The sequence below is a fragment of the Salvelinus namaycush genome, chromosome 24, assembly GCF_016432855.1.
Source record: "Salvelinus namaycush isolate Seneca chromosome 24, SaNama_1.0, whole genome shotgun sequence".
NCBI classification, from domain to species: domain Eukaryota; kingdom Metazoa; phylum Chordata; class Actinopteri; order Salmoniformes; family Salmonidae; genus Salvelinus; species Salvelinus namaycush.
In genome coordinates this window covers 9,740,463-9,850,656 of record NC_052330.1, presented here as the reverse complement: position 1 = coordinate 9,850,656, position 110,194 = coordinate 9,740,463, and the positions used below count along the sequence as shown (strand labels likewise).

Sequence of the window (110,194 nt, the reverse complement as noted above, 5' to 3'; positions counted from 1 at the left end):
ACGTGCTCATAGATGACAGGCGCATACACGTGGACTTCAGCCAGTCTGTTTCAAAGATCAAATGGAAAGGCAAAGGTAAACACTTATTAAAACATAACTCACTTGGACTTTTATTTAAAGGTTTTGTGTGATCCATAAAGTATGCGTTATGTATACTTTCAGAGACTCAATTAAGCCCTAATAAGGCACTTAAACTAAAGGATGTGCCATTCACCTCTGCTAAGTAAAGAACTTCACAAGGTCTTTTGTTTTCTAGGTGGAAAGTATACCAAGGAAGACTTCAAGGCCTATGAAAAAGACGTGGGATCCAAATTAGCTCTTAAGGATAAAGTCAAACCTAAGCAGGAGTATCCTTAAATGTGTTTATATTTGCTATTCAATATGTAGAGGAGAATATGAGTTAGTGTAAAATACTTAAACTCAACTGTGCACCATTTCACATAGCTATCAGGACAGAGAGAGGTAAACTATTGTGAAGACATTTCTCTGTTGGAGGAAATTACATTTCTCTGAAAGACTTGGCAGACTTGGAATTACACACTTTACTTCCTCAAGTTTTTCTAAACATTCCCAAAAGCTCCAAGTACGACCTGCTTTTAGAGGAAGAGGAAGAAGGAACAAGCCGTCGGCATGCTGAAAAAAAACACAAGGATAAGAAACACGATCACTCCGATGACGAGGACACCAGGAAATCCAAGAAATCCAAGGTTGCCCGAAAATGGCTTTTGAACTAATTATTTTCCTTGTGGTGGGCACATGTACTTTCTTTCACAAGAATGTTCAGTAAGAGCATTCGAGTAAGCATGACTCATGTAATTTGGGAATGGCATGTCATTTCAGCAGTTGTGACACCAGTCACTCGAGCTATACTGAGTCATTCCACAGAGCTTTGTTTCAGCACCACCAAAGATTTCTCTTGAACCTTTGTCAAACCTCTTTCTCCCTATGTTATACCGACAGTGGAACAGTGAGGAGCCCAGGCGGGAGAAAAAGACAGACCGGCAGCATTCTCGCTCCAGGGAAAGAGACAGCCACCACAAGCACAGCAAGTCCCGTGAAAAGCACCGCCCGGAGAGGAGCCGCAGTCGCTCACCCAAGAAGTCTAAAGACAAGGAGAGGAGCAGACACCGATGATGAGAGAGGGAGAGGAACAGGGTTGAGGCCAATTCCATTTCAATTCCCCATCAATATACTGAATTGGAAAATCTTCTTTGAAAAATAAATGTCAGTTAATTTCATGAATTGACTCAATTGAAATGGTATTGGACCGCCCTGATACCTGGTCACTGTGGCCCCTACTACCCCACCACCACCCATGTCTGAGAGAGCAGCACTAGGGACTCAGCCCTCACATTACATGGGGGGAAAAAATATCCTGGGATGTTTACCCTAATTACCTGGAAGTAACACAGTGTTACATAACCTGAGAACACTGCTCATTATGAATAATAAAACATTTCAGCCTGAACTGCTCGATTCCTATAGGGCAACATTCTGTATTTAGGTCTACACAGCATTTTCCAAATCAGTCTCCATACACACATAACTAAGTGCCCAGTCAGTAACGTTCTATAAGTATATTTGTATTTTGGTTTGACTTATACTCCACCCCCCTTTCTCTGTTTTTTAATGGGCAGCTGAATGTTTTCCCACCATGTTTGTCCATATTTTAACCTTTTGACTGTAGTTTTTTTTGCAGCTTTGGTACAGTAAATAAATGTACCCAGCTAACAAATATTCCCACAACTTTAACCCTCAGACACATGAATGTTCTTAAAACGCACCTAGAACATTGTATATTCTGAGAATATTGTAACCACGTTCTAGATAAGTAATGTTTTACATTAAAGGAACATTCTCAATTTTAACACCAAAACATGCTAAAAATGTTTTAACGTTTTTGCTAACATAGAATGTTCCCTCAACTAACGGAAAACTAGACACTCAAACATTAGGGGAACATCACGGGTAATATTACAAAAACCTTCTCTGTACCTAGAATTGTTAGCTGGGTAGTGGGCATGGAAAGCATGAGTTGTCTGTATGCACTGCAGAGGGGATTCCCTGTGTCATCCTCCCCATGAGTTCAAGCTGTATGTCACTGGAATAGCATGATACCCAGTGTTGTAGTCAGGACAGAGTCCAGAATTTCATGACTTCTGATTCAACCATTGGTGACTCGCCTTCAAGTGACTTGTATTTGCAGTTGGCCTAGATAGGGTACTATGATAAGGAGAATATTAGCAGCACTGGATGCGCAGAGCAACAAGGGTTCTGTTATCTGGCAGTGAAAGGACACACCACACACAGCCTACATCAGCTGGTGAGCTGCAAGGGAGCAAGTGATGATTGTGGGCAGGCAGTCTCTGCTCCGGCTCCGACAATCATAGGCAACACATCGCACAAGCGACTCTCTTGCTTCCCCATAACCACCAGTCACCAGCTTACTTTTTCGTTTTGGCTGGTTAAGAAACACAAACTGCTTTAAGAAATTGAAAACAATACTAGTATTGAGTTTAATGGTAAAACAGCAGTCTAGCTACAGTGAGGGGAAAAAGTATTTGATCCCCTGCTGATTTTGTACGTTTGCCCACTGACAAAGAAATGATCAGTCTATAATTTTAATGGTAGGTTTATTTGAACAGTGAGAGACAGAATAACAACAAAAATATCCAGAAAAACGCATGTCAAAAATGTTATAAATTGATTTGCATTTTAATGAGGGAAATAAGTATTTGACCCCCTCTCAATCAGAAAGATTTCTGGCTCCCAGGTGTCTTTCATACAGGTAACGAGCTGAGATTAGGAGCACACTCTTAAAGGGAGTGCTCCTAATCTCAGTTTCTTACCTGTATAAAAGATACCTGTCCACAGAAGCAATCAATCAATCAGATTCCAAACTCTCCACCATGGCCAAGACCAAAGAGCTCTCCAAGGATGTCAGGGACAAGATTGTAGACCTACACAAGGCTGGAATGGGCTACAAGACCATTGCCAAGCAGCTTGGTGAGAAGGTGACAACAGCTTCTGCGATTATTCGCAAATGGAAGAAACACAAAGGAACTGTCAATCTCCTTCAGCCTGGGGCTCCATGCAAGATCTCACCTCGTGGAGTTGCAATGATCATGAGAACGGTGAGGAATCAGCCCAGAACTACACAGGAGGATCTTGTCAATGATCTCAAGGCAGCTGGGACCATAGTCATCAAGAAAACAATTGGTAACACACTACGCCGTGAAGGACTGAAATCCTGCAGCGCCCGCAAGGTCCCCCTGCTCAAGAAAGCACATATACATGCCCGTCTGAAGTTTACCAATGAACATCTGAATGATTCAGAGGACAAATGGGTGAAAGTGTTGTGGTCAGATGAGACCAAAATGGAGTTCTTTGGCATCAACTCAACTTGCCGTGTTTGGAGGAGGAGGAATGCTGCCTATGACCCCAAGAACACCATCCCCACCGTCAAACATGGAGGTGGAAACATTATGCTTTTTCTGCTAAGGGGACAGGACAACTTCACCGCATCAAAGGGACGATGGACGGGGCCATGTACCGTCAAATCTTGGGTGAAAACCTCCTTCCCTCAGCCAGGGTATTGAAAATGGGTCGTGGATGGTTATTCCAGCATGACAATGACCCAAAACACACGGCCAAGGCAACAAAGGAGTGGCTCAAGAAGAAGCACATTAAGGTCCTGGAGTGGCCTAGCCAGTCTCCAGACCTTAATCCCATAAAAAATCTGTGGAGGGAGCAGAAGGTTCGAGTTGCCAAACGTCAGCCTCGAAACCTTAATGACTTGAAGAAGATCTGCAAAGAGGAGTGGGACAAAATCCCTCCTGAGATGTGTGCAAACCTGGTGGCCAACTACAAGAAACGTCTGACCTCTGTGATTGCCAACAAGGGTTTTGCCACCAAGTACTAAGTCATGTTTTGCAGAGGGGTCAAATACTTATTTCCCTCATTAAAATGCAAATCAATTCATAACATTTTTGACATAAGTTCTTCTGGATTTTTTTGTTGATATTCTGTCTCTCACTGTTCAAATAAACCTACCATTAAAATTATAGACTGATCATTTCTTTGTCAGTGGGCAAACGTACAAAATCAGCAGGGGATCAAATACTTTTTTCCCTCACTGTATTTGTCTCTCTCTCCCCTTTATTATAGACAAATATGCTGTCTTTGAATTTGTCGTCTCGCTCTACCCACCTCCCACTTTCCCCCCTGCATCTCATCGCCAGGTTCTGACAAGTCTCCCTTTAGTTTTTACTCTGCAATAAAAAACCTACAGAAATATCAGTGGGCGATTACAAAAAATTTGCTGAGAGCCGGACTTACCATTCATATATGTAGTAAATAAGTAGTTAAACAGGTATTGTGTAGAACTTGTGAGGTAATGATAACTAGTACATTAGTTGTTTTTTCATGAGGGAGTGGCGATATACTGCCATCGGATGGTGACTAGAAACAATTGTATAATAAGATCTATTATAAATTGATGGACTAAACCATTGGTGACTTGTACTCGACTCGGACTTCAGCCATAGGGTATCGTGACTCGACTCTGACTCAAGCACAGGGGACTTGACTCGGGCTCGAGGTTTAGTGACTCGACTACAACACCGATGATTATTCACCTTCCAACTCCCTGAGTGATATGAGAAGAAGTTGGAGGCAGCCATGCAAGATGAAAGTTGTGTGGGCTACATTCATAAATGAGGTATCCTCTTTTGGCTACAGTTTTAAATGTTTTGGTCAGTATATTGGCAGTACTGTCAGAGAGGGTATTAGTTAGCCCAACCCAAATCATGTGTTGAAGTATATTAGGGACATGTGTGGGAAAACCAAAGGCGAGCTAGATGTAATTCAATAAAGCCCTGACCCAAAGTGTTCAGAATAATGTTTTCAGCCTTGGCAGACAGAAGAATAGCACAGTGAGGGGTGCATGTGCAGCTAGCTAACAGTCATTGAGTTTTCCACAGGGCCTCTCCTTGTGCAACACTGTGGGCCACCACTTCTAGCCCCCTCGGAGTTCCCTGAATTAAAGCATGAGAGACCCTGGCCAACATTCACCATAATTAGTAATTTGACATTTCACAAATCATTCCATAGTTGGTTGTTTCTCCGAATGAGATGCCATTTTGAAGCTCCTTATAAGGAAGGGGTTGTTTTGAACTTTTACTGAGTGAGAGAGCATGCAAGTGTTGTTCTCTTTCATTTTTGCAACGGGTCGCCAAACGACCTATGGGAACTCCTTCCCCTTCACACTGTGTGATTAAGATGCTTAATATCAAAGATGTTTACAGTCACGCCACACCCTTACTGTACAATGGGACCTGTCACTATAAAAGATGGTGTGGCATAACATACTGTCTTTTCACTCTCACTTTTATGTATTTTACATTACGCGATTAATATTAATCCCCTTCAGATTACTTTCTTACGGAATTATGATTTTTTTCAACGACTCGAGGAGGTGCCGTGAGTAGATGATTTTTTATCAAATCTACTCCCCCTCTCTCGTTATTGTGCCTGCCTATACTAGCTAACTTTTATTGTTTTTTGTCTGGTATTTCCATCTTTGTGTGTTAGCTAGCTAGTTAGCTTCGGGTCTATCCCGTTACCTCAGAAGTTAGCTCCTAGCTAGCGAGCTAAATTAGCCACACATACAGTGAGCTCCAAAAGTATTAGGACAATGACAAATCTTTTGTTGTTTTGGCTCTGTACTCCAGCACTTTGGATTTGAAATGATACTGTCATGGCGTCCGCACCCAAGTTTGATGAATTCAGTTCTTCAAAGACTAAGACATGCATCCCTTTGTTCAAAGACTGAAGCATGCCAAATGACCGAACCCCTGCCATGCCAAGCATATGCACTCGCTTAGCTACAGTTCATGGAACAGATGAGAATGGTTTTAGATATTTCTCCCGTATGGACAAATAATTTGCTTTGCTTGTTCTGCCTGCTTCTCTCCAACACATTTCAGGCCAAGAGCTGCCTAACAAATGATGCAGGGCATCTAAAAAGGACACATGAAAGCACTGCTTCAGCCGTTAGGCTTAACAATTCAGCAGCGATACTGGCCTTGCATCAGAAGGAGCTGCAGGAACGCCTCTCCACAAACTATGATGCTGAGACCATGAAAGAACTGGCTACAGTTACAGACCTGATTATCCAATGCCTTCAGGGCAATGCTCAGATGGTTGGGAAATCTTTGGCAACGCTGTCGGTTGCACAACACCACCTATGATTAGCGCAGTCCAAGCTCCCTGACAAAGAGACGGTTCCACTCCTGGGTGTACCCATATCACCTGGCCAGACATTTAGCCCAGCAGCGGCCCAAATCCTCCACTCCTAGGTGTACCCATATCACCTGGCCAGACATTTGACCCAGCAGCGGCCCAAATCCTCCAAGTGTTTAAGGAAGACAAAGAAACACAGATGGAGCTTCAGCACCTCATTCCAAAGCCTAGAATGCATCAGCCAGCAAACCATTACTCCCGTCCCAGGGCCCCAATTGGGATGCCAATAAACCAGGCTCAGACTCACGCTGCACATGCTCAGGAGTGGAGGAACAGACACTCTCTGCCCTACCGAAGTGGTGGAGCGCGGCATCGCCTCTTGGGCGTCCCCTCTGCACCACAGCATGCAGAGCCTTGGTCACATCAACACCGCTTTCTAGAGCACCACCTTTCCAACTGGAAAAGGTCAATGGTCAACAAATGGGTGTTACGAACTGTAACACAAGGCTATGCACCACAATTTTGTCAGCGACCCCACACTTCAGGGGTGTCTTGAAAACAACAGCTCGTAACCTTGCTCAAAAGCAAACACTCTGCTCAGAAATCTTATTGCTCCTGGAAAATCATGTAATCGAAGAGGTAGAACCAGTGCAACAAAACTGCGGTTCTACTCAATCTATTTTCTGGTGCCAAAAAAAAGGCCTCCGTCTGATCCTGGACCTAAGGTGTCTGAATCGTCATCTTTCAGCACTTCCTTTCAAAATAATGACAATCAAAGTCATCCTTCAATCAGTACAACCAGGTGATTGGTTCACCACAGTGAACTTGAAAGACACATACTTTCATATCCCCATTCTACCAGCACACAGAAAATACCTAAAACATGTTTTTTGCTGGCTACCCTTCAGCCTTTTGCTCGCCCCTCACACTTTCACAAAGTGCATAAGCTCAACGCCAACCCCACTTAGCCAAGCAGGAGTCAAGGTCCTGAACTACTTAGATGAAAGCTACTGCTTTGGGCAAGCAGACACCTCCCATCAATACACCTGCCGGAGTGTAGAATCCGTCAGCAGACCTTCTCTCCTGAGGAGGCCCTCTTCCTTCAGACTGGATAAATCCCACGGTAGTGGAGATGATTTGGGCATGGTTTGGAAGGGCCATCGCCGATCTGTTCGCATCGCAAGACAACCCATTGTCCTATGTGGTTCTCCATAAAGGGTCCAGCAGGCCCACTCAGGTGTGATGCCCTATCACACAGATGGCCAAGGGGGCTGCTGTATGCGTTTCCACCAATTCCCTTGCTCCCTTAGGTCTTGAGGAAGATCAGTATCAAAAGCACGTCAGTTCTACTTGTTGCTCGACATTGGCCACAGCATCACTGGTTTTCAGACTTTGTACAGCTGACAACCTCCCAACCATGGGATCTCCCTCTTCGAGTGGACCTCCTGTCACAAGCGAACGGCAGGTTTTTGCACCCCAAACCCAGCATACTGAAGTTGTGGGTGTGGACACTGAACGTCACCGCCTTATAGCTGCAGGGTTGGCCTCCGTGATAATTGATGCAGTTCAAGCAACCAGGACATCCTCTGGCACATTGGATTACCAATGCAGTGTCAAAATCATACGCTGCAGCAGGTAGACCAACTCCAGATGACATGGTGGCTCAACCCAGATAAGTGAGCGTACCTTGAACCTTGTACATGAGATGGATGTTCTATACAGAGGCCTTCCACTCTTGGTGCTGTTGCACCCAATTGAAGCCTCATGTTGTAAGTTCTAGCTTTCAGTTTGCTTGTGTATACAGTTGTATACCACAGTTGAAATTCTGAATTATCCTGTAATTATATTCTGTTACATCCTGTGGTGGATACAAGGATGTCTGGGCTAAGTTAAATGGTGAGTTATCCCAGTCTGTTGTCCGAATGACCTCTTCGGTACAGCCTCTCCCATAGGTCGTTTGGTGACCTGTTACGGGGGGAAAAAGAGAACTTTGGGTTACGGATCTCTGATTAGAGTCACGAGTCGCCAAGCTTTCATGTCGTTCCTCCACCTCATTGGGGTTTGAGTGAAGTAATAGACAGTATGTCACTCTGTAAACATCTTTGATATTAAGCATCTCAATCACATCGTGTGAAGGGGAAGGAGTTCCCATAGCTCGTTTGGTGACCCGTTACTCTACTCAGAGAACCAAGGTTACATCCGTATCCCAACATTTTCCACCCCCTTGTCTAACCACTGTCAGAGACTTCCCACTGGGCACAAACATCAGTTCAACATATAGTTTTGATTTTATTTGGTTGACTATGTTACGTCCTTCGTTAAATGAAGACCAAGGTGCAGCTTGGTAGGCGTACATTTTCTTTAATATAAATGTTCCACCAAAAAAACAATAAACAACTCAACGAACATAAAGCTAGGAGTGCAACACCTGCAACACAAAAAGACAAGATCCAACAACAGAAAGTGGGAAAAGGGCTGCCTAAGTATGATTCCCAATCAGAGACAACGATAGACAGCTGCCTCTGATTGGGAACCATACTCGGCCAAAAACAAAGATATAGACAACATAGAATGCCCACCCCAAATCACACCCTGACCTAACCAAATAGAGGAATAAAACGGCTCTCTAAGGTCAGGGCGTGACAGAGTCAACTAACGTGAATTCAATGTGAAATTAACAACAAATATCACCATGTCATTGGATTTAGGTTAACAGTTTGGTGAAAAGCATATGAAATGCCCTGATGTTGATGACTTTTTGCAAGTCCAATCAGTTTTACACGTTGATTCAACATCATCACATTGATGTTTTTCATTGAAATGACGTGGAAACAACATTGATTCAATCAGTTTTTGCCTACTGCACTTGACAAAAGAAGTGAATATAATGGCCCTGGAGAAATGTAAACCATGAGCAGACAGTTATAGGATTCCCATTATTGACCAGAATGAGGAAAAAATTGGGACAAAGGGAAGTGTACAGTCCTTTGACAGTCACAGTAATCCCGTTTGTTCTACAGACAGACAGGTGTAAAATGTGTAATGTCTCAGTTGCAAAAGGTAGGAATGTACTTGTGCAGTTGTAGTCTCTTTTGAATAGTAGTTAATTAGTAGTTAAGCCTTTTGAATAGTAGTTAATTAAACATAAAACTAGACAATAACTTATTCAGTCAACAATACAAAGCTGCTCAAATGTTTGAAAAACTTCACACCCACTTTCAAGTTCAGTTATTTTCTAGTTTGTTATACAAAGAAATATGTTCCGTTCCTAAAATGAAATGTATTTCTTCCACAGAAGAGACACAGCAGTTGATCATGAAGTGTGATACCACAAACAACAGCCTTCAGCATGATCATCGACTCTTGTATGGCCACTTGGGCACATTGAGCTGTAGGCTTACAAAAGAGTTTCCTGGTACCACACCCACAATGTCTTCCAAAGAAAACATCAGGGAGAACCCCCAAGACATTCAAATATCACTTACCTGAAAAATTGTCTAATCTCCAGTGAATTTGGTGATTTGGCGATAGGATGTTTGCCAATGTTGATACAGTATCAACTGTCAGATAAAAAGAGCAAGGTTTGTCAGTTCCAGGAATCCTATCGGGTTCAGAATCAATTTAAAGGATCCTCCTCTTACTTTATTCCCCTATTATCAAATAAATATAAAATGTCTCAGTGGAAGTGGCGAGGGCAGAATTGGCAATGCCTCCTGTGGCATAGGGCCAGTGGGTGAGGAGGAGTAGAGAGCTCACATTTGCTTTGCCTCCACAACTGTCAAGTGATATTTGAATGTCTTGGGGGTTCTCCCTGATGTTTTCTTTGGAAGACATTGTGGGTGTGGTACCAGGAAACTCTTTTGTAAGCCTACAGCTCAATGTGCCCAAGTGGCCATACAAGAGTCGATGATCATGCTGAAGGCTGTTGTTTGTGGTATCACACTTCATGGTCAACTGCTGTGTCTCTTCTGTGGAAGAAATACATTGCATTTTAGGAACTGAACATATTTATTTTATAGTGTAGATCTTACATACTCACTTTATATGTATAGTACCTCATAGATAGATAGTACACCAAAAGTATGGTCTGCTACTTGTGAGGCAGAAACCCATGTATGGATATTTTATGTGTAACTGGTGTGAAATGGCTAGCTAGTTAGTGGGGTGCGCACTAATAGCATTTCAATCGGTGGCGTCAATCGCTCGGAGACCTTGAAGTAGTTGTTTCCCTTGGTCTGCAAGGGCTGTAGCTTTTGTGGAATGATGGGTAACGGTGCTTCGAGGGAGACTGTTGTCGATGTGTGCAGAGGGTCTCTGGTTCGAGCCCAGTTTGGGGTGAAGAGAGGTACGGGAGCAAAACTGTTACATACACCACCGTTCAAGAGTTTGGGGTCACTTAGAAATGTCCCTGTTTTTGAAAGAAAAGCAAAAATAATTGTCCATTAACAGATGTCTCACAAATCCTCAACTGGCAGCTTCATTAAATAGTACCCACAAAACACCAGTCCTAACGTCAACATTGAAGAGGCGATTCCGGGATGCTGACCTTCTAGGCATAGTTGCAAAGAAAAAGCCATATCTCAGACTGGCCAATAAAAAGAAAAGATTAAGATGGGCAAAAGAACACAGACATTGGACAGAGGAACTCTGCCTAGAAGGCCAGCATCCCGGAGTTGCCTCTTCACTGTTGACGATGAGAATATTCTACTTGTTTTGTTAAATGAACCCTCCACTGATTCTCACTACCGTCCATGCAGGCAGATAAGGATGTAGAATGCAAGACATTTTCCCAGGAATCTCTACCAGTTGACGGAACTGCCGTATTTTGAACTGTCCCTGCGAAAACAGCTGTCATGCATGTCCAATGAGATTGCCTCACCTCAACCAGAAATCCATGATTCATTTATTTAAACATTCACCAAAATATTCTGTAAATGTATCGTGCATACATCGAATGTCTTATTTTGTTGTTGTTAATTGTATAACAAGTGTTGTATGATGATTCTGTGCCTCACGCATGCACGTTGAGATGTTAAAATAACTGACTAGCCTACTGTATTATGTCACCACACAATTTGAATGAGCCGGATAAAGTTTACTGTACCATTGTGCATTATGCTGTGCTGCATGCATGCAAAATATTTGAACTGTGGCTAAGGTGATTTTCCTCACCTGTTGTTCAGCCGACTTCTTTGTAACCTAATACTGTATTTTTCAAATACATGTATTGAATATTTGTCAAAATTTGGACACACCTACTCATTCAAGGGTTTTTCTTAATTTTTACTGTTTTCTACATGTAGAATAATAGTGAAGACTCCAAAACTATGAAATAACACATATGGGATCATGTAGTAACAAAACAAGTGTTGAACAAATCAAAATATATGTTATATTTGAGATTCTTCAAATAGCCACCCTTTGCCTTGATTACATTTTTGCACACTCTTGGCATTCTGTCAACCAGCATCATGAGGTAGTCACCTGGAATGCCTTTCAATTAACAAAAATTTAATTTGTGTCACGCCCTGACCTTAGAGATCCTTTTTATGTCTCTATTTTGGTTTGGTCAGGGCGTGAGTTGGGGTGGGCATTCTATGTTCTGTGTTCTATGTTTTATATTTCTTTGTTGGTTGGCCGGGTGTGGTTCTCAATCAGAGGCAGCTGTCTATCGTTGTCTCTGATTGAGAACCATACTTAGGTAGCTCTTGCCCACATGGGTTTTGTGAGTAGTTGTTTTGTGTCTGCACCAGACAGGACTGTTTCGTTTCGTTCACTCTCTTTGTTGTTTTTTGTTGTTTCAGTGTGCAGTTTATTTATTAAATTAAAATGAACACTTACCACGCTGCGTTTTGGTCACCTTCTCTCCAGGACGATCGTTACAGAACTACCCACCACCAAAGGACCAAGCAGCGTGGTGGAATGGACTCCTGGACATGGGAGGAAATCTTGGACGGCAAGGGACCCTGGGCACAGCCGGGAGAGTATCGCCGTCCTAAAGAGGAGCTGGAGGCAGCTAAAGCGGAGCGGCGACACTACGGGGGGTGGCACACGAGGAGATTGGCAAAGTCAGGTAGGAGACCTGAGCCAACTCCCCGTGCTTACCGTGGCGTGATGATCCATGGCACGAAGCCTCCAGTGATGATCCATGGCACGAAGCCTCCAGTGATGATCCATGGCACGAAGCCTCCAGTGAGGATCCATGGCACGAAGCCTCCAGTGAGGATCCATGGCACGAAGCCTCCAGTGTTGATCCATGGCACGACGCCTCCAGTGAGGATCCAGGGCACGAAGCCTCCAGTGAGGAGTTATGGCATGAGGCCTCTAACGAAGGCTGTCAGTCCGGAGCCTCCAGCGACACCCTCCAGGCCGGAGCCTCCAGCGACGCCTTTCAGACCGGAGGCTCCAGCGACGCCTTTCAGTCCGGAGCCTCCAGCGACGCCCTCTAGTCCAGAGCCTTCAGCGACGCCCTCTAGTCCGGAGCCTCCAGCGATGCCCTCTAGTCCGGAGCCTCCAGCGACGCCCTCTAGTCCGGAGCCTCCAGCGACGCCCTCTAGTCCGGAGCCTCCAGCGACACCCTCCAGTCCGTAGCCGCCAGAGTCTCCCTCCTGTCCGGAGCTGCCAGAGTCTCCCTCCTGTCCGGAGCCGCCAGAGTCGCCCTCCTGTCCGGGGCCTGCTGTGAGGGTCCCCAGTCCGGGGTCGGCGGCGAGAGTCCCCGCTCCAGAGGCGCCACCTAAGTGGGCCAAGCCTAAGGTGGAGCGGGGTCCACGTCCTGCACCAGAGCCGCCACCGCGGATAGATGCCCACCCAGACCCTCCCCTATAGATTTAGGTTTTGCGGCCGGAGTCCGCACCTTTTGGGGGGGGGGGGGGTACTGTCACGCCCTGTCCTTAGAGATCCTTTTTATGTCTCTATTTTGGTTTGGTCAGGGCGTGAGTTGAGGTGGGCACCAATAAGAAGAAGAAGAGACTTGCTTGGGCCAAGAAACACGGGCAATGGACATTAGACCAGTGGAAATGTCGCCTTTGGTCTGAGGCGTCCAAATTTTAGATTTTTGGTTCCAACCGCCGTGTGTGGTTCCCACCGTGAAGCATGGAGGAAGAGGCGTGATGGTGTGGGCGTGCTTTGCTGGTGACACTGTCACACTTAACCAGCATGGCTATCACAGCATTCGGCAGCGCTACGCCACCCCATCTGGTTTGCGCTTAGTGGGACTATCATTTGTTTTTCAACGGGACAAGGACCCAAAACACACCTCCAGGCTGTGTAAGGGCTATTTTACATAGAAGGAGAGTGATGGAGTGCTGCATCAGATGACCTGGCCTCCACAATCACCCGACCTCAACCCAATTGAGATTGTTTGGGATGAGTTGGACCTCAGAGTGAAGGAAAAGCTGCCAACAAGTGCTCAGAATATGTGGGAACTCCTTCAAGACTGTTAGAAAAGCATTCCAGGTGACTACATCATGAAGCTGGTTGAGAGAATGCAAAGCTGTCATGAAGGCAAAGGGTGGCTACTTTGAAGAATCTAAAATCTAAAATATATTTTGAATTGTTTAACACTTTTTTGGTTACTCCATGATTCCATATGTGTTATTTCATAGTTTTGATGTCTACACTATTATTGTACAATGTAGAAAATAATAAAAAATAAATTAAAACCCTTGAATGAGTTGGTATGTCCAAACTTTTGATTGGTACTGTAAATGTTTTTATAAATATAAATGTGCCCTGTGCGTCTCCAAGCATGCTCTCCATACAGCCTAGCCCTAGGCCTATGGCCTATAGTATAGGCAATGGATAATTGAATTGAGACCACACTAGGCGCACTTGATATTGAGCGCCCAGCAGAGAATCAGGGATGAGGGGCAGCATCGGGCACACGTTGAGATATAATATGCAACTAATTCTCAAACACTGAGCTATATGACATTTAATCCATTACAAATTACATGACCCTCCCCCGGACTAAATCCAACAATACTTAACCCTCCCCCTGAATGAATTGAAAAAGCATGACTTTCCTCCATTATACGACATATTACACTCATTACCGGGATGGTTGTTCCAGTTTAGATGATTGTGGTACTCTCAGTATTCAATCTTCCCTACCCCAGCAATCATTCTGATTGCAGGTTGCGAGTGAAAAAATGTCACTTAACCCAACTTTGTCTGGATTCAATCTGGAATTACACATCACTTTGCAAGCCAGCATAATGTGACTTGCAGGCCTGATGTGGCCTGTAAACCAGGACTTTCCTAACACAACTGAAGAAAGGCCTTACTATGCAGTATATGTAATTACTGTCATAAAGAATGTAATTTTAAATGCTAATAAGGCTGGTGGAACCGTTCATAGACGGTTCTAGGAAGAACCCTCCAAAAGTGAAATGGTTCTTCTTGCAAGAACCTTTAGATAATTAAATGTTTTTTAGTAGAACCCTACATAGAGGGTCATAGGTCGAACCCTTTGCAAAGGGTTCTACCTAGCACCAAAAAGGGTTCCCCTATGGGGACAAACCGAAGAACCCTATATGGTTCTATTTAGCACCTTTTTTTCTAAGCATGTAGTGAAGCGGAATGTAAAAAATGGCTCAACTTACCCCACTCTCCCCTATTAAGTCTCAAGGAGACCCACTGTGTTGTAACGCCACACCAGGAAGAACAGAGAAAGGGGAAAAACCCTCTGGGCTCACATACAACAAGCTTTATAGCCAAAACTCTGCATGGGGCTACAATGAGGAAGTGAAATGACTGCATTTGTCTTTTGCTTCCTTGCTGGCAATGGTCTAAGTAAAGTCTCAGGAGACTTCCTCATATGAATAAAAACAGTACACACAGGTTCTGTCTCTCAACGTGACCGAGGTGTCTCTCTCATTCACACAGCAACAGGCTCTCTACCAGACAAGCAGGCTGATGCTTCTTCTAACCACCACAACAGTAAGTAGAGAGAGAGCAAAATTAGCATCTAATATCCAAATCTTGTTGAGCTGCAAGGGTTTACAGTAGGTAAATGTTTGTAACTTCTTAGAGCCGAAGTAATTTTTTTGTTAGTTTTTGTTTCTGTGATAGTTCATTTGGATTATGTGTCTTCCTGATATACATTATATTTGTGTGCTTAAAAGAGACTACCCACTGGGCACACCTGAATAGGAAAACCTCTGGTCTTTGTGGTTGAATCTGTGTTTGGAATTCACTGCTCGACTGAGGGACCTCATAGATAATTATATGTGTGGGGTACAGAGATGAGGTAGTCATTCAAAAATCATGTTAAACACTATTATTGCACACAGAGTGAGTCCATGCAATTAATTTTATGCCTGACCGTATGTAGGCTTGCCATAACAAAGGGGTTGAATACTTATTGACTCAAGACATTTCAGCTTTTAATTTTTTATTCATTTGTAAAATGTTTGAAAAACATAATTCCACTTTGGCCTTATGGGGTATTGTGTGTAAACCAGTGACACAAAATCTCAAATTAATCAATTTTTAATTGTGGCTGTAACACAAAAAAAAATTAAAGTCAAGGGGTGTGAATCCTTTCTGAAGGCACTGTATCAGAAATAAATCCGAAATAATAAAGGCCAATAGCTCATTATTTTCATAAATAAAAGGAAATAAATAATCTCAAACTGCAGTGGTCAAATGATTTGCACACGGAAGCAAGCACCAACAAGCATCACATGTGCATTGAGCGTGGCAAATGCACTCTACAAATTAAATATTACTTTTATTATATAGACAGAAAAATATACATGTAAAAGCTTAATTACATAAAGGAATATTCGTGGGAATATAGCCATAATATAAACAACAGAAAGGAGAAGGGAAAATATTTGAAAAGTCTACAGTTTAAAAAATACATTGAGAAGAAGCTTCTCCCTTGTGTGGATGCTACTTCTCAAAAATGTTGATATTTCTTATAATATCTATTGTGCTATTTTTTTATTTGATTGGAGAAAGAAAATGGTGCAATAAACTAGAGAACTATTTACCACAAAATACAGTTGAAGTCGTAAGTTTACATACACCTTAGCCAAATACATTTAAACTCAGTTTTTCACAATTCCTGACATTTAATCCTAGTAAAAATGCCCTGTCGTAGGTCAGTTAGGATCACCACTTTATTTTAAGAATGTGAAATGTCAGAATAATAGTGGAGAGAATGATTTATTTCAGCTTCTATTTCTTTCATCACATTCCAAGTGGGTCAGAAGTTTACATACACTCAATTAGTATTTGGTAGCATTGCCTTTAAAATGTTTAACTTGGGTCAAACGTTTCGGGTAGCCTTCCACAAGCTTCCCACAATAAGTTGGGTGAATTTTGGCCAACTCCCCCTGACAGAGCTGATGTAACTGAGTCAGGTTTGTAGGCCTCCTGCTCGCACACACTTTTTCAGTTCTGCCCACAAATTTTCTATAGGATTGAGGTCAGGGCTTTGTGATGGCCACTCCAATACCTTGACTTTGGTGTCCTTAAGCCATTTTGCCACAACTTTGGAAGTATGCTTGGGGTCATTGTCCATTTGGAAGACCCATTTGCGACCAACCTTTAACTTCCTGACTGATGTCTTGAGATGTTGCTTCAATATATCCACATAATTTTCCTTTCTCATGATGCCATCTATTTTGTGAAGAGCACCAGACACTCCTGCAGCAAAGCACCCCCACAACATGATGCTGCCAACCCCTTGCTTCACAGTTGGGATGTTGTTCTTCGGCTAGCAAACCTCCCCCTTTTTTCTCCAAACATAATGATGGTCATTATGGCCAAACAGTTCTATTTTGGTTTCATCAGACCAGAGGACATTTCTCCAAAAAGTACGATCTTTGTCCCCACGTGCAGTTGCAAACCGTAGTCTGGCTTTTAATTTTTTTTTATTATGGCGGTTTTGGAGCAATGGCTTCTTCCTTGCTGAGCGGCCTTTCAGGTTATGTCGATATAGGACTCGTTTTACTGTGGATATAGATACCTTTGTACTTGTTTCCTCCAGCATCTTCACAAGGTCCTTTGCTGTTGTTCTCGGATTGATCTGCACTTTTCACACCAAAGTACGTTCATCTCAAGGAGATAGAACACGTCCTTCCTTCCTGCGTGGTCCCATGGTGTTTATACTTGCGTACTATTGATTGTACAGATGAACGTGGTACCTTCAGGCATTTGGAAATTGCTCCCAAGGATGACTCAGACTTGTGGAGGTCTACAATTTTTTTCTGAGGTCTTGGCTGATTTATTTTGATTTTCTCAAGATGTCAAGCAAAGAGGCACTGAGTTTGAAGGTAGGCCTTGAAATACATCCACAGGTACACCTCCAATTGACTCAAATTATGTAAATTTGCCTATCAGAAGCTTCTAAAGCCATGACGTCATTTTCTGGAATTTTCCAAGCTGTTTAAAGGCACAGTCAACTTAGTGTATGTAAACTTCTGACCCACTGGAATTGTGATATAGTGAATTATAAGTGAAATAATCTGTAACAATTGTTGGAAAAATTACTTGTGTCATGCACAAAGTAGATGTCCTAACTGACTTGCCAAAACTATAGTTTGTTTACAAGAAATTTGTGGAGCGGTTGAAAAACGAGTTTTAATGACTGCAACCTAAGTGTATGTAAACGTCCTACTTCAACTGTATATACAAAATAATAGAAATAGGAGCAAATCAGCCTGAATATCAGGACACACAACTGAAACGCATTTCAACAACTAATTAATATGCACATTGCATGTGAAACTGTTCTTTAGAGATTACAACTCCTCTGTCCCCACGAAAAGTGTGTTTAGGGATCCATCTACATTCATTCCACCTGGGTGGGCCTATTGACCCAGCTGTGGACACATACTACAGACTGGTGCATAAAGACATACGCAATATATACAAAAGTACGTGGACACCCCTTTCAATTAGTGGATTAGGCTGTTTCAGCCAAACTGCTGCTGATAGGTGTATAAAATTGAGCACACAGCATTGCAAACTCCATAGACAAACGTTTGCATTAGAAAGGCCATACTGTAGAGCTCAGTGACTTTCAATGTGGCACTGTCACAGGATCCACCTTTCCAACAAGTCAGTTTGTCAAATTTCTGCCCTGCTAGAGCTGCCCGGGTCAACTGTAAGTGCTGTTATTGTGAAGTGTAAACATCTAGGAGCAACAACAGCTCAGCCGCGAAGTTGTAGGCCACACAAGCTCACAGAACAGGGCCGCCAAATGCTGAAGCGAGTTGCACGTATACATCATCTGTCCACGGTTGCAACACTCACTACCAAGTTCCAAACTGCCTTGAAAGCAACGTCAGCACAAGAACTGTTCGTCAGGAGCTTAATGAAATGGGTTCCCATGGTCGAGCAGTCACACACAATGCCAAGCGTCGGCTGTAGTGGTGTAAAGCTCGGCGCCATTGGACTCTGGAGCAGTGGAAACGCGTTCTCTGGAGTGATGAATCACGCTTCACCATCTGGCAGTCCGACGGACTAATCTGGGTTTGGCGGATACCAGGAGAACGCTACCTGCCCCAATGAATAGTGCCAACTGTAAAATTCGGTGGAGGAGGAATATTGGTCTGAGGCTGTTTTTCATGCTTTGGGCCCCTTAGTTCCAGTGAAAGGAAATCTTAACACTACAGCATACAATGACATTCTAGACGATTCTGTGCTTCCAACTTTGTGGCAACAGTTTGAGGAAGGCCCTTTCCTGTTTCAGCATGACAATGCCCCCGCACACAAAGCAAGGTCCATACAGAAATGGTTTGTCGAGATTGGTGTGGAAGAACTTGACAGGCCTGCACAGAGCCCTGACCTCAAAAGTCCCCACAGCAATGTTCCAACATATAGTGGAAAGCCTTCCCAGAAGAGTGGAGGCTATTATAGCAGCAAATGGGGGACCAACTCCATATTAATGCTTATGATTTTGGAATGAGATGTTTGACGAGCTGGTGTCCACATCAAATCAAATCAAATCAAATTTATTCATATAGCCCTTCTTACATCAGCTGATATCTCAAAGTGCTGTACAGAAACCCAGCCTAAAACCCCAAACAGCAAACAATGCAGGTGTAGAAGCACGGTGGCTAGGAAAAACTCCCTGAAAGGCCAAAACCTAGGAAGAAACCTAGAGAGGAACCAGGCTATGAGGGGTGGCCAGTCCTCTTCTGGCTGTGCCGGGTGGAGATTAAAACAGAACATGGCCAAGATGTTCAAATGTTCATAGCCTTTTAAAATGATACACTTGGATTAGCTAACGCCATTGGAACACAGGAGTGATGGTTGAGGATAATGGGCCTCTGTACGCCTATGTAGACATTCCATTAAAAATCTGCCGTTTCCAGCTACAATAGTCATTTACAACATTAACAATGTCTACACTGTATTTCTGGTCAATTTGATGTTATTTTAATGGACAAAAAATGTGCTTTTCTTTCAAAAACAAGGACATTGTAGTGTATATCAAGCAAGTATTTTTACATTCCACAAGTATTATCAGATCAGCTGTTTTGTACAGATAATTATCAGACTCAAGTTACAAATGCTGGTGAACACTCAAATAAAAATGTTTCACAAATGTAGTGCACTGGGCCTTAACTAGTCCTGTATTAGCGTACAAACGCAGCACCTCCACCCCCAAACTACTTCCTGTGGCTATGCCCTTATGATATCACCTTACCTCCTTACATTCATTCTATTGAAGAAAACCGTTGTTTACCTCTTGTGTCGCACACATTTCATTCAATATTTAATTCTAGCTCACAATCAAGGACAGCTGTGTATTCCCTTAAACAGTGGTGAAGTGTGGGCCTGTGACTATGTAGCCTTGTGACACTGTCCTACTGGACTCTGTGCAGGTACCTAGTTAAGTGTAATGGAGTACTATGGTATGTTGGAATCTTGTTATCGTCCTGCAGATGGCAGTATTGAGTCATGACCTGAGGGCCCACTTATTTTCTTTCTCCAATCAAATCTAAATGTAGACTTTTCAAACATATTCCATTCTCCTTTCTCTTTTTTGTATTATGGTTATATTCGGGAATCTCACTAATATCCCTTTATGTAACAAAGCTTTTAAGTGTGTATTTTTTCTGTCTTTATATTAATAATAATAATAATATTTAATTTGTAGGGCGCATTTCCCACACTTAATGCATATTTGAAGCTTGTTGGTGCTTGCTTCTGTGCGCAAATTATTTGACCACTGCAGTTCGAGATTATTTAGTCCCTTTTATCTATGAAAAAAAGCTGATACTGGCCATTTGTTTATGATATATTTCTGATATTTTAGCTTAATTCAATTAATTTATATTATGGTGTTTCTATACCAAGAAAAACTCTAATACATTTTACAGTAGCCTATGTATTGCCTACCTAAAACATCCATTGATACATTTGAAGTCCTTAAAAATAGAAACGACATATCCTAGTGTTAGAAAGTAAAATATAACCTAGATATACATTGCATTTTGAAAGGATTCAGACCCCTTGACTTTTCCACGTTGAGTTACAGCCTTATTAAAAAATGTATTAAATTGTTTTCCCCCCTCATAAATCTACACACAATACCCCATAATGACAAAGCAAAAGCATGTTTTAAAATTTTTGCAAAACAGAAATATCACATTTACATACAGTGGGGCAAAAAAGTATTTAGTCAGCCACCAATTGTGCAAGTTCTCCCACTTAAAAAGATGAGAGAGGCCTGTATTTTCATCATAGATACACTTCAACTATGACAGACAAAATGAGAAATAAAAATCCAGAAAATCACATTGTAGGATTTTTAATGAATTTATTTGCAAATTATGGTGGAAAATAAGTATTTGGTCACCTACAAACAAGCAAGATTTCTGGCTCTCACAGACCTGTAACTTCTTCTTTAAGAGGCTCCTCTGTCCTCCACTCGTTACCTGTATTAATGGCACCTGTTTGAACTTGTTATCAGTATAAAAGACACCTGTCCACAACCTCAAACAGTCACACTCCAAACTCCACTATGGCCAAGACCAAAGAGCTGTCAAAGGACACCAGAAACAAAATTGTAGACCTGCACCAGGCTGGGAAGACTGCATCTGCAATAGGTAAGCAGCTTGGTTTGAAGAAATCAACTGTGGGAGCAATTATTAGGAAATGGAAGACATACAAGACCACTGATAATCTCCCTCGATCTGGGGCTCCACGCAAGATCTCACCCCGTGGGGTCAAAATGATCACAAGAACGGTGAGCAAAAATCCCAGAACCACACGGGGGGACCTAGTGAATGACCTGCAGAGAGCTGGGACCAAAGTAACAAAGCCTACCATCAGTAACACACTACGCTGCCAGGGACTCAAATCCTGCAGTGCCAGACGTGTCCCCCTGCTTAAGCCAGTACATGTCCAGGCCCGTCTGAAGTTTGCTAGAGAGCATTTGCATGATCCAGAAGAAGATTGGGAGAATGTCATATGGTCAGATGAAACCAAAATATAACTTTTTGGTAAAAACTCAACTCGTCGTGTTTGGAGGACAAAGAATGCTGAGTTGCATCCAAAGAACACCATACCTACTGTGAAGCATGGGGGTGGAAACATCATGCTTTGGGGCTGTTTTTCTGCAAAGGGACCAGGACGACTGATCCGTGTAAAGGACAGAATGAATGGGGCCATGTATCGTGAGATTTTGAGTGAAAACCTCCTTCCATCAGCAAGGGCATTGAAGATGAAACGTGGCTGGGTCTTTCAGCACGACAATGATCCCAAACACACCGCCCGGGCAACGAAGGAGTGGCTTCGTAAGAAGCATTTCAAGGTCCTGGAGTGGCCTAGCCAGTCTCCAGATCTCAACCCCATAGAAAATCTTTGGAGGGAGTTGAAAGTCCGTGTTGCCCAGCAACAGCCCCAAAACATCACTGCTCTAGAGGAGATCTGCATGGAGGAATGGGCCAAAATACCAGCAACAGTGTCTGAAAACCTTGTGAAGACTTACAGAAAACGTTTGACCTCTGTCATTGCCAACAAAGGGTATATAACAAAGTATTGAGATAAACTTTTGTTATTGACCAAATACTTATTTTGCACCATAATTTGCAAATAAATTCATAAAAAATCCTACAATGTGATTTTCTGGATTTTTTTTCTCATTTTGTCTGTCATAGTTGAAGTGTACCTATGATGAAAATTACAGGACTCTCTCATCTTTTTAAGTGGGAGAACTTGCACAATTGGTGGCTGACTAAATACTTTTTTGCCCCACTGTAAGTATTCAGACCCTTTACTCACTACACAAGCCACTCCTGCGTTGTCTTGGCTGTGTGCTTAGGGTCATTGTCCTGTTGGAAGGTGAACCTTAACCCCAGTCTGAGATCATGAGTGCTCTGGAGCAGGTTTTCATCAAGGATCTCTCTGTACTGCTCCACTTCATCTTTCCCTCGATCCTGACTCGTCTCCCAGTCCCTGCAGCTGAAAAACATCCACACAGCATGGTGCTGCCACCACCATGCTTCACCGTAGGGATGGTGCCAGGTTTCCTCCAGACGTGACACTTGGCATTCAGGCCAAAGTGTTCAATCTTGGTTTCATCCGACCAGAGACTCTTGTTTCTCATAGTCTGAGAGTCCTTTAGGTGCCTTTTGGCAAAAAAACTGTCTGATTAGGATGAATAATATCCGACAAGACCTTTTTAATTCTTTGCGCTATGCATTTTGCGAGAAACACTAAAGTGTAAGGGGCCTCCAATTTTTGAAATGAACTGGATCTTTATATTTACCACTTGGTTCCTGTTTCAGAAATAATGAAATCAGACCTTATTGTTGAGTATGTTAACACATGTTAAAACATGTTAATAATGGTCCTCTGAATACATCAACAAAGGTTAGGTATACCTCAACTGGTATGCCATCCAGCCCTGGAGTTTTCCCGGACTTAAAGGCTTTACTTGCATCAAGAAGTTCCTCCTCTGTAATTTGGCCTTCACATGAGTCTACAGCTATTAATTTTACATTATTCATAGAAAAAAATCCATACAATTAACTTTGGTTAGTGGAGATGGAGGAGACTGAAACGAAAACATATGCCAAAGTACTTGCTTCCTCTTTCAAAATATTCTTTAGTGAATCATGGGTGATTCCATCATTAGTTTCAGTAAAAAAAAAATTGGTAGCATTTCTATGTTGAAGATAAAAAAAGATATGGGGCATTTTTCTCCATATTCCATCCAGTTCGCTTTATTTTTTATAATAAACTCAGCAAAAATAGAAACGTCCTCTCACTGTCAACTGCGTTTATTTTCAGCAAACTTAACATGTGTAAATATTTGTATGAACATAACAAGATTCAACAACTGAGACATAAACTGAACAAGTTCCACAGACATGTGATTAACAGAAATTGAATAATATGTCCCTGAACAAAGGGGGGGTGGGTCAAAATCAAAAGTAACAGTCAGTATCTGGTGTGGCCACCAGCTGCATTAAGTACTGCAGTGCATCTCCTACTCATGGACTGCACCAGATTTGCCAGTTCTCGCTGTGAGATGTTACCCCACTCTTCCACCAAGGCACCTGCAAGTTCCCGGACATTTCTGGGGCGATTGGCCCTAGCCCTCACCCTCCGATCCAACAGATCCCAGACGTGCTCAATGTGATTGAGATCCGGGCTCTTCGCTGGCCATGGCAGAACACTGACATTCCTGTCTTACAGGAAATCACGCACAGAATGAGCAGTATGGCTGGTGTTATTGTCATGCTGGAGGGTCATGTCAGGATGAGCCTGCAGGAAGGGTACCACATGAGGGACAAGGATGTCTTCCCTGTAACGCATAGCATTGAAATTGCCTGCAATGACAACAAGCTCAGTCCAATGATGCTGTGACACACCGCCCCAGACCATGACGGACCAACCACCTCCAAATCGATCCCACTCCAGTGTGCAGGCTTCGGTGTAACGATCATTCCTTCGATGATAAATGTGAATCCGACCATCACCCCTGGTGAGACAAAACCACGACTCGTCAGTGAAGAGCACTTTTTGCCAGTCCTGTCTGGTCCAGCGACGGTGGCTTTGTGCCCATAGGCGACGTTGTTGCCAGTGATGTCTGGTGAGGACCTGCCTTACAACAGGCCTACATGCCCTCAGTCCAGCCTCTCTCAGCCTATTGCGGACAGTCTGAGCACTGATGGAGGGATTGTGCCTTCCTGGTGTAACTCGGGCAGTTGTTGTTGCCATCCTGATCCTGTGCAGGTGTTGTTACACGTGGTCTGCCACTGCGAGGACGATCAGCTGTCCGTCCTGTCTCCCTGCAGTGCTGTCTTAAGCCTCTTACAATACGGACATTGCAATTTATTGCCCTGGCCACATCTGCAGTCCTCATTCCTCCTTGCAGCATGCCTAAGGCACATTCACGCAGATGAGCATGGACCCTGGGCATCTTTCTTTTGGTGTTTTTCAGTCAGTAGAAAGGCCTCTTTAGTGTCCTAAGTTTTCATAACTCTGACCTTAATTGCCTACTGTCTGTAAGCTGTTAGTGTCTTAATGACCGTTCCACAGGTGCATGTTCATTAATTGTTTATGGCTCATTAAACAAGCATGGGAAATAGTGTGTAAACCCTTTACAATGAAGATCTGTGAAGTTATTTGGATTTTTACAAATTATCTTTGAAAGACAGGGTCCTGAAAAAGGGACGTTTCTTTTTTGCTGAGTTCATTTTACATTTGATCTTTCTTGAATAAGTCCCTCCATTTCTTTTTGTTGTTCCCCTAACTTATTCTGTCTCTATGGTACAGTTGTATTGCTATCTATCTGTACTGTTAGTCCTTCTATTTCTTTTGTTAATATGGACTCTTTGACCTAAATTGCTTTTGTTTTAGAGATGAGCGTAGAATTGCATGGCCTTTAAAGGCACATTTAAAAGTGTCCCATACATTAAGGGGATCTGCTGTACCTATGTTATGTCGGAAATAGTCTGTTATAAATATCTTCACCCACGTGGAAATTATGTAAGAGTAATATAAACACCTACATTGTAGAATAAAACTCTGAAATAACACATATGGAATCATGTAGTAACCAAAAAAGTGTTAAACAAATCAAAATATATTTTATATTTGAGATTCTTCAAATAGCCACCCTTTGCCTTGATGACAGCTTTGCACACTCTTGGCATTCTCTCAACCAGCTTCACCTGGAATGCTTTTCCAACAATCTTGAAGGAGTTCCAACTTATGCTGAGCACTTGTTGGCTGCTTTCCTTTCACTCTGCGGTCCGACTCATCCCAAACCATCTCAATTTGGTTGAGGTTGGGGGATTGTGGAGGCCAGGTCATCTGATGCAGCACTCCATCACTCTCCTTCTATGTCAAATAGCCCTTACACAGCCTGGAGGTGTGTTGGGTCATTGTCCTGTTGAAAAACAAATGATAGTCCCACTAAGCCCAAACTAGATGGGATGGTGTATCGCTGCAGAAGGCTGTGGTAGCCATGCTGGTTAAGTGTGCCTTGAATTCTAAATATATCACAGACAGTGTCACCAGCAAAGCACCCCTACACCATGACACCTCCTCCTCCATGCTTTACGGTGGGAAATACACATGCGGAGATCCTCCGTTCACCCACACTGGGTGTCTCACAAAGACACGGCAGTTGGAACGAAACATCTCACATTTGGACTCCAGACCAAAGGACAAATCTCCACCGGTCTAATGTCCATTGCTCATGTCTCTTGGCTTAAGCAAGTCTCTTCTTATTGGTGTCCTTTAGTAGTGGTTTCTTTGCAGCAATTCAACCATGAAGGCCTGATTCACACAGTCTCCTCTGAACAATTGATGCTGAGATGTGTGTTACTTGAACTCTGTGAAGTATTTATTTGGGCTGCAATTTCTGAGGCTGGGAACTCTAATGAACATATCCTCTGCACCAGAGGTAACTCTGGGTCTTCCTTTCCTGTGGTGGTCCTCATGAGAGCCAGTTTCATCATAGTGCTTGATGGTTTGTGTGACTGCACTTGAAGAAACGCTCAAAGTTCTTGAAATTTTCCGTATTGACTGACCTTCATGTCTTAAAGTAATGATGGACTGTCATTTCTCTTTGCTTATTTGAGCTGTTCTCGCCATGATGCATCAAATCAAATGTTATTTATTTGTCACATGCGCCGAATACAACCTTACAGTGAAATGCTTACTTACAAGCCCTTAACCAACCATGCAGTTTTAAGAAAAATAAGTGTTAAGTAAAAAATAGATAAGTAAATTTTTTAAATTAAAAGTAAAAAATAATTAAACAGCAGCAGCAAAATAACAATAGCGAGGCTATATACAGGGGGTAGCGGTACAGAGTCAATGTGCGGGGGGGCATCGGTTAGTCGCAGTCATTGAGGTAATATGTACATTTAGGTAGAGTTAAAGTGACCATGCAATATGGGCTTGGTCTTTTACCAAATAGGGCTATCTTCTGTATTCCCCCCTACCGTGTCACAACACAACTGATTGGCTCAAACACATTAAGAAGGAAAGAAATTCCACAAATGAACTTTTAAGAAGGCACACCTGTTAATTGAAATGCATTCCAGGTGACTACCTCATGAAGCTGATTGAGAGAATGCCAAGAGTGTGCAAAGCTGTCATCAAGGCAAAGGGTGGCTATTTGAAGAATCTCAAATATAAAATATATTTTGATTTGTTTAACACTTTTTTGGTTACTACATGATTCCATATGTGTTATTTCATTGTTTTGATGTCTTGACTATTATTCTACAATGTAGAAAATAGTAAAAATAAAGAAAAACCCTTGATTGAGTAGGCGTTCTAAAACTTTTGACCCCCATATACTACCCACCACTGCGACCTATATTCTCGCGTTGGCTGGCTGTAGCTACATATTCATCGTCAAACGCACTGGCTCCAGGTCATCTATAAGTCTTTGCTAGGTAAAGCCCCGCCTTATCTCAGCTCACTGGTCACCCATAGCAACACCCGCCCGTAGCACGCGCTCCAGCAGGTATATTTCACTGGTCATCCCCAAAGCCAAAACTGAATTTGGCCGCCTTTCCTTCCAGTTCTCTGCTGCCAATGACTGGAACGAATTGCAAAAATCACTGAAGCTGGAGACTTATATCTCCCTCTCTAACTTTAAGCATCAGCTGTCTGAGCAGCTTACCGATCACTGTTCCTGTACACATCCCATCTGTAAATAGCACACCCAACTACCTCATCCCCATAGTATTACTTTTGCACCCCAGTATCTCTACTTGCACATCATCATCTGAACACCTGCTGTCTTCAATCAGGATCTCAGCGATCACTGCCTCATTGCCTGCATGCGTACTGGGTCTGCGGTCAAACGACCACCCCTCATCACTGTCAAACACTCCCTAAAACACTTCAGCGGGCAGGCCTTTCTAATCGACCTAGCCCGGGTATCCTGGAAGGATATTGACCTCATCCCGACAGTAGAGGATGCCTGGGTGCTCTTCAAAAGTGCTTTCCATCTCCATCTTAAATAAGCATGCCCCATTCAAAAAATGTAGAACTAAGAACAGATATAGCCCTTGGTTCACCCCAGACTTGACTGCCCTTGATCAGCACAAAAACACCCTGTGGCGTTCTGCATTAGCATCGAATAGCCCCCGCGATATGCAACTTTTCAGGGAAGTCAGGAACCAATATACTCAGTTAGGAAAGCTAAGGCTAGCTTTTTCAAACAGAAATTTGCTTTCTGTAGCACTAATTCCAAAAAGTTTTGGGACACTTTAAAGTCCATGGAGAATAAGAGCACCTCCTCCCAGCTGCCCACTGCACTGAGGATGGGAAACACTGTCACCACCGATAAATCTACGATAATCGATCATTTCAATAAACATTTTTCCACGGCTGGCCATGCTTTCCACCTGGCTACCCCTACCCTGGCCAACATCTCAGCACCCCTTGCAGCAACTGGCCCAAACCCCCCTGCTTCTCCTTCACCCAAATCCAGACAGCTGATGTTCTGAAAGAGCTGCAAAATCTGGATCCCTACAAATCAGCTGAGCTAGACAATCTGGACCCTCTCTTTCTAAAATTATCCACCGAAATTGTTGCAACCTCTATTACTAGCCTTTTCAACCTCTCTTTCGTATCGTCTGAGATCCCCAAAGATTGGAAAGCTGCCGCAGTCATCCCCCACTTCAAAGGGGGAGACACTCTAGACCCAAACTGTTATAGACCTATATCCATCCTGCTCTGCCTTTCTAAAATCTTCGAAAGCCAAGTTAACAAACAGATCACCGACTATTTCGAATCCCAGCATACCTTCTCCACTATGCAATCTGGTTTCCGAGTTGGTCATGGGTGCCCCTCAGCCACGCTCAAGGTCCTAAACGATATCATAACCGCCATCGATAAAAGACCATACTGTGCAGCCGTCTTCATCGACCTGGTCAAGGCTTTCGACTTGGTCAATCACCACATTCTTATCGGCAGACTCAATAGCCTTGGCTTCTCAAATGACTGCCTCGCCTGGTTCACCAACTTCTTCTCAGATAGAGTTCAGTGTGTCAAATCAGAGGGCCTGTTGTACGGACCTCTGGCATTCTCTATGGGGATGCCACAGGTTTCAATTCTCGGGCCGACTCTTTTCTCTGTATATATCAATGATGTCTCTCTTGCTGCTGGTGATTCTCTGATCCACCTCTACACAGACGACACCATTCTCTATACTTCTGGCACTTCTTTGGACACTGTGCTAACAAACCTCCAAACGAGCTTCAATGCCATACAACACTCCTTCCGTGGCCTCCAACTGCTTTTAAATGCTAGTAAAACTACGTGCATGCTCTTCAACCAATTGCTGCCCGCCCCCTCCCGCCCGACTAGCATCACTACTCTGGACTGTTCTGAACTAGAATATGTGGACAACTACAAATACCTAGGTGTCTGGTTAGACTGTAAACTCTCCTTCCAGACTCACATTAAGCATCTCCAATCCAAAATTAAATCTAGAATCGGCTTCCTATTTCGCAACAAAGCCTCCTTCACTCATGCTGCCAAACCCACCCTCGTAAAACTGACTATCCTACCGATCCTTGACTTCGGCGATGTAATTTACAAAATATCCCCCAACTCACTACTCAGCAAACTGGATGTAGTCTATCACAGTGCCATCCGTTTTGCCACCAAAGCCCCATATACTACCCACCCCTGCGACCTGTATGCTCTCGTTGGCTGGCCCTCACTACATATCCATCGCCAAACCCACTGGCTCCAGGTCATCTATAAGTCTTTGCTAGGTAAAGCCCCGCCTTATCTCAGCTCACTGGTCACCATAGCAACACCCACCCGTAGCACGCGCTCCAGCAGGAATATTTCACTGGTCATCCCCAAAGCCAACACTTACTTTTGCCGCCTTTCCTTCCAGTTCTCTGCTGCCAATGACCTGAACGAAGTGCAAGAATCTCTGAAGCTGGAGTCTTATATCTCCCTCTCTAACTTTAAGCATCAGCTGTCTGAGCAGCTTACCGATCACTGTTCCTGTACACATCCCATCTGTAAATAGCACACTCAACTACCTCATCCCCATAGTATTACTTACCCTCTTGCTCTTTTGCACCCCAGTATCTCTACTTGCACATCATCATCTGCACATCTATCACTCCAGTATTAATGCAAAATTGTAATTATTTTCGCCTCTAGGGCCTATTTATTGCCTTACCTCCCTACTCTTCTACATTTACACACACTGTACATAGATTTGTCTTAAAATTTTTATTTTATTTATTTATTTATTTTGTGTTATTGACTGTACGTTTGTTTATGTGTAACTCTGTGTTGTTGTTTTTGTCGCACTGCTTTGCTTTATCTTGGACAGGTCGCAGTTGTAAACGAGAACTTGTTCTCAACTGGCCTACCTGGTTAAATAAAGTTGAAATAAATAAATACAAATAAAGTCGGCATGTGTCTAGTCTGGTGCAGAATGAATATTCTGGTTTGAGATTAAATGGTGTGAGGGGATGTGGTTAGATGTAGATTATTCAAGCTGCGAAGAGGTATAATCAACACTGTTCTCACTTTCTCACATGCAAGTGAACATGGGGGTGTAGGGTACCTGAATGTAAAGTGATCTTCAACTTGTTATCTCAAGGTTTGTGCATGTAGATGACTAACTGGCATGGTATGCTTCTTTGTTCGAATATATATTAAAACATGGCAATGTTCGTCTTAGCGTGACACTGACTTCCTCTTTATCCAAGAGGCAATAAACAAGTATTTTATCAAAGTGATAACACCACTGCCTTTCAAAGTCAAATGCAATCAGGATGAAAGGGTGCTATGAAGGAACAAATGATGGGGATGGATGGTATTTAAACATAAGGCCTAACAATTGTATGTGTGCATAGAAGTGTAACTTCACATGCTAAAATAGAGATAAGGAGTTTCACTGAGTGCTTGTTCACTGTTCACTGTCTACGATCTGTGTAAAATACACATTATCTTAATATTGTTGACAACTTCTTGCTATTCTTAGAGTTAAGCACATCCCGGAGCCAGAATAGAAGGTAAAGGGTGGAGTGAACCTGTATGGTATGTATGTCACTTTTCACCCTCCCAGTCATTAGTGCAGTCACTTTGTAAAATAATTGTTAGGGTTTTCCAGATTATTTTTAGAAGATGTCTGACTGGGTTGGTGTTAAGTTTTTGCAAAACAAATATCACAAAACATTTATGTTTTACGACAAACATCCTCAACGATTCCAGTGGTGTATATTTGTTATGACAACGGACAACTGGTATCAGACACCAAATGAAAGCATTAGAGCAGGGCTTTATTTAAGTTGGCCTGAGACTACAGGGGCTTTCTCGACCTGTTATGACGTGCGTGTGTGATCATGAGGCTGTGGCAGCGCAAGCAGCCAATTCTATCGCTGCCAGTCTAACCACATTCAAAGTGTCTAAAAGTCCCTGTGACTCCACCATGATACTTCCTGTGTTTACAGAACCAGAGAATGCCTCACCTCAACTCTCGTCTCTTCTGCACCTGTCAGATCTTCCAAAACTGACACTGTTGCTGTGGAAACCATGATGAAATGATAGAAAAGGGAGGCGAGGAGGATTCCCCAACAGACAGAACCCTGCCAGGAGCCTGGAAGGAGGACACCTAGACTACTTAGAGACACTGACAGAACTGAGGGAGAAAGCCTAACTGAGCTAAGGACCAGCAGCATGGACAAGCAGCATGGAAAAGTGGAGCGCTTCCTCAAGCTGGGCTACTCCCACAGTGACATTGTGCGCGTGTTAGAGAGCCTGCGCCATGACGCCCAGACCAACGACATACTGGAGGAGCTGATCAAGACCTGCCAGACCCCCACTACCCCTACCACCACCCCATCCATACCAGCCAGCCGCTCAGCCTACTCCAGCCCACAGCTGATCCCCCGAGGCTGCAGCTCTCCCCAGCCCAGCCAGCCCCTGCGGCCCAGCTCAGCTACAGACAGGGATCCCACTGGGGGATTCAGACCAGTGGTCATTGATGGAAGCAATGTGGCCATGAGGTGAGTGTACTGATCCTCCATTTAGGACTATAGGGATTGTAGCATTAGATGGATAAAGACAGAGTACTGGATGAAATGCTGGCACAAATGAAGGTAATGTAAGTACTAATGGGGAAAAAACACAACAGCACATATGGATTTATCTGGTCACAGACAGTACCTGTATTGTCACGGTATATTGCCCCCATAGAGAGCATGTGAAGTAGTACATCAATGTTCCTTTCATTTTTACTTTATGCGGCTACCTGACTTGTCCTATTCTTGGCAGACGTTACCCACGGAGGTATAAATAACGGTGTTACCGTTGCGTGCCAGTAACTGAATGCTATATCCACTCCAGTTTCACTTCACAGACCAACTCATCTCACGCTTCCTCGTTAATAGAGAGGGAAGCGAGAGTGGGCGATGCTTTGAGGTGAATTTCAGAAGAATCTGCGGTGGCTGGCAAGTGACCACAGGTGTATTAGAGGATGACCTTTGCCTTCAACATAAATAACTCGTATTCAGATGCAATGGCAATTGGCTATCGATCAATAGCAACAGATATGCTATAACAATAGTGAGAGGAAAAACAAGCTAAAAATACTCTGAGATAATCAACAGGTGATGGTGGGAGGAGATGAAACTATAGTAGAAACCGAGAGGAACAAAACAACATGTTCACTTCTCATAAATCGGAGAACTTCTTTCTCACACAGATCACTCGTCTTGAATTAGATCTGCTTTTTGTGGGGGACTGTTGCTGAACTTTGAAGGTTTCTACTTCTAAGGCACAGTCACTCCTCTCATACTCACCCCGTTGTCAGAAATCTCAGTGACTGTGCAGTTTGCTTACAAAGCCACCTTTGATTACTTAAGTCCTGAGTTTCCTTGTCCCTAAAGGTCTCTGTCTGACTGGAGAGAAAAATAAATTCTACCCAAATTCTACCCACTGTCTCAACTTTCTAAGCAAAGGACATCTTTCTATTAATCATTGTGTATTTTCTATAACATCATTGTTGTGCTAGTGTTGTTGTTGGGTTCGGTGCCCCAGTGGTTTTAAAAAGGCAATGAGGTCTTATGTTTGGTGCAAAGCTGCCTACCACTTCCTGATGGTTGTTGATTGCTCTATTTACTGCTGCCTGTAGGCAAATCATCCTCTCTCAGTGAGCTGCTGTCATTCAGGCCCTTTGAGACCTCCACACAACAAGTCTTAGACCTATCTAAAGTTCTGCTGGAGACATCACGCCACTACTATACGGGATGCTGCAGCTCACATCTGTCATACGAGGTTAAATAAGTGTAACATTATATCTTATCCAAGCTTTTCTAAGAACAGAAGAGTAGTGCTGTTGAAGAGGCACACAGAGATTCTGAGACTTCCTGTTATTCCAGTTTATAGTCATTCGGGGAGATAGTTTTACCTTAAGACTGGTTTCTGGGATTGAAGGACACACAACAGTCTCTTTGCTGTGGTTCTGCAAAAGAGTTCACATGAATTGGAGTAGTTGGGTCACACGGCTGACAGGCTTTCTGAGAAGGGAAAAGAGACGTGACAGCTGTTTAGAAGTGAAAAAAGGAAGCTAATTTTCATACTCTGCCCCTGTCTTTGTAGCCATGGCAACAAGCAAGTGTTTTCATGCCGGGGGCTGCTGCTGGCAGTCAGGTGGTTTCTAGAGAGGGGTCTTCGTGACATCACTGTGTTCGTGCCCCTGTGGAGGAAGGAGCAGCCCAGTCCCGAGGCCCCCATGACAGGTAGGACACACACCTGTTATACTGTCTGACCAGGGATAGATGGCACTGTGGAGCTGAAGGTCACCAACACACAGAGATCTACAATCCCTTACAAAACAGATTAGTTTTGAAACTGCAGTACAAGTGCTGTGGTATTTTGCAGAATAACTGCAGTTGAACTGCAGTTATACTGCACTGTAGCTGCAGTTACACTGCAAAAGGACTGCAGTATGGACGCAGTATTTGCAGCATATTGCTGTTATATTGCACTCTGACTGCAGTCTTTTTTCGTAAGGGACATTAATGGTCCAGGTTTCAATCTTCTTTATGGTCTTTTATAACTGAGAATTGTTGTTCACACCATGTCTTCGGACCAAATGGCACCCTTTTCCTTATGTAGTGCCCATAGGGCTTTGGTCAAAAGGCTCAGGTCAAAAGTAGTGCACTATATAAGGACAAATGTGTCATTTGGGACAAAGACCATGTCTTGTTAATGGTTGACATATGATCCATCAACTCCGTGAAACCCTAACCTCTCGTCACGTGGCCCTGCAGATCAGCACATCCTCCATGAGCTGGAGAAGAGGACGATCCTGGTGTACACCCCGTCACGCTGCGTCAACGGGAAGAGAGTGGTGTGTTACGACGACCGCTACATCGTCAAACTGGCCTACGAGTCCGATGGCATCGTTGTGTCCAATGACAACTACAGAGACCTGCAGATAGAGAAGCCAGAGTGGAAGACATTCATAGAGGAAAGGCTGTTGATGTACAGCTTTGCCAATGACAAGTAAGTCCCAACACTGAATCACTCAGCAAAGGTAAAATCAAATCAAATCAAACTGTATTTGTCACATGCGCCGAATACAACAGGTGTAGACCTTGCTGTGAAATGCTTACTTACAAGCCCTTAACATCTATGAGGGTACCTGATGCAGGGCCTATAAGGAAGATATAAACCATTTTAAATTGGGGTTGGGGACAGGGATACAGTACGAGAGATGGTTCCACCACCTACAAAATCACTCCAGCTTGTAAACATATGATATATCTGTAACAAAGGCATGACTTCCAAGAGTTTTGAGCATCATGCTTACTTTGTCTTTCTATGACTTTATATTCGAGGTTCATGCCTCCAGATGATCCTCTAGGAAGGAATGGCCCAACGATTGACAACTTTCTGATGAAAAAGCAGTGGACCCCAGAAAACAAGCAGCAGCATTGCCCGTATGGTTGGTAGATATTTTTACAATACACTTTTATTTTCAGTTTCCTTTCTCATTTATCTGGGGGGGTTTTGACTGTAACTCATCCAATATGAGCCAGCTGAGCAGGATTTGATTTCCAATTTGTGATTAGCAGTTGGGTCTTGGGATTTTATTTGGTTGCCTGTCAGTTGTCTGTTGGCCATAAGAGAGCAGCTCCACTCCAAGGCACAGTACCACTCACAAACAAAAGGCCTTTTTATCGACACCCAGGATAATAGAGCTTCAGATTAAACGGCAGGCCTGGGATTATTCCTGTCAGGGGAGTACAAAGCTCCCTCATAGCACTCCACCGTGTACCTAGTGGATCAAAAACAGGCTGGAGACCAGACCTTATTTTTGTTTGCCTTGCTAAGTGTGTTTACAGTACTGAAGAAGGGGGGGAGAGGGCTTTACAGTACACTCAGACGGACACACATCCTTGTTGACAGTCTCTTTAAAGAGATACATGGTACATCTGCAAGCCGTGTTTTGAAAGCCCATAAATATTCCTTATTTGTTTCTTTCCAGGAAAGAAGTGTACTTACGGAGTGAAGTGCAAGTTCTACCACCCAGAGCGCTCCAACCAATCACAGCTGTCTGTGGCAGATGAGCTGAGAGCCAAGAGCAAACCTACTGCTCAAACAGACAGGGAGCGGTCATTTCTTCCCTCAGGCCCCAGCCCTGCTCTGATCCAGGAAGTCAGCCAGGAGGCCCACACTTACTCCCCTTATGAGCTGGATCTAACTACTACTCATCTATACAGATATCTATCCACACCGCCTCCCCTTATAAAAGAAGAGCATTCCCATTCCCACAGGGCTTCGCCTAGCGATCAGTTCACCAGCCAGAGAAAAACAGGCAGCCCAGCTCTACACCACAGGTCCAGCCTCCGCCTCTGCCCCAGCCCAGACACTGACGAGGCCTTCAGCTCCCTGGAAGCCTCCCTGTCCAGACTCTATGGCCAGGACCAGACCAACAACACCAAGGGGCCAGTGGTGTCCTACACCTACAGCAGTGGGGTGGCCAACTGCAGCCAGCGCAGTGGGGACTTCTACCCTTCCAGCACTTCCAGCAGTCACAGCCACACCAGCAACCAACAGAGGCTGAGCCTGGGTGGACCCTCCTCAGCCTGGGATGCCCCCCAAAAACTGCCACAGTGTGGCTGTGACGACTCACAAAGCTTTGAGTGCAGCCCGTGCATGTACAGACACCAACATCTCCAGCCACGGCTAGGAGAGTGCTCCTATGCTGTTCACAGTAACCATATCCATTTCACAGAGCAGCAGTACCTCCAGAGTCCTCCCCCACAAAGGCAGAGGCACAGCCTCCCAGAACACAGCCCGGGACAGGGCCTCTCTGGCGAGAGAGTGGGGATGACCAGGTCCAATGGAGGTAAAGCTCCAGAGAGTGAGCAGAGGAGGAGTGTGAAGAACCAGCTCAGCACCCTCTTCCCCCACAGCATGGTAGACTATGTGATGAGTGTGTACCCACACACCCTCAATATGTCAGAGCTGGTGCCTCTGATTCAGAGGTTCCGAATCAGCCACATTCCTTTCTAACATGCAAGACCTGTGATGATTTCTCTGTAAGCATTAAACACAGTAGTCCTCAGCAGACTAGAGGAGGAAAGCTTGAAATGTAGCAATCTGAGCTGAATGTGTTATGTATGTCAAGTGCAATGCACTACTGTCTCCTGAATGATGCTAGTTCATTTTGAATCTAGCACTGACTTAAATATATTCAAAGCAGCATGTGTTGTTTTATCATGTAGCCTCAAACTGAGGGAAGCTATAATACAAAATGGATGTTGACCTGTATGGTATGCAGAATAATGCGGTCCTTGTCATGTTTCTTATCCATATTAAACATAAGTCATTGGCAATTGTCTGATTATCCATCTCATTTACACACTGCCATGCTCCCTGCACTTTACCGTACCAACTATTTTAGGTCTCTACTGCCATCTATTGGAGTGAGGAGAAATGATCCAAAGACAATTGTCATCACGTCACCACAAGCCAACAACCAATGGAATGGAATCAACAAGTAGAATATCCAGTAAGAAATCCAGAATAGATTTTTTTTCTTCTTTTTTTTCTTTTTACAAATAACTTATCTGTTACAAAGACAGTTTTCCCAGCTAAAATCAAACACACTTTAGATATCCAAATTATTTTATTTTATTAATAAAACAAGTATGAACTGACTCTTCACACCGAGCTTTGCAGATAAAGCTGAAAACTGGGTTTCTTTGGGGGGTTTTAGAGGGAAAAAAATATGACATAAGTGCTTAACAGAGACAACAAAGAATTTAGCTTCTACCTAATCGTTTTAACAATATACTAAGCTTTGGTAAAAAAAAAAAAAAAGAAACTTGATTTGTGACTGCATAGATAATCAATACAAATGCCAATCTAAGGCATTAATGTAAGGCAACATGTAAAAAAAACTTCACAAAGAATAATAAACTATTCCACAATTAAGGTAAAATCATTACAATGGTAAACTTTTAAACCATCCTCATCAAACAAAAGCTTCACAGGACAAATTAAACCAAATAAAAACAAGATACAAAGAGGACAGTCACCATTTTGTCACACTTTACTAGAAATGTAAAGATGGCACTGTCCTTGTCGTCTTTTTTTGGAGGATATATTCTAAACTTCTGGCCAGGAGGAGATATGGTAAGGCACATACCTATATAAATATCTGCTGATTTGAAACAGGAATACTTTAAAACATATTCATTCTGATCTTTGGAACACTAGAAAACCCTATTTAAACTGCATAGCAAAATACTCTGATTCTGAAAGCCCTCAGGAAACAGTTGCCTTCCACCAAGCTGTACATAGACAACACCTTAATACAATTACCAAAGTCTTTTCTTCCATCCGATTTGAAAGCTTCTATTTTGATGCAAGTTTTAGGATGAACTAAAAATTCATGGGTCTCGTGACGCTGAGGTGTAAAAGTCCCCAAATATTAAACCTACATTCCAGTTGTCAGATAAGATGTCATTCTGCTTCTGAGCTTTTTTCACCAGTCCAAGAGCTCTGGCATCCTAGAAAACTCGTCCATCTTTCGATTTTGCTGCATCTGCAGATCGTACACAGGAAATTCTGCATTTACACAAGCGATGAACAACAGACTGAGTGAACAAAGCTTCAGGACTGCAGAGTTTTCTTACAACTGCTCCCCTTTTTTACACGATACTTAAATTCTCACAGAAATCAAGTAAAGAGCTTAAAAGGGACACTGTGCTTATTGGTTTGAAAGAATGGAAACAAAACAAAGTTAATAAAGTCTATAAAGCTATACTTACAGGAAATACATGTGTTTCATAGAGTGAGGAAGAAGGCATTTTAAGGCACATTCTAAAATTATGTACAGTAAAAAGCTCAAGGGTATTTCCTCCCTCTATGTACTGTACACAAAAAGCATGCAATTTATTTTCCGTTCTTTTTACTGTAGATTGAAGAGATTGATAAGGGACACTACAGGGGAGAACGAGAGGCACGTTTTGGTGGCAGTAATAACACTGTGAGTTTCCCCCAGCCATCCTATAGAAACAGCAACCAAACAAATAGTCCACAAGTAGTCTGTTAGTTTTCCCTTCAGGTGTGAGGTGACAGCTGACCAAAGTTCCCATTCCTGATTAGGCCATCACAAATCAGCAAAGGCACGTTGGCACCCATGTTGGTTTTCGTGCGTGTGTGTGTGTGCCCTCACACTGCAGGACACCGATAATACTGTATAAGGAAGCAGCGAGGCATCCCCAGGGGTAAAGTGGCCCGTCGAGCGTTGAGCAGGGGGGGTGACCCACGCATGCAGAGACTCCAAGGTGAGGTATCATCCAACTCTGCTGGCTAAGTAAAGTAACACAACCTGTAAACACTATCCAGTCAAGCCTTCAGCATTCTACAAACCTCGGAGGAGGGGGGGAGGAACAGGCCCAAAATGGAAAAAACTACAAACCCTGTCCATTCATTTTCTTACCACTAGCAAAAGAAAAACCTTTCAAATCTAGTTTCTTTGATTCTCATTGAAAAGTGGAGCGGGGTGTTGGGTATTGTCGGCGTCTTTGTGGCTCAGAAGTGCCGTGGGAACTCGCACTGTTCACAGCGGTTGAGGGCCGGGTGGTTGAGGAAGGTGCAGGCCGTGCAGCTCCACTGCGTCCCCTCGTCTTCCTCCTGGTCTGACTCTGGATAGAGGGAGGGAGAGAAAGAGAGAGAGAGGGAGAGAAAGAGGTGTTAGTCACCCAACAGACTACAGAGATAAACACACAGACAGCTGCAGGCAATGAACATCAATCAATGTGGGCTCAGACTGTCAAGAGTGAATCAATGTGTCAATCAATGTGCTGGTTTGTTTTTCAGCAATAAAAATTGTATTTTGTCACTGCACCACTGATGGTTTGAATTGGCAGTTGGTAGTTGCTGAATCACTGTGGTTCTTTAACCCTCCAGGATGTGTCTTGCACAAGAAAATGATTAAAGGGGCAAACCGCAGTTGAAACAATAACAAAGCGTCCCCCGCCCTTTTCAGTAAAAAGCAGAGGGATGGGCCTGGAGAACAACCACTCTCAAATTCATAGACAGAGCTATGGATGCAAGTACTGACCATTGATGGTCAGAGACTATAGTGTTGAGACTATAGTGTTTGTTTACATATACTTTGTTCACATTGGAGTAAAACAAGCTTATTCTTTGGGTTCTGATGGGGGTACAACAGTTGAACTAAGCTCCTGAGGCATTTCTAAGTTATATTCTTCAATAATCAATGGGTATATATCATTAGTTTATAAGTCCAAAAATGGATGTAGCAACTGCATATTGCCCTTTTAATGCTAAGAAAGTATCCGAGTGCTAAGAGAATCCTGTCAAATTTTCATATAACAGGAAAACCTTTCATCAACAAATGTGCTGAAGGGATGACTCAAGTTATTTTCTAGTGGTCAATGATGCTTTCTAAATATGAAATGGCAAAACGTTATGTAAAGGTCATCTGTTGTAAGGTTGTTATGGTGTGCAGGTTGGATGGACAGGACTGACCCAGTATGAAGGAGGAAAGGGGAGAGGTTGGACCACTGGGACAGACAGAGGGACAGACGGACAGACGGACAGAGCTACAGGTACCAACCCAGAGGGAGAGCAGCGGGAGGAGGAGGGGCAGAAGAGGGCTCCATGGTTAGCGTGGAGGTGACATTAAATATTCTTCTGTCTGTCCCCTGACCCTCTGGCTCTGACAGGTCCCAAGCACAGGATGGAGGGAAGGAATGAAGCAAGAGACGGAGGAGAGGAATGGCATGAAAACAAAGATGACATATGCAGAGGTGAAAACAACACCGCAAGTATGAATGAAAACACCAATGACGCCAGGTTTTACAGATACTTGAATGAAAACACTTAGGATGAAAGGTAACATATGTGATGAGAATGATCTAAACAATGCAGACTTTACCCAGATAGACAGAAATAACCCCTGATAGAAAACATCACAAGTACAGATCTCAAGCCCCATTATCAATAGATATTCATTGATGACTAAGTAAAACACCAAGAAAGGAGAGAGGGAAAGTGGAAGCGGAAGAGGGTCAGGTTGTCCAGAGGCGACCATGCAACCTTTCCTAAACTTACCAACACGTAAAGTACCTTTGGGTTTGGGTGGGACAGGACCTAGGAATCCAATGTTGTCATAGAAGTTATGAATTGCACTGGGATTAAAGTGGGGTCCTGCGACAAACAGGACAGAGACATCATAAGCTAAACTGAAAGCATCAGTACGCATAGCACACGAACATACAGTTGAAGTCGGAAGTTTACATACATCTTAGCCAAATACATTACAATTCCTGACATTTAATCCTAGTAAAAAGTCCCTGTTTTAGGTCAGTTGGGATCACCACTTAATTTTAAGAATGTCAGAATAATAGTAGAGAGAATGATTTATTTCAGCATTTCTTTCTTTCATCACAGAAGTTTACATACACTCAATTAGTATTTGGTAGCATTGCCTTTAAATTGTTTAACCTGGGTCAAATGTTTCAGGTAGCCTTCCACAAGCTTCCCACAATAAGTTGGGTGAATTGTGGCCCATTCCTCCTGACAGAGCTGGTGTAACTGAGTCAGGTTTGTAGGCCTCCTTGCTCGCACACGCTTTTTCAGTTCTGCCTACACATGTTCTATTGGATTGAGGTCAGGGCTTTGTGATGGCCACTCCAATACCTTGACTTTGTTGTTCTTAAGCCATTTTGCCACAACTTTGGGAGTATGCTTGGGGTCATTGTCCATTTGGAAGGCCCATTTGCGACAAAGCTTTAACTTCCTGACTGATGTCTTGAGATGTTGCTTTAATATATCCACATAATTTTCCTTTATCATGATGCCATCTATTTTGTGAGGTGCACCAGACCCTCCTGCAGCAAAGCACCCCCACAACATGATGCTGCCACCCCTGTGCTTCACGGTTGGGATGGTGTTCTTCGGTTTGCTAGCCTCACCCTTTTTCCTCCAAACATAACGATTGTCATTATGGCCAAACAGTTCTATTTTTGTTTCATCAGACCAGAGGATATTTCTCCAAAAAGTACGATCTTTGTCCCCATGTGCAGTTGCAAACCGTAGTCTGACTTTTTAATGGCAGTTTTGGAGCAGTGGCTTCTTCCTTGCTGAGCGGCCTTTCAGGTTATGTCGATATAGGACTCGTTTAACTGTGGATATAGATACTTTTGTACCAGTTTCCTCCAGCATCTTCACAAGGTCCTTTGCTGTTGTTCTGGGATTGATTTGCATTTTTCGTACCAAAGTACATTCAGCTCTAGTAGACAAAACAAGTCTCCTTCCTGAGTGGTATGACGGCTGCGTTGTCCCATGGTGTTTATACTTGCGTACTATTGTTTGTACAGATGAATGTGGTACCTTCAGGCATTTGGAAATTGCTCCCAAGGACGAACCAGACTTGTGGAGGTCTACAATAGTTTTTCTGAGGTCTTGGCTGATATCGTTTGATTTTCCCATGATGTCAAGCAAAGAGGCACTGAGTTTGAAGGTAGGCCTTGAAATACATCCACAGGTACACCTCCAATAACTCAAATGACGTCAATTAGCCTATCAAACGCTTCTAAAGCCATGACATCCTTTCTGGAATTTTCCAAGCTGTTTAAAGGCACAGTCAACTTAGTGTATGTAAACTTCTGACCCACTGGAATTGTGATACAGTGAATTATAAGTGAAATAATCTGTCTGTAAACAATTGTTAGAAGAATTACGTGTGTCATGCACGAAGTAGATGTCCTAACCGACTTGCCAAAACTATAGTTTGTTAACAAGAAATGTATGGAGTGGTTGAAAAACGTGTTTTAATGACTCCAACCTAAGTGTATTTAAACTTCTGACTTCAACTGTACATGCAACAGTCACACATACAGCAGCAACTGTGTAGGAGTCACGTACCAATAAAGCAAGAGACTGCAGTCTAACACACAAAGACAAATAAAGAACTCAGAGAACAAAGCCATGGCTCTTTACTCTTCACAAATCCATCTATTGAATAGAAGCCATATTCAATTCTGAGCCACCTTTAATTCTCCATTCACCTGTGTGACTGTGCTAGCTGGTGTATTAATCCTGTCAGCCATGGAGAGCGGCCAGGTGGGCTATAAATCCCTTGTTACCAACCAGCAACAGGATACAATTCAGGAAACAACTGGTAGTTAACATTACAATGGTAGCACCTTGACTGCGTGTGCCGAGGGGATGTGACCAGACCAGGCCTGGCAGAGGCAGACAGACCTACTACTGTACAGCTGTACTGAACACAGGTCATGCTTCCCCTCTCTGCTTCGCTCTGTTGTAGTCCACATTAGTTTCCCCTCTCTGACTCTCTCTCTCTACAGAGCTACCCATTATAACATACAGAAATATGACTAAACAATGAAATATGAGGACCGGGCTACACGAAGGAGCCGATCTTAAAGCAACAAAGACAGCACGTTAAAACACCATGAACACACTGGACGTACAGCACATGCATGCACACCACACACAGAGAGCTGGTGTCACGTTCATCCCAACACCGGCAAGCACGCTGACAAAGCACACCCCATGAAACCAACCGAGCCGCCTACCTCTTGTTTGAAGATCGATTTCTTTGGTTAAAAGGTCGATGTCAATCTGCAGTATCCTGTTTTTGCATCGTAACTGCTGCATTTCCTCAATCTGATAAGAGAGAAGGAAACAGGGTCATCTAAACCGCCATTTACAGGCAGGCAGCAGCACGGTATGCTGATGAGCCACCGTGGATGAGTAGAGAGACTGAGAGCCTCGGCACATGCTGTTCGGTACTGACTCACAACACAAGCCTGTCATAAGTCATCGGAGGTGCACGGAGCCAAGTGGGCTAACAGTGTCAGGAAGAGAGTTATCTCCAGGTCTCCCTGGCCTAGTGAATACACAGAAAACACAAGAGCTACTGAGTTCAACTCCAGGCTTTTTTATTTTTATTTATTTTTAATTTTTCTCCCATTTTCTCCCCAATTTTCGTGGTATCCAATCGCTAGTAATTACTATCTTGTCTCATCGCTACAACTCCCGTACGGGCTCGGGAGAGACGAAGGTCGAAAGCCATGCGTCCTCCGAAGCACAACCCAACCAAGCCGCACTGCTTCTTTAACACAGCGCGCCTCCAACCCGGAAGCCAGCCGCACCAATGTGTCGGAGGAAACACCGTGTACCTGGCCCCCTTGGTTAGCGCGCACTGCGCCCGGCCCGCCACAGGAGTCGCTGGAGCGCGATGAGACAAGGATATCCCTACCGGCCAAACCCTCCCTAACCCGGACGACGCTATGCCAATTGTGCGTCGCCCCACGGACCTCCCGGTCGCGGCCGGCTGCGACAGAGCCTGGGCGCGAACCCAGAGACTCTGGTGGCGCAGCTAGCACTGCGATGCAGTGCCCTAGACCACTGCGCCACCCGGGAGGCCAACTCCAGGCTTTTAACCTTAACCTTCCACGTCCTCTTTTCGCTGGCCTGACTAACACACAGTGATAGTTGACACAAAAAAAAAAGCTGATTCAACAGAAAACTCCGAGCACCATTTGATTTGCGGTCTGATATAGTTCAATAAACCCACAGCTGCACGCTTAACGTAAACCTGACATTGGGTGAAAAAATTCAAAGGGAGGGTGTTTTTTGTTGTTGAATTGCCCCAAAGAATAATTGTTTCCTTAGAAAATACATTAAATACACCATGCGACTCAGGAGCGTATTGTCGAGTCAAATTGCCAAAGACCTCTACTAAGACAGTTGAATACAGCTGCTGCACAAGGAAAGGAACATTGATGTTCTAGTCATTGTAGTATCTCTCTGTGGGAGAGTAGTGTGTGTAGTGGGAAAGCAGTGTCTGTGGGGACTTACCGAGGGGATTTGGGACTGGGAGTTGGACCGTTCTAGCCGTCTCCTAGTCAGGTCGTTCTCCATCTCGTTGACCTCCTCTTTTAGCTTCTCCAGCGTCCTCTTTTTTAACTCCAGCTCATGCCACAGCCGGTCCATACGGGCCTTCTGGTGAACCAACAGGGCTGCAAGATACATAGTACACATTAACACTGTGACATGGGGACAGACTGATGGCTTATCTCTGACTGCTGAAGTACATGCTTACAGTACAGGCTTATGGTGCGTTTGAAGAACCGCAAAAGCTAGATACATTTCCCTTTTGGAAATAACGCTACGTGCAGTGGGGCTGAGTAAGAATCATACAGTAGCATAATCGTTCTTCATTTCATGGCCTATTTTAGAAAGGGCTTTTGGGGGAGTGAACAATGATCCCGGGGAAAAACTTGCTCAAAACGCTTCCTAAGAAGTGTTACATATAACGCATTCATAACATGCTTTGTCTTATAACGCATTCATAACATGCTATATGCTATGCGGGAATTAGCCGTCCCTGCTTTAATTCATTCATTCCCTACACAGAAAGACCAAAGTAAACAACAAACACAATACCCCCCACCATTCAGAAGTAGGCTTTGTGTTTTTCCAGGCAGCCCCCCCCCCCCCCCCCCCCCCCCCCAGGCCAAACCGAGCTGGGAGCAGCATTCGAGCCAGAGAGGAATGCATGTAGAGGGCTGCAGTGAAAGATAAGGAGCAGAAGGCACAGCCTCAGGGCCAGGGAGAGAGAGGAGAAGCCCCACAGTAGTCGCAGCAGCGAGTAAGCGTCTAGCAAAGGCCACAGGCACTGACTCGCACGTAATCCAGTCAAAAGTCCAAAAAAGGAAACGCTGCGCTCCAACACTGCCGCAGTCCAAGGGCTCTCAGCGCAAACCCAGCATTATTGCAGCCGACTCATGCTCCAATCACACCCCTCCCTATGCGAGTCACCTTCAACAATTCATCTGCTCCCTCAAATCAGGCTGAGATGAAGCAGGGTTTTAAGGCCAAGAGGTTTTTAATGAGACAAACGTCTACACAATTTGGCTTAAAAAATGCATTAGTGTCAATATTACGGAAATCAAAGTTAAAAGCAGGCATAAATGATACGCAATAGTCAAATTACTTTCTTGGCAGAATGCAGTGGAAAAGGCATTTACTACTGGTGGACAAAAATGCATTCTATTCCTTACTGTCGTGAGGGAAAGTTATTCTCAAAAGTGGATGTTATGTCTCTTTGGGCACTTGACTTTTGTTGCACATGTGACTGAGGGATACCATAGTTCAACTTAACCAATTGCACAACTAACTGTATCCGGATGTGTGTTTGTGGGTGAGTGTCTATACTTCCTAGTGACAGATCGTGACTGTCAACAAAGCAAAGCAGCTAACGGCTGAGATTTTAGTAACCCTGATCCTGTCTTACCTTGTGTGTACGCAGCGTCGTCTGAACCCATGCTGAGTCTGCGTGGCTCGCTGGGCCTCTCCCTGTGTGCAGACAGCGGGTCTGAGAGATGATGGGGCTCCGGCTCCACAAAATGGTGGTCCGACGGGAGGCTGAGGAGGTTAGTGGCCTCAAAGGTAGGGGAAACAACGCCAGGGGACACTGCTGGGGGCTTGTTGGGGGACACTGTGATTTTGAAAGTGTACTTGGTGTTGGGCTGGGTGACCACCACCCTGGGCGAGGTGGCCGTGCCTGCCCCTCCCATAGACGCGCGGGACTTGGGTGGGTGGTGGTGGATGTAGGCGGGGCCCATGCTCACCTGGCCCCCCATATTCCGGGCCCCCTGCGACCCGTGCGGAGGAGGTTGAGCAGAGATGTAGACGGTTGGAGGATTTCTGCCTCCACCGTCATCGTTATTAGCAGTAATGTAAAACTTGGGCTGGGAGCGAGAGCCGGTTGGGACCATGACGGCCTCGTCAGAGGGGGTGGTAGTAGCAGCGGTGGGCGGGCTGGCAGAGATGTAAACAGTGGGCTGGCTGCGGCTTAGGCCCGGGCCTCCGATGGACAGGGGGGTAGTGGTGGGGCCAGGGGCTGCCCCGACAGAGGAGGAGGATGACGGGCAGGAGGAGGAGGTGGAGGAGTTGGAGCGGGGGCTGCTGCTAGTGCGCAGCGTGGTCGTGGTGGAGTTGCTCCTCTGAGGAGATTCAAGTTTGATCTCTATCTGGTTCTTGCGCGGTCCGGTGGAGATGTTCTGGATGTTGTACTGGCTAAAGGAGGACATGCCAGAGGGCATGACCGAGGACGAGGCACCAGAGGAGGAGGCCTGACCTCCAGAGAGGGCCTGGAGGATAGAGGAGGGGGCCTGTGGGTTGGTAGGGGAGCTGATGGGCATGTAGACATGGGAGGTCTGGTGGCCCTGTGACTGGTGCTGTGAGGTATGTGAGGAGCCGTGCTGGTGCTGCTGGGAGGAAGGGCCTGTCCGGGAGCCAGGCAGTGAGGTGGGATGGGAGATCTGATAGATCTGCTGCTGGGGCTGGGAGGTGGGGCTGTACTGGGCCCTGCCCGCCTGCTGCTGATGGCTTTGCCGGGTCGTACCGCCGGGCTGGGTCACATAAGGTCTGATGTAGATAGAGTTACCCTGTGGACTGCTCAGTCCGGACTGTGTATGGGGCCCACCGTGTATGTGCAAAGAGGTGGGGGTGTTGCGTCCCGTCTGGATGTTGGGGGCCAGGGTGACGGTGATGGGGTTGAAGCGGGGCATCTGCTGGCCATGATGGCCCATGGACTGCCCTTTGCCCCCCAGCTGGTAGAGTCCCAGGTGCTGGGGCGGCTGGGGCTTGCGCGTGGGCTCCATCACGGCAAACACATTGAGGCTGGAGGGTGCCTGCACGGGGGCTGACTGGGGCTCCTGCTGGAAGAAGTCACTGTTGGGGGTCTGTCCTGTCTGGAGGGGCCCGTCACTCAGGCTGTGGGACAGAGTCCTGCTGCCGTTCATCCTCAGGCCGTCCCGTCCCGGGGCCGCATGCACATTTTGAAACTGAGACTGCAGGCCCAGGTTCAGCTGGGTCATGTGATTGCGGAGCCTGATGAAGCTGGGGTCGTCGGTGTTGCTGAGGTTGCCTCCTTCGCTGTACAAGTACCCCGGGCTCACCTGAGACAGGTACTCACAACAGGCGTCCAAATTGTTGTCGTTCTGAGGAAAAGAGAAGCTTCAAAATCAGTCATTTGTGATATATCAGCTAAATATATTTTGTTGGGTAAAACCTATGGATTGGAAAGGAGGATACCCCAGACTCACCTGCAGAACACACTGGGACACAACACCCTCTGGAACTTCAGGGAACTTCTGGCGCAGGTCGTGCAAAACCCGAATGTCAATCTGGTGGCTTCCCTGGGCCATTCGTGTACTGCCAGGTCAGGACTGCTCTGCTCGCTCCGTTCAGCACACTGAGGACGCCTCAGTGGTGGCAGCACCTCAGCCACAACTTGAGCATCTTCTGGAAAACAGACGCTTAGGTTAGTACCCACAGTTGTAACTTAACACACACACACACATAGCAGTTTCTCGGTTTCCCTACTATTCTCATACACACCCTCTCTTGGTCTACACAGAGTAAAGAGACAGTGTGTACTGTACCGGTACCAGTCTGTGTTTTGAAAGGATGTTAATGACAAGGTAGGCCTATGCGTGACGCAGTGACAGGGAAGGAGGGAGCACACAGCAGCCTATTCAAACTTCATACTGGTGAAAAAACACCAGTCAGACATTTTGAGGTCGCCTGTTTCATCACGGTGGGGGAGCTTTCAAAACAATATTTCAGAAATCCTTTTTAAAATAGGAAAGGCATTCATTTCACAGCCCTTCCCCTCCCCAAAAGCCTCTTAATAAAAGAGCAGGAAACCACCTCGGACTATTGAGGAAGCAAAAGCCTTTCCAACCGATCTTAACGTCAACATGGTCTTATTAAGGACAGAGCAGAACCAAACAGTAGCTCCCAGTACTGTAACAATCTGCACATGATCGTCAGTTAAGTCAATGCTACAGAGGAGCTTGGAGGCAAGCAAAAAACACCGCTTTACCTCTGACAGACCAGCGTCATTCACACTGAGCAACAGGGCCACATGGTGTGGATGATGCTGACCTTCTCAAGAGCACGGAAGTGAGGGTCTTTTGACCCTGGTGAATATTTAGCCTAGATATACAGAGCCGAGGAGAATAGTGGGTTTTCGTGAGAATAGCACGGTGTAGCTTGGTGAATATCTTTCGCACATGCCCACAATCTGGAGCTATTTCTAACCGCACTCATTCAAAACTTCCTCTAGCGGGAGGCTCAGAATTTGCCAATTCAAAACATTGCGCTCTAGGCCCTGAAAAAACCTGCAGAGATTAATCCAGTGTGGGTGGAGGACGAGCATCCTGAATTCTCTCAAAGTTATAGGTCCCTTGATGGTAATCCAATCCATCAGATTGGACGTCGGGCCAAATGAAATCCAGAAGCGACTTTAAAAATATTAAACACAAAGTATGACCGTCTGATAAGAGGAGTGAGACGTTGCAGCTTTGAGGCACATTACTCCTGTTGTGCCAAGGAAATGACATAGCAAGTAGCAGTGCTGTCTTATCTGAGCTGGGAGCATGTGTAATGTCATAACTGAGGAGATGTCAATCTGGATGACAAAACATCTCACCAGAGCTGATGATAACAGTGGGAGGAGCTACAGGGCTACTGTCAGAAGAGGGAGCCAGCAGCAACAGGGCTCTGGAACAGCCTGAGACTGACTCAAACGAGACCGGCTGGGATAACATCTGAAAACTGGCAGGATATTGAATTGGATGATACAATGAAACAACTAGCCCGATCGTGACAGACTATTGCAATGTGTCCTCACATGAGAGAAACGTGTAAATCATGTTTCAGAGAGTGAGACACAGAATAACAAAGGCTGGGTACATCATTTTCTTTCAGCCCAGGCACTCAAACTGTCAGTCAATGCCTTCTTTTGTCCTTTGCAATACAAGGAAATGGAAAGTTTTGCAATCATACCAACCAGACTGAAGAATTCATTTCAGTGCATCAAAAGATGAGCAAAGGAGTAAGCAGCAAGGAGAGGCTCTCTGTAAATAAAAACTAGAGGAAAATAAGTTTGCCATATCACAGATTACATGTTTAGAGAAAATGTAACCGCCTCCAGCTAATAAGGTCTATGGAAAACAAGGCTTTGTTGTTTCAATCACCGAGCCAAAGCTGGGGCTCCTCAACACTACTAACACAAATCTGCCTAGTGTGATTTAGAAACAGGAGCATAGGTCAGCCCAAAGGGCATAGTGGTGAACTCTTATGATCCACCATTCAGGCTCCTCTCGTAGGCTGGGCTGCAGGACTAGTCTGTCTGTGGGAAAGGAAATTCACTACTTGGCAACTGACCCAACTACAGGTCAACATTGTGGTTAGAGTTTTTTTCCAGCCTTCAAAAAACAAAAAAAGGTCCACACTTCCTTATTGCACATAATTACAGCTCAAAAAGAAAAGGCCCTGGTTTGGCTCAGCCTCACAGCCACTCCTGGGCCGGCGGAGGGAGGGTGCAGGGGGGGGGGGGGGGGGTCATAGGTCCTGAGAGGAGAACTGTGGAACCAGGGAGATAAATAAACAAAGCTCCCATTGCGGAGCTGTTATTCCCAGTGCCAGAGCACTGACCCGCAGCTCCAGGCTAATTTCTGGAGGTAACAGCCCCTGCCACGCTCTTGTCAATGGACTCATTCACTCAGTAGGAGTGGGTGCACCATAAAAATGTCCGCTTCAATTAGAGAAAAAATGTAATGGGTATTAACGATCAATGCACTTAAGTGGAGAGATTGTAACTGGACACAGTGCTGTTGCTGCATTCCTGACATTAAAAAGCCAAGTCAACTAAAATGTATTCTAAACAAACAAGTTATAGCCTACTTCGTCTATGTCGTTTTATGTTCATATGGAGATGATGAATGCAACTTCGTTACAACCTGCGGTGTGTTACTTTCCTGATCTGGTGTGTAGCTGCAGTAGGTAGAGTTCACAGCTTCTATAAATGAGAACCTGGAGGGTTGTAGGTCCAAGGTAACCCTATTTGTGGGAATCAGATATCATGATATATGGCCAGCACATTTTACTCTGATTGATAGAAAATAGAGGCCCACTACACAGCCAGCCAGCCTTTCCCTCCATCAGTGCCCCGTGCCTAACACACCTTTCAACACGGCCAGTCCCCTGGGTTAAACCAGCTGGTACATCTTCTGGTTTATGCCATCGATACGCCAAGGCCATTACCACGGTGAAAAACCCTATAAATCCCAGTCTTCAATCAGAGCAGTCCTCTGCAGCGTCAGGCAGCAACACGGATTGGATGTCTAACTACCTCGCAGTCCAGCGAAATTTAAACAAATAAAGGGACTAATTGGCAGTGGACGCTCTGAGGCCTGCTGGCAGGCGCCCCAGTACTCCAGTGTGGCCACGTGGTACACACACACACACACACACACACACACACACACACACACACACACACACACACACACACACACACACACACACACACACACACACACACACACATCTGCTGTGGGTCAAGGTACGACGACCGAATCATTCACTTCAATATTTGGGGCCAAGCACAATTGTGAACAAAAGAGTGTTGTCAAATCCTCAAAATCAGTGCTACACCTGAGAGCTTCAAGGCCTCATTCAACAACCCAACATTTCTAACTATTCAAGGAATATTTGAACATTGGAGTACAAGAAATCCTATTCAAAATACACTGAGTGTACAAAACATCAGGAACTCTTTCCATGACATAGACTGACCAGGTGAATCCAGGTGAAAGCTTTGATCCCTTATTGATGTCCCCTGTTAAATCCACTTCAGTGTACTGTAGATGAAGGGGAGGAGACAGGTTAAAGAAGGATTTTCAAGCCTTGAGACAATTGAGACATGGATTGTGTATGTGTGCCATTCAGAGAAGGCGCACGACAAAATATTTAAGTCCCTTTAAACTGGGTATAGTAGGTGCCAGGCACACTGGTTTGAGTGTGTGTCAAGAACTGCAAAGCTTCTGGGTTTTTCACGCTCAACAGTTTCCTGTGTGTATCAAGAATGGTCCACCACCGAAAGGACATCCAGCCAACTTGAGACAACTGTGGGAAGCATTGGAGTCAACATGGGCCAGCATCCCTGTGGAATGCTTGACACCTTGTAGTCCATGCCCCAACTATTTGAGGCTGTTCCGAGGGGAAAAGGGGATGCAACTCAATATTAGGAAGGTGTTCCTAATGTTTTGTACACTCAGTGTACATAAGTCCATTTAAGCACCAGCTCATCTGAGAAATATTAGTTCATGTTTAAAATATTTACAAATGAGTCGAATTTTGATGCACTGTGGTTCAGACCACCGTCAACAGCTGGTGTACCTCAGATTAGAGCCAGGATGGAAACAGCTGGTTTTAAAGGGTAGGTAGGAAGCATGAGATTTACTCACCAAGGTAACAACACAGTGTGGTCAAAGACTTAGTAACTTAGTTGTTGTCACGATCTGGTTACCTATAACTACAAAATATTTATTAACTTATTTACGGATATCTTCTAAACTACCCACAATTAGTGTCGTCACGATACCAGAATTTTGACTTCGATACCGATACCAAGTTCAGTGTAACGATACTCTATACCATCGTGATACTCTAAACCAAAACGATACCACAAAAATAAAAAACGTATTACCCGAAGTCACAGAATGGCACTTGATCCAGACAGATAAACTCTCGCTACTGCTCTGTTCACCTGTTGGAGCATCTTTTGAGTTCAATATCATTACATTAGAACATTTGTAAGTCCATTTTTTGGAGACAGCCATGTATGCATTCATTAATAAATTATACAATGATACAATAAATTTGACTTTGTTTTTACCAATCTAACTACAAAACTACATAAATGGTAATAATTTATTTGAATCGTAAATCTCTATTGATAAACTTGGTAAATCAAGATGTAGCTTAGGTCTATTCCCAATACAGGTGAATGCATATTACTCACTAGGAATATGTGCATGCATTGAGTTATTGAGCTTGTTTTATCTGATTTCATGGGGCTACAGATGACAAACAATGTTTTCCATTTAGGACTTATTTGATTGGAAACTGCTAGGAGAACATATCATTTTATTGTACTGATCAACAACATTTGCATAGACGAAGCAATCTTTTATTTTATAAAAGTATGCGCTGTCTCTCAGACTGTGGAATCTGACTTCGTGGCTATGGAATCTAGTGGAAACCAAACGGAAGGCGAGGGAGACGAGGAAGTGAATGAGCTTTGGTGGCGAGGGAGACTAAATTAATTAATCACGTTTTTTGGTGACAATCAGCTTCGAAATCAGTATATTTTGTGTTATGGTTAGCATATTATCACAAACAAAGTACTAGGGTAGTGAATTCAGCCGTAAGCTAGCAAGGAAAGTTAGCCTAGAATTAATACTGGAAGCTACCGGTGTCGTCTTGCATTGTAAAAGCGTTCTAGCCTTTATGGACATTGTTTCAACATTTCTGCATGCTGTGTCGCATTATTCAAGTCTGTTAACATCTGTGCAGCATGAGTGGGGAGCTAACAGCAGCCCAGACAGCTCTACCAATGAATGAGTAATGGAGCAGGCCCTTTCTTAGCTTTGTAGAGGCTGCGTCAATACAGACTGGATCCTCTCAATCACGAGATACATTTGACAGAAGTACTGAACATAACAAAAATTCTAGTACCTAATGTTTTGTACACTCAGTGTATATAAGTCCATTTAAGCAGCAGATCATCTGAGAAATATTAGTTCATCTTTAAAATATTTACAAATGAGTCCCATTTAGTTGTACTGTGGTTCAGACCACCTTCAACAGCTGGTGTACCTCAGATTACAGCCAGGATGGAAACAGCTCATCTTAAAGGGTCGTTTTTATTCACCAGCTTTTACTCATGCAGTGCTAACGTAATGTTAGCATGTTGGTAGGGCTACCGTTAGCGGGCTAGTTGGCTAGAAACCTTGCAAGCTGATTTGTAACAGTAAATTCATAAAGTATTTGCTTGTAAATTGGCTGAAAATGTAATTGAAACCAGTAGTCATGAGTGGAAACGAGGTTATACAGGTTATATATTTGAGGTTATACATTTAAAGTTATTTCTGTAGGAGTTAACATTATAGAGAATAGGCTGGCTTGCCGGGTCCTCCATATTACGTCACACCCCCACAAAAATATTTTCCGGCATGACTTCAGACATGACATGAGGTGTAACTTTGCATTGGGACTTGATGCGTATACTAATGCCAATCCATAAGTTACATGTGGTTACGTTTATGCTACCTACCCTTTAAAGCTTGGTGTACCTCAGATTACATCCATGATGGCAACAAGCTGAAGCCAGGTACACCGAGGGGACTAACTCGCCCTCTCTCTAACACACACATGTTCATATTCACCCACCCACGCACACATGCTCACACACACACACACACACACACACGCACACACTTCGTCTTCTGGAAGCATGGAACTTGACCCATTCTTTAACATAGATATTGTTTTGATTCAACAACACTGTGAGGAACTTTCACCTTCACGAAAGAATTTTGAAAGCTTAAGCCTGAATGGAAACTTCATTGGGGTGCCTGGTCTTAACAGAGAAGTATTTATACAGCAAAGACGTCGCAGAGCCTCCCCTCTCGAAAATAAAAGTGGTTTACCACTACATTAATGTCATATTGTTAAACAGAATGAACATCTAGACTTTAAGAGAGAACACACTGCACTGAATGTTGATGTGCCGATTATCTGGCGTTCGTTTCGGCTTGCTGACTGCGTGGTGTGTTTTTGGGACCACCTGCAGATAGCGTCTGACTGATGACATTTGCTCGCGTTTCTACATGTAGAAACGGTTTCCCTGTCGGGACAAAAAAATGATACTTTGAGTCAATCAGAGAGCACAAGTGGGGAGCGTAAAGGACGGCCAACAAGAAGAAAAAGAGGCTACTTTTCCCGGTGACATCCACCCCCTTGCAGCTTGCTAAATGAGCCAGTCACACTTCATATGCAATGTAGGCAATGGGGTGGTAGCTAGCTAAGTGCACAATGCACACAACACTAAATAATTCATCCAAGCTAGCTAACTGGCCACTGTAGCTCCAGGTAACTGCCAAAATAATGGAAACACTTGAATAAATGAGGGATACAAAGTATATTGAAAGCAGGTGCTTCCACATGTGTGGTTCCTGAGCTAATTAAGCAAATAACATCATGCTTAGGGTCATGTATAAAAATGCTGGGCATGCCATTATTTTGGCTACGATCATGGCTTATGCCCCCATTGGATGACAATGCCCCCATCCACAGGGCACGAGTGGTCACTGAATGGTTTGATGAGAATGAAAACATAGGTAAACCATATGCCATGATCGTTTCAGTCACCAGATCTCAAACACTTATGGGAGATTCTGGAGTGGCACCTGAGACAGCCTTTTCCACCACCATCAACAAAACACCAAATTATGGAATTTCTCGTGGAAGAATGGTGCTGCATCCCTCCGAAGGTGCATTGAAGCTGTTCTGGCTCATGGTGGCCCAACGCCCTAAGACACTTTATGTTGGTGTTTCCTTTATTTTAGCAGTTACTTGTAGTATTGACATTATAATTAAATCACAATGGATTAGTTTCCATGAAGTAGCTGCCTGTGTTAACTGCCAAGAGTTACTGCAGTGTCTTTGGCTAGATAGCTATGTTGTGCTAGCTAGCTAATTACATGCTAACCGTTTAGCTAGCAAAACATGTGGCTATGGGCTGGCATTGGCAGTATGGGATTATGTAGAGGGAATTAAATTGTTTCTTTGTCATCTTGCTACTAAGTTATCTATCTGTGGCTATCTGGCTAGAATCAACAAGGGCTTTCTACAACGATAGCAACATTAGCGCAGCAATTTGTAAGTCGCTCTGGATAAGAGCGTCTGCTAAATGACTTAAATGTAAATGTAAGCTAGTTAGCTAACATTGGCTACCTACAAAGCAACACATACAGGGAAACTAAGCTTAAGAATGCAACGCTACTGCCACCTTCTGGTTTGGAGCATTTTAACAAGGCTGTCGGCTTCAAGGTCTGTGCTATGTGAACACAAACTGATTGACTGCCAACCCTCTGTTCAGAGGTGCTAAGTACTCTCCTCAAGAAAATGTTTGGCAATCCTACCGGTGTGTCTCTGCCCTAATAGAAAGTACGATCACACGACTACATTTTTAACATGAAAACTAAAACCAGACTGTCTCATATAGAATTTGTATCTAGAATCTCTTGCCAAACTAATATATATCTACACAACAGTATGATTCTGCGGGTTTTTTCATCTATGTATATTGTCACTTTAAATGTAAGAGTTTTTTAGCACACATGCACAGTGCACAAATGCATATCGTTTTAAATCTCTCTGTCATTACGGATAAAAACCAATCTACTGTATAACCCAACAAATTGATTAACAACATGTAGACTAGACCTACATGTAGGCTACATGTTCCCATTTCACATACACGCGAGTAACTGAAGACCTTTTGTTCCAAGCAAGGTCTTCAAAACAGAAACATACCATACTCAACCGTGCCATGAAGCTGGGGCCTCACGCTGCACATAGAACTGTTGGATCAGCTCCGCTTGGCACTTCCGTTGGAAGACAGGCTGATCTTTTAGTTGCCCACAAACAGGGGTAGACGGTACTGAATAAAGAAATTATTCAGCACCACAGCCTGCAGCTGGTGGTTGATTGGAAGCAGGCAAGGGCACCAGCTCCCCAGGTCGACCAACCCCTCCCTCTCTGGGCAACGTGGGAAACTGTGAGGTCTCACAAACACAGATGAACCTGAACCTCCATTACACTTCTGGTCTTAGTGAGCATTCAAAGGAGTTGTCAATTTTCACTGTTTGTTTTCCTCTATAAACAATGTAAATAACACGGAAAATCTGCCTGGCAGGTTGTGTCTTTCCTGACCGTATAAGGAATTAGCAGTAGGGGAAGGGGGGATTTAAAAGCGGTAAGTGGGTGAAGCTCTCTTCCAGGCGCTTGCTGCAGCTTGCTTTTCAGTGTGTGTGTGTGTGTGTCTCTTACACAACAGGCTCAATCACTGGTTCACTCCCTCCACCTCCTCCCTCCCCTTACTCTGCTCCTCCCCCACCTCTTTAACACAACATTTCTGTGTGCAACAAAATGCTGAGTTCACCTAGCAGCCACTTGGAAGTGGAAATGCTGTTGCATTCCATCAATGAGTATGACAACTGGGTTTACCTGCAGTTATCTGGATACAAGGGGTAACTGGGTTGTGAGCAGGGTAATCTTTATTTATGTTTTAGTTTTTTATTTAGCCTTTATTTAACTAGGCAAGTCAGTTAAGAACAAATTCTTATTTACAATGACAGCCTCCCAAAAGGCAAAAGGTATCCTGCGGGGAAGGGGGCTGGTATTAAAAATAAAAATATAGGACAAAACACACATCACGACGAGAGACACCACAACACCACATAAGGAGAGACCTAAGACAACCACATAGCATGGCAGCAACACATGACAACACAGCATGGTAACAACACCACATGACAACAACATAGTAGCAACACAACATGGCAGCAGCACAACATGGTAGCAGCACAAAACATGGTAAAAAACATTATTGGGCACAGACAACAGCACAAAGGCAAGAAGGTAGAGACGATTATACATCACTCGAAGCAGCCACAACCCAGACTATTTGCATTGCCCCCCCCACCCCCTCTCCCCCTCTTTTACACCGCTGCTACTCTCTGCTGTTATCATCTATGCATAGTCACTTTAATAACTCTACCTACATGTACATATTACCTCAACTAACTGGTGCCCCCGCACATTGACTCTGTACAGGTACCCCCCTGTATATAGTCTCGCTATTGTTATTTTACTGCAGCTCTTTAATTACTTGATACTTTTATTTCTTATTCTTATCTATATTTTTTTAAACTGCATTGTTGGTTAGGGGCTCGTAAGTAAGCATTTCACTGCTACACCTGTTGTATTCGGCGCATGTGACAAATAAAATTTGATTTGATTTGACTATCAGTAAGAGTGTCCATGATTGAGTCTTTGAATGATAAAACTGTCCAGTTTGAGTGTTTTTTGCAGCTCGTTCCAGTCACTAGCTGCAGCGAACTGAAAAGAGGAGCGACCCAGGGATGTGTGTGCTTTGGGGACCTTTAACAGAATGTGACTGGCAGAACGGGTGTTGCATGTGGAGGATGAGGGCTGCAGTAGGTATCTCAGATAGGGGGGAGTGAGGCCTAAGAGGGTTTTAGAAATAACATAAACCAGTGGGTCTTGCGACGGGTATACAGAGATGACCAGTTTACAGAGGAGTATAGAGTGCAGTGATGTGTCCTATAAGGAGCATTGGTGGCAAATCTGATGGCTGAATGGTAAAGAATGGCTGGGGGCGCTATTTTCACGTTCGGATGAAAAGCGTGCCCGGAGTAAACTGCCTGTTACTCAGGCCCAGAAGCTAAGATATGCATATTATTAGTAGATTTGGATAGAAAACACTCTGAAGTTTCTAAAACTGTTTGAATGATGTCTGTGAGTATAACAGAACTCATATGGCAGGCAAAAACCTGAGAAAAAATCCAACCAGGAAGTGGGAAATCTGAGGTTTGTAGGTTTTCAAGTCTTTGCCTATCCAAGATACAGTGTAAATTTGGTCCGATTGCACTTCCTACGGCTTCCACTAGATGTCAACAGTCTTTAGAACCTTGTTTCAGGCTTCTACTGTGAAGGGGGAGAGAATAAGAGCTGTTTGACTAAGGGGTCTGGCAGAATGCCATGAGCTAAGTCAGGCTCGCGGCCGTGAGAGTGAGCCCTGTTCCTTTTAATTTCTAAAGACAAAGGAATTGTCCGGTTGAAACATTATTGAAGATTTATGATAAAAACATCCTAAAGATTGATTCTATACATTGTTTGACATGTTTCTACGAATGTTAATAGAACTTTTTTGACTTTTCGTCTGGACCTAGTGCTCGCGCCTTGTGAATTTGGATTTGTGAACTAAACGCGCAAACAAAAAGGAGGTATTTGGACATAAATGATGGACTTTATCGAACAAAACAAACATTTATTGTGGAACTGGGATTCCTGGGAGTGCATTCCGATGAAGATCATCAAAGGAAAGTGAATATTTATAATGCTATTTCTGACTTCTGTTGACTCCACAACATGGCGGGTATCTGTATGGCTTGTTTTGGTCTCTGAGCGCTGTACTCAGATTATTCCATGGTGTGCTTTCGCTGTAAAGCTTTTTTGAAATCTGACACAGCGGTTGCATTAAGGAGAAGTATATCTTTAAGGGCAGAGAAACCTTGTTGGACACTATGAAAACGTTTTTGAAATCTGACACAGCGGTTGCATTAAGGAGAAGTATATGTTTAAGGGCAGAGAAACCTTGTTGGACACTATGAAAACTTTGTTGTAGATCGTTTAACACAAAATCCGGGGAGGGACCAGCTGAGTATAAGACTGTAACATCTGCATATAAATGGATGAGAGAGCTTTCTACTGCCTAAGCTATGTTGTTGTTGTAAATTGAGAAGAGCGTGGGGCCTAGGATCGAGCTTTGGGGTACTCCCTTGGTGACAGGCAGTGGCTGAGATGGCAGTGGCTGAGACAGCAGATGTTCTGACTTTATACACTGCACTCTTTGAGAGAGGTAATTAGCAAATCAGGCCAAAGGCTCCTCAGAGACACCAATACTCCTTAGCCGGCACACAAGAATGGAAAGGTCTACCATATCAAAAGCTTTGGCCAAGTCAATAAAAATAGCAGCACAACATTGCTTAGAATCAAGAGCAATAGTGACATCATGTAGGACCTCTAAAGTTGCAGTGACACATCCATAACCTGAGCGGAAACCAGACTGCATACCAGAGAGAATACTATAGACATCAAGAAAGCCAGTCAGTTGATTATTGACAAGTTTTTCCAACACTTTGATAAACAGGGCAAAATAGAAATGGGCTTATAACAGTTAGGATCAGCTTGATCTCCCCCTTTAAATAAAGGACACACCATGGCTGCCTTCCAAGCAATGGGAACCTCCCCAGAGAGGAGAGACAGGTTAAAAAGGTCAGAGATAGGCTTTGCGATGATAGGGGCAGCAACCTTAAAGAAGAAAGGATCTAAACCATCTGAACCAGATGTTTTTTTGGGGTCAAGTTTAAGGAGCTCCTTGAGCACCTCAGACTTAGTGACTGCCTGCATTTAACATTGTATAAGCTACAATCTTGATCCCTATGGACAATAAACCCAACAATACTATATCAGAGCATAATAATGTTTAGACATATTATGACAAGACGTTGTTGGAAAACTAGAAACCGGTCTTAACTAGATATTTGTGTCCTCTCTTTGCTCAGCCCATTAGGCAGGGCTCCAGACTGCGACCATTTAGTTAGCATCTTCCAAAATCAAGCTTCGATTGGTAACAGCAGAGAATCCCCTCCTGGATCAAAAGCCTTGCTGTCAAATATTTGTTTTGTGCATGCAGTAATGACCTGGCCTCCACAATCACCCAACCTCAACCCAATTGAGATGGTTTGGGATGAGTTGGACCGCAGAGTGAAGGAAAAGCAGCCAAGTGCTCAGCATATGTGGGAACTCCTTCAAGAATTCCAGTTGAAGCTGGTTGAGAGAATGCCAAGATTGTGCAAAGCTGTCATCAAGGCAAAGGGTGGCTACTTTGAAGAATCTCAAATATAAAATATATTTTGATTTGTTTAACACTTTTTTGGTTACTACATGATTCCATATGTGTTATTTCATAGTTTTGATGTCTTCACTATTATTCTACAATGTAGAAAATAGTAAAGATAAAGAAAAATCCTGGAATTAGTAGGTGTGTCCAAACTTTTGACGGGTACTGTAAATACAATAGCCTAATTGTCAACCCAAAATGCATGAAAATCACTGGATTAGGTTGCACATACAAATATTTTTCATCACAACATGAAATTACTTACTTCTTGAATACCATCGCAGTAGTTTATTACCCTTTTTAATAAAGCACTGTGAATGACTTTATAAGATGATCAAAAAATTTGGTGCGACCAAATCATGTTCTGGTGCCACCAACTGAAAATCTTAGTGGCACCAGTGCCACCAGGGGAAATTGTTAGTCTGGGGCCCTGACATGAGCTGATTGTAGATGTGCAGGTCAGGGGTTCAACCTACAGCTGGGCGTGATTATGTCGGTCTACAGGCACAGTTTATGCAATAACAATAGTTCCCCCGGCCTGGCCTGTGGCGCTAATCTCACTGCTCAACCAAGCCAGGCTGGGAGAAACAGTTTGGTTCAGGTCAAATGGAGACAACCTAGATGAGTATAACCTAGACGGCTCTGATTACTTCATGACTTTAGGCTTGTATTGCTACTCTCTTGCAAGCCTTGTGGTCAATAAACCACTGATGAACATGCTGGGTATTTCTTGCGGCATAGGCCTAAATAAAACCAATAGGAAGAAAACTCAGTAAAATGGGCTCAGTAAAATGAAGCAAGCATCTATCAAACACTATTACAACAGTAGAGGATTCAACTCATTCAGCCAAACCCAGTCTTTTAGTTTTCATCAGACACTTCTCTTGGCCTACAAGTGATGAATCTCAAGTCAACATACTAGCACTTTCACTGGATTCTACCCACACACTCAGACATACTTACATTTACACTCCAACATACACACACACATGAATATTGACGGCACACACACACACCTTCACACTCTCCACATACGCTGCTGATACTCTGTTAATTATCTATCCTGATTGCCTAGTCATTGTAGATATTACCTCAACTACCTCGTACCCCTGCACACTGACTTAGTGGTATATAGCCTCGTTTCTGTTATTTATTATGTTACTATTTTTATTTGCTTATTTTATTTACTTTTTAACTCTCCATTATTGGGTAAGGGCTCGTATGTAAGCGTTTCACGGGTAAGTATACACCTGTTGTATTCGGCTCATGTGACAAATAAAATTGTATTTGATATGCAAACAGATGAAAAATCAACTATCGATAATTAGAGAAAGAGCACCCCTAGATAGCTATTATATCTACCTAGTAAAATATGTAAATGTATTTCAGAGTAAATAAATAAACTCAAGTAAATCTAAGAATGCAGGACACATCTGGTCTACATTTATGGATTTACTGACAGAAAAATGAAATTAACATTTAACACAACCGGCGTAATTTCCAATTATCTTTGCCACGGAGGTTGTAAATAAGGCATTGCTCTGCATCATCGGGTGGTTTCGACTCTGCATGAGCACCGTGGCTGTGGCAAGGAACCCGAGAGGTGAAAATGTTCTGCATTACTTCTGAATTAAAGAGAACACTGCGCATACTGGATTTACATGCCCACCAATCAGGGCAAGGCACAATCACTAATACGCTGACTGGTGTAAGCAATTTTCATGGATGTTTTTTCAGCCAACAGCCATAGAAATCCCAAGACATGGAAAAAATACCTAGACTAAATCTAGGCTACTTGCCCTTCAGAAAATACAACATTCATCCTCCTGTCAGTGCCATCACAGGAATAAAGCCAAAATGTTGACAGGCATTTTTTTTATTTAACCTTTATTTAACTAGGCAAGTCAGTTAAGAACAAATTGTTGTTTGCAATGACGGCCTACCAAAAGGCAAAATACCTCCTGCAGGGACGGGGGCTGGGATTAAAAATAAATAAAAAATACAATATAAATATAGGACAAAACACACATCACAACAAGAGCACAACACAACACTGCATAAAGAGAGACCTAAGATAACAACATAGCAAGGCAGCAACACATGACAACACAGCATGGTAGCAACACAACATAACAACAACATGGAGTCAACACAACATGGTAGCAGCACAAAACATGGTACAAATATTATTAGGCACAGACAACAGCACAAAGGGCACAAAGGTAGAGACAACAATAGATCACACAAAGCAGCCACAACTGTCAGTAAGAGTGTCCATGACTGAGTCTTTGAATGAAGAGATTGAGATAAAACTGTCCAGTTTGAGTGTCTGTTGCAGCTCGTTCCAGTCGCTAGCTGCAGCGAACTGAAAAGACGAGCGGCCCAGGGATGTGTGTGCTTTGGGGACCTTCAACAGAATGTGACTGGCAGATACAATGAAGCTTTCAGGCACTGATCACCAGTAAAAACTACAGTATTCAGCGTGCCACCAAACAACCAGCCTTGCCACCAAACAACCAGCCTTGCCAAATTGAATTTATATACATAATTATACAGGGGACATTCAATTTATATTTTTGCTTCCGCAATAAACATTTATGAGACAATGCTTCAGGCTGCTTTGTATATTTCCATCCCTTCTTAGTAGAGAAAGTCATAATCTCATAAAGAAAGCGTCCAATAAAGGGCTATCTAGGATCTATTTTAGGGACAAAAACATTCACTAAAATGCTCTGTTTGAAAGTAGAAACAATTGTTATTGTTATATAATAACTTCAGTAAAAACAAGAATGCTTTATTCTCCAAATATTTTTTTTCCCGAAGGCGTGGAATGGATAAAGAACTAGAAGCAGGCCTAATCTGGGACTGAGAAATGGGAGGAATTCAGGAGACACAAAAGCAAGTAAAAAGACTGACATTTGTAATTCTACCACCCATGTCATTATCCTTCCAAAGTCCCACCAGCTGCTGTCAAACAGCAACACAGTTCAAACGTCTCCCCAATTGAATCAACACTGGAAGTTAATTTAAGACCCGACAGATATCGCTTGTGTATTTCTGAGAGGACCATGTCAATCAGACAACAGTTAGGAATAGGCCTACGCACCAGAGGATTCCCCATATCCATAAAAAGATGTGTCCAATATACTGTAGACTGTATTCATATCCAGGACTCTAGCTCAAACAACATGGCCGCTATGATCCAATGAGCTTTCATTCATGTTTTTTTCCTGTCCAACAGTGCCACCAGGCAGCCAAACTGAACCATACTTTCTTAGTTAGCTAGATTTATATCCCTGACCATGTGTACCAAATTTCATCACAAACAGATCAAGCGATATAAGCACGTGCCTGTTATAGCGCCACCGTGTGGTCGATCTGAACGTGCTTGCATATGTTGAGTCTTGACATGTGTACCATGTTTTGTTACAGTACAAATATCTGTGTCTGTTTTACATGCATTTATGTGTCTGACATGAATGTTTATTGGTCATTATGTTGTTTGACATACTAATCAAATCAAATGTTATTTGTCACATGCAATGAATACAACAGGTAGACCTACTGTTAAACGCTTACTTACAAGCCCTTAACCAACAACGCAGTTTCGAGAAGAGTTAAGAGTTAAGAGTTAAGAAAATATTTACTAAATAAACTAAAGTTTAAAAAAGTAACACAATAAAATAACAATAACCGGTACAGAGACAATGTGTGGGGGTACAGGTTAGTTGAGGTAATTGAGGTAATATGTACAGTTGAAGTCTGAAGTTTACATACAACTCAGCCAAATACATTTAAACTCAGTTTTTCACAATTCCTGACATTTAATCCTAGTAAAAATTCCCTGTCTTAGGTCAGTTAGGATCACCACTTTATTTTAAGAATGTGAAATGTCAGAATAATAGTAGAGAGAATGATTTATTTCAGCTTTTATTTCTTTCATCACATTCCCAGTGGGTCAGAAGTTTACATACACTCAATTAGTATTTGGTAGCATTGCCTTTAAATTGTTTAACTTGGGTCAAACGTTTTGGGTAGCCTTCCACAAGCTTCCCACAATAAGTTGGGTGAATTTTGGCCCATTCCTCCTGACAGAGCTGGTGTAACTGAGTCAGGTTTGTAGGCCTCCTTGCTTGCACACGCTTTTTCAGTTCTGCCCACACATTTTCTATAGGATTGAGGTCAGGGCTTTGTGATGGCCACTCCAATACCTTGACTTTGGTGTCCCTAAGCCATTTCGCCACAATTTTGGAAGTATGCTTGGGGTCATTGTCCATTTGGAAGACCCATTTGCGACCAAGCTTTAACTTCCTGACTGATGTCTTGAGATGTTGCTTCAATATATCCACACAATTTTCCACCCTCATGATGCCATCTATTTTGTGAAGTGCACCAGTCCCTCCTGCAGCAAAGCACCCCCACAACATGATGTTGCAAACCCCGTGCTTCACGGTTGGGATGGTGTTCTTCGGCTTGCAAGCGTCCCCCTTTTTCCTCCAAACATAATGATGGTCATTATGGCCAAACAGTTCTATTTTTGTTTCATCAGACCAGAGGACATTTCTCCAAAAAGTACGATCTTTGTCCCCATGTGCAGTTGCAAACCGTAGTCTGGCTTTTTTATGGCGGTTTTGGAGCAGTGGCTTCTTCCTCGCTGAGCGGCCTTTCAGGTTATGTCGATAAAGGTCTTGTTGCACTGTGGATATAGATACTTTTGTACCTGTTTCCTCCAGCATCTTCACAAGGTCCTTTGCTGTTGTTCTGGGATTGATTTGCACTTTTCGCACCAAAGTACATTCATCTCTAGGAGAAAGAACGCTTCTCCTTCCTGAGCGGTATGACGGCTGCGTGGTCCCATGGTGTTTATACTTGCGTACTATTGTTTGTACAGATGAACGTGGTACCTTCAGGCATTTGGAAATTGCTCCCAATGATGAACCAGACTTGTGGAGGTCTACAATTTATTTTCTGAGGTCTTGGCTGATTTCTTTTGATTTTCCCATGATGTCAAGCAAAGAGGCACTGAGCTTGAAGGTAGGCCTTGAAATACATCCACAGGTACACCTCCAATTGACTCAAATGATGTAAATTAGCCAATCAGAAGCTTCTAAAGCCATGACATAATTTTCTGGAATTTTCCAAGCTGTTTAAAGGCACAGTCAACTTAGTGTATGTAAGCTTCTGAACCAGTGGAATTGTGATATAGTGAACTATAAGTGAAATAATCTGTCTGTAAACAATTGTTGAAAAATTACTTGTGTCATGCACAAAGTAGATGTCCTAACCGACTTGCCAAAACAATAGTTTGTTATCAAGAAATTTGTGGATTGGTTGAAAAACAAGTTTCAATGACTCCAACCTAAGTGTATGTAAACTTCCGACTTCAACTGTACATGTACTGTAGGTAGGGGTAAAGTAACTATGCATAGATAATAAACAGAAAGTAGCAGCAGTGTAAGAAAATGGGGGGGGGGGGCAACGCAAATAGTCCGGGAAGCCATTTGATTAGATGTTCAACAGTCTATGACTAGTGTGGCTGGAGTCTTTGGCCATTTTTAGGGCCTTCCACTGACACTGCCTGGTATAGAGGTCCTGGATGGCAGGAAGCTTGGCCCCAGTGATGTACTGGGCCGTACGCAGTATCCTCTGTAGCGCCTTGCGTTCGGATGCCGAGCAGTTGCCATACCAGGCGATGATGCAACCAGTCAGGATGCTCTTGATGGTGCAGCTGTAGAACTTTTGAGGATCTGAGGACCGATCTTTTCAGTCTCCTGATGGGGAATAAGCATTGTCGGGCCCTCTTCACGACCGTCTTGGTGTGTTTGGACCATGATAGTTTGTTGGTGATGTGGACGCCATGGAACTTGAAGCTCTCGAGCTGCTCCACTACAGCCCCCCCCCCCCCCCCCCCCGTAGTCACGATCATCTCCTTCGTCTTGATCACATTGAGGGAGAAGTTGTTCTCCTGGCATCACACTGCCAGGTCTCTGACCTCCTCCCTATAGGCTGTCTGGAAAGTTGTGAGGCATTTGGTCCATAGATGCCATATATCAAGTTTGGTGCAAATCTGTCATTCAGTGCTAGAGGAGTAGTAGCGTTTTTAGTGTTAGCCCCCAAATTCAAAAAGGCGTAAAATCCATCACGGCAGACCTTGTGGGTCCTTGAGGCAAATGTGTTCCTTGTGAGGAGACGGACCTATGTAGCGAATTTCACAACACTACGTTACACAGGGTGAGGGCATGAGCTTTCAAAGTTTGCATTTTAAATCGTTGTTGTCACGCTACCAAGTGGCCAATTGGCAAGACATTGCATTAGAGGGTATGGCGCTTGGCCCTTTACCTTCATGCCAAGATGCACCCTCCTAGGCCTTACCATCTCACAATAATTTTTGTGAACATTTCTTAACCGGAATAATAATTATCAACACCAACAAATACAATAAGGTTACAACTCAACTTCCCTGCTTAAACCCCTATTAATTGCCTTCAAACAGAAACTATTGTACAGATATCCTTAATAGGGCCGGGATGATACCAGTATTGTGGCAAAAAAACTAAACACAAAGCGGATTTAACTTCTTTAGGAAAACAGCCCTAATGTTGGAAACAAACATCATTATGTTGTCATCCAGTCACATGTATTTTGTAAGCTATAAAACACAATATGTTACATACAGCAGGTATTTTTAAGGACCAAAGAGTTTGGCCTGCTTTGTGTTTTCATTTTTGCTGTGGATTTTTTTTTGCAATACGGGTACCATCACAGCCCGACCATTACGGAGATTTGCATATCGCTAGATTTCAGCATTCAGCAATATTTACTGTCCCATGTAGTCTGAGTGCTGCCCTTTCATCAAGCCTTAAAAGCATGGGGAAGTGTAGTGTGCACCAGAGTACAGAGCTCTGGTAAGAGATTGTGCAACCATCCTCCACCTCTGCAGCTGTGTGGCCTGAATGCTCCTTATTTCTGAAGACCCCCTCCCTCCTCTTAAAGGCATTATATGTCAAGACCACAAGCTAAGCTTGAAATAGAAACTTCAGAAACACAAAAATCTTAATCCTAAACCACTAATCTCTTTGTTTTGTTTCTGCCAAAAAGTTAAGTACATTTGAATTAAGAAAAGAGGGTGTGAATAATCTTTGGAGTAAAACTGATTATGTGAAAATATAGCCTAGCAACAACATTAATTGTCAGCTGACAAGACTCAACACAGTCTCTCATTTAGCAGGTAAAATGTATAGCCTAAATTTACAAACTAAGACTAGAGAAAGATTCGGTTTTAAGAGTAAAAACTATAAAGCATTTGGGCATAGAGAGCTAGCAGCTACTTACTGAACATAAGTCCTTATACTTTCTTTCAAACCTTATTAGGATAGTAGCCTATACTTACAATGATGGTTGGAGCCAGATCTTAAGAAATAGTTGGCAATCAATTGATGACATTGCCCCTCAAAAATGTGATATTGATACGTCTTAAAAACGGTACAGTATTTCTGCAGAACTTGGTGTGGAATTCAATTCACTGAACCAATCCAAAGCAAATGTTTTGTGAAGTGCAAAAACAAAGCCTCAAAGTTGAAATACACATCCTAATCTACACTGCATAGTCCTACACATCAACCAGTTTGATGCCTGGTTGCTTTATGTCACAGTATAGTAACCTCAGCAAGAGGATCTTAACCTTCTGGGGGAAAAAACGCTGAATAGCTTCTTTTTGCGAATCCCTTTCTGCTCCATATATTGTTATTTATGATACCCACCACGGCAAGTCGATGCAGATCCGACTATATTTGGAGAGTGTCTCAGACCAATGGCGGTTCTATCATGAGAAAATCCTATTTGGTCCCACTCCAAACATTTTAGTGCATCAAGGGCAGAACAATAGGAGTTGAACAACACAGACTGTCTGAGACAATGAGCTCTGAGCTAGGAGATGGGCCTAGTTGGAGTCTTGCTGAGCTTCAGGAAGGACGCCAGACGGATAGGAGTGTTTTCCGGTGGCTTCTAGACAGAGCCCAGTGATGCAGCTGGAGACAGAGGTCTTTCCCCCCAATCCTCCAATCTCCTCTGGAGACATGCCTGGTCTGAGAAATCCATACAGAGGTGCTCTAACATACTGGCCCATACCCTCAGGGAGAGCTTACAAAGCGGTTGGGGGCATACACAACAGCCAGTGTAGTAAGTGCAGTGTAGTAAACTTATGGCTTTGAAATACAATGAAGAAGAGTTATGTGGTAGGCTAGCAGACAGTCAGTGCTACTATGCCTCTAAGTACACAGGACTGCAATGTAACGAAACAAATAGGTTATTAAGTGGTAAGTGGTACAGTATATTATACAGTAGCCTTTGGTGTAACACTCAAACCCATTGTATAAATCTTTAGCATAAATTAACTTTGTCTTTGGAGAGAATACCCACAAAAAGGTGACAGGAATGTGTGAACACAATGCGGCTGGCTGCCTGTCATGTTACAAAGAAAGACAGCGGTGAATTGAAGAAAGCACACAAGTATGTGAAAACCGATCTATGATAGCTGTGAGGTTTAGCAGGACAGGGGTGGGAGGGAGAAGGAGAGAAGGAGGGGGCTAAAAAAAAGTTCAGAAACCGTTGGTTCAGATAGATTTTCTGACAGAAGTTTCAAAGGCTGCTCAGCTTCACTGGCCCTCTGCCTAGCAACAGATTCCTCCGCTACATGATTCACAATTACAGATTATTTGCTGGCTGGGGGCCATGGAGACGACCCCCTGTTACTAAGAGGGGCAGATTTAGAGATTTGGAGGCCCCAGGCAGAGGCAAATCTTTTTAATGGGTTTTATAGTAAAGACCTAATTTACCTATATAATTACTTTAATTTAAAAAAATGTAGGACCTTTTAATGTGCCATGAACAAAACCAGTCATGAAGTTTTCATCTGATTGTCAAACAAATGACTTCAAAAAGTAGGTTCCCTTCGCACGTTCATCCAAAACAATTCCAGCATCTGAACAATGCGCTGTGCACCAGCCAACCTTCCTTCAATTCTCCAGTGGCTGAAACTATCTCACCGGAGAAAGCATCCGAGCGAGCGAAACGGCGCCTCTCTGTATTACTAGATGTACTGTGCATGTCCTCTGCCTCAGCAGCACCTGTCTTTTTACTAAACAACTGTGTATTGTATCCACCTAGGGCAGGGTTTCCCAAACTCAGTCCTCGGGACCCCAAGGGGTGCACGTTTTGGTTTTTGCCCTAGCACTACACAGCTGATTCAAATAATCATCCAGCTTTGATCAGCTGGACCGAGTTTGGGAAGCGCTGACCTAGAGTCAAAGGCCACGCGTCTTGGTTTCTACTAAGCTAGCCTCATCGAGAACCAGGCTTCCCTAATAGGGGTAAACCCGGGGAAGTTCATGGCAAAAAACATAGCTTTATAGGGGTGGAGATCAGGGTTTACGTTAGCTGGTAATAGCCGGCATTTGGACGATTTTTTTTTTTTTGAATATCTGGTAAATATCAGTATTTTTTATTGAACCTTTATTTAAATAGGCAAGTCAGTTAAGAACAAATACTTATTTAAAATGACGGCCTACCCCGGCCAAACCCTAACCCGGACGACGTTGTGCCAATTGTGTGCCGCCCTATGGGACTCCCAATCATGGCCGGTTGTGATATAGCCTGGAATCGAACCAGGGTCTGTAGTGACGCTTCTAGCACTGAGACGCGTGTGTACAGAATATTTATTATGTATCTCTTTTAACACATGCGTACACATACAGATACGGAGCCTTTGAGCGGAAAATCTGTCAGACAGCGGAAGACCTGCTGCTACAGCGTCTCAAACTGTCACGCCCTGGCCTTAGTTATCTTTGTTTTCTTTATTATTTTAGTTAGGTCAGGGTGTGACATGGGGAATGTATGTGTTTTTGTAGTGTCTAGGGGTGTTGTATGTGTATGGGGCAGTGTCTAGTGTAGTTGTCTAGGTAAGTCTATGGTTGCCTGAAGGGTTCTCAATCAGAGACAGCTGTCATTCATTGTCTCTGATTGGGAGCCATATTTAAGGCAGCCATAGGCATTAGGTTAATGTGGGTAATTGTCTATGTTGTACGTTTGATGCTTGTGTATGCACTTACGTCATTAGCTTCACGGTTGTTTTGTTTAGTTTGTAAGTGTTTAGTTCGTGGTTCATCTTCGTCTAATAAAAGAAGATGTATTTTTCTCACGCTGCGCCTTGGTCCACTCTCTCACCTCAAGACGACCGTGACACAAACACCAAATGCATAGGCAATGGAAGGCAGGCTTCATCAGCCTGTCTCACACCACTTTGCAATGGAGGCCGTATGCATTTTCAAAATATACTTAACCTGAAAGTTCTACGACATATTATGAGGCATGTCTTACTTTGCTTCACAATAGCCTACCCAAAATCAGACCATATCCGCGGAGGCAAACTTTCTTTCATTGTCCAGTAGCCAAAGGCACAATACGAGTTAAAATATTACCAACACATGCTAGTTGTTGCATATTAGATCTCCCCTCTTTCAAAATTTCTAACAAATATTTTCATTTCTGTCACATGAAACGGTGTGCTTTTGACAACAGAGTTTTCCCGCTAATTTCATTATGCGTGTAGCCTGCTGCCTTGTGCGCATCGCTGCACTTATAATGTGAAGAAATAATAGTTTATCAACATTTTAAGCTGCATTTTCGCATCTTTTGCATCAGATTCAGTGCTTTTTAATTATTTTTAATGTAGCCTAGGCCTACTGGTTGTTGACATAGGCTAGAGATTTTGCTGTTTGTTACTCATCTTGTTGACTGATGAAAAGTAAATGTGGACAGTTGTTCTAACATCTTCAAAGTGCGCATCAGAATTAGGTAAGAAGGACCGCACATTGTTGCATCCTCGACTTCCATGTTCTGTTAATATGAATTACCATAATCTTATGTGATTTCTGTCATTTTGAGCACCATGGGTGGACACCCTAATAAGATTACGCACCCAATGCATATGGGTCCTGTGAATTTCTTCAAATGTCCAGTAAATGAAAATTCTGCATGTCAAATGTCCAGCGCCACATATTCATAACGAAAACCCTGGTGGAGACCTGGTGTAAATCAGTGATGCTTCGCCACACGTCAAACCAACCAAATGCCTCACTAGGACGGACCTCTAATAGTGCTCACTAGATTAGTGTCATAGGTGCAGCAGTGCGTGACGTAATCTTTCTACAGTTTATGGTGAGGATCGCAGGGAAATCGGCGATTTAAAACAACATCAAAATATGTTGATGTACTGCATGTCGATGTTGTGTATAGAGCACACTTCTGGCAATGCAGAATTACGTTTTTCCTGCAGGCTTACTTCCATTTTCTGCAATGTTGCAAATGAACAACTCTCTGTAAAATGTATCCTTCCCGGTCTGAAAACAGTGACAAAGATAACATGTAGCACCAACGGGCATGTGGGGGGAGGGTTCTTGAAATGTAACATCCAATCAAAATCTTGCCGCTGGGAGCCAGCGGACCATTCAAAACGTTTTTGCAATACAAAATTCTCCAGACCTCCAAGGGATGCTTGACAGCGACGTGATTTTGGAGGTATGGCAACGCGAGACTACTACTAAGCTAACATATGTCATTGTTTTAAATGGTCATACCAAGGATTATTTAGCTATTTGAATTAGAATTTTAGAACCCTGTAGGTACAAAAAATATATATATAAAAACATTATTTGATGAAACATTGAATTTGGCCTTACTACTATTTGCCCATAGAAACGCATTGAATAACAGATTCATACATGGAAAAACAGATAGTCAAACATTTTGTCAAAAGGAAGTGTCTGTCCAATATCTGAGAGATTCAGTATAAGAAAGCTCTGGGAAAAAAGTATAATATTTTTTTTCTTTGAAATACCTGTATACCTTTGACGTGGAAATGCCCTATTCACTTCCATTAATGTTTTGACCCGGTACTGGGTTACATTCAGACAAGTCCCGTGACACTTGTGGAGGTCGTAGGGGAAAACTGAGAACACCGTCGTGTTTGCCTTTCCATAGAGGGGTCATATTAAACCGTTAGGACTAGAGGTCGACCGATTAATCGGAATGGCCGATTAATTAGGGCCGATTTCAAGTTTTCATAACAATTGGTAATCGTTTTTTTTCCTCCAACATTATTTAACTAGGCAAGTCAGTTAAGAACACATTCTTATTTTCAATGACGGCCTAGGAACGGTGGGTTAACTGCCTTGTTCAGGGGCAGAACGACAGAATTTTACCTTGTCAGCTCTGGGATTTGTTTTTGCAACCTTCCGGTTACTAGTCCAACGCTCTAACCACCTGCTTTACATTGCACTCCACGAGGAGCCTGTGTGGCAGGCTGACTACCTGTTACGCGAGGGCAGCAAGAAGCCAAGGTAAGTTGCTAGCTAGCATTAAAATTATCTTATAAAAAACAATCAATCATAACATAATCACTAGTTAAATACACATGGTTGATGATATTACTAGTTTATCTAGCATGTCCTGCGTTGCATATAATCGATGCGACGCCTGTTAATTTCTCATTGAATCACAGCCTACTTCGACAAACGGGTGATGATTTAACAAGTGCAATTGCGAAAAAAGCACTGTCGTTGCACCAATGTACCTAACCATAAACATCAATGCCTTTCTTTAAAGTCAATACACAAGTATATATATTTAAACCTGGATATTTAGTTAATATTGCCTGCTAACATGGATTTCTTATAACTAGGGAAATTGTCACTTCTCTTGCGTTCCGTGCAAGCAGTCAGGGTATATACAGCAGTTTGGGCCGCCTGGCTCATTGCGAACTGTGTGAAGTCCATTTATTCCTAACAAAGGCTGTAATTCATTTGCCAGAATTGTACATAATTATGACATAACATTGAAGGTTGTACAATGTAACAGCAATATTTAGACTTAGGGATGCCATCAGAATAAACGTTTTGTTTTCTAAATGATAGTTTCCAGATTCAACCTTTTTAATGACCAAAGGCTCGTATTTCTGTGTGTTATTATGTTATAATTAAGTCTATGATTTGATAGAGCAGTCTGACTGAGCGATGGTAGGCACCAGCAGGCTCGTAAGCATTCATTCAAACAGCACTTTCGTGCGTTTGCCAACAGCTCTTCGCAATGCTTCTAGCATTGCGTTGTTTATGACTTCAAGCCTATCAACTCCCGAGATTAGGCTGGTGTAACCGATGTGAAATGGCTAGCTAGTTAGCGGGGTGCGCGCTATTTGCGTTTCAAACGTCACTCGCTCTGAGAATTGGAGTAGTTGTTCCCCTTGCTCTGCATGGGTAACGCTGCTTCGAGGGTGGCTGTTGTCGATGTGTTCCTGGTTTGAGCCCAGGTAGGAGCGAGGAGAGGGACGGAAGCTATACTGTTACACTGGCAATACTAAAGTGCCTATAAGAACATCCAATAGTCAAAGGTATATGAAATACAAATCGTATAGAGAGAAATAGTCCTATAATAACTACAACCTAAAACTTCTTACCTGGGAATATTGAAGACTCATGTTAAAAGGAACCACCAGCTTTCATATGTTCTCATGTTCTGAGCAAGGAACTTAAACATTAGCTTTCTTACATGGCACATATTGCACTTTTACTTTCTTCTCCAACACTTTGTTTTTGCATTATTTAAACCAAATTGAACATGTTCCATTATTTATTTGAGGATAAATTGATTTCATTGATGTATTATATTAAGTTAAAATAAGTGTTCATTCAGTATTGTTGTAATTGTCATTATTACAAATACATTTAAAAAATCGGCCGATTAATCGGTATCGGCCTTTTTTGGTCCTCCAATAATCGGTATCCATATCGGCGTTGAAAAATCATAATCGGTGGACCTCTAATCACAAGCCATAAATACCAGACATAACGTCCCTGTTACCATACCACAGCCACACCTTCAAAAGAAAGTCACACACCTCTTTGAATGGCACAACAATGCAGGCATGCACAGAAAGCAACCAATCACTCTGACAAGATCACAAACTATATTTCCTACTAAACACAAGCAACCTTTTTGTATTGCAGAGCATAGGTTTGTTATTGTTAGGTTAGGTTTGAACAATTGCAAAAGACCTCAACGTCCCACTGGGTTGAAAGCTGCGATACAGTGGTCATCTTGTCCCATGCGGTGTTACTGTAATTGAACAATGAAGCTGGTTGATGCAGGACGTTCACCACTGATATGCAAGGTATGCACGAGCAAACCTTCTCTCTTTACTGCCTTAGGAAATACACTTACGGCGTGTCATCACGCTCTTTAGAGAAGCACAGCAGGTTATTCGTACCTTCTCTCTCTGTGGCTTTGGCCCATTATATCACCTTACTCCACCACACTGGGGTGTAAATAGGTCCTCGCACACTGAGAGAGAAGCCCTCTGTCAAGCCGGTGGATCTCGTCAGTTCATATTACCACGGCAGCACTTCAGTGTTTTGCAGCAGGCAGGACAGACCTCCATGTGTTCCGCTAAGGAGAAAACCCTCCGCCGGAAATGCTTTCCGCAGCTGCTAGGAGTATTATTCCCCCACCTTGAGGCCAACCAAAAGACAAATGGCAGCCAAGTCACATGGCTCGTCCGCTGTGAGATGGCATTGGTGGAAAGACGTTCTATTCCATCCCTCTCTACACATTTTAGTCATACTTGTCTCACTGTGCTACTTTTTCACCCCATCATTGTAAATGAGTTGGGATGTAACCTGGTTGCTAGCTATAGTATAAATGTCATGACTATTATGCTACATTTAAAACAGGCCAGTCAAGACTGACAGGAATGCTTATCTATGACTAATTAACACAACAGTCAGTCACCCCTGTTGACAGTATGAACTTATGCCATAAGTGGCTCTGCTCCCCCAGGTGTACAGTGTGTCCATTAAGTCTGACCCAAAGGACCTCAGTGACCCCGGAGATGCTGCGTGGAGGTTTTTTCAATCATGAAATGTGAATTTCTCGGCCTCCTTTCCCACCACAGACTTGTGCTGGGCAGGCCTGGCTGTGTTACATGTGGAGGGGTGTGGACTGGAGGCTCTACTGAGTGGCTCTTCTGGTGCCCACAGAGGACGGGAGGGACAGACTGGCACTGACAGGTGTGCCTGAGAGGGTGCCAGCGGCAGCCAGGCCTGATCCGCAGCGCAGACAGCAGCCAAACCAAACACAGCACCAGGACCTAGGGCCCATGGCAGTGCATTCCTCTGAGGAATAACCCAGCAGAGCCACAGCCATGCTGTTATGACATCTTCAACCTAGAGCAGGGACGGGGTATTAAGCGGTGGGCCATAGAGGCCAGAGAGCAGGGAGAAATAATAATAATATGGTGGGTGCTTATATTTGTCCTATTTCATACTAGTGTCACATGGTATACCGAAACGTTGGTACTTTTTCGATACTAGATAATCAAAAACAGTTCGGTACTAGAATTTTTGTTACTTTCGGTACTTCTGTCAAATGTGTCTCACGGATCAAGTCTGTCTGTCTATCAGCACAGCCGATGTCACCCTTAAAGCATGAACGCACTTTTCCTGCTCCACTTAGCCTGCACTGGGAGTCTGGGCTGCATCATGTTAGCTCACCACTGATGCTGCACAGAAGTTAAACACACTTGAATAGAAGGGATAGCTGACATCATCACGAAAAGGGGTGGTGGTCTGTGTCTATTTGTCAATAACAGCTGGCGCTAATATTAAGGAAGTCTTGAGGTTTTGCTCGCCTGAGGTAGAGTACCTCATGATAATCTGTAGACCACACCATTTACCAAGAGAGATTTCATCTATATTTTTCATAGCTGTCTATTTACCATCACAAACTGATGCATGCACTTAGACTGCACTCAACGAGCTGTATAAGGCCATTAGCAAACGAAAGAATGCTCACCCAGAAGTGGTGCTCCTAGTGTCCGGGGACTTTAATGCAGGAAAACTTAAATCCGTTTTACCTCATTTCTACTAGCATGTCATATGTGCAACCAGACGGAATAAGAAATAACATATCCCGCTATGCCTTCCAACAAACCATCAAACAGGCAAAGCGTCAATACATAACTAAAATCCCCACACTGCCCTTTCTGACCTAGACAAAAGGAACACCTACGTGAGAATACTGTTCGTTGACTACAGCACCATAGTGACCTCAAAGCTCATCACTAAGCTAAGGGCCCTGGGACTAAACACCTCCCTCTGCAACTGGATCCTGGACTTCCTGACGGGCCGCCCCCAGGTGGTAAGGGTAGGCAACAACACATCTGCCACGCTAATCTTCAACACAGGGGGCCCCTCAGGGGTGCGTGCTCAGTCCCCTCCTGTAGTCCCTGTGACCACGTAGTCCCTGTGGCCACGCACGACTCCAACACCATTATTAAGTTTGCCGACGACACAACGGTGGTAGGCCTGATCACTGACAATGATGAGACAGCCTATCGGGAGCAGGTCAGAGACCTGGCAGTGTGGTGCCAGGACAACAACCTCTCCCTCAATGTGAGCAAGACAAAGGAGATGATCGTGGACTACAGGAAAAGGAGGGCCGAGCACACCCCCATTAACATCGACGGGCCTGTAGCGGATTGGGTCGAGAGCTTCAAGTTTCTTGATGTCCACATGTCCTTGAGTGGCGCAGCCAGAGCCCGGATGGGGAGCGTTGCTGTGCAGCGACACTCCCCATCCAACCTGACAGAGCTTGATAGGATCTGCAGAGAAGAATGGGAGAACCTCCCCAAATAAAGGTGTACCAAGCTTGTAACGTCATACCCAAGAAGATGCAAGGCACGCACACGCAAGGCTGTAATCGCTGCCAAAGGTGCTTCAACAAAGTACTGAGGAAAGGGTCTGAACACTTATGTAAATGTAATATTTCAGGTTTTTATATTTGATAAATTAGAAAACATTTCTAAAAACCTGTTTTGCTTTGTCATTATGGAGTATTGTGTGTAGAAAAAACAATATAATCAATTTTAGAATAAGGCTGTAACCTAACAAAATGTGGAAAAAGTCAAGGGGTCTGAATACTTTACGAAGACACTGTATCAACAAATGTAATTATATATTTGAGAGACAACAGCTGCTCAATGTGCAAATCTATTTATGTTTTCAATAAACATTGGAGACAAAATATATATTTAACAAAAATATATATAATAATTTCAAAGATTTTACTGAGTTACAGTTCATAGAAGGAAATCAATAAGTAAATTAGGCAACAGGGCTCTTGATCCAGCAGGGATCTCTGCTCCTACCAAGAAGTTTGACCTTAACATCTAGCCACTTAGCTAGCATGTTAGCAAACCAAATGCATAGCTGGAGCCCTGAGCTGCATATCATTTATTTGACACATCTTAGATTTCTTATAATTATAAGCAGTGGCGTAGCACACACCCCGCAGCCCCCTCGAGGTGGGGGTGCCCCCAACCCCCAAATACAGTATTGAAAAACATACCGTCTGTATTTTGAAATACCCCAGTATACATATTAATGGTATATCGCCCAAGCCTATTCGGTAGCCCAACTGATTAGGCCTAGAGTGCCAAATAATACACCCAACCCTGTGCCTGTGCCACCTGCATACACACACACCACATATCGACACACACTCATACAGAACTCCCACCAACACATACACACACACACACAGCCTAACACAGACACACTTTCACTAAGTCTGAACTGTAACACAGAAGCCTACTTGTCTAATAAGATAGCTTACTTCTAAGGTAGGCCTACACCTGAGTTGAGTTATTGTCATGTTATTTTTGGTGTTGATGAGTCACTCTGGTGATGGGAGGATAAACTGCACCGTTTCCAGCAAATAATTAGCGTAGGCTCTGAAGAAACAGAGTGAGCTGCATGCTAGCTAGCTGTACAGAAAGATAAACGGAACACATGTTCAATTCACTGGTATTTAGCTATGTTTTTATCGATTTTAGAGCTGTAGCCATGGAATTCTGGTCGTTTTTACTTGAAAAAAACAAACAATCGATCAATCACAAAATTCGCAGCTGGCACAACACAGCCAATGCCGTGCAGCGCTGCCTCAACCTGGTAGCAACATTTAAGCAGAAGCGCAAGCAATTGACCCGTGATCACGCTGTGAGGATATTTACGTCATGTTTTATTAGCATGAAAAAGCTCACAGTCAATCATAACCACTAATTGTGAGCTATTTCACTGTGAGCATTTTTTACATGACACCTGCATCGAATAGTCCCCGCAATATGCAACTTTTCAGGGAAGTCAGGAACCAATACATGCAGTCAGTCAGGAAAGCAAAGGCTAGCTTTTTCAAACAGAAATTTGCACCCTGTAGCTCTAACTCCAAAAAGTTTTGGGACACTGTAAAGTCCATGGAGAATAAGAGCAACTCCACCAAGCTGCCCACTGCACTGAGGCTAGGTAACACTGTCACCCCCGATAAATCCATGATAATGGTGAATTTCAATAAGCATTTCTCCACGGCTGACCATGCTTTCCTCCTGGCTACCCCAACCCCGGCCAACAGCTCCGCACCCCCCTAGCTACTTGCTCAAGCCTCCCAAGCTTCTCCTTCACCCAAATCCAGATAGCAGATGTTCTGAAAGAGCTGCAGAACCTGGACCCACAAAAAAAAAAAAAAATCCGCCGCCATTGTTGCAACCCCTATTACCAGTCTGTTCAACCTTTCTTTCGTATCGTCTGAGATCCCTAAAGATTGGACAGCTGTCGCGGTCATCCCCCTCTTCAAAGGGGGTGACACTCTAGACCCAAACTGTTACAGACCTATATCCATCCTGTCCTGCCTTTCTAAAGTCTTCGAAAGCCAAGTTAATAAACAGATCACTGACCATTTCATATCCCACCGTACCTTCTCCGCTGTGCAATCCGGTTTCCGAGCTGGTCACGGGTGCACCTCAGCCACGCTCAAGGAACTAAACAATATCATAACCGCCATCGATAAAAGACAGTACTGTGCAACCGTCTTCATCGACCTGGTCAAGGCTTTCGACTCTGTCAATCACCGTATTCTTATCGACAGACTCAAAAGCCTTGGCTTCTCAAATGACTGCCTCGCCTGGTTCACCAACTACTTCTCAGACAGAGTTTAGTGTGTCAAATCGGAGGGCCTGTTGTCCAGACCTCTGGGAGTCTCAATGGGGGTGCCACAGGGTTCAATTCTCGGGCCGACTCTTTTCTCTGTATATATCAACGATGTCGCTCTTGCTGCGGGGGATTCCCTGATCCACCTCTACGCAGACGACACCATTCTGTATACCTCTGGCCCTTCTTTGGACACTGTGTTAACTAACCTCCAGATGAGCTTCAATGCCATACAACTCTCCTTCCGTGGCCTCCAACTGCTCTTAAATGCAAGTAAAACTAAATGCATGCTCTTCAACCAATCACTGCCCGCACCTGCCCGCCTGTACAGCATCACTACTCTGGACGGTTCTGACTTAGAATATGTGGACAACTACAAATACCTAGGTGTCTGGTTAGACTGTAAACTCTCCTTCCAGATTCACATTGAGCATCTCCAATCCAAAATTAAATCTAGAATCGGCTTCCTATTTCCCAACAAAGCCTCCTTTCACTCACACCGCCAAACATACCCCCGTAAAACTGACTATCCTACCGATCCTCGACTTCGGCAATGTCATTTACAAAATAGCCTCCAACACTCTACTCAGCAAACTGGATGCCGTCTATCACAGTGCCATCCGTTTTGTCACCAAAGCCCCTTATACCACCCACCACTGCGACCTGTATGCTCTCGTCGGCTGGCCCTCGCTACATATTCGTCGCCAGACACACTGGCTCCAGGTCATCTATAAGTCATTGCTAGGTAAAGCTCCGCCTTATCTCAGCTCACTGGTCACGATAACAACACCCACCTGTATCACGCGCTCCAGCAGGTATATCTCACTGGTCATCCCCAAAGCCAACACCTCCTTTGGCCGCCTTTCCTTCCAGTTCTCTGCTGCCAATGACTGGAACGAATTGCAAAAATTGTTGAAGCTGGAGACTTATATTTCCCTCACTAACTTTAAACATCAGCTATCTGAGCAGCTAACCGATCGCTGCAGCTTTACATAGCCCATCTGTAAATAGCCCATCCAATCTACCTACCTCAGCCCCATATTGTTTTTATTTAATTTTCTGCTCTTTTGCACACCAGTATTTCTACTTGCACATCATCATCTGCACGTCTATCATTTCAGTGTCAATTTGCTAAATTGTAATTAATTCGCTACTATGGCCTAATTATTGCCTTACCTCCTCACGCCATGTGCACACACTGTATATAGACTTTATTTTTTCTTTCTGTTGGGTTATTGACTGTACACTTGTTTATTCCATGTGTAACTCTGTGTTGTTGTTTGTGTCGCACTGCTTTGCTTTATCTTGGCCAGGTCGCAGTTGTAAATGAGAACTTGTTCTCAACTAGCCTACCTGGTTAAATAAAGGTTAAATAAAAAAATAAAAACCTCTCGCCCGCCTCAGCGAACGGTGTCAGGCACTCCCAAGCTAGCCCTCGTCATGGAAATGGGGGTGGCGACACATGCATTTGGACCAATCCATGACAACCCATACATCAAAACGTAGCTATGAAGCTTTACTTTGTAACCTGCTATGTTTTTTTCATGTCCCTGAAAACATCTGAATGACAGCAGCGAAGGAAAAACGTTTTACCTTATGTTTCGGTCAAAAGACGTCTGATGACTGTGAAACACCCTCAGGACTTTCCCATACTTCTTGGCAATACAATGTCACATCGATCTTACTCTAATAGGCTGAGGAATACACATCGCAAAGAGCACATTTGAACACACGCAGGGCTGTCCCACAGATTTAAATGTTCTTAGCACGGGCTCATTTGGCGTAAACATCATCACGTACAGTATTGGGATGTACAGACATGGATAACTGCCTAATTAATGTTTTCAAATGATTTATTATGCATTTTGACGACCACATTATTGACATTCAGTGAAAACAGATTTGTTTGATGTGTTTTTCAGTAGAATTCTGGCATACTGTCCATTGTTTGTCACGTCAACCTAACACCCTATTTGTAGGCTAACTTTTCTTGCTAGCTTACAACTGAAGCTAGCATCAATTCACTACCCTAGTACTTTGTTTGTGATAATATAACCATAATGCAAAATATGCTGATTTCAAAGCTGATTGCCACCAAAACTTTATTTATTCACTTAATTGCTGTCTCTCACGTTTGTCCCAAAGATGATCTATTGCCTCAGCGAACTGACTGTGTCTGTGAATAGGGCTACTACAGGCCGACCCCTCTTGCCTCGTGATTGACGTCATTACGGGATAGAAAGATAGCGCGCACTTTAATCAAATAAGCTACTCTTACTCCTCTGCAAATGTTGTTGATCAGTACAATAAAATAAGTCTCAAATGGAAAAGAAACAGAAAGCAGCCAAAACAAGCGCAGTAACTCAATGCACCCACTCCAACTGACTATGCGTTCACGTGTATTGTAAATACGCCTAGGCTACATCTTGATTCTAACTAGCAACCTTTCGGTTACTGGCTCAACGCTCTAACCACTAGGCCCCCTGCCACCTCGCTAGGCTATCTGCCACCTAGGTAGGTAGTAGGGGGGTGTATAGGGGGTGGTAGGTTGCACCCAGTTACCTAGAGTAGGATTAGGTACTCCCTGCCCCCAGCTCTGCTGCCCTCCTCTCTAGTCACTAGTTTCAAAGTCAAGAGAAGTTTCCATGGATCAGCGACAAGGAACAAGGAAATGGACAAAAAAGACCCAAACAAAGGAGGCTCAGGGCAGCTGGGAGAAACTGAAAAAACCACTCTCACTCAATAGCAGCACTGTGGCATACTTACACCTTTACAAGCCTGCACTCAGCATGCTCCTCTCTAAACTAACTCGGTAGGCACTTATGGAAACTTTTTTCTTAAGCATTGATGAAAGTAATTCTGATCTTTATGAAAAAAAAACAAGGGCGTGGGGGAAGGTTTTGTGTACGTTTGCAGCACTATTGTGCAATCTGTGTGTTGAAAAAAAAGATTGTCTCCAAGCTCAATGGGAAGTACGGCTTGTTTTCTTCTCCGGGGCTCATGAGGTTGCGTTCGAGATGCAAGTGTTGCTAAACATCGGCAAATGTAATTTAATGGACCACTACTGCTGCTAGAATTACAGAGAGAGAGATTTGTTGCCCTTGGTAAAGCCATACTCAACCACGACAAACAAAAGCATTTCAACTGTGTGAACTTCACTGTCCACCACACCCTGACAATATGTTTTACGAGAGGGAGAGAGAGTGCGAGAGAGAGTGCGAGAGAGAGAGAGAGAGAGAGAGAGAGAGAGTTGGAGGGTGAGAGAGTGCGAGAGAGAGAGAGAGAGAGAGTTGGAGGGTGAGAGCCTCTGCTGATAGGGCTACGGGACATCAGATCAAAGCCCTTTCACATCATTAGTGAGTCAAAACCTAAGAGAGGAGACAAGAGATGAAAGACCATCAGCAGACTGTGGGAGCAATGATGAAGGACAGAGCAGTCTTCGTCCTCTCTGCATGGCAGTAAAAAAGAAACAAAGAATAACACAACTGGAACAGCAATGGTCTTGTCTGTCTGCAGCCAGGGGAAGTTTGCAGGGACACAGGACAGAAATCTGCCCACAGGATAAGCAGAGCAATGATAAGACAACTGACTGTCATGTGATATCTAGACCTCTCAAAACAAGCAACAAGCAGGTCAACACAATCTGCTTGACTCATTACGTGAATACAGAAATGTCACTCTTGCATTGTAGCACTAAGCAAAAAAGACTTGTTTCTTATAAACTCAATAGTGTAATGTGGGTAGGTAAAACATTTAGTTAGTAATGTATTACTGCAGCAGCTCGTTTCAGTGGCAATTTGCAGTCCTAGGGGAGATAACTGCTGCAGCAAATATGTATTGTCTTTCCATTTCCACTTGTTGTTTCCACAGTTTTGCATTCTTCTGTGGATTTGGACGGCCGCCAGCACCAATTAACGGAGGAAAATATTAGTAAATCAGGGCTGATGTGTTGTCTGAGAACCAGTAGCTTGCTTGCAGGGGGGGGTGGGGTGCTAGTGGTGCAGACCTACATGATTTGACTGATTGTATTTATTTCCTTCATGCTCACAGTCAACAAGACTGAATTACGCAGCATGCAGACAGTTCAGACAATAATTAAAAACCATGGAGGTGTGTGTGTGTGTGTGTGTGTGTGTGTACATGGAGAATGGGGGAGAGGCCGGTTCCCACCCAGAAACGTGTGCAGTCAGCTGCCTGCAGAGCGAAGCCATCATCCGTGTCCGCTATCAGGTGGTTGCTACACTCCTCTAAACCATTCACTGTCATATCACATAGATAGACAACTCCACCAGCACCAGCCTATCTATCTTGGTCGCCACTATCTGGCTCACTTCCCCTTAAGACTTTGCTGGTTTCCTCTCCTCTTAATAAATACAAGCTCAACGCCCCATTTCCTCTGAATCCGCCACCGCCATGTTGTCTTGACTGGCGTTTTGGGGCTTTAATTTTAGCAGGGCTGTCTGAGGGTGCAGCAGAGCATGTCACAGAGTAGTAGCTAGTAGACACAGTGAGGGAGGCAACAGATCCAGGCACCACCTCACAACCACTACTTGTGCAGGATGAGAGACCCCACTCAGACTGCTGTCAGGCCCCAATATTACACACCTGGGAGGAGACTCGGGAGAGTAGTGCACAGCCTCCTTGAGCTGCATGGGGGAGGAATGGAATTAACTGTACAGACAGACTGATGCTACTATGATAAACTGGCACCAAAATGAATGGCAGACGCATCTCTTTCAGTTCACGAGGAAATGCAAGCTACCAGTTAGCATCTTCTATGATGCTATTATTCCTTTAGCATTCCTTCTGCATTGAAGATGAGGAGTGTCTGTCTTATTCGGTGTGAATAAATATTGAGGTGGGGTGGTTATCAGAAATGTCCCTAACATGAGGAAGTGTTTGTAAGTCACATACACATATGCTTCCGCAGTGTCTGGCTGCAGTCCCCTCAATCCCATGGTGTGCAATGTTATGATCACTGCTGCTCTGTCTTCCTGTGTGTGCACCATGTCCTTCAAACCCTCAGATAGCAGATGGCAACAGAATGACTGGATACAGCATACAACATAGCCCCCTCCCCCCCTTTTCTCCTAGACCCCACTGGACTACTGTTCCAAGTCCATTGACCTACTGCTTGCTAATACATGGAAAACAGGAAAACCATTCCTTAAGTGCACAATACAGCATTTCTCTAACAATGCTAAATAAACGTGACTCGAGAGTTGCAGTGCTGTCTTTCCAAATATCCTTGTTTAACACACAAGGCTGCTCTGTTTTTAATTAGTTTACCTTCTACATAAAAAAAAACAGGCTGAGGCGCTCTCCTATATTTCTTCAATTGATGGTTGTGCTACTATCCTATTTCATAGCAGATTTCCCCATGCGGCTCAGTCCCAAATTGCACCCTATACCCTAAATTGGGCCCATAGGACTCTGGTCAAAAGTAGTGCACTATGTAGGGAATAGGATGCCATTTGGGACGTAACTGCAGCAAGGGATGGGATGCTTGAAAACCACTTCATTAGCAGGAAAAGCATGCTCTCTAATTATTCTGCTGTTTTCTATGCTGATATACTGCTGGTGTTGCTGAGGAGGGCTATTGTCTTGGTTTTTGCTCTGACATGCACTGTCAACTGTGGGACATTGTATAGACAGGTATGTGCCTTTTCAAATCATGTCCAATCAATTGAATTTACCACAGGTGGACTCCAATCACGTTTCAGAAACATCTCAAGGATGATGCACCTGAGCTCAATTTTGAGTCTCATAACAAAGGGTCTGAATACTTATGTAAATAAGGTATTTCATTTTTATTTTTTTTGAATACATTTGCAAAAAATTCTAAAAACCTGTTTTAGCTTTGTCATTATGGGGTATTGTGTGTAGATTGATGGGGTAAAAAAAGATTTTATCCATTTTAGAATAAGGCTGTAACGTAACAAAATGTGGAAAAAGAGAAGGGGTCTAAATACTTTCCCGAATGCACTGTAAGTTCTGGTTTAAATACGACATGTTCAATTAGAGGCTCAGGTGAACGAATACAAACTGAAGGGAGGGTGTACTGATTTCAGTTGAGGTCATAGTAGGGTAACTTGAAAAAGAGAAGATGCTTTGATTTGAGTAATGACACTGATTTTAGGGGAAAAGACACTGTAGTGATTTGATGTGGAGAATACAGACTGATTTAAGTAGTGGAAAATACTACCCAAGGTAAAGGGAAGAGGGGGGGACAGAGTGCACAGAGTCTCACTATAGGATATACTTCTCCAAGTTCCTGAAGCAACAGACACTAAAAAGGTAGCTAGGCTATAATAATACCTTTGACTCCACACACAGCATGTTGAGCATTCAGAGGCATGAAAACGGAACTAACAAAAGTGGAACCGAATCTCTCACAGCATTTACAATAGCTTTCTGCCCCCAATTTACAATGATTGGGGGCAGAACAATGGTTAATTGTGAAGTTTCCACCTGATCATGGCATAGAAAAGTTTATTTATTTTCTTGGCTTGAGAGGTTGTCTGATCTAGGCAATAAATCACGACCCAAGGTTAGGCCTACTTCCTACCTGTGAATGAGCAAAAAGACAATACCCACTCACTCTCATCAAAACAGCTGGCAACTGTGAAGTAACCAGGATATCACACATCATTATGCACCAAATACATCCACAGAGAGGTGGAGCAAGTTCACTCACATAAACACATCTAAATCGTTGGGAAATAGACCTTAAGTCTCAACTCAAGCTATAACTTGTCCTTGAAAGTCAAATCATCACTTTAATATGACACATTTAATTGGTCCAATTCAATAATGAATGTGAATGCAGAGGGAGGACAATAAACCAACAGGCAATGAACCAGTGTGTTTCCTGCACCAGAGCACAGAGATAAAGATGTGATATTCACATCAAACAGATCCCAGAACTGACAACAATTGAGAAGAGAGCGAGACAGAACACTGTGCTCCTGAAAACGTTCCCTACATAGTACACTACTTTTGACCAGAGCCCAACTTTTGACCAGAGCCATTTGGGACACAATCCAGAGACAGAGGCCCTGTGGTCCTGTTCAGTCTGTTCTGGTAGAACAGCCTGGAGACATCATCCATGTGCCCAGTCACACAAAAACAGAGCTGGCCCATTACTAATAATGACAGAAGCCTTTCTTCTCCTCCAATTCAAGCAAATGAAGGAGAGACAAAATTAAGCTCTATAAATGTTTTGATTTTGCTAAGTCAGAGAGTTCAACTAGATTACATGCTTTAAATGGCACAGTTGTGATGAACTATTTCCACTGCCGCTATGAGGATTGTTTAGTCACAACCTCTTTTGTTACTGGGTCTTTCTATAAATAATGGGGCTAATGTGTGACATTGGGATAAATATTTTAAAATGGTTTGAAACATGCAGTTCCACATATGTACTTAGAGGAATAAAAGCCGAGGACTATACATCCTTTATTAAGTAGGGTTCATACAGACATTGGCAAGTCAAAATAAGGATTTTCAGGGACTTTTTCAAGCACTTCATTGTAATTTTCAAGGGCCTCAATGTTATACATTGTATAATTAATATAATTGTACATATAAGGCCTAATATAGAAGCCCCTGCCCTCCGCTCAAAAAGCATGCAAAAACTATTTAAAAAATCTAAAAGTAGGCCATTACCACTAGGAATAACGCATTATTTAGGCCTTGACAATGCATTGATATTCAAATAGTTATTACATTGTAAAATATGTGAGAATGATGTGGACATTGCCTAACTAAATAGATTGGATGCATTAATGACGAATTTTATGTAGCCCATGTGGCCGACACAGGGATACATAATAATGCCATGAATAGCGGTAGCATTAACCTCACCCTTTAATCTCACAATCGCTGTTTTTATAATGAGAAAGTGACCAAAAACCAGGTTCCTTTTTTAACTGAAGGATTTGTATGGAAAGCCAAGTTGAAGCCAATAGATGTTGTCTTCCTTATAATAACCGCACATGGTTTTATCGCAACAGAGTAGCGCAACGCCCTTCAATTGGAAAAGCGCCAAACAAACTAAAGTGGACGCATCTCTCACAAAAACGGATACAAAGTGTCATAATTATAAGGAAGCAGGAGAATTAATAAATTGGCAACACTGATTACAAGGACTTTTCAAGCACCAAATTGAGGAAATGTCTAATTTTCAAGGTAGGCCTATTCCAGTACTTGAATTTCTGAGCTCCAAATCCAATCACTACGTCATCAGAATGCAACGTATGTTTGTTGCTGTTGAACGCTGTCGAACGCCGAAACCTGAACTAAAGACCTCGGTTTAAAAGCTGACAGTGTTTTTATATGCTTTTATTTTATTTTGAATCCTGCGGCTCTGTTGGGCTAAATTGCTGTGAGCGCTGCTATCTGTCCCGGGATCCTGCCAGTTTCCGTACAGGGGGAGAGACGTGACAGCCCAGCTAGCCTAGCTGCCTCCGCAGTCTCAAATGGAGGCCGCTATTGAACGTTTCCAGCGTTGCAAGAGCTGTGTTTACTTTGCTTTGTTCCGGGACAATGTGGACCGCTCTGACTTTCAATGTAGCAACTGCTTGCTTGTGGATGACTATAGGAGCGAAGTAGCTACTCTTAGCAAGCAAGTGGCAAACCTACATAAACTACTGGGGAACACACACCCACCTACTTTTTATTTTTCTTCCACCCCAGTAGCCGGACGCCGCTCTGGTCTGGTGGAAGTTTCGCCGTAGTGTCGGCTCTCTACAGCCGACTGGCCATTGCTCAGCCATGGAGGTACGTCACTCGCCGTGGAAGTCGAAGAAGGCATCCTCTGGCAATGGGTGTCTCCATGGAGATGTTGAGCCCGGGAACTGACACAGACCAGAAACAGCTTTGCCGCCCTGGATCCAGAGGTTCCGGCGCCTTCGTCCTTGGTGGCTTCCCAATCAAGATCGGATCCGGAGGTACCTGAGTCTTCGTCCTCGGTTCCTCGTACCTCGGGTTCAGATCCTCGGAGCTCCTGCCTGAGAGACTGGCCCATTCAACATCACCAGCTGTCATCATAGGCAGCTCTATGGTGAGAAACATCTCGTTCCCCAAGGCAAAACCCCTGTGCTACCCAGGAGCATGAGTACAGGACATAATAAGGCTGCTTCCGACTGTTCTACCACAGATGCCAGGAGCTGACACTGTCGTAGTCCATGTGGGGTCAAACGACATCGGGAGGGCTAGCTCGGAACATTTGAAAATGGATTTTAAAGAACTGATTTTAGCATTAAAAGACTCCAAAAAACGGCCAATAATTTCAGGTCCAGTACCATCGTTGGGCCGCGGGTGTGAAAGATTCAGCAGACTGCTGGCATTACCCATCTGGCTAAAAGACTAGCTCTGCTGGAGTCACTTTTATTGATAACTTTGACACCTGGAAACAGAAGATACTCTACAGGAATGACAGAGTCCATCCAAATAATCCTGGCTACTGGACTCTATCCAAGCATTTCAAGGCTGCGTTGAAACAATGACTGGTCAATGACTGACAATGTGTAACGGCTGTCGTAATCCTCCTCCTCGGACGAGGAGGAGAGGCGAGAAGGATCAGACCAATATGCAGAGTGGAAAGTGGTCATATTTTAATGAACAATAACTGAACACTTAAACATACAAAACAACAAACGTGACAAAACCGAAAACAGTCCCGTGTGGTACGAACACTGACACGAGATACAAACACCCACAAAAACCACGTGAATCACAGGCTGCCTAAGTATGATTCTCAATCAGGGACAACGATTGACAGCTGTCTCTGATTGAGAATCATACCCGGCCGAACACAGAAAATAACACATCGACAACCCACCCCAACTCACGCCCTGACCAACTAAATAAATACAAGAAAAAGGAAAAACAGGTCAGGAACGTGACACAATGAGTCGTCATAATGCTGCATCAAATGTACATTATATTAGGGGCATTGGCAAACACAATGTAAGTAATTTAATTTATGTACCCCTAATTGAACCGAATACATCTGTTTATCCTACAGCTATTGTAAGCAGTAATCATGAGCCTATAAACCAGAGCTACACTGTTAGCACTGAGGTTGTGTGCAATAGCAGGAAGACCACTTTATGCAGCTCACCCTGCACTATCAGCTCCCATATAAATAACATGAGTAAGTCTAGCTCTGATAAGCTTCCCAGTAAAGCATTAAAAACAATCAAGCAACCCAGAAAAGTGCTAAAAATAGCCCATATTAACATATGTAGCCTAAGAAACAAGGTCCATGAAGTCAATTACTTGCTTGTAACAGATGACATTCATATTCTCACTATCTCTGAAACTCACTTAGATAATACCTTTGATGATACAGTGGTAGTAATACATGGTTATAACATCTACCGAAAAGACAGAAATGCCAACGGAGGCAGTGTTGCGGTCTATATTCAGAACCACATTCCTGTAAAGCTTAGAGATGATCTAATGTTAAATACTGCTGAAGTAATATGCCTACAGGTTCATCTGCCTCACCTAAAGCCCATTCTTGTTGGAAGCTGCTTTAGACCACCAAGTGCTAACAGTCAGTATCTGGATAATATGTGTGAAATGCATGATAATGTATGTGATATCAACAGAGACGTATATTTTCTGGGTGATTTAAATATTGACTGGCTATCATCAAGCTGCCCATTCAGGAAAAAAACTTCAAACTGTAACCAGTGCCTGCAACCTGGATCAGGTTGTCAGTCAACCTACCAGGGTAGTTACAAACAGCACAGGAATTAAATCATCAACATGTATTGATCACATCTTTACTAATTCAGCAGATATTTGCTTTAAAGCAGTATCCAAATCCATAGGACGTAGTGATCACAATATAATAGCCATATCTAGGAAAACCAAAGTTCCAAAGGCTGGGCCTAATATAGTGTATAAGAGGTCATACAATAAGTTTTGTAGTGATTCATATGTTGATGATGCAAAGAATATTTGCTGGTCTGTGGTGTGTAATGATGAGCAACCAGACGCTGCACCTGACGCATTTAAGAAACGACTTATTCCAGTTACTAATAAGCACACACCCATTAAGAAAATGACTTGTAAAAACTGTTACATCCCCTTGGATTGATGAGGAATTAAAAAATTGTATGGTTGAGAGGGATGAGGCAAAAGGTATGGCAATTAAGTCTGGCAGCCCAACTGATTGGCAAACGTACTGCAAATTAAGAAATCATATGACTAAACAAAATAAAAAGAAGAAGAAACTAAGATCATTTATATAAAGAATGATAGTAAAAATCTTTGGGGCACCTTAAATTACATTTTGGGGAAAAAAGCCAACTCGGCTCCTTCATTCATTGAATCAGATGGCTCATTCATCAAAAAGCCCACTCATTTTGCAAACTACTTTAATGACTTTTTCATTGGCAAGATAAGCAAACTTAGGGATGACATGCCAGCAACAAACGCTGACACTACACATTCAAGTATATCAGACCAAATTATGAAAGACAAGAATTGTACTTTTGAATTCCATCAAGGCAGCGTGGAAGATGTGAAAAAAGTATTGTTGTCTATCAACAATGACAAGCCACCGGGTTCTGACAATCTGGATGGAAAATTACTCAGGATAATAGCAGACGATATTGCCACATCTTCAATTTATGCCTACTAGAGATCGTGTGCCCTCAGGCCTGGAGGGAAGCTACAGTAAAGTCGACCAATCAGCCTGTTACCAACCCTTAGAAAACGTATGGAAAAAATGGTACAACGCAATTTCACAGTAAACAAATTGACAACAGAATTTCAGCATGCTTATAGGGAAGGACACTCAACAAGCACAGCACTTACACTAATGACTGATGATTGGCTGAGAGAAATTGATGATAAAATGATTGTGGGGGCTGTCTTGTTAGACTTCAGTGCAGCTTTTGACATTATCGATCATAGTCTGCTGCTGGAAAAACTTATGTGTTATGGCTGTACTATAATGTGGATAAAGAGTTACTTGTCTAACAGAACACAGAGGATGTTCTTTAATGGAAGCCTCTCAAATATAGTCCAGTTAGAATCAGGAATTCCCCAGGGTAGCTGTTTAGGCCCCTTGCTTTATTACATTTTTATTAACGACACGCCACTGACTTTGAGTAAAGCCAGAGTGTCTATGTATACGGATGACTCAACACTATATACGTCAGCTACTACAGCGACTGAAATGACTGCAATACTCAACAAAGAGCTGCAGTTAGTTTCAGAGTGGGTGGCAAGGAATAAGTTAACCGTAAATATTTCTAAAACTAAAAGCATTGTATTTGGAACAAAACACTCACTAAATCCTAAACCTCAACTAAATCTTGTAATAAATCATGTGGAAATTGAGCAAGTTGAGATGACTAAACTGCTTGGTGTAACCCTAGATTGTAAACTGTCATGGTCAAAACATATTGATGCAGTAGTAGCTAAGATGGGGAGAAGTCTGTCTATAATAAAGTGATGCTCTGCGTTCTTAACAACACTATCAACAAGGCAGGTCCTACAGGCCCTAGTTTTGTCGCACCTTGACTACTGTTCAGTCCTGTGGTCAGGTGCCACAAAAAAGGACTTAGGAAAATTGCAATTGGCTCAGAACAGGGCAGCACGGCTGGCCCTTGAATATACACAGAGAGCTAATATTAATAACATGCATGTCAATCTCTCCTGGCTGAAAGTGGAGGAGAGACTGACTTCGTCACTACTTTTTTTATGAGAGGTATTGACATGTTGAATGCATCGAGCTGTCTGTCTAAACTACTGGGGCACAGCTCGGACACCCATGCATACCCCACAAGACATGCCACAAGAGGTCTCTTCACAGTCCCCAAGTCCAGAACAGACTATGGGAGGCACACAGTACTACATAGAGCCATGACTACATGGAGCAGTAAAATTAGATTGTAAAAACAGATTTTTAAAAACACCTTATGGAACAGCGGGGACTGTGAAGCAACACAAACATTGTTACAGACACATGCATACACACACGCACACACACACACACACACAATAACATACGCACTATACATACACATGGATTTAGTACTGTAGATATGTGGTAGTGCTGGAGTAGGGAACTGAGGACACACAGTGTGTTGTGAAATCTGTGAATGTATTGCAATGTTTTTAAAATGGTATAAACTGCCTTAATTCTGCTGGACCCCAGGAAGAGCAGCTGCTGCTTTGGCAGCAGCTAATGGAGATCCATAATAAATACAAATACAAATTTCAAGTTCAAGTAGGCTACTTCAAACCCCTTTTATTGTTTAAAATTGCAGGTGTAACATGGAAACCGAAATGTATTTGTCATGTTATTTCATTACCAGATCATGTTGTGAAGAAGCCCACTAAACTATGTAATTTGTTGTCACTATATCCAGAATAATTCATAAGAATAGAGTTAAGTCTATCCAACACAATTGTGCAAAGTAGTTCTCACGAGACCATGCTGTAAATCGATCAGGCAACAACAGATGACGTCAACATCAATTCGTTAGTGATATTGGATCCAATGTGGATCCAGGCACAACTGTCTTCACTTTTCTCCTAGACCCACATGACTAATGTTCCTAGTCCATTGACCTACTGTACTGCTTGCTCATAAATGGAAACAGGACAATCATTATTTAAGTGCACAATATAGCCTTTCTCTAACAATGCTAAATAAACGTGACTCGAGAGTTGCACTGCTGTCTTTCCAAATATCCCTGTTTAAAATTGCACCCTATAACCTATATAGGGCCCATAGGGCTCTGGTCAAAAGTAGTGCACTATGTAGGGAATAGGGTGCCATTTGGGACGAACCTGCAGCAAGGGAAGGGATGCTTGAAAACCACTCCATTAGCAGGAAAAGCATGCTCTCTAATTATTCTGCTGTTTTCTATGCTGATATACTGCTGGTGTTGCTGAGGGCTATTTTGGGGCTCAGCTGAACGAATACAAACTGAAGGGAAGGTGTGCTGATTTGAAATGAGGTCATAGTAGGCTAATTCGAAAAAGAGAAAATGCTTTGAATTGAGTAATGACACTGATTTTAGGGGAAAACACACAGTAGTGATTTGAGGTGGAGAATACAGACTGATTTAAGTAGTGGAAAATACTACCCAAGGTAAAGGGAAGAGGGGGGGACAGAGTGCACATTGTCTCACTATAGGATATACTTCTCCAAGTTCCTGAAGCAACAGACACTAAAAAGGTAGCTAGGCTATAATAATACCTTTGAATGCACACACAGCATGTTGAACATAACAAATGAGACACCAAAATATTCTGCACATTCCTTGCGAACACCTTTTTTCCAGCACTTGGGCTGTTGTTGCATTGCATGCGCCATCACAACAGCTGTTCATCACTTGACCATTATTCTGAAAATTCCTTGGATCAGATGATCTTGTGAAAATAGCACGGCGTAACTAATCAGCTGGACACCAAATGCGCATCCCAACAACTATTATTCATAACTATTGAAGAACCACGTTAATGACAGTATCAATTTAGGTTTTAAGTATCAACGTAAGGTGACTCTTTCGGTTAGAAGCATTTGATTTTGCAATCGCATACATCATTTTGGATTTGTGTGCTAGCTGTGACACTAGATTCTGGGTTCGAGTCCAGGCTCTGTCGCAGCCGGCCACGACCGGGAGACCCATGGGGCGGAGCACAATTGGCCCAGTGCTGTCCGGTTTAGGGGAGGGTTTGGCCGGCAGGGATGTTCTTGTGTACGGTGTTTCCTCTGACATATTGATGTGGCTGGCTTCCGGGTTAAGTGGGCATTGTGTCAAGAAGCAGTGCGGCTTGGTTGGGTTGTGTTTCGGAGGACGCACGGCTCTCGACCTTCGCCTCTCCCGAGGCCGTACGGGAGTTACAACGATGAGACAAGACTGCAACTACCCATTTGGATACCACAAAATTGTGAAGAAAAAGGGGTAAAAGTAAAAAATAAAAAAAGTGTGAAATCAACTTGTGAATTTGATTGAATATAGCTATGTTTCCCCCTTATATCTGAATGTAATGACATGAAAAAAAATAGCTGATTATTATCAATGACATCAACAGCTGTAACAAGTTGTCCAGTGTAGGAAATCCTCACTGTTACCCTAGTTTATAGAAAGACCCTACTCCCCAATTCCATGACTTAGTTAATTAACCCCATTTGTTATGGATTCACTCTTTAGCAATAGCTAGATTTCCATCAAATTGGCGACAGATTTTCATGAGAATATTCTCAAATCTGCATAAAATGAAATATGTGCATTTTCCCACCAGAGATGTGTTTCCATCAAATTGACTTGCTGTGGATAAAAGGCTGTGCGTGATGGAAATACAAATACAATTTTGCCATTCAATTCCCATGTACCGAACAAAAAGTTAATTGGATTTCCATTGCATTTTCAACTCTACTGATGGTTTTGTCACAAGAAATGTTGCGTTATATAGCGAATGTGCCCACTCTGATATTGGCACGTACGCTCTAGCCAAAAGCTTGACGCGAGTATAGCTGATGATGAAATTATTATGGACAAAAGAGCGAGATTATTTTTACTTGTCAAACTGCACCCAATCATCGATCATCATGTCACCACATAAAAAGACCCTCGGATATTTATTGGAAAGGATCATCAAGCTAAAAAGAGTGCACTTTCACCACCCTGTGAAGTTCATCATACCTTATTTCACCTGTAGCCTAAGAAACTGCATGCTTTCCCGAGTCATAGTGGGAGGACCACACAATATATCAAGTTCACTTATTATATAAATATTTGCGCATAAAAGCGTTTCCACCGCCATTTTTCGCATAATTCATTTTACAGACACAAAAAGATCCCACCTTGTCCAGCGTTTTTTGGTTTCGTCGACATTTGGAAAGTTTACCGACAAATTTGCTGCTCCATTAGGCCTGTCATAACATTTCTTATCCGACATGTACTTTACTTGCATAAAATGGTTGGATGGAAACCTGGTTATAGTCCTTCTCTTATCAAGTAGCATTTTTAAAGTGTGGTGGTTCTACTGGTTTATGTCAGGTTACAATTTTGTGTTTAACTTTGTTTTGTTAGTATAAAAAAAAACTCTAACCACAATCCACCTCAAGTGGTTGGAATCTTTGGAACTGAGAGATTACATACAGTGGACCCTGCAAAATCTACCACAGTGGTATTCCAACAATGTGTTAATAACCTAATCAACATATAATAATTCAGTAATGCAAAGTGTCTCTTACAACTAAGCTCTAATGGTAGTGGATTCAACATATCATTTGCAGCGTCATACTCAGTCGATGCATGCAATTTAACCCCTAAACTGGAAAGTCCACCATGTGAAATGAAGGATTGCATTGAAAGCTAAGGAGTTATAGGAGAGCTGCTTTACCAAGGGGGGCGGGGTTCAACTGAGTCTCTTCCTGACAGCCAGGCAGCCACACACAGGCCAAGGTGGGGGAGGGTAAAATCCAGATGCTCTTTCTCTTCCTGAGGCAGACCTGCTGCACTGGGCAAAATGTAATGCATCCTTATAGTCTACTTACTACTCTCATAGAGATAAGGCCACATGACTATAACAAACTATATCAAACCAATCAATAAAAATGTAGTGTCTACCTGGTAGGGTATTTGTGATGTAATATTTCACCTACTTTCATCTACTTTACGGTGTAGCTATTACTGAGCGAACTATGAACATGCTCTGGTGCTAAAATTAACAAAATGCGGTGACTGACAGAAAGGAAGGTAAGCCAACATGACTTCCTAGGTTAAATTGCCTCTGTACTGTTGACCCAAACAACAAGCACTTGTACTCAAGCCTAGTGTTGCATGGTATCCTGAAACATCGGTACTTTTTTGATTCTAGAGCATGAAAAACTGTTTGGTACTAGAATTTTTGTTACTATCGGCACTTCTGTCAGTAATGTCTCACCTCGTCTACTGATTGTGAGAGGAACCAAGTCTTTCTATCAACGCAGCCGATGTCCCCTTATAGCACAAGAGTGCCTGCTCCGTGACTACTCCACTTACTCATTGCTAGCTCTAGCCTGTCCTGAGGAACCACTGCACTCACTCGGAGTCTGGGCTGAATCACCACTTATGCTGCACAGAAGTTAAAGGGATACTTCAGGATTTTGGCAATGAAGCCCTTAATCGAGTCTACTTGCCCAGAGTCAGATGAACTCATGGATACCATTTTTATGTCTCTGCATTCAGTATGAAGGCGATTAAGAGGTAGTATCTGGAAGTTAATGGTATCTACCAGCATGCTAGCAGTTACAATAGACTTACAGTCATTATGCTAACGCTAGTTAACAATTGCACTAAAGCTAGTTAGCAACTTCTTTCAAACTGCGCACAGAGACATAAAAAAGGTATGGACGAGTTCATCTGACTCCGGGGAAGAAGATAAAGGGCTTCATTGACAAAATCCTGAAGTATCCCTTTAACACACTTGAATAAGGCAACACAGCATGTAGAAATGTTGAAACTGTTAATTACCGTTCGCAAAACAATGTCCATTACAGGCTAGAACACTTTACAATGCAAGAGATACCAGTAGCTTCCAGCTTTGTAGGCTAGCTTACCATGCTAGTTTACAGCTAAAGCTAACATCAATTGATTACTAATATGCAAACCATAATGTAAAATATTGCTGATATCAAAGCTGATTGTCACCAAAAACTAATTCACTTCGTGTCCCCCGCCTCATGTCTCTCCCAGTCAAGGGCTGCGGTCCAATCGTGTTTATTTTTACCTCCTCGGCCCTCGCGCTAGCCACTTTCCCTCGGGGGAATCCCTGTTGAAACCGGATGCAGTGAGATTGCAATCTTAAGTGGCGGTCCAATTAACAAAAGTAGCCCCCTCGGCCCATGATTTAGCTTAAAGGAGCGAGTGAACAACTTTGATAACTTGCAGGGTTGATATTACCCATAATTCAATGCAAACTGTAGTCAAATGTCAAATTGAATCAACTCGCAGTATTTTGGGGCATTTGAGACAAAATGACCATGCTAGCTTGCTAGGTGGCTAGCTAAAAATATATACATAGATGACATTGATTTAGCTGTGGCAAATGTGAATAAAACGCTCAAAATGGCAGACTCATAGTGAGGATCCTATAAAACATAGCTCGCTAGCTAGCGTCATAAACATATTTTTGGCAATTCTGAAATTTTATTGGAATAAATGACCAAACTATAAAACTAGCTAGCCGGCTATGGGTAACTGTAGCTAGCTACCTGACAGGAGTGCTAGCTATGCTAGGTATGTTACATCAACAGGTTCAAGTTGATTGTTTTTAGGCTCAACTTCAAGATTTCCATCAAGGACGTTGCCTCTCCGATCATCACTCTCCCTCGTTTGGTTCACTTGGATGTGACGATGTAAAACGTCATTCATGGGCTGAGGGTTTAGGGCCGAGGGCTGTCTACATCACGTTTGGACCGCAGTCAAAGATCATCTTTGCTCGAGCCTTGAACTGTCTGTGTGTGAATGATGTCATGGGTCTTAAAGAGACAGCGCATACTTCTATAAAATAAGAGATTGCTTCTTCTGTGCAAATGTTGTTGATCAATACAATAAAATAAGTCCCAAATGGACGGGAAACAGATTGCTTTTCATACGTAGCACCATGAAATCAGCCAAAACAAGCCCAATATCTCAATGGTCAAGTGCGAGTGTTAGTTCACAAAAGTTTTATTTTAAAAAAAATTCAAATATTTCAAAAATATAAATATTGATTCATTAATGCACGCATAAAAACATCTAAAATGTAATGAGCTCAAAATCTCAAAATGTCTGGATCAAGTGCCATTCTGCGACTTTGGCTAAAATGCCTTCTTTTTTTGCTGCAGTATCATTTTGGTATCGAGTAACTTGATGGTATCGAGTATTGTGATATTAAACCTGCTATCGGTATCAAAGTCTAAATTCATGACAACACGACTCAAGCCAACATACTCATACAGTTATCCTTCCCCCTACCTAGTGAAAGACATTGTCTCTCACTGACTAGTAAGAGGTTGCTGTGCAAATGATTAACCTCAAAACAGGTTTTTCAGGAGAGAGCATTCATGTCTTGGCAATAATCGGAACTGACTATTAGTGCATGGAATAAAAAAGCACACTTTGGTTCCATAACATCTACCTACAGATGTAGGATCTTAATTTGATCACCCTGATGTTGCAGGAAATGTCCTGCATAGCAGGAAATGTAAACGTGTAGTGTATTTGAGGTTTAAAAGGGATTCTAACGTTTGTAATTTCCACATAGAAATGTCAGACTTGATTTGTATGTATCATAAATGTCCATTCATTATAATCGACACAATAATTCACATTTCCTCATGCTGCAAGATTATTTACCTTGTCCAATTTGTGTGTTTGCAAACAGCACATTTGTAAACCACAACTATGCAGGGAGACAATACTTTGACTGCAAGCTTGCAAACAATATCAAACAAGTCACTTCATTCTAATTCACTAAATCAACACTATAGCCTAAATGTTTACTCTCCCTTCATTCACACTCAGCAGCTTGTGAGGACGGCTCGAACACATGGAGCGCCAGCCATTCCCACGAGCCCGTCCGCCACAATTAAGGTGCCACCAACCTCCTGTGTGACACAGAGTCATTGAAGAAATACCCTCACCCCACTCACCAAAGAATGGCTAATCAGCAGGCCTTTCCCGGCAAGCAACATATTTGCCCAGCTAAAGACACACATGGTTTCAGTTAGGGGTCTGCACCTATAAACAGTTGGCCATGGCAGCCTTTTGGTCAGGAAGTTCAATGTTTACTGCAAGTCAAGACAGGCACAAGCTGCTAACGAATGATACTCTACCCCCAACACCAACACAATCATTGAAGACCAATAGAGAAGTGATTCTAGAAAGCCTAGTAGTCCTTCAAATGGACTGCACTTGGCCCTTTACAATCAGGCTATTGACAAATCACGGTTGTTGAAAGTTCAATATTTTAACATTGTAGTAACAGGAATACCACAAACGAACAGTCACACATTGAGTTTTAATACATGGAATATCACCAAATTATTTGGAATAGATTTAAAGCTGCATTATGTAACTTTTTGGACGACCTGACCAAAATCACATAAAAATCTGAGTTATAGTTCTGTCATTCAAATTGAAAGCGAGTCTACGGTTGTGTCTACACTTGACACTTACATGCGACTTCTGATATCAGAATACGAAGCTCGCAATGAAAAGATGGTTCTAGATGCACAGAAGTCGCTTTGTGGTCTGATTGTGTTCAGATCTGGTTGACCAATTCAGGTGGTCAGGGATGCATTGTGTGCGGATTTCTCCTCAGTCTGGACGCATTCAGGCTACCGAAATCGCATACAGTGGGCGACGTCATCGGCACTCCTACCACAAGTCTTCAGAAAACGTGTGTTCTGGGACCGAGAGGGACCTTTTCATTATAACATTGGAGGAAATACACTCCTAGTTTGTGGTGTTTGCTGGCCTCATAAGTGCTAGCCGGCCAGCTAATATTTAGAGCAATCATTTTTTGTTTGGCTAGAGTTATGCCCCCTTTAGCTTTGCTTGCTGGCTAGTTACAGCGGATAGCTGGCTACTTAGCTACAGTAGTTAGCTACTGCCATTAGTTGTTGTTGTGCTATTATCATATTTAGCCTATTCCCCAGTTTGTAGAATGCATACTGGCATTTGAATATAGCGCGGGAACAGACTCAATGTGGACATGGTGGACACATTTAAATGTAAATGTAGACGCGTGACTTGTTCGGAATTCCATGATCAGAACTCCATTATCATAATACAAAATCTGCAAGAACTGTCAAGTCTAGACACGGTCTAAGAAGCGGAAGATCTGTTCTATGTGCGCTATTTCTATACTTCCCCATTCTTAAGTTTAGTTTTTGTGTCTTTTACTTTTGGTTTTGTACACCAGCTGCAAACAGCTGAAAATACAATATTTTTGGGTTATTGAAAATATATTTGACAGTGGTTTAGATGGCGCTGTAGGACTATTTTCCATTGTTTGTGTTATTTGTTAACATCTCCCCTTCACGTGAGAGATCGCTATCACCTCTAGCTTGTGGATTCAGCCAATCAGACTGTCCCCATGCACCCCACACTCTGCCCACTCTGACCACTGATCACGTATCCTGTCATTGATCAGATGCTCTTAGCTAGCTCAGCACTGGCCCGTCAGGTCCGTTGCATGCTCTCTCAAGCGTATAAGTATTGCCTGGGCCTGAACGGTTTAATTCCGTTCCATGAGTGTGGGTGGACATATGTGCATGGGAAGCCGGACTACAAAGTAAGTTGTTGTTGTTTAGCTTGCCTTTGTATATCTCTATGTAGCTATTGCTATGTTATATGCTGAAGTTGTTATTAGTATTGGCTGTTATTTATTATCTCTAGCGTAATTTCCATGTGTAACATCTCATTCCAAAATCATAGGCATTAATATGTAGTTGGTCCCCCCCTTTGCTGTTATAATAGCCTCCACTCTTCTGGGAAGGTTTTCCACTAGATGTTGGAACATTGCTGGGGGGATTTGCATCTATTCAGCCACAAGAGCATTAGTGAGGTTGGGCACTGACGTTGGGTGATTAGGCCTGGCTCGTAGTCGGCGTTCCAATTCATCGCAAAAGTGTTTGATGGGGTTGAGATCAGGGCTCTGTGCAGGCCAGTCAAGTTCTTTCACACCGATCTCAACAAACCATTTCTGTATGGACCTTGCATTGTGCACAGGGGCCTTGTCATGCTGAAACAGGAAAGGGCCTTTCCCAAACTGTTGCCACAAAGTTGGAAGCACAGAATCATCTAGAATGTCATTGTATGCGGTATCATTAAGATTTCCCTTAACTGGAACTAAGGGGCTTAGCCAAAAACATGAAAAACAGCCCCAGACCATTATTCCCCCTCCACCAAACTGTACAGTTGGCACTAAGCATTGGGGCAGGTAGCGTTCTCCTGGCATCTGCCAAACCCAGATTCGTCCGTCGGACTGCCAGATGAGGAAGCGAGATTCATCACTCCAGAGAATGCGTTTCCAATGCTCCAGAGTCAAATAGCGGCGAGCTTTACACCACTCCAGCCGACGCTTGGCATTGTGAATGGTGATCTTAGGCTTGTGTGTGCGGCTGTTTGGCCATGGAAACCCATTTCATGAAGCTCCCGACGAACAGTCCTTGTGCTGACGTTGCTTCCAAGGCAGTTTGGAACTCGGTAGTGAGTGTTGCAACCGAGGACAGTCGATCTGCGCTACGCAGTCCCGTTCCATGAGCTTGTGTGGCCTACCACTTCGCGGGTGAGCCCTTGTTGCTCCTAGACATTTCCACTTCACAATAGCTGCACTTACAGTTGACCGGAGCAGCTCTAGCCGGGCAGAAATTTGACAAACTGACTTGTTGGAAAGGTGACATCCTATGAGGGTGCCACGTTGAATGTCACTGAGCTCTTCAGTAAGGCCATTCAATTGCCAATGTTCATCTACGGAGATTGTATGGCTGTGTGCTCGATTTTTATACACCTGTCAGCAATGGGTGTGGCTAAAATAGCAAAATCCGGCCTCCCAAGTGGCGCAGTGGTCTAAGGCACTGTATCGCAGTGCTTGAGGCTTCACTACAGACCCGGGTTCGATCCCAGGCTGTGTCACAACCGGCCGTGACCAGGAGTCTCATAGGGCGGCGCACAATTGGCCCAGCGTCGTCCGGGTTAGGGGAGGGTTTGGCCGTAGGGGCTTTACTTGGCTCATCACGTTCTAGCAACTCCTTGTGGCAGGCCGGGCGCCTGCAGGCTGACTCTGGTCGTCAGTTGAACGATTTTTCATCCGACACATTGGTGCGGCTGGCTTCCGGTTTAAGCGGGCGGGTGTTAAGAAGCACACTTTGGAGGGTCTTGTTTCGGAAGACGCATGACTCGACCGTCGTCTCTCCCGAGCCTGTCGGGGAATTGCAACGATAAGTCTAGATCGAAATTGTGGAGAAAAAGAGTGTAAAATACAAAAACATTTAAGCGAAAACCACTCATTTGAAGGGGTGTCCACATACTTTGTATCTATAGTGTAGTTGTTATTTATGTTGACCAATTGTATAGCCTAATTGTATGGTATTAGGTAACATGTTTATACTCTGCTGTTGTTATTATTGTTAGGAATCATGCTAGTCGTTACGCCTGTATTACTATGTAGGGTAAGTGTACCTATTAAGCCAACCAAAATCTAAGTTTAGACATTTCTAACATATACTGCCCTTAATGTTTGTAAGAAAAGAGGTCATGAAATGAAAGATTAATCTCTCATGTGAGGTTTAATTACTTTACTTATGTAACAGTTTAGCTTCCATCCCTCTCCTCGCCCCAACCTGGGCTCAAACCAGGGAACCTCTGCACACATAGACAACAGCCAACCTCGAAGCATCGTTACCCATCGCTCCACAAAAGCCACTGCCCTTGCAGAGCAAGGGGAACAACTACTTCAAGGTCTCAGAGCGAATGACGTCACCGATTGAAACGCTATCAGCGCGCACTCTGCTAACTAGTATAGATCATATTGAACAATATTGCTTTATTGTCATTTACATTCTGTATAGAGGGAGTGCTTTTTGTGCTACTGTACACTTTATGCCCACCTGAGATAAATGTAACATTTTCAAAAATGGATCCATGTATAACAATGCAAGTTTAATTTAAAAGTAATATAAAATAAAATGCATTTAAAAAATATTATCTTATTGTAGTTCACCAAGTTATGTTGCTACTGTAAGACTGTGACATGCAGGAACAACTGCTAGCATGAAAAACAAATATTTTCAATTGGCAAGAAATAGTCATGAATTCTCATGAAATATGCTATCATGTGCATAAATCAGCACATTAATCTATTACTTTTAGATAGAGTATGATCACTTATCTGAGGTACTAAAAATATCTGGAAAATGTGTTCATCTGAGGGTCACCTCAACACCCCAAAAAATTTCCAGCTTTGAAATCGGCCACTAGTTGGAACTTACACATAATTGTCAATAACTTAATAATAAAACATCTGATTGTGTTAGAATGAAATAATGTATGGATATAACAACCAGATAAATTAGTTGAACATTAAACAGCAGAAAATGTAATTTTTCTAAATCCAAAGATGGAAGTGGGCTTAGTTGGTACATGTGCATAATAGGTACGCTTACCCTAATACCTAGTTATTAGATACAGTCCTTAACTATTGTGCTATTGCAGTTCTGTTCCATTTCTATTCACTGTTGTAGTCCATTTGATATGCATACATACATTTTGCTTTATTCATTCCATTCCATGTGTATATTCATTATTCCTTTCATGTCTATTACACAACCATCCCCATGTACATCTCCTCATCTCCTCCTAGCTGGGTCACTCTTTTTCACCTGTAATGTCAATTTCTATGCATAATATGGGTCATATCATTAAAAGTACCAGAGAGACTACTCTGGAAATGTGGTGTGTTTGAAGTAGGGCTGTCAAAGGATTAAAATAATTAATTGCGATTAATCGCATGAATTTCTGTAGTTAATCATGATTAAATACATTTTTGAATTTTCTCAAATCTGGCCCTAAAGAAAGATTTCATTTAAAAAGCAGTGCATTGGGCCTCCCGAGTGGCGCAGCGGTGTAAGGCACTGCATCGCAACATGTGGCTGCGTCACTAGTGATCCTGGTTCACGCCGGGCGCATGCACGCTGACACGGTCGCCAGGTGTATGGTGTTTCCTCCAACACATTGGTGCGGCTGGCTTCCGGGTTAAGCAAGCATTGTGTCAGGAAGCAGTGTGGCTTGGCGGGGTCGTGTTTCGGAGGACACGCGGCTCTCGACCTTCGCCTCTCCCGAGTTCATACGGGAGTTGCAGCGATGGGACAAGACTGTAACTACCAATTGGGGAGAAAAATGGGAGAAAAAATAAATATAATAAAAGAAACATTGAGCATTGAGTTACAGGCATAGTATGCTTTGATTGTAAGGCACGGAAACACAAAATAATCTGTATCAGAAACAAAATGATCCCAATGTTTAGGCAGACCAACCCTCTCTTATCAATGTTCTTGAAGTGTATCACTTGCTCGCAGGCACACACACACACGCGAACACACACGCACACTGTTAAAGCTTAATTCAGCCAGGCATTCTAAATTAGTGTTCTCACAATTTCTGATTGGAGGGTTGAGTAAAGGAAAAGAGAACTGTCTCTATGGATACAAAGAACAAAGAGCACTTAAAGTGGAACTGACAGTGTTTTAACTACTTTTCAGATATGAAACAGACAATCATAATATCAGTCACAAAGATCAAATTCCCAGTTTATGCTACAAAACCAATTTTATAAGAGGTTTTAAAAATAGGTTTTATTTGACTCAACATTCTAATGAGGTACAAAGGCATTGTTGGCAGAATAGATGGATACAGTTCAATGCATGATTAATATTATTCACCAATACATTTCTTGGTAGTCCAAAAAATATTGCTATCAGGTTGTAAATCACAGCTGGCCAGGTACACTGTTTGCTGCCTCCATTCGGGATGCACTGTTTCAGTTTCAATGACTCAATATGTTGGACAATAACGGATGAACGTAACTAAGGCTGGGAATGTCAACACAATCAAACTAGCAAGGGCAATGATCACAAGTAAGTCATAATGTGGCTAATAGGCTAGCGTATCAACAGTGCATTCGGAAAGAATTCAGACCCCTTGACAATTTTCCACATTTTGTTACGTTACAGCCTTATTCTAAAATTGATGAAATAAAACATTTTCCTCATCAATCTACACACAATACCCCATAATGACAAAGCGAAAACAGGTTTTAGAATTTTTTTCACATGTATTAAAAATAAAAAACAGAAATACCTTATTTACATAAGTATTCAGAACCTTTAAGGCCTCCATCAGGCCTCCATCATTCTTAAATGGAAGAAGTTTGGAACCACCAAGACTCTTCCTAGAGCTGGCCCCCCTGGCCAAACTGAGCAATCGGGGGAGAAGGGCCTTGGTCAGGGAGGTGACCAAGAACCCGATGGTCACACTGACAGAGCTCCAGAGTTCCTCTGTGGAGATGAGAAAACCTTCCAGAAGGACAACCATCTCCACCAATCAGGTCTTTATGGGAGAGTGGCCAGACGGAAGCCACTCCTCAGTAAAAGGCACATGACAGCCTACTTGGAGTATGCAAAAAGGCACTTAAAGACTCTCAAATCATGAGAAACAAATATTCTCTGGTCTGATGAAACCAAGATTGAATGCTTTGTCCTGAATGCCAAGAGTCACGTCTGTAGGAAACCTGGCACCATCCCTACAGTGACGCATGGTGGTGGCAGCATCATGCTAAGGGGATGTTTTTCAGCGGCAGGGAAACTAGTCAGGATCGAGGGAAAGATGAACGGAGCAAAGTACTGAGAGATCCTTGATGAAAACTTGCTCCAGAGTGCTCAGGTCCTCAGACTGGGGCAAAGGTTTACCTTTCAACAGGACAACGACCCTAAGCATACAGCCAAGACAACGCAGTAGTGGCTTCGGGACAAGTTGTTGAATGTCCTTGAGTGGACCAGCCAGAAAAAAACACGGGGCCTAACGTTAGCTAGATAGCTAACTAGTCACTAGGAGGATGTCATGTCATGTCATTGGAGGAGTGGTTGAGTGACTGACTTTTTCCCCTCATATTGTTTTTTGGTGGCTATACACAGCTAGAGATGCAGATGTCATTTGGTCATTTGGTTTGCTAGCAAGAACCTGTTCCTTCAGTATATTTTAGCTCATCTTGTGCTGGCTAGCATTAGTTCTTGTTGTTGTTGATGTGCATAACTGAGGGAGACAGAGCCTACCTTTTCATGGTTGTTTGATCAATAGTTCCCAAATGTAAGAGGACTCCCGTGGTATTTACACATTTGCAAAAATCCTTTCAGGTGTATTTTGTGGCTTTTGGCGTATGCGTCCTAATGACCTAAAGTCGCGCTGTTGCAACTTCCTGTAAACACATAGGAGGCTGAAGAAATTTGGCTTGGCCCCTAAGACCCTCACAAACTTTTACAGATGCACAATTGAGAGCATCCTGTTGGGCTGTATCACCGTCTGGTACGGCAACTGCACCGCCCGCAACCGCAGGGCTCTCCAGATGGTGGTGCGGTCTACTCAACGCATCACCGGGGGCAAACTACCTGCCTTACAAAACACCTACAGCACCCAATGTCCCAGGAAGGCCCAAAAGATTAAAGACACCAACCACCCGAGCCATGGCCTGTTCACCCCGCTACCATCCAGAAAGCGATGTCAGTACAGGTGCATCAAAGCTGGGACTGAGAGACTGAAAAACAGCTTCTATCTCAAGGCCATCAGACAGTTAAATAGCCATCACTAGCCGGCTACCACCTGGTTACTCAACCCTGCACCTTAGAGGCTGCTGCCCTATATGCATAGACATGGAATCACTGGTCACTTTAATAATGGAACATTAGTCACTTTAATAATGTTTACATACAGCTTTACTCATTTCATATGTATATACTGTATTCTATTATACTGTATTTTAGTCAATGCCACTCCGACATTGCTCGTCCTAATATTATTTTACTTTTAGATTTGTGTGTATTGTTGTGAATTGTTAGATACTACTGCACCGTTGGAGCTAGGAACTCAAGCACTTCGCTACACCCGCAATAACATCTGCTAAATATGTGTTTGTGACCAATAAATTTGATTTGAAAGTGAATAATGGCAAGCCTGTGTGGCAATGGCTTGTTTGCATAAAGGCCTACTGTAGCTCTGATCGGCCATGGTGCACCGGTCTGCGTAGACTCCGGTCCTGGACAAGATATATGTTTTTATTACGTTTTATTTACTGCAGTGTCTATTACTTATCCAAATGCACGGCCGTGTTCCCACTCCATATTGATATAGAATTTTCACAAATGCCTTATTATACGTAATTCCCAAACATTCTACAAATTTATGAAAACGTGAAAATGATCTAAGTGATCGTTGTCAGAAAATTTTTAAGAAAGTGTCATATTCTTCCTGGGGGTGTATTTGAACAGATTTTAATACGATTTCAGGTTGGTAAAATGCTGTCATTTCCACTTTAAACCTATCCAACAATGTTATGAATTCCACAGAAGACAATAACAATAGGTCAGCCAGGTCTGAGTTCATGTAGGCTAATACAGCTGTTAAATCTAGCCTAGCTAGGCTACTTCAACATGAACTAGTCACAAGCTGCTACAACAAGAATTTGGATAAAAATCTTTTGACCTGAGAACTAGAAAAAAAACAGTAGCTAAATGGAAAGGATGTCCTGTTCTGAATAAAATCATTGAGGGAAGTTTGAGTTATATCAAGAGGCACTCAGTCATGGATTTGTAAACATGATTTTGCTTAGCTAGCTCGCTAACATTAGCATAACTAGCTACTTCAGTACAAAATTATGTTTTTGCTGTTATTTATTTTTTACATTTAACCTTTATTTAACCAGGTAGGCTAGTTGAGAACAAGTTCTCATTTACAACTAATATGAATATCTCAAAAGTATCCTTTTTGATTTTACTTATAATTTGTTTTACATATTGTTGAAAACAATATACTCTTCAAACTAGGACTGTCAAAGTATTACATTTTTAATGCAGTAAAATGTTGTTTGACACAGTTAATCGCATCTTCTTTTCTTTCTTCACCACAGCCAGAAAGTCAAAATTGGCTATATTGTAAAAAATCATGAAACAACTATTTGCTTTTTGGTCTTAATTTAACAGTTAGGCATAAGATTAGCAGTGTGGTTAAGGTTAGGGTTAGGTTTCAAATCAGATTGTAAGAAGAGAAATGGTAGAAATAGGTGGGTTTATGACTTTGTGGCTGTGGTAACTAGTGACGACCCGGTGGCAGCGACCCGTTGTTAGCTCTGTCTGTCTCAAAACTCCCCTATGCGTGCAGCTTTAAGCAACAATTCTGAAGAAAAATGTACAGAAAGTTTCACTATAAACACTTTCCCAGACTTTTCTTTAAATAGGGGCGGCATGTAGCCTACTGGTTAGAGCATTGGGCCAGTAACCTAAAGGTTGCTGGATCGAATCCCTGAGCTGGCAAGGTAAAAATCTGTCATTCTGCCCCTGAACAAGGCAGTTCCCACTGTTCCCCGGTAGGCCGTCATTGTAAATACGAAATTGTTCTTAACTGACTTACCTAGTTAAATAAAGGTAAAAAAATATATATTTTTGGGGTTGAATAAATTAATTGTATTTCAGAATCTAGACATACTCCAAATTTGAGAGAACACCATAAGGAGTATAAAGACACCAAGATGTTGTCTGTATCATGTACGGTTCACAGAACATACGGTCTTACATGAGGTATGTATAGGTCTAAAAAGGGCCTAAAATTGTTTCTGATAGAAATTATACCAATTAAGATTCTATGTGAGAATTGCCAGAACAACCTGAGATACCCAAAATATTTGCAAGCTGTCCTGGCATGGAATCACCCTATAATTGTATCAAAATGTACGGACAAGGTTAGTAATGTGTCAAACCCACCCCTACACATGCTCCCCTGCACCTATACATATGAGAGCTGTCAAACCTTTCATCCTGAAGGGACATTTAAATGTATAGCTAGGTCAAGTCTGCTCAGATGATCAAACTAACTAACATTCACTAAAATGATCTGTATCACATAAGTAAGCAAACAAACAAATATAAATCCAACAGAAAAACATACACATTAACATATAGCCGAATTGAGAGAAAGTATAAAACCATATTTCATATACGTTCTATAGAAGGGAAGGTGAGAGTACAGGACAGGCTACTTTTAGTTTAATTGCGTTTGACTCATCAAGGTAATTCGATTCGTGCATCAATACAATTCATATCATGTAGACTAGTCTACAGGAGACTTTCGATTAGCCTACTTATTATAGGTTGGGCCTGTGCTATGCCATTCGGTACTCCTAGTTAATACGTCTCTAGGCAATATTTGGTGAAGGCACATCAACGCAACGAAAGGAAATACAGTCCATCATAATTGCAAAGCAGTGTTTTATGTGTAACACGTTCAGATGCTGGGACCAATTGTAACACAAAGTGTTACTTTTTCGAAGCATCGAACGTCACCGTAAATGACCAGCAAAACTATCGCGACTTGCGAGCTGCTATGTTAGTTACCAAGCTAACTAACTTTTTGACAAGCGTAAAACTATTTCAAGGTTCTTTGAAGTTACAACACATGATATAATCATATTTGCGTAGTAATTTAGTTGTGCACTCAGAACACCATGGATGACGAGGTTTTTCAAGAAACCTCAATGGAAAAATGTAACGTTAGCTACAGTGTAGCCTATAAGCTACAAAACATGCACGTCAGCTTTAAAATGTACGGTGGAACTATAAATGCAATGTACACAGTTAAATGTTATTACAAATGTGTAATAACACATTCATGCTGGACACAACAAATCGCACATAGACTAAATAGCTCGGGAGATTGCCTACACCAGTTGCAGTCAAACACTTTTTCACACTTGAAAAGCCGACAGCAGAACGTTTTTTCTTCGTTTTCTTTTTACCAGAGGGATGTGGAGTCGCACACGTATTTCGAGCATGTTAGTCGGGAAAGTTAGACCGAATTTTCATCTACAGTAACTAAACTACAACTTCAAACCACTTCTGGGCCTATTCTGAGGCATTCGCTTACCGTCTCCGCCGCCGCTCCCCGGGCCACCTTCAACACCCGAGACACAGCCACCGAATCTCCACAGGGCCGTGGTGCTGAAAGAAGAGCGGAGGGGGGGGGGACTTCGTGAACGAAGTTTCTACGGCACTCAGGCCTTCTCTGTTTTGACTCGAGTGGGGGGTTACTACAGCCCCCCGCTGTTTCAGAGACACGGGAATTATTTTGACAGCTCTTCTTCTTTACCTCCTTTACTCCCACCTTATTTTCTCTTTTCTTTTCTTACGTCCAACAGATACAAATCAAAATACTGTCACAGAATATGGCGGCTGCATAAGCGAGCGCCTATCGCGAGACTATTTTTTCTCCTAGGGGAAAGTTTTGTTAGGGGAGAGGAAGTGTGATTGCTAAATGCTCTGAAGAAGCAGACGCAGACAGAATGAAACGTTTGTGGTAACTGATAATATTATTTGAAAGGAAACTGTCAACAGACGTGTGGAAGAAATACAGGTGGGGTGGTAGAGTGTGCTTGTTAGGTCTATGTCTAATAATCTCAA

At 43.1% G+C, this 110,194-nt stretch overlaps 3 protein-coding genes across 8 annotated transcripts in view; 2 read left to right on the top strand and 1 right to left on the bottom strand.

Moving 5' to 3' along the window:
• Positions 1–1,468, top strand: part of ppil4 (peptidylprolyl isomerase (cyclophilin)-like 4) — a 7,437-nt gene extending 5,969 nt beyond the window's left edge. The window contains exons 9-12 of the mRNA XM_038963058.1: positions 1–75; positions 257–347; positions 578–707; positions 961–1,468. The exon at positions 1–75 is cut by the window's left edge and continues 37 nt beyond it. Coding sequence (XP_038818986.1) covers positions 1–75; positions 257–347; positions 578–707; positions 961–1,134 — 470 coding nt within the window. The 3' untranslated portion in view covers positions 1,135–1,468. The remainder of the gene's footprint in view (positions 76–256; positions 348–577; positions 708–960) is intronic.
• A 29,714-nt stretch (positions 1,469–31,182) lies between these two features.
• On the top strand, positions 31,183–36,517 carry LOC120019548 (probable ribonuclease ZC3H12D). The gene is made up of 5 exons (XM_038962849.1): positions 31,183–31,727; positions 33,322–33,461; positions 33,996–34,230; positions 34,566–34,672; positions 35,216–36,517. The coding sequence occupies exons 1-5, from the start codon at positions 31,399–31,401 to the stop codon at positions 36,244–36,246; spliced, it is 1,842 nt and encodes a 613-aa protein (XP_038818777.1). The 5' UTR covers positions 31,183–31,398; the 3' UTR covers positions 36,247–36,517.
• Positions 36,518–36,849: 332 nt separating this feature from the next.
• Positions 36,850–109,964, bottom strand: LOC120019676 (TGF-beta-activated kinase 1 and MAP3K7-binding protein 2-like). 6 transcript variants are annotated; one of them, XM_038963048.1, is made up of 7 exons: positions 109,662–109,964; positions 47,355–47,553; positions 45,539–47,249; positions 44,101–44,261; positions 42,813–42,903; positions 40,324–40,419; positions 36,850–38,888 (listed from the first exon to the last, which is right to left on the bottom strand). In XM_038963048.1, exons 2-7 carry the CDS (start codon positions 47,454–47,456, stop codon positions 38,776–38,778), a joined length of 2,274 nt encoding a protein of 757 aa, XP_038818976.1. In that variant the 5' UTR covers positions 47,457–47,553; positions 109,662–109,964; the 3' UTR covers positions 36,850–38,775. The 6 variants fall into 6 exon arrangements, with proteins under 6 accessions (XP_038818976.1, XP_038818979.1, XP_038818980.1 ...); XM_038963051.1 differs by having other exon boundaries at positions 40,339–40,419; XM_038963052.1 differs by having other exon boundaries at positions 40,324–40,362.
• Positions 109,965–110,194: the final 230 nt, after the last annotated feature.

Bases quoted from the DNA above. Each gene is read 5' to 3' on its own strand.
- LOC120019548 (XM_038962849.1), top strand. From the start codon at position 31,399: ATGGACAAGCAGCATGGAAAAGTGGAGCGCTTCCTCAAGCTGGGCTAC. The intron at 33,462-33,995 runs GTAGGACACACA...GTGGCCCTGCAG, and splicing joins TCCCGAGGCCCCCATGACAG to ATCAGCACATCCTCCATGAG. The intron at 34,673-35,215 runs GTTGGTAGATAT...GTTTCTTTCCAG, and splicing joins GCAGCAGCATTGCCCGTATG to GAAAGAAGTGTACTTACGGA.
- LOC120019676 (XM_038963048.1), bottom strand. From the start codon at position 47,456: ATGGCCCAGGGAAGCCACCAGATTGACATTCGGGTTTTGCACGACCTG. The intron at 47,250-47,354 runs GTGAGTCTGGGG...TCTTTTCCTCAG, and splicing joins TGTCCCAGTGTGTTCTGCAG to AACGACAACAATTTGGACGC. The intron at 40,420-42,812 runs GTAGGCGGCTCG...TGTTTGTCGCAG, and splicing joins AATCGATCTTCAAACAAGAG to GACCCCACTTTAATCCCAGT.